The sequence below is a fragment of the Peromyscus californicus genome, unplaced genomic scaffold, assembly GCF_007827085.1.
Source record: "Peromyscus californicus insignis strain IS unplaced genomic scaffold, ASM782708v3 Scaffold_8__1_contigs__length_139910024, whole genome shotgun sequence".
NCBI lineage: Eukaryota > Metazoa > Chordata > Mammalia > Rodentia > Cricetidae > Peromyscus > Peromyscus californicus.
This window is the reverse complement of record NW_026294606.1, coordinates 124,609,718-124,753,896: the sequence shown is the minus strand read 5'-3', so window position 1 is coordinate 124,753,896 and position 144,179 is coordinate 124,609,718. Positions and strand designations below refer to the sequence as shown.

The 144,179-nt window shown below is 45.7% G+C and overlaps 1 long non-coding RNA gene across 2 annotated transcripts; it reads left to right on the top strand.

The window, feature by feature from the left end:
• The first annotated feature begins 33,982 nt into the window (after positions 1-33,982).
• LOC128104290 (uncharacterized) lies at positions 33,983-136,772 on the top strand. 2 transcript variants are annotated; one of them, XR_008215939.1, is made up of 5 exons: positions 33,983-34,168; positions 124,634-124,724; positions 125,812-125,933; positions 129,541-132,281; positions 133,117-136,772. It is a non-coding gene; the product is annotated as an uncharacterized LOC128104290 (long non-coding RNA). The 2 variants fall into 2 exon arrangements; XR_008215938.1 differs by having other exon boundaries at positions 129,541-136,772.
• Positions 136,773-144,179: the final 7,407 nt, after the last annotated feature.

The window sequence follows — 144,179 nt, the reverse complement described above, 5'->3', positions numbered from 1 at the left end:
AGCTGCAGAGTCCCCCAGTGGGGCAGTAAGGCATCTGTAGGGCAGAGTCTCAGCTGAACCCTTCCTGTGCTCAGACCTGCTCCCTTTGTTGTCCATAGCTGTTGATCTCAAGGCAGCCGGTGAATGCTCCTTGCAGACAGGCCTCTCTCAGAGCTGGTCCTGGGGCTCAGCTGCTGTGGTCTAAGTGTGTTCCCCAAAGCCTTGAGTTGAATATTTCTGGGGAAGGAGTGATGACTCAGCAGTTAACAGCAGCACTGGCTGCTCTTCCAGAGGACTCAGGTTCAATTCCCAGAAGCCACATGGTGGCTTAGAATTGTTTATACTCCATTTCCGGGAGATTCAGTGTTCTTGTCTAGCTTCTGTGGGCACCAAGGCATGCATGTAGTACACAGACATGCATGCAAGTGAGATGTTTATACCAGGCAAAACCCCCACATAAGTAAAACACAACAATAACTTTTAGAAATAAAGACAATTTGCTTAACAAAGAGAAAGTTTCATTGCCAAACGACAGTGTTGAAATGTAGGGCCTTTGAGAGGTCCAAGGGCTCTGAGTGATATCAGCATTTTATTTCAGGAGTAGGTTTGCTAGAAGAGAAAGTTTGGTGTCTCTCCTCTCTCTGCCTCCGTCGGATGCCATCTGCCAGACTGTGACAGCAAGGAGGCCTCCATCACACGAGGCCTCCATCACATGAGGCCTCCATCACACGAGGCCTCCATCTTGGACTCCCCAGACTGCACAGCTGTGAGGCAAACACATTTCTACTCACTCTGAAGTCCTTACATGGTGTGTGGAGTCAAGGTTACAACAGACCAGAGTGAGTGGGGTGGTCAGGTTTGTCATCTTGACACAGCCGGAACCACCCAGGAAGAGGAAACTTCCATTAAGGAACTGCCTCCCTCTCTCCCCCGGCCTGTGGGTGTGTTTGCGGGACATTTTCTTGCTTAATGATTGATGTGGGAGAGCCCAGCCCATTTTGGGCAGGTGGTCCCGGGTTCTATAAGGAAGCAGGCTGAGCAAGCCATGAGGAGCAAGCCAGTGAGCAGCACCCCTCCATGGCCTCTGCTTCTGTCTCTGCCTCCGCTTCTGCCGCTGCCTCCAGGTTCCTGCCTTGGCTTCCCTTGATGGACTGTGACTCTGGGATATGTAACCAAATCAACCCTGTCCTCTCCAAGTTGCTTTTGGTCATGGTGCTTATCACGGCACCAGAAAGCAAGCTAGGGCGGCCAGTGAGTGGCTGGTGGAAGGAAATGATTCCACAGCGGTGCCAAATAAGGCCTGGCTGCAGGTGACATGTGACCTATAACCTGAATGATGGGAAGGGCCCAGCTCACAGAATGTCCCCAGGGCAAATGAGTATGAAGACAGAGGGAGGGGATGATATGGACTAGAAAGAAGGCCTGTGGGGCTTGAGGTTGGGTAGAAGAGGGTGGTGAGCAGTTCTGGTAGAGCCTCACTATCCCTGATGAGTTCAGATTTAATTCTGAAGACAAGGAGAAGTTTCTGGAGGGATCCAGCACATGGGAAGATCTTCCTGGCTACTGAAGATCATTCATTTTCATCAGGAAGATAAGACAGGCTGGCACAGAAAATCAGAGACTAACCCCACAGCTCCCTGATTCTGTACCTATCAAGGGCTCTGCACCGAGCTGATAGGAAGATCTCGTAGTCACTGAACATTTATTAAGCAAATAGAATAGTTGACCATCTAGTGTATAGCAGGCACTGTACCAGACTCGGAGATACAGCAAATAACAAGATGAGCAACATAAGGAGTCATCACCGAGAACCCATTCACAACAGGGGAATTTCAAACTACTCAGTTGGGTGGCATAGACTTTAATGAATCAGGGCACTGGGCACTATAAAGAAGGATGGTGCTCTCTGGAGAAGACGAGACATGGAAAGGACAGGGAGCAGAAATGAGGTGAGTGGCATGGGGACACGTCAGCACTGTCCATCTACTGACCACTCACTGCCTGCCAGGAGCCATGCTGAGAATTTAGCATGTTTGAGTTCATGTTATCTTCAGAGACACTTTAGAAGCAACGGGCGTTTTTCTCTCATTTTCCAAATGGAGAAACTGAGGCGAATAGAAATGGCGTGTTCAAGGTCACATATCTGGAAAGAGGTGGGTCTAGGTTTCCTTCCATATCTGACTCAGAAATGGAATCCTGTGCCCTCAGACCCAGCGCTGCTATGGATGTCGAGTAGGAGGGCGCACAGACTACCACGGAGGATTGATCAGAAGGGCCCTTCACTATCCGACTCCCAGGATGAGTTCTGCAGCAAGATTTTGGTGTTGGCGGTGACATAGACAACAGCTCTGGATTCATCCCTTGCTTCCCGGCTTGTGACCCTTCCTTCCCTCTGCCTCTTCCCTTCCTCCTCCCCTTCCTCCTCCCTTTTATCCTTCCTTCTTTTCTTTCTTCCTTATGGAAATAAGGTCACATTATGCAGCCCAAGCTGGCCTGGGACTCACTCAGATCTCTGTTCCTTTGCTCCCAGCAGATGCTGGAGCCAAGAACAGACAGGTAGACATTCTTTGCAGACAGACTTCTCTCAGGACTGGTCCTGTGGTGCAGCTGCCATGGTCTGCTCTTGAACTGGAAATCTTCATGGCCCGGTCTCCTGTGCTGGATTACAGGTGTGTGTCACTGTGCCAACTTCGGCCCACACTTCTGTCTTCATCAGCTCTGTCTCCCATTTGCCAGAGCCTGTTAATTCACCACGATCAGAGTCCTCATTTTATTAAAATTCTTTTTTTATTTTAAGTTTGATTTTCACTCTTCCCGCTGTGGTGTGTGTGTGTGTGTGTGTGTGTGTGTGTGTGTGTGTGTGTGTGTGTGATGACAGCATGTGTGCAGAGGTCAGATCTTTTCTTCCACTGTGGGTTCTAGGGACAGAGCTCAGGTGGTCAGGTTTATGCAGCGAGCGCTTTTACCCAGAGCCATCTCACCAGACAAGATTCCTTGTCTTTTTGAGATGTGGTTTGAATATATTTCCTCACATCCTAGTTATGCAACGATTTCTGGCCAAGAGTGTGAGTGAAGTGGTGGGAGGCTGTCCTGCATAACCTTGGTTGTTCACTTGACACAGCCTAGAGAGACCTGAGCATCAAAGCTTCGCTTGAGAAGTTACTTAGATTGGCCGGTGGACATGTGTGGGATTGTCACGATTATTAACTGATGCAGGAGTGCCCAGTCCAAGCATCCCTAGGCAGGTGGTCCTGTGATGTATAAGAAAGCTAATTAAGCATGAGCTAGAGACAAGCCAGAGGAGCCAGCAAGCGGTGTTCCTCCTGGTTCCTGCCTGCAGGTTCCGGCTTTGAGGTCCTGTGCTGAGTTCTCCTACTGATGAGTTGTGACATGGAAGTGTGAGCCAAATAAACCCTCCCCTCAGAATGTTTTGTCACAGCGACAGAAGGAAACTAGGACAGTGGCATTTTCATCTAGTCTTTATAAATCTCAATCCCCTTTGACTGACTTGGAAGCTACCACTGAAGACGACAGAGCCAATCCTAACCTCTGCATAACTGTGTAGGGGAGAGAATGTTCCCTAACCCAGACCTATCTTGAGATAACTTTCTGAGTTAGGGATAAAATAAATCTTGTTAAACCATTATATGATTAGGCCTATTTGTTACTCTAGCCTAGCCCACAGTAACTTATACACTTGTTTTCCATAATTTAAGATCATTGTCAAAGAAAATGATAATTTGAGTCATTCCAGTAAAAATTATACAAGTTAGGGGATGGTTGTGCAGTAATTTACTCCAAATTGAGTATTCCATCCCAAGGAGGCTTGTTAGAACTCAGGAAGAAGCATGTATGGTGGCACACGCCTTTTATCTCAGCACTTGGGAGGTAGCGGCAGGTGGATCTCTGTGAGTTTGGGGCCAGCCTGGTTTACAAAGAGGGTTCCAGGACAGCCAAGGATGTTACACAGAGAAACCTCAAGAAAACCCCAAAAAACTGATGACAGATTGAGTGGGGCCAGAAGACCCACATGCAGGCCCAGGGCAGACTGTCCTGGGCTCTAGGGAAAAAGCATGTTCCTGCCCAGCGCCATGATGGACTGGATGGGGCCAAGAGACCCACACACAGGCTGGTCCCAGGTTTTGAGGAGAAAACACGGGCAGCCAGGGCACTATAATGGCGAACAAATGTACAATGTGTTATGGGAGAGAGAGAAACAGACAGAATGGATCATTTTCTGTGGACAGCGGCATATATGAAGAGGTGAAAGCAGTGAGAATCAGGCTGAGGTGGGTGGCTTGATTGCCACCTAGGGCCATGGTGATGTCTGGGCCTGGGCTGCTGCCTGGGCCTATGTCTGGTTTCATGGCACTGATGCAGTCTTGGTTGATGTCTGTGGCTCCTGATACCACCAAAGGCTGAGAGGTTAGGGCTGTACAGAGTCCTGCCCCTCACTGGCTGCAACACTAGGGAGAACTGGTCCTGCTCCTCACGGCTGAAGCACTCAGGAGAGTGGGTCCTACACCTCACCTGGGCAGCACAATAGATCTGACCCTGTTTGCAAGGGCATGGGTGAGCTGGCCCTGAGGACATGAGAATGGGAGATCATGTCATGCCCCTCTTGTCTGCCATGTGGTAGCGTGGGTGAGGGAAAGATGCTCTCCTCCCTTCGCCCCTTGACACTTACAGCAGGTGGGGGACCTGACCCAACCCCTCACCAGCTGCAGCACTCAGGAGAACGAGCCACGCACCTCACCTGGGCAGCACAGTAGAGCTACTGATATGAGAATGTGGGCATGGGAGATCTGGCCACACCCCTCATCTGCCCTGTGGTGGTGTGGGCAGGGGAGAGATGTCCCTCCCCCACCACTGTCTATAGCAAGTGAGAGAGCTGGCCCTGAGGTCAAAAGGGCAGGAGAGCTGTGCCTGCCCCTCACAGCTGTAGCGCTTGGGAGAGTGGCCCCTACACCTCACCTGGGCAACACAGTAGAGCTGGCCCTAACGATCCAGGTATGGGAGTACTGACTCTGAGGGCATAAAATCAGGAGAGCCGTCCCTACCCCTTGCTCATCACTGCAAGGGGTGAACTAGCTGGGGCAATGCTGGAGAGCTCGCCCTGGAGGTGACACCAGCAAAGAGCTGGTGGGCTGACCAACCCTGCAACTACCCAGGCCCAGAACCAGGCTTATGAGATGGCCCACCCCAACATCCACCCCCATCTATGATCTGCTGGAGCATGTGAAGGGTCTGGTCCTGCAAACTCAAAGCTGCAGGATCTCCATAACATAGGCCAACAACAGGATATCCAAGAGGAGTCCTATTGAAGGCCCAGCATCAACAGTGCAGCAGAAACCAGAGGCCTCAAACCAAACCAATGACTCTTTGTGATGAACACTTGCACATAAAGATATATGGATAAAAGGGTTTACTGCGTGACTCACTGTGTCACGCTACAGCTTCCATGACAAGATTTTTCCTTTTTTCTATTAAATTTTGTTTTATTATATTTTATTTTGTGGGGGAGGTTGGAAGTACAGAAGGTGGATACAAAGGGAAGGGAAATGAATGGAATCGAGATGCATGATGTGAAAGATACAAAGAATAAATAAGAAAGTTAAAAAAACATAACAAAACACCCCCCTTGGAAGAAAACAATATACAAGTCTCAATAAGTTACTGAAACTGACCAGATTCACAAGCCACTCCTTCCGAAAGGTTATAGAAGTATGGGCAGCTGAGAAGAGCTGACTCTCAGACCTGTTGAGCTTCCTGCATATTGTACAGAGAGCTCCCGGATTGGACTTTGTGATCATCACCCATGGTGGGGTGGGCTTTCCAGCCATGCAGCTGTCTTTGAGATGTCCTTGTTCCTCACATTATACTCTTGCAAGTAAGTTTGATAAATTCCTTGGTTCACCAAGTTGGACTTTGGTGGAATCCTCACTTTGGCCTGTCATTCGTGCCCTATCCGCGGTGGGTAGGTGTTTGCTCATGTCTCCTTAGGAAAGTCTCACACAATAGACAGATAGATAAAAGTCAAAGAGTGGGTGAGGAAACCTTCATTTGTTCTCATTTTAGTGCTAATACAGTAACTTGTAAAAAATAGCCTTTTTTTTTTTTTAAAAAAAAGGAGAAACAGAAACAGAGAAAGAAGAGGTGAAAAAAGAAAGCTGAACGTTGTGACACTCATAATTCCAGCACGTGAGAAATGGAGGCATCACTAGATTGGGGCCAGCCTGGGCTGCCTGAAATCCTATTTCAAAAGGGGGTAGGGAAAAGGAGGAATAGGAAGGAATGTATCCTTGCTTGAAGGGGCAAAATCCAAACACAATTGTTCCTATAGTTTGGAGAACACCCGGTTCTCCTAGCACAGATTTCTTACATTCAACCTCATGTTATAAGATGCTCATTTCCTGGTCAGGGACTGAGGAACTTGGCACACCCACCCTGTCACCTTCCTCATAAGGCCTTGGAGATGACCATGGTTCAGGAGCCTTAGATCCCTGTGTAAAACATGGGAATCATCCCCAGTCAAACTTTTAGGAAAATAGTATTTCCGCTTGGCAGGTAAAAAAGAGGAGAGATAAAGGTTACATCAACAGGCACAACCTCAGCTTCCGCGATTTTATATTTAGATTGTGGTGGCCTGGAGTTAATTAGGCCTGGTTGTCTGTCTTCCCACTGAACACCACTCACCTTCTTTGCCTTGACTAATTAGCTTGAAAAGGGGCTCTCAAGGAAGCAGGAAGGTTCTCGGGATTGGTGATGTGTGGTGGCAGTGGTCAGGAGGAATGACCCCTCGGAACACTTTTGCTCTTAGGCTATTTAGAAGGCAGCATGCTTTTCAGGACGAAGGACAGTACCAGACAGACTGGGAATGTCACAGAGGAGGCCCTGGAGGTGGCGTCAATCCACAAGCACTAGGAACTCTGGGTACTCGGGCTGTAGCCTGCTACCTTATTTAATTATGCAATGATCAGCAACCTTTACATTTTAATTAGTGAGTCACTGTAATGAAGCCATCCAGCTTCCACCCAGAGCAGGTCTGACGATTCTTTGCGCTGGAAGGGTCTTCAACACTAATTGGCTGTTTGGTGGCTCGGTCTTGACAGTGTGAGGTAGGCAGTGATCCCCTTGCATTTCTGCTAATGCGTTCTCTGGTCTCCTTACCTTCCTCCTCTTTGATTTGCCTAATTAGCGCTAATAATTTAAAAGCTGCATGGCCCTCTTTTGATCCTGCTGTCGAAGGCAGACAGAGCCATTCCATTAGCAGATATTAAATAGCACTAATCTGTGGTGACACGGTTGGAGCTGGCTTACACACACACACACACACACACACACACACACACACACACACACACACACACACGCACTCACACACGCACACACACTCACCTTATTCACTTTATTCCTAGAGAAAAGCCATTCCAGGCAGTGTCAGCGTAAACGTTGTGTCTTTATAACTGTTTGAGGTCCCCTTTATTGCGGTCTGGCATTGAAAGCCACATGATTTATTCCACATTTCAGGATTTTAATGATTAATTCATGAATGTATATGCAAGGATGCCAAGGTCTCTAAAATAACACCAGCCTTTCCCCCCTAAAGTTGTTTGTTTTCATTTCAAATCAAAGCAATCTGTCTTGAACGTTTCTCTCTCCCAGCTTTCACTCTCTGTGCACCCTGACAGGGGGAGGGGTGCCCGTTTCACCAGGGTCTTGATAACATTCTGACAAGTAATAGAATGCATTTACATTCATCAAAATAAATAGATAAGCCTTCTGTCTTCCCCTGCTTAGCTGACACTGGCAGGCCTCTCACCTCCCACAGGCATCGGTAGGCTCGAGGTCATGTGCAGTGAGTCCTGGCGTTCTGAAAATTTCAATTGAAATTCAAAAGGGGGCTAAGATGAGTGGCTTCTGGTGAGCCCCTTCCCAAGTTCTGGGAAAGTGGACACACGACTCTGTGTGACTTGGGCTCCTCAGCCATGAGCTACTTCCTTATTTAAAGACAGTGGGATGCCGTGGTTGAGAACGCTGCTTCTGTAATTGGATTGATGGAGTTCTAATCTTAGCTTCATTATTTTCCCACCAAGTGTGTGGCTTTAGGCACACTATTTATAATGGTACTAGATACAGCCTAGAGTTTCTAGAAAGATTCAAAGAGGTAATGCGTGCGACATGTGGGGTGTGGGGTACTTATTGCACTTGGCACATGATAAACTCTTACAAAGGTTTTAATGGTGGCGGCGGTGGTGATGGAGAAGCCCTACCATTTCTCGTGGGCCAGGGTTTATGCACAAGACTCTAGGGGGAGGGGTCACAGTGAACAAAAGCATTTGGGGTCTGTGGGGTCACTGTTGCTTTCCTTTGTGTCCGTCTTAGTTTAGTAGGTTTTTTTTTTTTAAATTTCATTAAGCTGAGTATGGTGGCACAAACCTGTATCTGAGCACCTGGGAGACTGAAGCAGCTTGGGCTACACAACACAGGGAGACCCTGTCTCGATTATTTTTTAAATCTATCTACTTGGAAAAGTAACAGCCGCATTCACTGAGTTTAAAGGCTGTGAAAGGAGAAAGAGCGGAAAGTCCACTGTCTCCTGCTTTGACCTCTGGTCCCTGGCTGCCTCCTGGAGTCCGTCCTTACCTTGTGCTTTCTTTCAGAGAATTAAAACTCAAGACACAGGCCAGTTTCCCTCTCTTACTTTTTTCTTTCAAAAACAAAACAAACAAAAAAAAACTAAAAAACAGTGCCACGTTTTCTACTTTGCTTTATACTAAACGAGGCTTGGGAACATCTCATGTCATTGGATTTTGGTACAGACTTTTGTGGTTTCTCATTTCTGAAAAACATTTATATCTGTGAGGGTATCAGATCCCCTGGAACTGGAGTTATATACAGTTGTGAGCTGTCATGTGGGTGCTGAGAATTGAACCTGCATCCTCTGGAAGAGCAGTCAGTGCTCTTAACCACCAAGCCATCTCTCCAGTCCCTGGTTTTTTGGATTTAATCAGAGGAATACAGCCTTGAAACAGATTGAAAAGTCTGTCGATCTCTTTTGTAAGAGATATAACAAGTAGGCTGGTAGCAAGTCCCTGGTATCCATTCTCTGTGACTTTTATGGCAGAACCAATTCCTTATGCCCAGGCATACTTTGTGGCTGAGAGGTTATATAGCCGAAATCTCACTCCTTAGAATTCAATGTAACTAAGATGTCGGTCAATCTGGGTTCTGGAACTTCTAGCCACCATGATTGGTTTAGGGAGGGCCATGTGACTAAGTTCTGGCCAAAGAGACTCCAAATCCAGACTTCTGTAACAGAAGCTTCCTCTTGGCATGGGATGTGGTAGGTGGGCCAAAGGGAGAAGGCTGATGATGGCCAGGGGGACGACTTGGTGGAGCAGAAGATGGACGTCTGTCCTCAGTGCTGGCTGTAGAACTGTGAAAGAGTCATTTGTTTCAGAGAAGAAATGGTAGGACTTGCTGACACTCTGCCGGGAAGGCAGGCTGTGTGATGAAGACTCTGTCCGTGACTCAGGGCCTAGTGTGGGAAGGAATGAAGCCACAGAATGAGCATGCACACTGGGAGGTGAAGTTTCCTGGGTGAGGACAATGGTAGGTGATTTGCATGTACTTCTGTTCTCCCCTGTGTCACAGGATTCTCTGTCCCCTAGATTCCCTTTATTTTGAATTCAGGGAGACAAAAGCCAGAAGATTGCAGAATGCAAAGGCAAGAAGAAATCAGTAAGCTCCCCTTCCAGCTCTCTCTGTTTCTAGTACCATGTCCGCAGTATTAAGCTCCAAGTCCACCTGCAGCCAGATGATCTCTCTTCCTATAGGCTCAGTTTCTGCCCCATCTGTTTGTAGAGGGTTCTGGACACCTTCAGCTTACAGGACCTGGTGGCACGACCTCCCCCTGCTGCTCCACTGTGGTTGATCTTTGGGTTGCCTCCGTTCTATCAAGGGAGTAACAATTGCTCACATTAATTTCTCTCTCTTTGAAGAACCTAGCATGGGTGAGTCATAGCTGGAGTGGGAGTCATGGAGATGAAATGGGGTGGTGTACGAATCATGAACAATTATGGAAACACAGGCCTGGGACTTCGTCATAATGTAAGATGCTGAAGGAGAATGGGAGAAGGCAGGTGAGCATGAATACAGGACCTAAAGGCAGCGCTAAGTAACTGAGGAAGCTGAGGAAGAGTAAAGACCACCAGTTAAGGGGGCCGAAAGGTCAGGTGGCTGAGAGGGCATAGCTTCCAGAGAGATAGGAGGACCCCTCAAATGCACTCTCATTGGAACTAGGAAAGAATTTAAGGAATCGAGAGAAGAGTCAGCAGGTTCATGTACAACCAGAGGTGAAACAGGATGGAGAACTCTCGTTCTAGATTAGGTGGATCTACATAGTGCTGTAGCACTACAAATCCAAAAGACATGTAGTGTGGTGGGATTGGAAATGGTCAGCTGACATTGGCACCAGGACTACTGTTTTTGTTACAATATTAACTTTATGAAACATTTTTCATGCTTATTTGGAATGATGTGTCTTGGATATTCATTGTCAAATCAACTTAGTTATGAGCCATTTCTTTGTCTTTTAAAAAATATGGAGAAGTCTTTATAGTCTAGTTCATTGTCTGTAACTAGAACCTAACTCTAGACATTGATAACTGCTGCAGTCTGCTCTGGCTTCTCTAGCCTTATGCTTTAGGGTAATGATCTATAGAGAACAGAAGTCCAGTGGCTGAAGAGATGGCTCTGTGGTTAAGAGTGCTTGCTTTTCTTTTTTTTTTTTTTGGTTTTTCGAGACAGGGTTTCTCTGTGTAGCTTTGCGCCTCTCCTGGAACTCACTTGGTAGCCCAGGCTGGCCTCGAACTCACAGAGATCCGCCTGCCTCTGCCTCCCGAGTGCTGGGATTAAAGGCGTGCGCCACCACCGCCCGGCCTATGCTTGCTTTTCTTAAGGGGTTCTGACTTCAGGTCCCAGGACCCACATTGGGCCTTTGGCATCTCTGGCCTCATGGGTACCTGCATTCATTTGCATATACCCACATACATATACGTGGTTGAAAAAAAGCCGAAGAAAAGAATACATGTTTACTATGCTTGGCTCTGAAGGTTAGGGAGCCCAAGATCAACATGCCATTGAATCCAGTATCTCACCAAGATCAAAACACCATGCATGAATCCAGTATCTCACCGAGGGTTGTTCTTTGTTTCCGAGATGATGCCTTTGTCCCCTGTGGGGCAAAAATAAAAAGGAAAATCACTCAAATAATTTAAACTGTCACAATCCCGACCACCCAAAGGCTCTGACTTGTTCTTGATAGTACTTGGGATCCAAGCCCTGTACAGCTTCATGCATGCTACAGAGATGTTCGAGCACTGGGTGCATGGCACCCCTCTGCTTCTTAGCACCACTGTACTGTGGATCACATTTCAACATGAGTTTTGGAGAAACAAGAACATCCAAGTCATAGTAGCAAAAAGAAAACTAGCACTTAGTCTAGTGTCATGTAACCATCAGATCTCTTCTTTGCACATGTTAATTCCTTGAGGGCTGGGCTGGTCATGTCCACATGCAGCACATTGCAAGGCCCACTAAAAGGCTCCCTAAGTGACTAGTGAATTTATGGACAAGAGCTGAGGAAGAGATGATCATTCTGACAGTCTGCAGATGCCACAGCCTGAGGACTCCATGGAAACCTCAGAAAGTAAATGACATCATTTTCTGAATAGTAAAGCTTGCTCATGGAGCCACAGCAGACTGAGGGGGCAACATGATAGCTGACATATAGGGATGCTGATGAGTCAACTAGAACAGAAAACTCAGTGTTCTTTGAGTTAACAGTAAGGTGTATATGGATCCACAAACTGCAAGACCAGAACTTGGAGCTCATGTTGCCTGTCACTGTGAAGGCCAGTGAGCAGAGACTGGAATTGCATCTTCAGGTTAAGCTTAATTCAGAAAGTCAGTCATTTGAGAAGGCAGCAGCTCAACCTCTAAAACGACTGATTCATATCTCATTTCTAACCAGCAGACTCTATATGGAGAACTAGGGAATAAGTCAGCCAATCACTTGGGAGCTCTATCTCACCCCTCTGGTTCAGGTGGTCAGTCATGTGTCTGAGACTTATGATGACTGTGGCTCTCTTGTCATCCCATGCATTCTTCCCTTATTCTCTGGATGTCTGGGTTCAGGCACTTGTTGGAAGACTGAGTCTAGTTAGTATCTAGACAATCCGGTACTTCTCCAGGAACATGAGCTGGGAGAAAGGGGCTGAATTCAGAACAATCAAAGCATAAACAGTGGATACAGCTAAGCTATTAATAACATGTATGTGCAGATTCTACTTGGCAATATGGAATATGAGTATGCTGTGGAGACCCACAGAGGTTTCCTAGTGAGAACCTACTCAGTCAGAGAATCTGGGCTTGCTTTATCCAGCAGAGCTGAATAATGGGATGCTTTGACCATGGGCATGGTTACCAGGTGTTTGGAAGGGTCTACATTCAGATTATGGTGTGCTTTGATCTTGCAAGGGGGGGTTCTTTTGCTCTGCCTCTTGGCATTGTTATAAAAAGTCCTTTTGAATAAACAAAGTGGCTGTTGGGTATTGACCCAGGCCCTCCTGAAGCTATCCTGTGTTTCTGTCTTTCTTCTTGATGGCTAGGTCTCTTTCTATTTGATATTTCCTCATTCCTCTCTTCTCCACCTAAGAACCCTTTGAAAGGTGGGAGTGGGCTCCCACAGATGGTGCTCTGAATGTGGGACTTAGGTAAGGAGGACAAAGAAAAGGAGCACTGCAGGTTAAGGGGGCATGCCTGGTAACTAATTAAAGGAGGTGGTGATCTTCTAATCTTCGTGAGTAAAATTGTAAATATAAAGCAGAGTATTTAAAGTTTGGCTGTAGCAAGTATCTCATTAAAGTTGTAAAGAAGTTTTGGTGAAGGTTTAACTTAGGGTAGAGTAGCCTTTCCCCAAGCACAGAGAGGACTCAGGATGCAGAAAGTGGCATCCAAGACTGAACAGACACTGTGAACCTTGCAGTCCGAGAATGAAAGCCACTTCAGAGACTATCAGCTTCAGAAGCCCCCACCAAAAGCAGCAGCAGCACCCAGAAATTGGCAGCTGAGACCTGTGGGATATCAACAAGTTCATAGGCAGCAGAATCTGAGAGCCAGCACAAGCAGTGGGATTTTGCATGCTTTCTGCTGTGGCTGAGCTGCAGTGAGGAGAATGTAGTTAGTCAGCCAGAGGACATGACTTGAGGCTACTTGCAACCTTGACAAGCCAAGCAGAGATGCCACACAGTGAGAGAGGTGAATGGCAGGCAGCAGCTTGGAGTGCAGCAGAAACTTCGGACCCCAGAGTCCAGAGTAGTTCTGTCACCCAGAGCCAGAGTTCCTGGCCACCAGAGCCCAGTAGAGACACCACAAGAGAGGCTAATGGTGAGCAGCAGTGAGCAGCAGAAGCCCTGTGGAGAGTTTGCTGCCCCAGGCAGAGAAGTGGTATCTGGCATAATCAGAAGCAGCCAGATGAGCAGCTGAGATGCACTGGTGCTCAGGAAGCTGCTCAGATGAGGCAGAGCTGCGCTCCAGGCTGAACAGTCAGATTGGGCCTTTATGGGAACTGCTGAGAATGACACAGCCTGAGCTCCCAGTAGCACAATACAGTAGAGCTGGGGGCCCTGAGATGGCATTTGGTCTTGCAAACAAGGCAGCAAAGCAAGTAAAGGAGCCAGGGTGCAGTAGCCATAACTGGCAGTGGCTGGGTTTCCTCTTGAACCCGAGGTGCTGCTTGAGAGGTCGTAGCAGCAGTCAGCATTCAGCTGTTCAGCACAAGGTGTGAGAGAAGGTGTGAGAGAGTCCTTAGGGCCTCAGGACACAGGGCTTTTGGGAGGACAATCCAATTATGAGAGGCATAGACAGACTGGGACTATGAAAACTGAATGGAGCCAGGAGCCAAAAGCTACACAGTTTCTGTTTGCTGGTGGTGGGCCAGTATGTGGCTCCTTTGAGAGACAGCTTTGTGGTTAATGCTGTCTGCAAGGAGTGCTTTCTCAGAGTAGACTCTGCACCAGCCTAGTCAGCAGCTTTTGCCCTGAGCAGTTTTTGCCTAAGGGAAAGCTAACTGAAAGTGTCTCTGTGACTGAGAGTGAGGCTTCAGAGATGCTTGTCTGAACTGCGTTACAGGCAAGAGAAGTGCAATAAGTTTTGGTTATGGGACTCCTCATATTTGGAGCTGTTTGCTTCAGAGTCATTATGACTTGGACTGTTATACAAGGACTTCAGGGCAGCTAACAAGCCAGGCCCTGTTTTTGAGTGCTCAGAGGAACTTTAAGACTGGTACCAGAACTATCTTTTTGAACTGTTCAGACTTAAGAAATGAGATGGATAGGAGTGATTCGATTACAATGGGACAATTTTGAATTCACTTATGAATATAGAATTTATTAATTGTGATGATTTAAGAATTTTTTGTGTATGCATATATGCTTTATTAACTGTGGTGACTCATGAATTGTTTTGTGTATAAATGAAACTTTTGTGTAAAAATGGAACTGTTTGGTGTAGGTACAGAAAAATTTGTTTTTTCTACCCAAGCTGAAGATGAAGCTTAACAAATTATAAAGAAAAATAGGAGTTAATACTCCTCAGTCTCTTTAATTAAAAAAATATATTTTCTTGTTCCTTGAGTAGACTAATGTTAACTCATGTTAATGTACCCTATGTTTTGTGTAGTTCTATTAAGAAATTGCTTTTGTATGTTTGCTAAAGTTTGCAAAGTATAAATACTTCTATTGAGAGTTTGCTTTTGGATGTAAGTTTTTAAGATTTGTAATTGTGTATAGTAATATTCATGCTAGAATTATGCTAACCTGTTAATGTTAATGGTAATGCTAAGGAGTTCTTAGATTTGATGCAGTTGCCTCAGGAATTTACTGATTTATTTGATATGGTTGCATCAGAAGTTTACTGATTTATTTGATGTGGTTGCATTAGGAGTTTACTGATTTAAAAAAGGACTTGGTACATCTAAGACTGCTATAGACATCTTAGACCAATTTAAAAAGGACATTCTATCTTTATCATCCTCTGCTCCTTTACTAGGAGGCAGCCATAGGGAGCAGGAGTATTACTGGGATTGTTCCAGCTATTTGTAAGCTCTTAGTGGGAACCTGATTCAGAGCTGCATAGAGTTAAGCTCTGTACCTTCGCCTGCCAGAGGCTGGTAGTCAGAGATGGGTAAGTCCTTCTTGCCAGCTGTCAACCTAAGACAGAGTGCACTTGGCTGAAAGTGTATCTTGAAGATAGGTAAGGCTGTCCAGCGGTAGAAGGTGACCTAAGACAGGCACAGTCTATCTGAGGGGCCTGAGGAGCCCTTTAAAATGTTAAGAAGGAGGAGCTGTGGTAACCCACAGAGGTTTCCTAATGAGAACCTACTCAGGGTCAGAGAATCTGGGCTTGCTTTATCCAGCAGGGCTGCATAATGGGATGATTTGGCCATGGGTTTAGTTAGTTTGGAAAGGTCTACACTTGGCTATACAGTATGCTTTGATCTTGCAAGGGGAGGTCTTTTGCTCTGCCCCTTGGCATTGTTATAAAAATCCTTTTGAATAACAAAGTGGCTGTTGGGTATTGACCCAGGCCCACTCAAAGCTATCTTGTGTTTCTGTCTTTCTTCTCATCAGCTAAGTCTCTCTATCTGATATTTTCTCATTCCTCTCTTCACCACCTGAGAACTCTTCAAAAGGTGGAAGCAGTCTCCCACAGTATGTCTTTATAATAGAAATGCACTTATCTGTTCCTTCTGTTCCCTGTTGGAATTAGAAGTTCAAGTGCAAGTTAAATTTCATAATGAGTCATAGTCCTGTGTATCTGTACACATTTCTTGTAGGCCTTTTGGTCTTTTCCTCCTTCTCATCCTCCCTTTCAGTTCTATATCCCCCACCTCCTGAGCATGTGCACGCACACACACACACACACACACACACACACACACACACACACACAGACAGACAGACACACACAGGGTTAATCCATGATCATCATGGCAGGGAGTGTAGCAGCAGGCACGCAGGTGTGGCACTGAACAGTAGCTAAGAGCTTACATCCTGATCCACAGGCAGCATGCAGAGACTGGGCCTCCAAGAGCTGTTGAAACTTCAAAGCCCACCCCCAGTGACACACCTCCTGCAATAAGGCCACACCTTTTTAATCCTTCCTAAGCATCCCATCAACTGGGAACCAAACATTCACACTATATTAGTCCATGGGGGCTATTCTCATTCAAACTATCACACATGAACATACACAGATAAAAAAAACACATGCACACATATACACATGCACATACATATAGTTTCACACACACTCAGATACACACACAGACACAGACTCACACACACACACACACACACACACACACACACACACACACACACACACTCTACAGAATGAGAAAAATCACCTGAGAACCCAGGCTGAAAAATCAGTTGTTTAAATGGCAGTCTCAAGTGAGCACATTCTTTTTTTCATATTTTTTTTTGGATTTTGAGACAGGGATCTTATGTAGTACAGGTTGGTCTCAAGCTCTATATGTGTACAGCCCAGACTGGTCTTGAACTCCTGATGCTCTTACCTGCACCTCCCGAGTGCTGGGATTTCAGGCACTCACCACCATACTTGACTTTTGTCTAACCCTTTGAGATGATAGAGGTACACACGTGCATTTCTCTGCTAGGCTTCTTTGTGCTGAGGTCTGTGGGAGAGCTGAGGTGTTCGAGTCTGCCTGAAGCAGAGCAAGATGCATGGGAGAGCACCTCATGCATAGGGTCCTGAGCCTGCCCCAGGGCCCACCTCTAAGCTGGGATCATCATATCAGCCTAAATGCCATCCTTAAATGCGGAAGGTCCTGGAGGACATTTTGCTTTCCCCCAGAATCCCGGAAAATGTGGACATGTCAACGTACTAGTTTGATCATCGAGCATTTGCTGTGGCCACTGTGATTCTTTTTAGCCAACCAGGGACACACTCTTGTTCTAGAAAAGCAGCTTTTGGAAAGTCATAGTCCACCTGAGATGGTGGCACACTCAGGTGGCAGAGGCAGGAGGATCAAATTCTAGACCAGCTTCGGCTACATAATGAGACTTAATTTCAAAAAGCCAAAGAAAGAATGAAAAGTGAAAATCCCAGTCCATCTTCGAATGTGTCTACATCTCCCTGCCCCGTGTAGAAGAAGCCAGCACATTCTGGAGATGGCCCTGGCACACCTCACCATGCTGTCCTTCCCTGCTCCTAGGCTGGCCACAGTGATCCCCCTGTTAGTTATCATAGCAGCCATCTCTCTCCTTCAAGCCTGTTCCTGCCCTAGGTCTTTGGCACATGCTGGTGTTACCTGGAGTGTTCCTCTCTGGCTCAGAGCTTCTTGAGCCTGACTTCCTGTTCAGAACTTGCTCAAAACTGTGCCATTAATGACACCTTCCTTGACAGGTGTCACACCTGTAATCTCAGGACTCAGGAGCCTGAGGCAGGAGGATCACACATTCTGGGCCTGTTTGACTTACAAAGAGGTATGGCATTGTTAAATGTGCCCATTTCTAACACCAGACTGATCTTACCCACTCACAACTGGAACAGCATTCTGTGCAAACAGAATGTCACTTGGATCACACACCCCTCTCCAACCAGGACTCAGCCATTTACACTTGTGATCTGCAGGGTTTCTGTGGCTTCTTCCTATTGTCTTGGTATTTTTTTTATTACTCTTTTGTTTCCCACTTTTCTTTTCTTTTTCTTTTTTGAGATAGGGTTTTACTCTGTAACCTTGGCTGGCCTGGAACCAGCTGACCTCAAACTCACAGAGATCTGTCTGCCTCGGCCTCCCAAGTGCTGGGATTAAAGGCATGAGCCACCATGCCCAGCTTGTTTGCCAATTTTCTTAATTACACTTCAACCCTTCTACAAAGGAGGGTTGTCCCCTGCAGACTGTGACATTGGTAGTGCCTATGTTTGCATCTGTCCTGACATAGGCTCTCTGTAAGTTTCTGCTGAATGAAGAGAAGACATGCCAGTCCTCTGGCAGTTACAGAGCTGTCTGCATGGACCACAGCATAGCCTCAAAATCCACGTTCTGGAATCAGAGAACCTGTGAAGTTGGAGGTAATTCTAAGTTGGGGGACAGAGTGATCCTGTCACATGGCAGATGTGTCCAAGTTATGGGGGACACAAGTGGGAAATGTCAGGAGGGTAGATGCTTACCAGAAATGGCTATAGTTCTAGAGTCCCTTTGCCACGTCTCTGGCCCCGAGCTGGGACAGCACTTACTGTTTGCAATGCTGGCCCTTTGTAGAGCCTTCCAGAAACATGCCTCTTGTTACATTAAATGCCTCCTTTAATGGTACCACTTAAAATGTTTGATTCTTTGTGATGCTTTTGTAAGGCAGGTGAGTAAAATCAATCCCACTTTGTGGACCAAGAAACTGAAACTCAGTGAGATTAAGTGTCTTGCCTGAGTTACACACTGAGAAAGGGACAGGAAAACTCACATGTGTGCTATTTCCACTGAATCCAAAGCGGGCTTCTCAGTGGCAGGGACCACGGTCAGCTCAGTGTCTCCCCAGAGCTCTCCAGGACCCAGGTGAAGCAGGACAAGTGGTCTTCCTGTCTTCTCAGACTCACCTTGGAGAACAGAGAGCTCTGGAGATCCAAGGCTGTGTCTTGTCAGTCACAAGAGCTCTGGCTGGCTCTGAGTTTTTCATCCTTAGCCTTCTAGACTGTGAAATGAAGGGTTTGGATAATGGCCTAGGAATCACCCTGGCTTTGATGTAGGAGCCTGTGATGTCAAAGCAAGAGAGATTGTATCATTGCGAATTGAAAAATAATGATCTTTTATGTCTCGCATGTAACTTTCTATCTCTCAGGCTACCTATTATATAGTGTCAACGTTGCCTCGTATATCAGACACAGTGGTAATAAGTATGTAATTTGTAGCTGTGATTTCCATTTTATGGCAATATCTGATTTACACGAGGTGTTTTTTAAAGTGTGTCACTTACAATACACACACCTGCCAAGAGCCTGGTTCCCATAATGACTTTGCAGTGAGGTCAGAGAAAGTGCCCAAGATGAAGTAAATAAACAGCAGGCATGTATCCAACATCAGGTATCCTTCTCATTGCAGAAGGCTGCTGCATCCTCCTTAAGACCTTCTGGATAGGTGGATCAGGATTATGAACTCCTGACATATAGACTCCGTAGCTCTGTCTGCAGACAGGAAAACTGTACCCCCAGGGGAGAGGGGCCTGCTGATCAACTCGTGGAAATAGCTTAGCTGAGAATTAACTCAAAGAATGGCCAGTTTATTGTGTTTGATCATTTTGATAAAAATTTTGAGTCAGAGTTGTACGTGGTGGCTCATAGTGGCTATCCCAGAATTTGGAAGGCTAAGGAAGGAAAACTTAGTTTGAGGCCAGCTTGGCTAGGGGACAAGATTCTGTCTCATTAAACAAACAGAGTCTTGGAGAGGTGTCTTAGCAGTTAACATCACTCGCTGCTCTTCCAGGGGACTTGGGTTCAATTTCCAGCACACACACAGGGGCTCACAACCATGTGTAACTCCAGTTCTAGGGGATCCTGTTCCCTCTTCTGAACTTCCCAGGCACCAGGCACACAAGGGATGCACAGGTGTAAATGCAGGTAAAATAACCATGCACATAAAATAAAATAAAAACCAAGCAAACAAAAAAGTTAAGATAAATACTCAAAGGCAGAGGCAGAGGCAGGGTTAAGTGTCGGAGCCACCTAGGGAAAAAAGTACTAATTCGATGTATTTGCCTCTTTATAGGACTTTTGGGAAACTGGCTATTTTGAAAGTTGTATTTTGATGAAGCCAGTTTTAGCAGATTGGTCTGTTCTGTAGGGCCAGTTCAGGTCTGAAAGCTGTGAACATTTGTGTTCTGCAGACCGTGGGATCTAATTGTCCCTCTGCAGTTGGACAAGACACCTTGGACTATTCCTCTAAACCCCAGGGAGGGAAAGAGTGAAGGAAGATGGGTCATGCTGCCTAACCTTTCCTCCACACCTTGAGTGAAGAGGCTCCCGAAGAATCTTGTTCCTTAATTCCAGGGGGAATTTGTGGCCTTTGAAACAGATCCAAGCTCCTGGAAGCTTGATCCTCTTGCAAGCCCCAGAAGCCATTTACAGCAGGCCCTCAAATGCCGCTAGGGTGATTTAGACTGCTCTCCAAGGTACTGCAATCATGACAGCAGTACCCAGAGGCCGGGAAGGGCCAGGAGCAAAGCTGCCTTTGGACTACTGTCTGCTGCCTCAGCTTCTTCTGGACAGACTCCAAAGCCCAGTTAAGCAACTCGATGCACATGCTGGCTGCCCCCCCAGGGCAGACAGCGGCTGTGAGCGGTGAACTTCTGCCCTAGGGATTTTGTCTGTTTGTTCAAAATCCTCCCAAAGGTCAGTCATCAGGCTCGGATTTCTTCCTGAACCTTGGCTGGCTCAGTTCAGTTTATCAGCGGAGCAGATTGGCCTGTGAAGTTTGTGTTGATCTGCAATGCTCAGCAGCTTCTCATTGTGATGGCTCGGGGTCAGTGCTATGGCAGTCTTGTTGGACATGCTTGAACAAAACAAACATTTGAGAGTGGATGCTAGTTTTGATTTTTCTGTGATGCTAGAGACTGAACCCTGGGCCCTGTACATGCTAGGCAAGTTCTCCACCACCAAGATGCCTCCCTGCTTTAGGCTTCAGCTTGAGAGGGCATGAAGTCAGCAAGGTGCCTGCTTTTCTCTTTTCCATTGTCGACTTCTTTGTCACAGTCAAGGTCTTTCTTTGCCAAGTTACAGGCATAGAGATGACAAAGATTTCTCACTCCTGCAATGTGGTGGCACTGCCTGCCATGCCCTTGAACATGCCAGGAATGTCTTCTTGTCTGTTAGCTTATCTGAACTTCTCTTCAATACCCAGCTCAAATATCACTTTCTAAGCAACATCTTCCCAGTTCCACCAGGCTCTAATTTCTTAGAATTTGTAACTGTTTGCATATTTCAGCCAACCTCTGCCACTGTAGCATCTTCAAGGAAAGACCTTTATTCCTATTTATTTATTTACTTGTTTAGAGGTAGTATTACACAGTGGTTAAGACACAAACAGAGTTCAGAGATAACGTGGGATTGAAGACTGGTCCCTTGTTATATCACATACAATGAATGCCTTCATCTCTTTAAAACTTACGTTTCTTGTCTATAAGGATGGACATAGTGATAGTATTCACTACCTAGGCTTGCTTAGGCAAACACACATTTAATTTATTGAGTGCTTACTCTATTTAGAGAATACTCTTATAACAGAATTGTTATGATTATTTATTCAACAGTTATTCATTACTATTCGTGCCTGATACTATCCTAGACAATGCCCACAGAATATAGCAAGATGTTTGGTACAGTTAGAATTTAGGTGTTATTTCAGATCTATCAGTCAGATAAACGGGATTATGCTGTGTAACAAATACCTCCTTAGTCATCAAATCTCAGTGGTTTAATTTAAGAAAATATATTTATAGTTCCTCTTATGTGCTTAGTGTGGGTAGTTGAGATTTCAGCTCATCAAGGGTCAGAGTGTCAGGCTAACTTTGGTGCCATCTCAATGTCTCTTCAGCAGAGAGAAGGGAAACCCCAGTTCAAAGTCAGCGGCAGCAGCTAGCCCCAGGCATCTGGGTTGGAGTTAAGTTTACAGACTTGGTCTTTTTTCCTTTCTCACTTCTGCACTCAATTATATTTGAGCAGATGAGTGACCCCGTCAGCCTAGGACAATGGCAGAAAGGAACGTATTTATGGAGAGCACTCTGTGCTCTAATTAAGTTTCTGCTGCCCCCCCGCTTTGGGCCCAGGCACTGATTGGCACTTTTGAAAAATGAAAATCAAAACTCAAAGTTGAGAAAGCTTGCGAAACGCTTCCGTGTTGTTCTTCATGGCTGCTACATAAATAAAAACAGCTCCTTTATTCCTCCCACCGCAAACACCTCTGCTTTTGTTGCCTGATGGCTTGGACAGGTTTCTGTTTAAAGACAGTTAAAAGTAGCTTCTAAATGCAGAAGCCAATGAGGCAGCCGACAGGAAGGCACACACGGTAGATTAAGTGGGGCAGATGTTAATCAGGCAGTGAAGGGTCGGGAGGAAACTGGCCAGGACAGCAGTAACTCAACCACAGCCCCCACTCCCTTGTCCCCCAAGTAAGGTGAGGTGTATTCATTGTGTATTTCTGTTCAACTCCAAAGCTCAGCACTTAAAGCAATAAACTTTTCTGTTGCCAGCCTCCAGATGTCAGGAAGCCAGCAGCCACAGATGGAGATGAAAGGAAGGTTCTCAATGTGTGCTACTGTGAAGGTTAAACCACATGATGACTGGCCTGTGTGTGCTACACCTGGCCTGTGGGTACCACACCTGGCCTGTGGGTACCACACCTGGCCTGTGGGTACCACACCTGACCTGTGGGTGCCACACCTGACCTGTGGGTACCACACCTGGCCTGTGGGTACCACACCTGGCCTGTGGGTACCACACCTGGCCTGCAGGTGCCACACCTGACCTGTGGGTGCCACACTTGGCCTGTGGGTGCCACACCTGACCTGTGGGTGCCACACCTGGCCTGTGGGTGCCACTCTTGGCCTGTGGGTGCCACTCCTGGCCTGTGGGTACCACACCTGGCCTGTGGGTGCCACTCCTGGCCTGTGGGTGCCACTCCTGGCCTGTGGCTGCCACACCTGACCTGTGGGTGCCACACCTGGCCTGCGGGTACCACACCTGGCCTGTGGGTGCCACGCCTGGCCTGCGGGTACCACTCCTGGCCTGTGGCTGCCACACCTGACCTGTGGGTGCCACTCTTGGCCTGTGGGTGCCACACCTGGCCTGCGGGTGCCACACCTGACCTGTGGGTGCCACACCTGGCCTGTGGGTGCCACACCTGGCCTGTGGGTGCCACTCTTGGCCTGTGGGTGCCACTCCTGGCCTGTGGCTGCCACACCTGACCTGTGGGTACCACACCTGGCCTGTGGGTACCACACCTGGCCTGTGGGTACCACACCTGGCCTGTGGGTACCACACCTGACCTGTGGGTGCCACACCTGGCCTGCGGGTACCACACCTGGCCTGTGGGTGCCACGCCTGGCCTGTGGGTGCCACGCCTGGCCTGTGGGTACCACGCCTGGCCTGCGGGTGCCACACCTGGCCTGTGGGTGCCACACCTGGCCTGTGGGTGCCACACCTGGCCTGTGGGTGCCACGCCTGGCCTGCGGGTACCACACCTGGCCTGTGGGTGCCACGCCTGGCCTGTGGGTGCCACGCCTGGCCTGTGGGTGCCACGCCTGGCCTGCGGGTGAGCAGCTGCTGCAGTTGTGAGTTCTAGGTGCTGACACTAACTAGAACAAATTTTTTCCCAATGAACTTGTTTCTTAGCTGAGAAATGAAGGATATGTTATCACGCAATGCTAGTCGTCCCTTAATTTTAGGTAAGTTCTGAGGAAATAGAGCGAAGATTTTACTTTGCTACTCTCTATTCAAAAGGAAGCTTTGAGGTCTAGTGGAGAGCATCTGAGTAAAAGACTGGGGAGACACACTGACCGGTTGGCTGTGTGGCTTTAGAAATTCTTGGCCTCTCTGTTCTTGCTCATTTTTTCAGGTGAAGACAACTCCTTGGCTTGGTACCTTATGGTTGTGTCTTATGGTCAAATGAAACAGGGATGTGCAATACAATTGAGGCAAATCCTTGGAGACAGGAACCTTAAGGAAGCATGGGTCCTAGAGGCTGGGGCTAGGGCCTTTCCCTCTGTGATAAATATCCTGGGGCCTCTGGGCACACAGGGCAGAGGTCTACTCTGATTAACTTCCAGAGAAAAATGGCTGTTTGCAGACGGCGAGGACCTTGTCATACACACCTACTAATGGATTTCTTGGAGGAAGAGGCACAGAGGTGTCCTGGGCAGTGACAAAGCAACCTGCTCTGCCTGTAACCTTAGGGCAGAGCTGCCGGCAGTTGTCGCCTGCCTAGCAAAGAGCAAGGACTCTAGAGCCAAGGACAAGCATGCAGGGCAGGGGAGGAAGGGCATGCAGGGCAGGGGAGGAAGGGCATGCAGGGCAGGGGAGGAAGGACATGCAGGGCAGGGGAGGAAGGGCATGCAGGGCAGGGGAGGAAGGGCATGCAGGGCAGGGGAGGAAGGGTATGTAGGGCGGGGAGGAAGGGTATGCAGGACAGTGGAGGAGGGGCATGCAGGGCAGGGGAGGAAGGACATGCAGGGCAGGGGAGGAAGGGCATGCAGGGCAGGGGAGGAAGGACATGCAGGGCAGGGGAGGAAGGGCATGCAGGGCAGGGGAGGAAGGGCATGCAGGGCAGGGGAGGAAGGGTATGTAGGGCGGGGAGGAAGGGTATGCAGGACAGTGGAGGAGGGGCATGCAGGGCAGGGGAGGAAGGACATGCAGGGCAGGGGAGGAAGGGCATGCAGGGCAGGGGAGGAAGGACATGCAGGGCAGGGGAGGAAGGGCATGCAGGGCAGGGGAGGAAGGGCATGCAGGGCAGGGGAGGAAGGGTATGTAGGGCGGGGAGGAAGGGTATGCAGGACAGTGGAGGAGGGGCATGCAGGGCAGGGGAGGAAGGACATGCAGGGCAGGGGAGGAAGGGCATGCAGGGCAGGGGAGGAAGGACATGCAGGGCAGGGGAGGAAGGGCATGCAGGGCAGGGGAGGAAGGGCATGCAGGACAGGGGAGGAAGGCCTTCCAGGGCCCCTTTCCTTTTCCTGTTTCTGCGTCAGTCTCTACTGCTAGCTGAGTGGCTCAGACCAGCTCCTATGCTGGCGGCTTCAGACTTGTGTCCTGTCTGGGACCCACAGATACTCTTCTGAGCCAGTGAGCGGGGCCGGTGCTTTCTGCTTGAGCGACTGGCCAGCCTTTGGCTGTTGCCAGCCCCTCCGTGTGGGTTGAATTTTGGCCGACTGTGGATGAGAAGCTGACCTACCCCTCGTTTCGTGTGAGTGTCCGTGCTGTCCTGATGGGAGCGCTCTGGCCCCCCTGTGATGGATGGCCACGTCTGTCGCCCACTTCCTACCTCAGACTCCAAAGGCAACAGACACAAGGTTGAGAATAATATCAACCCATCCCCTGGAGGCGGGGCTTTCAGTCCCTTTGGTGAACTTGTTTTGAGAGATTTGTTTATTTATTATTATTTTTAGTTAGCATCCAGAATCATGGGCTTCCTGGGAAAATTTCATCCGTATCCATCATTGTGCTTGTTCATATGGAACCCTCCCAGTTCCCCTTGCTCGCCCTGCCCCACACCCTCCCCTCCCGGCTGCCCTTGTCTCTCCACACAGTTTAAGGGTAGAGTTTGTTCATTTTTTAGTCACCTTCCTATCCCTGTGGTGTTTTGGGGTTTATTCCTCTCCACTGTGTGAAGCTGTGTCACTGTGACTGGTTTAATAAAAAGCTAGAGAGCCAATAGCTAGGCAGGAGGTAAAGGTGGGAATTCTGGACAGAGAGGAGTCAGAGAAGAAGAAAGGAGGAGCCATTGGCCAAGTGCAGAGGGAGCAGGATGGGCAGTATGGAGTAAAGGTAAACCGAGCCATGTAAAAGAATGTAGGTTAAAAAAATATGGGTTAATTTAAGTTACAAGAACTAGTTAGGAACAAGCCTAAGCTAGGGCTGGGCTTTAATAATTAATAAGAAGTCTCTGTGTCATTTTTTTTGTGAGCTGACAGTCCAAAGAAAAAAAATCTGCCTACAATGGTGTGTTTCTCCATCTGACCCAGAGCGTGGTTTGGGAGTCAGCCCCAGCATCTTCTCCCCCCAGCCGCTTTCATAAGCCTCACAATGTCTTACATCTCCCCTGGGACAGGTGTGGATTCACATGCACGAGTGGGGGCTGAGAGTGAGTGGCCTGCTCCTCCGTGAGACCACAGCTCAACATCACAAGAGGCCATGCGAAGACATTGTAAAAGAGAGTTTAAGAACAATTTGCTCTCGAGGAGGCTAGAGGACAGGGCACACTCCCCGCTCCAGGGCTTTGCCAGTACAGTTCTTGCCTGAGGCAGGAGACTGTGGGGTCTGACTCCATGGGCTCTCCAGGCCTCAGCCTCCTCATCAGTAAGTGAGGGAATAGGATGAGAAGATCTCTGTTTCTTTTCCCTCTGGCATTTTTCAGTTTTACATGTACTCATGACAGCCCCTGGGGCTGATCTACTCTGTCTGTTAACTAGATAAATTATATCCTCTGTGGAGACTTGAGAACCAGGGTTAGAAGGCTGCCTGGGGTACCTGCTTCAGCTGTCTTCCTTAAGGGGCCCTAGCAGCTCTCTCTCTCCCTTTGGCCCACATGACTTGGGTAAAAGCCACCCCTCCTAAGCTCTAGGTTGAGTATGTGATAATAGTATAATCCAACATATTTCTGTTGCATTTGTGGATTGGCTTGTGAGATGTTATATTACTTCTCTATTGCTGTGATAAAATACCATGACCAAAAGCAACTTGAAAAAAGCTTATTTGCCTTAGGGTTCCAGAAGGCTAGATGTCCACAATACCAGGGATAATACGGTGGTGGGAGCACACAGCTGAGAGGTCACATCTTAGCTGCACACAGGACGCCAGGAGCACAAGAAGGAAGTGGGGAAAGGCTATACATCCCCAAACCTACCCCCAGATATATACTTCCTCCAGCAAGGCTGCACCTCTATAGGCTCCATAACCTCTTCTAACAGCACCACTAACTGGGGACAAGTGTTCAAACACATGAGTCAATAGGGGACATTTCTTTCTTTTTTAAAAATATTTTAAAATTAAATTTATTTATTTTACATCCTGACTACAGTTTCCCCTTCCTCTTTCCTCCCATTCACTCCTCACATCCCTTCTGTCCCCTGACCCCCTAATCCACTCTTTCTCCATTTCTATTCAGAAAGGGGCAGGCTATCAACAAACCATGGCATATCAAGTCGTGGCAGGACTAAGCACCTCCCCTTGGATTAAGGCTGGGCAAGGCAACCCAGGATGAGGACAGATTCCCAAAGCCCACTAAAGAGTTAGGGACAGCTCCTGCTACCACTGTTAGGAGTCCCGCAAAAAGACGAAGCTACACAACTGTCACTTATAATAGGGGGCCTAGGTCATCCCATGCTGGCTCCCTGGTTGTCAGTCCAGACTCTGTGAGCCCCCAGGAGCCCAGGTTAGTTGATTCTGTGGGTTTTCTTGCTGTGTGTGGGCATTTCTTATTTAACCCACAACAGTTGGTACATGACATGAGCCAGCGAATGAGAAGCCATCTACTCAAGAACTCCCGCTGAAGATGCTTGGAATATCAGGTATGTACCACCATGCCCAGCTCTTTGGAGACTGTATAGAAGAACTCTATCAAATTGAATTCATCTGCTGTGACCCAGTGGCATCTAACTGGCACACAAATGCCTCCCTTGTCCTCCAGGCAACCAAGTTAAAGCTGAAGCTGGCTGCCTCCTACTGCCTACCATGGCTTCTTTGATTGTACATGGATGCCTTGTGCAGTGGTCCTGTCTCTTTTTAGACATTTATAGGTGGTCTCACAGGTCTCATCCCTGAGCAATTTGTCAGGGTGTTACTGACTTACTAAGAGGGAGATCATAATGTCCATAATGATGCCAGCGGCTGGTCCAGGGAAACAGCACTGAGTTTCTTGGAGTCCAGCTTTACTCACAGGTGAATGGAGACCACAGCAAATGGGATCTCTGGCCTTTTGCTCCTTCTTCATGGGTCTTCTGAAAATTCACTGAGATGGTAAATGGTAACTTTAAGACAGAGAGTTTAGTCTGAGAATGAGAATTAGTTTTATTTGAACAAGCTGAAATTTGTCCATCCATCCACATCCATCCATCCATCCATCCATCCATCCATCCATCCATCCATCCATCCACACATACATACATTTATCCATCTATATCCATCCACTCATCCACTACCCATCCATTCACTCACTATCCACCCATCCATCTCTCCATCACCTGCTAAGTGTTTAAACATACAATACAAGCCTAAGATAAAAGTTGAAATAGAGTTCTCACTTATAAAATAAGCACAGTAATAGCACCGACCACACAGAGTAAAGTCACAGTAGCAATTGCAATAAATACTTGTGCTGGTTGGCTTTTGCCAACTTAGCAAAACCCTGGACATGTTTGGGAAGGAGAACCTCAGCTGAGAAAATGGCTCTGTCGGATTGCCAGTAGGACATTTTCTTAGTGATGATATGAGAGGAACCAGCTCACTGGAGGCAGTGCCACGCCTGGGCAGGTAGACATGGAGGGCATAAGGAAGCAGGCTGGGCAAGGCATGAGAAGTAAGCCAGTGAGCAGTATTTCTTCATGCCCCCTGCTTCAGGTCTTGTCTCCAGGTACCCTCCCTGACTTCCCTTCATGATGGACTACAATGGTCCCGCCCCACACACAAGTTGCTTTTGGTCATGGTGTTTTATTATGGCAACAGAAAGCAAACCAAGCCACTGTTCCTGTGGTGGGACATTATCCCACTGTCTTGACACTCTGATGGAAGCCCCTACACAGAAACACTGTCTCTAAGAGCTTCCGCAACCCAAAGAGAACAGCAAGTGAGCCCCAGATTCATTTTCCAGATCAGCTTAGGAGGAGATGGCAGACATTCCAGAACCTTTTTACTCAATTCCTCCCTGGTGGGAAAGAATCTGTAGGGACTCCAAGTAAGAAGGCTAGTGAGGGTGACACGCCATTTTATCAAGGCAACACCTTCTTGGTGCCCATAAGGGGGAATCTGGAAACGCTGCTGAGAGAAGAGTCAGATAACTCCCACTGGGGAGGCCACTGATGGACTGAGGAGACTGTGGACTCCTCTGGGACCATGGCTGGAAGGGGAGTTTTTAGTCCTGGAAGTAGCTACAGAACTTTGGGGTCACACAGCAAAGGAGAAACTGGAGCCAGTTCTTGCCTAGAGTGTTTGGAAAGTGGGATTAGCCTGTGCTAGCTGTGAGAGGTGGCACAGAGGTTGTGAAATGGGTACCATTTGGTGTGGCAAGGCTGTGCTTCCTAAGAGCTCAATGGGTGCCATAGAGGCCAACTGGGCCTGGAGGTTTGCAGCTCTGTTCACTCATACAGACGTCCTGGCAGCTGAGGGGCATTGGCAACAAGAGTCTTGTACAGGGGAGCCAAGGCAGACAGTCTGGGGGAGGTATTGTCAAGGTTGTTGCAGAGTACAACCAGGTCAAGGAACAGCTAGTATGTCCCTGAATTACTTATAAAATCCCCAAGAAAGCAGATGTTCAGAGGTCGCTGGAGTGGAGAGGGGTTACCGTAACTCTGCCCAACTGTGGGGACTTGAAATGTCCTCCACAGACTTAAGGTTTGAACTCTTTTCCCCGGGTGGTAGCACTGTTTTGTCAGATTATGGACCCTTTAGCTGGAAGGACGTGACTGGTGGAAGTAGGTGTGACTTTAAAGGTGACCGTGGGACCCTAGCTCTGCGTGCTTCAGGGACAGACCATAGTGATGCCCCTAACCCTCACTCCTGCTGCTATGAATGCTACTGTGCCTCTCCTGTAACAGCCCTGGGTGTATAGTCAAAGGGATCAAAGTCAGCACACTGGAATGACCAATTCTCCTTCTTTTCTGCGTCATTTAGACAGCTAAGACATGTAACTGGCTTAGACGACACCAACAGAAAAACAAAGAAAGTGTGAATACACACACACCTACCCAAACATACATACACAATGGTGGTTTGTACGGCCCTACAAAGAATGAAATTCTGCCATTTGCAGGAAAATGGATGGAGCTGGAGATCATGTGGCGACCCAGGAAAAACAAGCAATCACATGTTTCCTTTCTTATGTGGAATGTAGATTAACCAGGGGACCAGGAACTCTGGACAAGATTGTGTCCTCTAGATATGCCAAGGAAGCCACACCCATGACATCTCAACCATGTGGCTGCCTAAACAAGACCTGAACAATGCAAAACCAGTTGACATGCCAACGCAGATGGGAGAGATCTCACAGGGTGAGAAATCTCCACTCCTGGATGAAGAAATAAAGTCAGTTAATAACTGGACACACACACACACACACACACACACACACACACACACACACACACACACACACACACACAGAGAGAGAGAGAGAGAGAGAGAGAGAATGAGTTAGTGCTCCTCAGGGATTCAGCCATCTAAATGGTTATCCAATACCAAGTGGTCAGCCCTTAAAGCATATACACATAAGCAACACTCAACAGATTCAGCAGCTTGTATTTATGTATTTATTAATATGCACATATGTAACAACAACAATTAAAATAGAGGTCATGAATTTGAGAGGGATTGTGGGGGGGGCAGGGATGGAGGAAGGAGAGCAAGGGAGGAAATGATACAATTCTATTTCAATTTAAAAAAGAAGAAAAAAGACATAGCCAGCAGTGGTGGGGAGAGGAGCATGAGAAGATATATGCTCAAGTGCATTTTATACATATATGAAAATGTCATAATGAAGCCCATTATTTTATGTAATTAATATATCTAATAAAACCTGTAAGACTTGCCAGTGTAAGCAGTTTCCATGAGAGACAATCTTGGGATCCTGGGAAGGCTGGTGAAGAAGTTATCCTTCTGGCAGTCACAGGTAAGCCAAGCAAAGGGTTTATGCAGCAGGGTGATGTCTGGGTCCACACTGCTCAGTTAGGCGTCAAAATCAAGGAAGCTATTCATCCTCCAATCCTCTGTCACTAACGGAGTTGGCCACATTTTCCCACTTGTATTGCATTTCATAGGTTAACTACACAGGAAACTGACCCTCAATAGATTCTGAGATGCCAGCCAAACTAATATCTGAAAACTTAACCATGCTTTGAAAAGCTAGATGAGGCTTGGCATGGTGGTATACACCTCCAATCCCAGCATTTTAGAGGCAGAGGCAGGAAGATCTCTGTGAGTTTGAGGCCAGCTTCATCTATGTAGCAGTTCCAGGCCAGCTAGGGATACATAGTGAAACCCTGTATTAAAATTAACCAGCCAGCCAACTAACCAATTAATCAACCAACCAACCAACCAATCAATCAACCAACAAACCAACCAGCCAGCCAGCCAGTCAGCCATCCACCCACCCAACCAACCAGCCAACCAAGCAGCTAACCAACCAGTGAACCAGCCAAATAAACTATAACACAAACCCCCAAATCAGAAAGTGAGATGGTTCACATGCTGACTCTTCCTTAGATGTCTGAGTTAGACTTCCAGTACCAACAACATGCAAGGGTTGACTCTTGCATTAAACAAGGAAGGCACAAGCAAGAAGAGCACAACACATCTTCACCTCACTAGGTGGCCATCACCACCTGGTCAGGCTGGGTATCTCTGTGCAAGAGTTAGCCAGGAACCTCTGTTAGCTTTCTCTCTGCTCCAACCAGCGTGGACCTGAGCAGGTTGCTGATATTCAGTGAAGTATGGTCCATTTACAAGCTGTGTAAGGGACTTTATTCACATTGGCCTTCAGCAGTCATGGTCCTGGGTGCCATGGGGCAGAGCTCTCTGTACTTTAGACATAAGAGAAACAAAATATGAAAATGAAAACAGCATCCGTGTGCTGTGGGATGGTCTGTATGTCAAATCTGTTGCTCTGATTGGTCAATAAATAAAACAGTGATTGGCTAGTGGCCAGGCAGGAAGTATAGGTGGGACTAAAAGAGAGGAGAATTGAGAGAACAGGAAGGTGGGAGGAGACACTGCCAGCCACCACCATGACAAGCAGCATGTGAAGATGCCGGTAAGCCATGAGCCACATGGCAAGGTATGGATTTATAGAAATAAATTAATTTAAGATATAAGAACAGTTAGCAAGAAGCTTGCCACGGCCCTACAGTTTGTAAGCAATATAAGTCTCTGGGTTTACTTGGTTGGGTCTGAGCAGCTGTGGGACTTGTGGGTGACAGAGATTTGTTCTGACTGTGGGCCAGGCAGGAAAACTCTAGCTCCATCCGTGACCTAGGCATTCTTGCCAGGCCGATGTGTAGCCAGAAAATCCAAGAAATAAGACGTAAAAAGAACTTTTGAAAGAAGCCACGTCTGAAGAAGAAGCACACATTTGGCATCAGTGTGCTTTGACTAATTCTGTGACTCACTAACTTGAAGTGGCTGCCTCCTGAAAGAGGTGACAGTCACATCTGTGGATTCGTCAAATGTCAGAATTTTAGATAATTGAAAAATACGGAGACTGTTTCTTTTTAAAGCTCTCCAGAAGGATTCTTAAAGGAAAGAATAAAGTAATAGATCGAGATAGTCCAAGTTTTAGTTACACAGAAATCAGGACCTAAGACACAGGCTTGTCATTGAAGCTTGTAGGAATGCGATCCTAGAGAGCTGGGTTTCAGGAAGGCAGTCAGGCCAAACTGGGTTATTGAACTGCCAGCTGCTACAGCTACTTTACTCATCTCGGAGTCCCGAGGCACTCTATGGAGTGTCTGCCCGAAAGACCAAGACAGAAGCATGAATCCACTAGCTTCCCTGCCTCGCCGTGGATCAAGATGATCTCAGGGGAATTAACTCTGTTGGTCACATGTGTTGAGGAAAGAGTACATTTGAGTGGTTGCTCCAAGCTGCAGCATCGGAGACACCCTGGGCAGGAAGTAAGAATAAGCCACGAAGACTGAGGTGAGACACATGATCTGACTGCTCCTGCAGAGGGGGCCAACACAGAAGACACACTTCTGCAGTGGTGGTTTGGAGATGGAGGTGAGGTGTGGAACAACGTCTGTGTTCACTGTACTGTGGGTGTGGGGTCAGGGGATGGCAGGTGTATGATGCATGGGCACACGTGCTGCTAGGCTCTTTCCCTCCACAGATGCCCACACTTCCTACAATATGAGAATATCGTCTTCTCCCCCGATCCCTGCCTTGTGTTGAACCCAACACCTTGCACATGCATCCCAAGCCCTGAAAATATCTTGTCTATATTAAAAGATTGTTTTCATAAAAATTAAACCACAATGACCTCGGAGAGTTATGTGTTGAAATTTAAATTTGCACCCAGATAAGAATGATAGATGTATTTATTCCCTCGCAAAGCAGGCTTTGGAAGAGGAAGAAGGATGTATGCAATTGTCAGAGTCTAATGTGATTGGGAATCACATTTTCAAGCCTTTAGATTTTTTCATTATTGGCTTTGCTTTGCATAGTACCTATCATCTTTGAGGCTGTCCTGGAGTGTCCCCACCCCCGCCAGGGGTAGCTTTTCCCCTAGTCATTCTCCATTGGCTTTTGCCACAAGGAATCTGATATGAGGCAAGAACTCAGCAAATATTCAAGTAAATATTTATGGAATGATATGAATAAATAGAGTTAAAAATAGAACATTTTCTTATTCTACTCTTGGAGTAGATACACAAACAAAGCAGAATGGATTTTGCATAGATTGAATGTCACCCTTCTGACCTCACCAATCAAGTTCAGCACTGGCATCTGTGCTTTTCCAGACCACCCCGAGCATTCAGCTGTGGTAGCTTTTATTCTTGGTTTTATTAATGCCACTCTTGCTAGAGTGTGGGCTTCTCAAGGGCAGGGGCCACTTCTTATTAATCTTTCTGGGGATCTGGGGAAAGCTCTATGCCCAGAAACATCGAATCAATTAGATTCTACTGTAGACTCTCCATGACATCCTCAATCACACCAGCATAGCGAAGAAAAATCAGCTGCAGAGTGAATAGCTAAGGGGACACTTTTGGCATCTGACACATTCTAAGCAGCTGTGGGTGAGTCATGGAATTCATCCCTGCCTCAGTTTCCCTAAGTCAAAAATGAGAGCTGAATTAAGGTTTAAGTGGGTCATCATTCTGCTTTCTGTGTCTTGACATTTTTAATGGGTGAGAGACACTTTTCCACAGTTGGGCCATGCATGGCTTTAGAATTCTTCATTTACTTCAGTCAGGCCCTACTAATGCACTGGGAGGATTTCTTAAAACATAAATCTGCAATGTCACGACTTTCTCCAAACCCTCAGAAGTACTCTGATTCCAGTAGCAAGGTGAGATCCCTGGAAGAACTTGGACTGTTTATGAATGTGAGCTGTGTCACACCACCAAGGTCAACTGAGGAGCGTAGGAAGGAGGAGAAATGTGCCCAGTGCCAGAGCAGAGCGAGTGGAAAAGCACAGGTGAGCTGATGCCTCGGTCCCCAGAGGAAGAGGGCACTGAGGGTCGAGCGCGGTAGTCGCCGGGTCATCAAAGGTTTAATCAGTGAGAGGCTGGGAAACACTGTCTTGGGTATGGATGAGGCAGAAAGTTGGGATTGAACACTGAGACAGGCTTTTGAAGAACATCTATACAAAAGCAAGGAAACAGAACTTGCCTACATTCTATCAACACCTCCGTCAACTGATGGATGGATGGATAATGGAAGTGTGGTAATGTGCATAATTGAATTTTATTCAGCCATAAAGAAAAACAAAATTAAGAACTTTACAGGAATGTGGGCACAGTGGTACATACCTTTAATCCCAGAAGTTGGGAGACAGAGCCAGTAGATCTCCATGAGTTCAAGGAGCTATACAGTAAGATCCTTTCTTAAAACAAAACAAAGCAAACAAACAAAAAAGAAATTCCAAAATACTCTGTTGGAAAATGAATGGAAGTTGAAAATATTATATTGTGAACTAACCTTGGCACAGCAAGACAAATGTTCATGTTCTCTTTCATATGCCGCATCTAACTTTTCGTTTTATGGATGTGCAGTACGTGGGAATGAGTGTCGGTGTTGGTCACAGCACTAGAAAGAGGATGCTGAGATGGAGAGGAGGTCTTAAGGAAGGGCTGGGAAGGGTTACAGGACACATGTGACATGAGAGGAGAAAGGGGGTGCTGGCCGGGGCAGAAGGAAACAAATAGGAAGGGGAGACGGGGCTGGGGAGGGAGGGAGAGCCCCCCCAAACCAATGTATAAAGGAGTGGGAAGGAAGCCTGTCACTTTGTATCCTAACTAAAAAATAAAACTAAAAAGTCAAACCAAACGAATGATAAGTTAGTGGGTGAATCATGATACAGCAGCTATAGATGTGGTTTATTCAGCTGAATTTCAGCTGCTTAATGTTGAATAAAATAAAGGCTTATTTTAGAAGGATGTGTGGTGTGAGTCTATTAACAGTAACTTCATTTTTATTTTTACTCTTTAAAATACATAGACTTTGTATTATAAAAGTTATTATTAATCAAAATTGTCCTTTGATAATTTCATGCATATATGTAATGCATTCTAATTACTCCCAGCCCCAGTCTCTCTTATCTCCCTCGGGCCCTGGCAACCCCCTTCCTCCCCAGAACCCTCTCTGCAGCAGTTAGGCTCACACCAGCCTTGCAACCACAGCTGCTGTAATTGTGAATTGCATTTATTACCTAAGATATCAAAATAAGAAATGTTAATAATCCTGGCAATTTATGCAAAAGTGAGATTAATTGTAGAATCTCAAGTAGTTTGTCAAATACTGTAAGTTACTAAGTGATGTCAAGACTACTTTCGGAATAGAGTTTTCAAACTGAACTCTGTTTTGTACCTATACCTTAAGACCTCTATGTGCAAAGGAATAATAGCCATGTGTTTTTCTTTACAAGTTTTATATTTTCATGTTTATTTTGGGACAATCTTACTATGTGTCTTTGGCTGTCCTGGACCCCTCTATGTAGACCAGGGTGGCCTTGAACTCACAGAGATTTGCCTGCCTCTGCCTCCTGAGTTCTGGTATTAAAGGCATGCAGCACTAAAGTGGGGATTTAACAAGGCAACTCCACGTAGTTTATCTGGTAGTTAAAAGGAGGTATATTTGGGGGTAACTTACAGCCAGTAAAGGAGTTGGTTACAGGATCAGGAGAGGTGAGGTGCAGTCCAGTGGGGTTCTCTGGAGAACTCTGACTTGGTCTGCAGTCCAGCATCCAGGGTCACAAAGAACCAAGAGGGCTGGCACTTATGGATCTCGAGTCTTAAGGGGTCCCATCTCAGTCGCACCCCAGGGGCAGTTTGTAGGTAGGCGTGGCAGTTACCAGCTGCCTCACTAGGAGCAATGCTTCAAGGTCAAAGCTGGAACAGCTACCCACTACACAACACCATACTCAGCTAATATTTTCGTACTGCCCTTTGCTTCAGCTTGAAAACATCCTTTTAGCATTTCTTTAAAGGCAGGTTTTGTGATTGATAATGAATTCCTGAAGATTTTATTTGCCAAATTCTCTATTCATTTCTGTATTAGTCAGGGTTCTCTAGCGGAACAGAATTTATAGAATGAATCTCTCTATATAGAAAAGGTTCACTAGAATAGCTTAAAGACTATGGTCCAACTAATTCAACAATGACTGTCTTGAATGAGAAGTCCAAGAACCCAGTGGTTGTTCAGTCCACAAGGCTGAATGTCTCAGCTGGTCTTCAGTATATACTGGAATCCCAAAGAAGAAGGCTCTGATGCCTGTGAAGGAATGGACTTGCTATCAAGAGTGAAAACAAGCCGGGTGGTGGTGGTGAACGCCTTTAATCCCAGCACTCGGGAGGCAGAGTCAGGTGGATCTCTGTGAGTTAAGAGGTCAGCCTGGTCTCCAAAGCGAGTTCCAGGAAAGGTGCAAAGCTACACAGAGAAACCCTGTCTCGGAAAACCAAAAAAAAAAAAAAAAAAAAAAGTGAAAACAAGTAGGCAAAGAGAGAGCAAGCTTCCTTCTTCCATGACCTTTATATAGTATGCCAGCCCAGAAGATGTGACCCAGACTAGAGGTGGGTCTTCTCACCTCAAAAGATCTGGATTAAAGGTTGATCATTCACTTCTCAAAGATTTGAATTAGAAATGAGTCTTTCCACTTCAAGTGATTTAATTAAAACAAAAGTCCTCACAGTTATGCCCCATCATTTGAGTTTTAGTTAATTCTAGATGTAGTCAAGTTGACAACCAAGAACAGCCATCACAGTTTCTGAAGCACAAAATTTTGTCAGATAGTATTATTCTCAACACATAGCTTTCTTTGCAGAACTTTGAATGTATCATTCCTCACTCTTGGCCTACAAGATGTCGGCTGAGAAATCTCTAGATAGCCTCGTGGGGGTCCCCTTGTACGTAACAAGTCACTTTCCCCTTGTTTCAAAAATTCTTTTTTTGAATATTTGACTATGCTGTATCTTGGTGAGAATCTCTTTATCTTTAATATTTGACATTCTCTGTCTTCATGGATCTGTACGTTCATTTCCCTCTCTGGAGCAGGGAAGTTTTCTGTCATTACTTATCTAAATAACCTTTGTGTTTTTCTGCTTTCTTTGGATGCCACATGTGATTTTTGGTTTGTTTGGTGGGTTTCCTGTAATGTCTGTAGGCTCTTTTCCACTTGTTTTCATTCTTTCTATGTCCTGAGTAATTTCAGAACGATCTGTCTTTGAAGTCATTGACCCCTGTCCTTGATAGAGCGTGTTCCTGCAGCTAAATATAGGATTTTTAAGTTCAGTTCTTTCATTCTTTAGTTCTGGATTTTAATTTGGTTCTTTTCAATGGTTTCTATCCCTTCATTGAGCTCTTCTTGTTCATGTGCTGTTTCTCTGATTTCCTTAGTTGTCTGTGGGTTCCAGAAGACAATTATTTTGTATTTCTTGTAGGAAGCTCATAAATTTCTGTCTGGCATCAGTTACTGGTGTCTTCTGTTTATTTCACTCATTTAGTGGTGAGGGTCCCCCCCCCCAACAAATTGTGGCTTATTCATTGAACCAAATGTTACTCAGCAATGAGAAAGGACCAATGACATGTGGAGAGGGTAGTAAGGGGGTAATTTGGAGGTGAGAATGCTCAAAATGCATTGTATGAAATTCTTTTTTTTTTGTTGTTTTAATTCTTTTAGCTTTTATTGATTCTCATATCACGCATTCTGATCCCACTTATCTCCTGTCCCCTTGCATCCATTCTCTGCCCTTGTAATCTCCCTCACCCCAAACAAACAAAATTTAAAAGAAAAACCAAACAACCAAAACAAACAAACAAATAAATAAAAAGGAGAAGAATCTTGTCCTGGAAGCTGTAGTCACACAGCTTACCCTTCAGTCCATTCATCTTTACTTGCAAGGTAGTTGCCAGGGGTCATTGATCTGGCTTGAGGCCTCTGGGTTCTGCTACTACACCACCAATAATGGGCTCTCACTGGGGCTCCTCTTGGACATACTGTTGTCTTGTGTCATGGAGATCCCATAGCTTTGGATCTGTAAGACTGGCCCCTTCACATGCTCCAGCAGTTCATAGATGAGGTGGGTGTTGGGGTGGGCTAACTCATAGTTCTGGTTCTGGACCTGGATGGTAGCTGGGTTGGTCAGCCCACCAGCTTTCCCTCATTATCCCTACCTGGGCGAGCTCTCCAGCACTGCCTGGGCTGCACCCAATGCAGCCTGCAGCAAGGAGCAGGGCCAGTTCTCCAGCTTTCAGGTCCTCAGATCTCCACCCTCACTCACACCACCAGGACCAGCTCTGCTGTTTTGCTCAGGTGAAGTGCAGGGCCCTCTCTCCTGATAGCTGCAGGGGGCATATGAGGCGGGGGGGGGGGCAAGGTCAGCTCTCCTGCTCTCACACACTCAGGGCTGGCTCACCTGCTCCCCCCACAACAGGGTCAGTTCTAGTGTGCTGCCCAGGCGGGGTGCAGGACCTGCTGTCCTGTGTGCTGCAGCTGGTGAGGTCAGGACTAGCTCTCCCGCTCTCATGACCCCAGAGCCAGCTCTCTCCCCTGCCACAGCTAAGTGGGAGTAAGGGGGGAAAGGACATCTTTCTCTCACCCATGCCACCACATGGAGGAGGATGTGGTCGGGGTCAGCTCTCCTGCTCTCATGTGCTCATGCTCACCTGCATCCCTGACCACAGGGTCAGCTCTAGTGTGCTGTCCAGGTGAGGTGCATGCCTATGGTGAGGGGTGGGGTCATCTTTCCTGAGTAGGGAACCAGCTCTCCTACTGCAGTATCCAGCAAGGGGCAAAGGTCACTTAAGGGTGGGGCTGGCTCGGCACAACACGGTTCCAATGATCCCCCTGTGCTAATGTGGGCCGTGGACATCATCACAGACCCCAGCTGCAGTGGGACCATGGGCCTGGACATGCTCTTGGCAGCAGCTTGGGCCCAGACATCACCATGGCCCAAGTGGCAGCACAGGCCACCCAGATCAGTATGGCCCCAGCAGTGGAATGGTCCTTGGACATTGACATGGTCTCAGGTGGCTGACCAGTCTTGATCATCCACATGGCCCTCGGTGGTAACAGGAGCCGTGGACATAAACTCAGACCCTGGCTGTTGTAGGGCCATGGACCCAGCCATGGCCCTTGGTGGCAGCCCTGGCCTCGATGACACTATGACCCCGGGTGACAACACAGACCACTCAGATCAGCATGGCCCTCACACCCTCATGGCCACAGGTTGCAGCCTAGACCATGGGCATCTGTGTGGTCTTTGGTGGCAACATGGGCCTTGAACATCAATACAGACCCAGGTTGTGATAGAACTATGGCCCTAGACATGCTCATAGGCAGCAGCCCAGGCTCAGATGTCACCAGGGTCCCAGGTGATAGTGCAGGACACTTGGATTGGCACGGCTCCTGTAGCAGCATAGCCCTCAGACACCAACATGGCCCCAGGTATTAGGAGCTACAGGCATTAACACAGACTCTGGCTGCAGTGGGGTCATGGACCCAGACATGGCCCTCAGCAGCAGCCCTGGCCTGCATGATACAATGGCCCCAGGTGACAGTGCTGGCCACTCAATTTGGCTTGGCCTTGGTGGCAGCACAGCCCTTGACAACCAACATGGTTGCAGGTTGCGGCCTAGATCAAAACCTGTGTGGTCTAGGTGGCATCCACACGGCCTTTGGTGGCAACATGGGCCAGGGATGTCAACACTGACCCTGGCTATGGTAGGACCATGGTCCTTAGCAGCAGCCTGGGCCTGGATGTCACCATGGCCCAAGGTGGCAGCACAGGCCACTCAGATCAGCACGGTCCTTGTGGCAGCATGGCCCTTAGATACCAACATGACTCCAGGTGGTAGCCCAGACTATAGGCCTCTGTACAGCCCTCAGTGGTAACAGGAGCCACAGACATCAACACAGTCCCCCTTGGCTGCTTCAGGGTCTTGGACCAAGACCTGGCCCTTGGCAATTGCCCAGGACTAGACATCGTCTTGGACTTGGGTGGCTAGCAGGCCATTCACATCAACCTGTTCTTCACCAACCTCACCTCTTCAGATCTGCCTCTCTCCCCAGCCCATGAGCTATTCTGGCCCTTTCTCTCTTCCATTTCACCACCCTGCACTTGCTCACCATAGTGATGCCTGACTGCCCAGTGCCAGGGCTCCTGATAGAGTCCCGCCTGCCCCAGCTGCAAGGCATGGCACAGAGTTGTTGCTTTTCTTCTCTTGTGTGCCCAGGCCTAGAAACCATGGGTAGCATGCTTGGTATGATGTTGCTCCTGGTTGACTGTGCCTCCTTACCCCCCCCCAAGACCAAGAGGTCTAGGGGGGGATCCATCTCTATCCTCTGCCAGCTCAGGCCTCACGGTGATGTTTTCTTGGTGTGTGTGATTCTTGTAGCTTTGTGTCTGCATATTTGAGGAAATATGAGTACTTTTCAGTTTTTATAGACTGGGTGTTTTTTTTTTTTTTTTTTTTTTTTAGACAGGGTTTCTCTGTGTAGCTTTGCGCCTTTCCTGGAACTTGCTTTGTAGCCCAGGCTGGCCTCAAACTCACAGAGATCCGCCTGCCTCTGCCTCCCGAGTGCTGGGATTAAAGGCGTGCGCCACCACCGCCCGGCAACTGGGTGTTTTAAGGAAAGTCCTTTAGCAGTAGAACCACCCAGAGGCTGTGGACTGGCTGCCAGATACATTCATAGATAGCCTTATGTCTGGAGTCATCTTCTGGGGTGTCCTGTAGCTGGTAAACTTGATTCCTGAGTCTATAAGGGGAAAACCAGGTGTTTGGGTCCATCAGAGCAAATCTGGAGCTTGTATCTATGGGGCTGGGCTTCGAGTCTGGAATTGTGGATGGGGGTAAGGTTGATGCTGTGATCCAGGGGATTAGTCTGGAGCCTAAGGCCATGGCTTCTAGCCTGAACCTGGGCTGGTCTGATGTTGAGGTTTGTGGCTAAGCTGAGTGCTTGCTTTGGTGGTGTCTTCGTATGGAGGGTTGTTTCCTCCTATGCTGCACTCCCTGTTCTCGAGTGGGCAGGGTGGGTAATGTGAAACACTCCTTCCACCCTCTTTTGATCACCGTTCCTTGTTTCTGTGCTACACCGGGTGCTCTAACATCTCATTGAGGTTCTGTAGCTGTTTTTCTGTTTGGATGGTCCTTCAGATTGCTGTTTCTGCAAGGACACAGGAGCTAGAATCTCTTATCATCCCAACGACTACACCTCATTTATAGTAAATTTAGATCAAATGCAATAATACTGTACATTGGCCATGATCATATAGATATGTAGTGAAAGTATAGAAACAAACATTTACAAATAGCCTCTAACACCAGGTCACATTTACTTCCAAGTAGCAAGGATAGCATCTTACTGCTTTTCAGCCCCATTGTAGATGTATAGTCCCGTTAAATTGTCTTTATTCATTTAACCAGCTACAAGTAGCTGATCATCATCACACTTACAGAAAGAAATCATCAAATAAAATGTATTTACCAAGAAAAGAAACCACAAAGCAAATAGATAAAAATTGGTGAAGACAAGATCAAAATTATAAAAAATAAAAAGCTAAATACTAAGAATTTGAGAGACTGTGGAAATTTTGATTAAATATAAACTGAGTAAGTGAAAAGTCTTCCAGAGCAGGTGAATAACTATAGGCCAAGGGCAAAAAAACAAAACACAAGAATGAGCAACATTTATGCCTTTGAAAATGTACAAGAGTAGACGTTACAGAAATAGACTGAAGGCCAAAGAGAAACCTGGAGAGACATAACCATTGGAGATTGAAATAAGTTGCAGGAGATCTACTCACTTAAACTTTTTTTTTTTGTAGTTCAGTTGTATGTAGAGGTTAATTTTGTACAGTTTTAAAGAATGCCTGGCTCCAATTTTTGTCCAATATAGCCAGATGAAAATCCATCCTTGTTACTTTGGTACTCCCCAGAACAGAGTCAAAACTTTACAGGCAGAAAATGAATAGAAATTTAACCACAAACTATACTTATTTAGAAATTATGAGCAAATTATTAGCAATAAAACTGAGATCAAGCAATAAGTACATAACAAAATAAATTATAGCCAAGTAGACCTTATTTCAGGAATTTAATGAAGATTTAAAATTAGGAAATCTTTAACTTAATCTAGCACATTGGCAGAGTAAATGGGAAAATTTTCATGAAGATCTCAATAGGTAGAGAAAAATCATTTAATAAAAACTCAATAGCTACTGCTACAGAATTAAAATGAATCTGTTGAATCCTGAATCCAAAGTGATGGTATTTATTAATGGAGTTTTGGGGAGATAATTAGAGTTGGAAGAATCATGAGAGTGGGGTGGTCATGCTAGGATTAGTGACTTTATGATCTTCCTCTGTCTCTCTGTCTCTGTTTCTGTCTTTCTCTCTGTTATGAATGAATATGAAGACGTCACTACCTGTAAGCCAAGAGGAGAGCTTTCACCAGGAATTAAATCACATGATTCCTTGATCTGAAGCTTCCAGCTTCCCAACTTTGAGAAAATTAATCTCTATTGTTTAAGATGCCTACTGTATGATCTTCTTTTTCTCCCCCTAGTTGTTGTTGTTATGGCAACCCAACATGACAAATACATTCATTTATAATAAAAATTGGAATTAAGCTGCATGTGGTGGCTTACACTGATAATCCTGGTGCTTGGAGTCTGAGGCAAGAGTATTACTATGAATTTGAAGTGAGTTCCAGGCAAGCCTGGGCAAAGGAATGAAATCCAGTCTCAGAAAAAAAAAAATGGTATTAAACCAGGAAGACAAAACCCCAAAAAATCCCCTAAGTGATATGTGTAGGTATTTATATTAACATTTTTGTTTGTGTGGGACACATGCATATGTGGGATCATATGGTGTTAGAATGTTTAATTTCACATGAAACTGTCAAGCTATATTCTAAAATGATTCTACCATCTTGCATCCCTACCAATACTGTATGAGAAATCTGGTTGCTTCTCACCCTTGCTAAGCCTTTTGTGCTGTCAGGTTTGTTTTAAAGGATTTAATTTTAAATCTGTTTAAGCTCAAAGTAAAAGTCAAGACTAGAGCACAGAGATCCTCCAAATACTACCCTACTACACATACACACATATGTGTTACCTCCTACATTATCTGTATTCCCTACCAGGGCGGTACATTTGCTACAACTGGTAGATCTACATCAGTTAATTATTACTGTTCAATATTAAAGCCAGTGTTGGAGATTTTTCTTGGTGTGTACATACTGCGGGTTTGAACACATTTCAAATGACAGTTCCCCTAGCTATCCCTTCCACTCCCTATCCCGAGGTCTGGCAACACTTAATGTTTCATTATTTACAGTCTTGTCTTTTCCAAGATGTCTATGTGATTGTTAATAGAAGTGACAAGATCCTTGCAATTGCACAGTTCATGGTCCTTCATCAGCTCCTGTATCAGTCAAACTTTCATCTCTGTGGCAGATCCCTGACATGAACAACTTAAGGGAAGGACTTATTTGGGCTCATGGCTTCAGAGGACTCAGTCCTTAGTGTTTGGCTCTGTTAGTCTGAGATGGCACATCATGGTGTCGGGTGCATATAACACAGGCTAGTTACCTCGTGGCAAACATGTCCTCAGCACTACTGTTGGAGTTATTTGGGGTACTTCAACCATTTTAATAGATGTGCAGTGGTATTTCATCACTTTTCCTCCTTCTATTTTTGTGAGAAATGGCCTTATTGAATTATAAGCTAGGAGGCCTCCCCTAGCCTCCATGCCAGGGTTAGGCAAATGATGCCATGCCTGGCTGGTTGTTTGATTTCCATTTTCACAGCGACCTCTGGTGTGAAGCATCTCAGAGGCTTATCTGCTGTCTCTTTTTGCTCTTTGCTGATCTGTCTTTTCAGTTCTCTGGTATGTTTTTTTACTGCTGACTTCTAGAAGTTCTTTACAAACAGATGGCTCTCAGTTTAGGACAGTGAGACTTAAAAAAAGTTTGACCATTCTTGACTTCACGATGATGAGAAAAGAATTTTCATTGAGTAGAAACTGTAATGTGTGGGCTTTGTTTCCCCTGAGCTCATGGCATATGGTACTACTGGGCAGCAATTACTGTAGCTCTGTCAGTGTCAATCATGAGTGTTATTAGTCAGTACGCTGCTGTACACTCTGCTGCTAAGCTGTGACTGTCAGCAGGTCAGGTTTGTTCGGTGATTTTGTTGTTTGTTTTTTAAAGTCTTACTATGTTTTACTGTCTTCAAACTTGTGGTCCTCTACAGCATCAGACTCATGAATGCTGGGATTACAAGCATTAGCCACACAGACAGCAGAAATGCACTTTTATGTATAATATTTTCAATTTATCAGACTATAACCCTATCACAAGTTAGGAGGTATTTATTTGGGATGATAGTCCTTTACCAAATAAGCCTTTTGCAAAGGTTTCCTCCCAGTCTGGATTGGTTTTCACTATACAGACACTGTCTTTTGCAGAACTGTTTATTTTAACAATACCCAAGTTTTCAGTTCTTAACTTTTTTATGTGTATGGGTGTTTTGCCTGCATGTATGTCTATGCACCACATGTGTGGCTGGTACTCTCAGAGGCCAGAAGGTGTCAGATCCCCTGAGACTGGAGTTACAGACAGTTGTGGGATGCCATGTGGGTGCTTGGAGCTGAACCTGGGTCCTCTGGAAGGGCTGAGGGCCCCATCAATTCATTCTTTTAGGAATTATGTTTTTGTCTTCTCTGTAAATGTCATTAGAGATGATAGTGGCAATCTAAACTTGTGCTGTCCTCTGGACTTCCATACTTCCATCTCTGGTCCATTTGGTTAACTTGCCTGATGGCAGAAGATTGGTATCTAGACTTATTTACTCATTCATTCTTGCATGTGGATATCTGCTCCAGTACTGTCTACTGGCAAAACTTGCTTTTCTTTGCTCTGCTGTCCATCAAAGCTCAGTTATCTGTATTCATGGAGCTTGGTCTCTGGCATCTCTAGTCTGGTCCACACTTGTCAGTTCCTTTCTCAATGCCATGCCATCTTGATTAGTGTGGTTTTGTAGCAAGTTTTGAAACTGGGTCCTGTCAGTCCCTCCCCTTATCCAACCCTCATTGCTCCTGTTCTTCAGTATTCTGTTGCCTATCCTGGATTCTTTGGGTCAGTGTATAAACTCTTACATCAGTTTCCCTGGGGTCCAACTGAGATCACACTGCTTTTACATATCAAGATGGGAAGAAGTGATATCCTGAAAATGTCGAGTCTTCTTAGCTATGAGCACTAGGTAGCCCTTTTTTTTTTTACTTAAGAATTTACTTAATTCTTCCCCGATTCCTTTTGGCAGAACCCTATGGTTTTCCTCATAGAGATAATATTATTCATTGCTAATCTATAGGAAAGAATTTGCTTTTGCATATTAACTTTGTCTCTCATACCTTGTTGTAATCATTTATTAGTTCTGGGGCTAAAAATGGATTCCTTTGGATTTTCAGCATATAGGAGCATACCATTTGCTAACACTGGCAATTTGTTTCTTCCATTTTCTGAAGAGGGGTTGAGGTCTCAGTGCTGGCAAGTGCTCTATCACCGAGCTCTATCCATGGCTTTCTTTTTACTTTTAATTTTGAGATTACCAAGTTTCCTAGGCTGCCTTGAACTCACTTCTAGTTCAGGCAGACCTTAAACTCTCAACCTCCCTTGTGGGCCCCCTCATACCTGGGATTACAGGCCTGTACTGCTTGGCTTGGCTGTTTCTCTGAATCTATCCCACTAGCTAAGCATTAACAATGTTGGCAAGAAGTGGGGAGACAAGAAGCAGAGGGGGCTCTCCTTACTCCCATTTTTAAACTTCAGAAGAAAGCTTTGAGGACCACAATAGAGTGTCCTGGTTTTCTTTCTGCATCTCTTGAAACAGTGTCATCATGATTTTTGAATCTTTCACAGCGCGCGCACACACACACACACACACACACACATGCACATGCACACATGCACACACGCACACATACATGTGCATGCACACACATACTGCATTTTGCTCACATTCCCCTCATCCTTTTATTCTCTCCCTCTACCACTAAACTCCCTCATCCTCCTGACACGTTGTCCTCGACCTCCGTGGCGTTTTGTCTGCTTGTGGCTGTTATTTCAAACTCCTGCTTTAATAAGGTTGCATGCTCTCCTTAACTAAGTCTAATTAAGGTTGCATGTGTGAGCATGGATGGAGGGTTGTATACTTTAGAAAGAACAACTTGCCAATGACTACACCATGGAGAATTACGGCTCTCTGTCTCCCAGCAACCGTTCACTGCCTCCAGCTCCTCACAGAGGCTGGACCTCACGAGTCCTTCTGCACTATGACAGATATATTTATATTATTTATTTCTTCTTGTGTGGGTTTTTGCATGTTGCATATTTTAAGTATTGAGTCTGTTTTATCTACCTTATCAATATTCCCTTTTAATTTTTTGACAAAGGGTCTGCCTATATAGACTAAGCTAGCCCAGAATTTGCTATAAAGCCTAGTCTAGCTGGCTTGTAATGTGATGTAATGCCCAGTCTAGCTGTGCTGAAATTATATCCTTTTCATACCTGTGGGATCTAGCAACATCTCTTTTTCATTTCTGGTATTTATAATTTTTACCTTAGTGTCTTTCTTAGTTAGGGTGGCTAGAGGCCTCCCAGCTTTCTTTACCTCACAGAGAACAGTTTTGGGTTTTATTGATTTGAAAAAGTTAAAATTATTTTATTTTATGTGTATGGCTGTTGTGCTTGCATGTATTCGTGTGCACCACGTGCAGGCCTGATGTCTGCAGGGGTCACAAGAGGGAATCGGATCCTCTGGAACTGGACTCACAGGTGATTATGAACCACCATGTGGGTTCTGGGAATCAAATTTGGGTCCTCTTTGAGAGTAGCCGGTGCCCTTAACCCCTGAGCCCTCTCTCCAGCCTTTGATTTTATCGATTTTTGCCTCTCAATTTCCAGTGTTTGATTTCATCAATCTTTGCTCTGGCTTTATTTTTATGTTTTTTCTACTTATTTGGGATTTAATTTGTGTTTTTGTTTGCTTGTTGAGTTTGGTATTTACAGTGCTGCTTCTTAGAAATTTCTCTCTCTAGGCAACATCCTCTGTTCTAGGTCCCCTCAGCACCACTGAATGGCATGACTTTTGACAGGTTGTATCTTCATCTAGTTGTAATATTTTAAATTTTATTTTGAGATGTTTTTGACCTATTATTGGGGAGTGTGTTGTTTAATTTTCAGGTATTTTAGGATTTTTCAGAAATCTTTTTGTTATTAATTTCTAGTTTAATTCCACTGTGGTCTGAGACTAGACATTGCGTGGTTTCTGTTACTTTAAAATTGTTAAAGTGAACTCCCTGGCCTAAGATGCCATCTGTCTTGGTAAGACTCCCATACAGACTTGAGGATGTCATGTATTCTTCTGAAGGATAACATGTATTCTGCTGGAGGATAACATGAATTCTGCTGGAGGATAACATGTATTTTGCTGGAGGATAACATGTATTCTACTGGAGGATATCATATATTCTGCTGAAGGATAACATGTATTCTGCTGGAGGATATCATGTATTCTGCTGAAAGATAACATGTATTCTGCTGGAGGATATCATGTATTCTGCTGAAGGATAGCATGTATTCTGCTGGAGGATACCGTGTATTCTGCTGCTGTCGGATGAAGCAGTGGGTGATGTTTGGTGCACACATTCCCTCACCCATCCACACACATTAAACTGCTCTTCTAGAGGATGTACAGTTCACCTTGATGTGATATTGATTTCATTTCCTCAGTATCTTTTCATTTACTTATGTGTTACTTATGTGTCCTCTTTTAGTACCTTTTATAAGCATGTAGTCATTGTTCATTAAGTGGGATTCAGTGTGGCATTTGCACACATGCATGTGGTCTATCCTGTTGAAGTCCCACCTCCGCTTCCCACCCTCCCCAAGAATAGTTACCAATATTCTACTTTCAGCTCCACCGCACAGGAGATCATGAGGTACTGTCCTTCTGTGTTTTTCATTTAACATTGTTTTCTTTCTTTCTTTCTTTCTTTCTTTCTTTCTTTCTTTCTTTCTTTCTTGGCAAATGGCAGGGTTTCATTTTCCTTTATGTCTGAATAACCCTCCATTGCATGTTTATATCACATTTTATTTTGCCAGTCATCTGTTGTTGGGCATCTCAAGTTTTCTATATCATATCATGTGAATAAACTCATAGTAAGTTTGGGCATCAGGCAGCTCCTCTGAATATATTGTTTTTTACTTTCTTGGCTATACACACAAAAGTGGGACAGCTGAATCATATGGTTGTTCTACTCTGGAACTCACTCTGTAGCCCAGGCTGGCCTTGAACTCACAGAGATCACCTAACCCTGCCTCCTGAGTGCTGGGACGAAAGCTGTGCACCAACATGTCCCGCTTAGAGCAGTTTTCTGAGGAACCTCTATACTGTTATCCATAATGGTTGAGCTGACGCACACCTGCAGACATAGGTTATTTTTTCTCCACATCCTCGCCAGCAGTTATTCAAATTACCCTCCTATTTTGCTTTTCAAAAGACTTAATAGTCTTTTTTATTTTTTATTGAATTGCAAGTTTTCTTTTTGTATTCTGAATAAAAGTCCTTCACCTGACACACCTGATATATTCTCTGTGTATGTGGCATGCAATTGCATTTTATTATCAGTGTCTTTTGAGGAACAGAGATTTATATTTTTGTTGTAGTTCAATTTGTCAAATTATTTATGAAATAATTAATGGTGTTATATACATGAAGTGTTTATATAGCACAACAATCTAAAGACTCTAGTATTTTTTTCTGGGAATTTAGGTGTTATGTTTTGATCTGTGATCCATTTTGAATTTTTCCAATACACTGCAAGTGTGGATTGAGGTTCATTCATTTCTCTTGGAGTCCGGCACCATTTGTTGTTAATACAAATCTTTCTCTGCTGAGTTATTTTAGCATCTTTGTCAATTAGCTATATAAGGATCTCTCTGGAACTCTGCTCCATTGACTGATGTATGTCTATCCTCCCACCAGCAACCTTGAACCAGCAGCTGCACCTTCACTGTTTTAATCTGTGGAACAGTTTATGTATATGAGTGTTCCGCCACCATGTATGCATGTGTATGGTCATGCCCGCTGCATGTATGTATGTGTATGCATGCCTGATGCCTTTGGAGGCCAGAAGGGGCATCAGATCCTCTGGAAGTGGAGTTACAGGTGATTTTGTGAGCCACATGTGGGTGCGGGAACACCTCTGTGCTCTTAACCACTGAGCCGTCTCCACAGCCCCACATTCAGCCGATCAGATAGCCGAGTCCTCCAGTCTTACTCGTCTTTTTCAAGATTATTTTGATTTCACCAGGTTCTTTACTTTCTATATAAATTTTAGACCCAGTCTTCCAATGTTTGTAGAAAGATCCACTGGGATTGTCATTGAATCTGTACACCACCTTCCAGGGAACTGACTTACTAACAATTTCAAGTCTCCCAATCTTTGAACACATTTCCATTTTTTAAATGTTATTTAATTATTCTCCAACAAGCTGATAAAGTTTAGGGAGAAAGAGGAATCACTATCCAGAAGCAATAATGATACAAAGAAGCAATGATGCTACGCATCTGCTTTGTCTGTTTCATACCCAGAGGTTGGGACAAAGCCTGGAACATCTTCGTGTGTGAAGCTGACACTCTTGTGAAGAATCACTCTGTGAAGTATCACTCTATGAATACTCTTTGAAAAATGGGTTGGTACACAGACAAAATTTGTCATTCTATTAACACACTAATGTGTACCCCACAGATTGTTAAATGAAACAACTGGGTAGCAAAAGAAATACTTTTTGATACTGGGAGCATATGTTATTCAATAACTGTTAATTATTTTCCAGAGAGAATAGAAGATTAACAATCATCTCACAGACAAATGCTGAAATTGAGTTAGAGAAATACTTGGTAGCCAGGCAGCAGTGGTGCGTACCTTTAATCCCATCACTTGGGAGGCAGAGGCAGGTGAATCTCACTGAGTTTGAGGCCAGCCTGGTCTAAAAAGTGAGTTCCAGGACAGTCAGGGCTATGCTACACAGAGAAACCTTATCTCAAAAAACCAAACCTAAAAAAAAAAGAAAGAAAGAAAAGAAAGAAAAATACTTTGCTCCAAATAATTGTAGCTGACTCCCTTGTATGGAGACTGGTCCACGATGCAGAGTGGAACCAGTATCTCTATGTCAACAGAGGGCAACTCTGTGTGTCTTCTGTGGAAAGACCCTTGTAGGGGGTCCAGATCCTCCTCACAGGCCATTCTCTGTGGCTTTCTTCCTCAGTGACCTTTTGAAACATCCCAGGAAGCTTGGCTAGCACAGTTGAGAAAGCAGAGGAGTCAGAGACAGAGCACAGGTTCTGAAATACAAAGACTTGCAGCTGAGTCCTGGCCCACCACTTGTCATGATAGTACCATGGAGAAGTTACTTAACAAATTACATTTATTTATTTATTCATTGTATGTACACACACACCCACACATGCACACACATGCCACAGTGCACATGTGGAAATCAGAGGACAGCTTGGAGAAATTAGTTCTCTCTTTCCACCATGTGGGACCTGGGGATCGAACTCAGGTCATTGAGCTTGGCAGCAAGCGCCTTTAACCACTGAGCCATCTTGCTGCTTATTTCCAAATCTCAACTTCCTTATCTGGAAAGCAGGGAAACTGATAGCTACTCTGAGGACTGTTCCAAGTCATAAATGAAACAAGATATGAAAAGTGCTCAGAAGACAGCAGTCACTCTGTAGTGGTACGACATTGATATGTATCATTCCAGAAGTCTGACTACAGTGTTCTCTGAAATCCATGCCTCAAGCTTTGAGAATGTTCTGTCGAATTAGTTTCCATTGTTATGCTTTCTTGGGTGGTTAAATGATCTGCTTCCTGTAAATAAACCTCGACTGAAACAATCGTCTGCTCATAACAGCGACAAGTAACTGCTCAACCTGGACAAAGAGCCGTGGTGGCTTCCCACCGGAAAAGTCCCAAGGAGCGGCAGCCTGGGTCTCTAGGTGCAGCACTCAGTGACTTGTCTTCAGTAAGGTCCATAAACAAGTTTTACTCCACTCTTAAATTTTAGTGTCTTTGTTTTCTTCCGTGCCGGGTGGCGCGTTTTACTTCATTCCCGGAAGCATCATCATTAAACACTGAAGATGGATGGGTGCTGGGCACTCACATCTGGAATGCCATGTCTGCCCACTTTGCTTATGGCTGTTAAGCCTTCTTAGGGGTCAGGGGCTACTGAAGGAGAGGGTTAAGGGGGGGGCGCAGGTCTGGGGAGAGTTAGTGAGCTCTTTGGAATGAATCCTTCCCACCAGAGGGCAAAGGTGGATTCTGGTACATTTAAGACTGTTTTCTGAATTACTGTTAGCAGTCCTCGGAGGAGGTTTATGAAGAGACATATGTCCTCAGTATTTGACTAAACACACAGACACTAAAATATGGTGTGCTCACAAGCTGTGCACCGGTACTGAATGTTAAACAACCAGCACTCTTGGGCATCTGCTCAAGGAGAAATCTCAGCCTTCAGTACCATAACCTTCCTCTTGTAACACGGGAGAACAGGAAGGAGAGTCTCAGTAGATAGGGGAAGGGCGGGCAGAGGTGAGGGAAGAACAGGAGGGATGAAGGGAGGGAGGGAGGGGAGGAAAAGTAGAGAGAGACCAGAGATAAAGGAGAGACAGAGAGAGGCAGCTAGGAGGGAAAGGAGATAGCACAGTAGAAGCTGTTTATAGTATCGGGTTGCTTTAAAGGAAAACCACAACAAAATGGCAAAAGGCTATAGCCTGGGTACATGCCCTCCAGGACTGGCCTAGACCTACCTTTGCCTGATTTGTGTTCCTCATCTTCCCTCGAGGGGGGTGCACCATTGACTTGGGCTCCTTCTGCAGTCTTCTGTTGCCCCAGACCTTACTGTCTCAGACACTGTGCTTGGTATGACTGTGAGGCTTGGAGCCTCAGCTTTTCTGTCTGGTCTATATGTGCTTGGCCAGGAGACCCAGGTTCTGCTTCATTTGTTTCTTCCTTGAGTGAGTGATGAGATGCACTAAACCCAGATGGACTGCTCTGAGCTCCACAGCTGTGAGCAGGCCACTGTGGACAGCTGAGGCGGAGTATTGAGGTAGATTTTTATCATTTATCTGTGAAGTTGCAAATTGTCTTTTTTTTTTTTTTTGGTTTTTCGAGACAGGGTTTCTCTGTGTAGCTTTGCGCCTTTACCTGGGACTCACTTGGTAGCCCAGGCTGGCCTCGAACTCACAGAGATCCGCCTGGCTCTGCCTCCCGAGTGCTGGGATTAAAGGCGTGCGCCACCACCGCCCGGCTGCAAATTGTCTTAATCACAAAACCCAACACGGCAAATTCAACAACCAAGGTAAACAGAACGGAAGGGTGACTGCAGCTAGTTCATGATGTCTAAGTGTTGAATTGTGTGATGTCCAAGAACAAATTTGGGCCCCGCTATGCCAGTGAAACGCTCTTGTGCATAGGCAGTGATTTCCTCCGTGTGAAATCTCACTCTCTCCATTTGCACAACCACAGAATACATGTGCCTGCTGCTCAAGAACCTCAATTGAGCATTCACCAGGAGTTGTTCTGCCACTGGTCCTGAGCCAGATGAACAAAAAGGTACTTGATCTGTTACTTTGACTCCGGCACCTGGGAAGTAGAGATAGGTGGATCTCCCATGAATTTGAGTTCAACCTGGTCTACCTAGTGAGCTCCATGCTAGCCAGGGCTACACAGTGAGAAAAGAAAGGTCTGTGAAATAACTTGTGTGCAAGGGAGCATGAAACTCATGCCCCTCTTCAACATTTCTATTAGTTAAATAACGTCTTAGCTTGTGGAACTGATATTTACTAATATTTCTGCTTTACTGGACAAATGCTTCACTCCTCTGCCCCTCATTTTCAGTCAAGCGGTCATGGTGGGGCCATTCTCCCCAGGCACCTCCGCACATGCAGCCCAGCTCAGAGGCTTTGACTGCAAAGCCAGGGAGGTGGGAGCCCCAAGTCTTTGTTATAGGCTGTTCGAGAAAGCCATGTAGAGAGTGTGCTAAGGAGACAGGCAGGTGGGTCATCATCAGAGACAGCCAATCCAGCTCATCGATTGGAACAGATACAAGGAGGCGCAGAGGCCAGCTGTGTTCCTTGCCTGTTGCTGTCACAACAAATGAAGACAGTAGTGGTTTAGAGCACCGTCTTCTCTGGCTTCTCCATCTTTGGCTCTTTCTGTCTTTTCACCTCTCTTCATGATGGTCCACGAGCCTTGGGGGAGGGGTGGAGATACAGGTGTCACATATGTGGTCGAGCACTCCACCGGCACATTGTGCACCAGACATACGTTTCCTACTGGGGACGGGGCAAGCATTCACACAAGGAAAAAACCACTGCCTATGGTGGTTCGAATAGGCATCAAAGCCTCTGAGCTGGGATGCACATTTGGCAGAGGAGTGAAGCATTTGTCCGGTAAAGCAGAAATATTAGTAACTATCAGTTCCACAAGCTAAGACGTTCTATAACTAATAGAAATGTTGAAGAGGGGCATGGCCACAAGAGCACTTCACTGGTCCAGTGGGGCACAAATTTATTCCTGGATATTGTATCGTTCAACACTTTGAAATCAGTGGACTAGTTAAGGTCGTCCCTTGGTTCTGTTCAGCCTGGTTGTTGAATTTGTCATAATGCGTTTTTTTTCTGTCATGTAATTATTATGATCTCTGTGTGTATGTGTGCATATGTGAGAGTGGGTGTGCATGTGCTAAGATGAGCGCATGCCAAGTGAGACCTTGTCTCCAAACAAACAAACAAACAAAACCCCTAAAACGCCTTTCGAATAATTCATGTGTGAGGGAGCATCATGGCACGTGCCAGAACAGTCAGAGGACAACTTCCAGGAGAAGGTTCTCAACTTCCACCTTTCACCCAATCAGAAATCAGCTGGTTACTCCCACAATATTTGTGGTACCTCTGCACTCATGAGCATATCTTGCTATTCTGGTTATTGCTGTAGTTCACAGGGCTTTTAGCTGGGTAAGATTGTCCATGATTTCCCCCCTAGTGGCTGACATAGCACTTGGACTGTGAAACCGGCCAGCAGGGAAGGAGCTCTCTGGTCAGTACCAATTTTATATCTTCGTGGCCTGTGACCAAAGTGTGTGGGGTCTTCAGTAATAAGGTCTCACCATCAAGAGCAAAGGCAACAGCCTGTATTGTTTTGGAGGAATCTCCTTGTCTTTTCTGGCTTCTACAGGATGTGTACATTTTCTGGCCCATGACTCCTTCCATCTTCTAGGTGTATCATTCCAATTTTTGCTTCCTTCATTCCATCTCTCTGAAATCCCTCTGTCAAGGTCATGTGAAGGTCGATTAGCAAGTTGACTTCATCACCTTCACCTCTCCTTGCTGTGTAACACACATTTTCAGATCCTGGGATAATGCTGTGGCTGTCATGGGGTCATTATCCTGTCTGTCACACCAGTAGATAATAATGAGATAGCCTGAGTTAATATCCCCCTGATTGCCCAAGTACAGAGCTACGGAGGTTGAAGTGGGTTTAACTAAAAGGATTCCAGGGCTGAAGGCACAGTTGATTCAAAGTCTGGAGAATGTGCTGTGTACACTCTACAGTGTTCAGATCCTTGTCATTTAGTCCCCACCCCCCGACTTCAGAGCTTCAAACTTACCACTCATTTTAATGGTTACGACCCTTCTGTGTCTTCTCTCTTGACTCCTCAAACCCTCACGAGCCCCCCATCTACTGGTTGCTTTGGCAGCCAGGACTGATGTTCTGGTGGCCCAGATGTCTTTGGGGTTGGTACTCACTCATCTCGCCCGTGGCTATTTAGGCCTCAGCCCCTCCAACAGTGCTTGCTCCTTGTGCTCTAAGGGGCGAGGTTGGACCAAGCCAAACTCCTGCGCATGCCTGCTTCCCCCCTGCTCTGTGCTGTCGGGACAGCATCAGCTCGGCCTGCTCTGTGCTCATCACAAGTTTGTCTTGATCCAGATGGATTTCAAAATCTTCTGTTCCCTCTTCACACACATTTCAATCACGAGAAGAGCTCTTTGTGACCGTGTTTGTATTCGTTCCCTGTTACCCACTCTTCCTCTCATATCTTGTGGGTGTCCTTTGGTCGTGTTGTTTTCCTCCTAAGTACCTGGATGTGCAGGGGGAGGGAAGCAGCTCAGCTCAGCTCTCCCGGTCCACCCGCAGACTAGCAAGCACTCAACACAGCGTTCAGAAGCAGGGGGAGACCTACTTGTTGGGTGCAGGGGGGGCCTGGCACACAATAGCCACCATTCTTCGTAGGCTTACACCAGACTTCACACTTAGTGCTGCATGGGTTGTTTATTAAAGCTGCCAGCAACCGGACACACTGTTTGTTTCATTATACAGCCCGGGAAACTGAGGTTTAAGGAGGTTTAATTTATTTAATGTCACCGAGTATAAAGTGGCACAAAACAGGGCCAAAAACTCAGCCAGCTTCTCATGCATGGGACGAATCCCCTTGTCTTAACCACGTTTCTACTGCTGTGAGCAATCCCCTTGTCTTAACCACGTTTCTATTGCTGTGATAAGACACTCTGACCAATGTAACTTACAGAAGAAAGATTGTCCTTGGGAATTACAGTTTCAGAGGGTTAGGATCCACGGCACTCATGGCATGGAGCATGGCAGCAAGGCATGGCACGAAAACAGTAGCTTAGAGCTCCCATCTTGAAACACAGCCATGAGACAGAGGGCTAACTGGGATGGCATAGCTTTTGAAAGCTGCCAAGGCCCGCCCCCTGTGACACATCTCCTATAATAAAGCCACAACTCTTAATCCTTTTCAAACACTTCTACCATCTGGGAACCAAGTATTCAAACATGTGAACCTACGGGGGCTATTTTTATACTAACTGCCATACCCTTCTACTTCCCCTAAAGGGGTGACAGAGATCCTGGCCACCATGTACACACATAATGTGTATGTTCTTAGTGGGGGTCCTCAGGCATTCAGATCTTCTTCCTGCCAGTGAGTTTGACACTTTCGGGGGTGGGGGTGGGTGGGTAGAGAATCTCACAAAGTATCCCAGGCTGACTTGGAACTCATAATCCTCCAGTCTCAGCCTCATTAATTCTGGAGCGGTAGGGGGTATTCACACATCTGGGTTCAGGTTGAGATGTTTGTAGTGTCATTGATTCTCCTCAGCTGGTGGTCTGGTTGAGCTGTATCCTTCCAGTGGTACTTATTTAGGGGAAAGATAAGAGGTAGGGCAGACCTCCAGCATCATCTTCACACACAGAGCAGGACAGAGTAGGAAGCAAACTGCAGCTGCAGCCCTTGCTTTCTGTTGAAAGTGGAGGAAGTGGGCAGTTCCTCAGCTGTCCAGCCTCCACCAAGGTAGAAGCAAGGTGAAAACTTGACTTCTGTCACCTTCACCTATTCTTGTCTATTTGTTTATAGACTTACTTATTTATTATATCTTATTTGTTCAAGGACTCACTCAGTAGAAACAAATAGTAACTATGCCCTTCCATTTGTCTTGTTCAGGGGCCAGCATTTATTAACAACTGTATTTGTTTCCTGAGGCCACCGTGGGAAACACAAACTGAATGACATAAACAGAAGACTGTCTCGTGTCCGGCATTTTGGAGGTTGAAGTCCTGAGCATTGGCAGTGCTGTTCCCCTTGAAGGCTCTAGAGGAGAGTCTAGTCCTGGCTCTCTTTCACGCCGTAGTCATTGGCATCCCTTAGCTTGTAGATGCACCCCTCCAATCTCCGTGTCCTTTGTCACGTAGCCTTCCCACTATGCCTCTGTGACTTTCCACAGCTCCCCTCTCCTCACCATCCGGGGTCACTCTTGTAACACGGGTTGCCCTTGAACTTTCTGTATAGTACAGATTAGCCTCAAAATCACCAGCCTTCTGAGTGCTGGAGTACCAGGCATGCAGCCACCTTACCTAGCTTTTTCATGGTTTTCTTATAATAATTCAAACATTGGATTTAGCTAGGGACCATCCAATCTAGCATGACCCCATCTGAACTAATTATACTCATGAAGGCCTGCTTTCAAGCAAGACTACATTCTGAGGTCCCAGGTAAATATTGAAGATGGCACACATAAGTAATAGTTTAGCTAGCTGGGACTCCACTTGGTTTGGGCTATATTAACATCTTCCTTCTAATAATCCATTTGGATTTGGCAACACAGTAACTTTACATGCACATGCAATGTAACAACCTCTCTTGGAACAATAGAGGTCTGTTAAAGCAAACCAGGACCCCATCTGTATCAAGATATATGCACAGCCCTCTCTGAATTATAGAATAAATATCTTTTCTTCTTAATGACTATCAAACTTAGACAGATTCTATCTCTAATACCCCCACACAGAAGGCTGGGAGGTCCACTCCAGCCTGAATTGATTTGGGGTGCATGTAAGGCAAAGTATGTCCTCTGAGTGAACTTTTAGAGAAAATCCCTCTTTATCACCTTATGCCTTCATATAATTGGCCATGCTCATGATTAAAATCAGATGCATTATGGGAAGGGACATATGCAGTGAGCAAAAGCCTACAAAATGAAGCTTGTCAATCAAAATGGAGACCCACCCATGGTATGCCTTAGCAACCAAACCCTTCTTTCCCTTGAACCTCATAAAGGAAGCCCTCCAAATAACCAGGGTCCTTGAGTCCCCTCTTTCATATGGCCCACTGCCACCCCCTAAATGTATCTAACCTGTTCTATCTTTTTGCTTTGAATAAAGCTTTCCTTACAAATCAGTGAGGGAGCCCTTATTTAAATACTTTGACTAAGAAGTCAATAGGCTAGAAACACCTGTCCCAGACCCTGACCCCCAGCAAAGGCATCAGCTTGGGTGGGGTAGTTTAAGATGTCACCTGGTAAACAGGCTGAAACAGCCTTCTCTGAAGCCTGTCATGATAGGTAAGCTTGAGTGTACATTTGACTGCATTAAAAAATGGTTAGGGGGCACTGGAGAGATGGCTCAGTGGTTAAGAGCACTGACTACTCTTTCAGAGGTCCTGAGTTCAATTCCCAACAACCACATGGTGGCTCACAACCATCTGTACTGAGATCCGGTGCCCTCTTCTGGCCTGCAGGCAGAACACTGTATACATAATGAATCAATAAATCTTAAAAAAAGAAAGAAAGAAAGAAAGAAAGAAAGAAAGAAAGAAAGGAAAGAAAGAAAGAAAGAAAGAAAGAAAGAAAGAAAGAAAGAAAGAAAGAAATGGTTAGGGGCTTAGTGGAGCACACTTCTAGGGGTGTCTTTGAAGGTATTTCCAGAGTCAGTCAGATTAAGAACATCTGAACTGGTCCCTTGAGGTCAGTATTGGGAGTTGGTGACAGTTGGAGGCTGAGCCTAGTTAGAGGAAGTAGGTAACTGTGTCTGTCCTTGACAGTGTGTCTCACTCTGGCTCCATGCTGGATTCCCTCTGTCTCTGCTTCCTGCTCAGCTATGAAGTGATGGGTTCTTCCCAGCACATGCCCCACCACTGTGAAGTTAGGACACATGGGGTCAAGCAACCATGGCCTAAATCCTGTGAAATTAAGAGTCACAGTAGCTCCTTGTCCCCGAGACTGTCACTCTCAGGCAATTTTGGCCACAATGATGAAAAGCTCCTTTGCCACTCTCTCCTTCTCCAGCTCTTGAGATGTCTACACTCTTCAGATGTCTCTGTCATTGTAAGAATCATTCAGATTGGGGTCTTAACTAGGGTCTTCAGGTGCTAACTGCTGAGTGAGCTACCTCATTTGAATCCTAGCCCTGTTTACTATGTGACCCTGAACAAATCTCTCTGCCTCAGTTTCCTCGTCAGTAAAACGAGGATGACAGCATCCTGTGCAAGCATTAAAGAAAACCACTCATGTAAAGTGATGAGAACAGTGCCTTGCTCTCAGAAAGCCCTGACAAACACCAGCCTTCACAGGGCTTTCTGCTCCCTCAAGACCCCCAGCCAGCTCATGCACAGTTGACAATTCTCTTTGTCTCTGCAGTCTCCAAAGGCTGGGAATGGCATGGCTGACATCAGGGCACGTGTAATCTGAAATGAGGGGGCTAACTACTACTTGTGCAAGATGGAGTAAATAATGGGGGAAATTGTCTGTGTCGCCATAATGCCCCAAACACCTACAGCCACCAACAAAGATTTGTGATGTGGGATGTGGAGGAGGAGATCTTTGGGAAAGACTCCTCAGTAAACAAGGGGGTGCTTCCTTTTCACTGGCCAGCTAGGAGGAGCAGCAAGGCACCCTGTGGTAGCAGGGAGGCTGGTATTCCAGAGATGCGAAAGTCAGCTCTGATGTTGGGTTTGTGCCTGATTAGCAAAGGTGACAAGCTGCAGCCCTCCGTCCAAGAGCTGAGAGCAGGCCATGCTGTGTGAGCTGTATTTTCAGAAGGTTGTAGTCGGTAGGTGGAATTTTGAGAAACCAAATATGACTTAAGCAGGTAGCCTGATAACATTCTAAAAATCAGTGTCCTGGGTACATAGAGGCCCTAGTAGAAGGATGGCGTTTCTGGTGACTGCTGTGACACAGACCACCACCATACTCTTGGTTATGCTTCCCAAGTGTGCTGGCTGGTTTTTTTTTTTTTTTTTTTGTTTGTTTTTTTGTCTATTTGACACAAGCCAGGAATATCTGAGAAGAGGGAACTTCAGTTGAGAAAATGCCTCCATCAGATTGGCTTGTAGGCAAGTCTGTGGGGCATTTTCTTGACTGATGATTGACGTGGGAGGGCCCAGCCCACTGTGGATGGTGCCACCCCTGGGTTGTATAAAAAAGCAGCCTGAGCAAGTCACAGGTACGAGCCAGAGCCAGTAGCAGCATCCTCCACGGCTTCTGCTTGAGTTCCTACCTCCAGGGACCTGCCTGAGTTTCTGCCTTGACTTCCCTCAATGATGGGCTGTGACTAGGACATGTACGCCAAATAAACACTTCCTTTCCAAGTTGCTTTTAGTCATGGTCTTTATCTGAAAAGGGCCCACAGGGCTGTGTTACTTCTGGGAGTTTCTAAGGAGAATTCTCGTCTCTGTTGTTTTCAGGTCCTAGAGGCTCCCTGAAGCTTTGGCATGGGGCCCTGCCCTCCTTTGGCGCCAACTCTGCAGCATTTCCCATCTTTCTTCAGTCTTCACGTCTTCTCCTTGACTCTTCTGATGACCTTGGGCCCCACAGACAATCTAGACTCTTGTCCTCATTGTCTCAGGATCCTTCATCCCACCCACTGAGTCCCTCTTGCACTACAGGAGAGCACACTGATGGCGTGGGGTGTTGGGAGGGGCACATTTTTATCGTTGACTGTGGGGGACACTGGAGACCAGGCTGAGGCTGGAGTTTGGGGTTGAGGAGAGGCACTGTCTAGACTAAAGGAGGGGAATATATCCTATTCTTCCCAAAAGTGGATTGTGGGGCGGAGAGGAAGCACTTGGTCGTTGTTGTCTGGAGTATACCAGTTATGTGACCACACACAAGCTACTCATTTTCCCTACTTTGTTTTTAATTTAAAATTTTTTTTTTTTACTTTTATCGGCATTTATTTTATGCGGAATTTATTCCCGTGCCATAAGTTTTTGGTTCTTCAGTTTCTTCTGGGATATCTTCTTCTTCTGTGCAACCTCCTCTTCTGGCTTTGGAACAATTTGTTCCTTTTCAGTGAGGATCATCTCGATGTGGCAGGGGGAGCTCATGTATGGGTTAATCCGGCCATGAGCTCTGTTGGCGCATCTTAGGTGCTTTGTCCACCTGGCTGTGTTCAATGACTAGAGAATCCACATCCAAACCCTTAAGTTCAGCATTACTCTCTGCATTCTTAAGCATGTGCAGCAAAAATTCAGCACTCTTTTTAGGCCACCGGCCCTGTGTCCAGCCCCACTGTTTGGCCTGGGCGCACCTACCGACTCCACCATTATACCCCGGAAAGGCACACATTGCTTCTTTAAAGTGACATCTTTCAGATATTTGGTGGCTTTTCGGATATGCATACCCTTGACGGCCTGGGCAGTTTCATGGGTGTTCTTAAAGTGAACCTGAAGATTTGAACCTCTTGATTTGCATGATTTCGTGGGGTTTTCTCACCTTAGGCCGCTTACAGGAAGAGCCATTTTCTCTACTTTTGACATAACTCTGGAAGAGCTAGAAATTTTATCTAGCAAGTACCAAAAATGTGCTGGGTGACAGCTTTTATTACATGCCTGAAAAATACAAGCGATCTAAAGTAGCCGCTTGATTATCCTGAGACAGAACAAGATGAATCAGAGTTCACAAGAGACTTGGGAATCATAGAGGGAGAGAAAAGGAAACTGGCCTTTGGTTCCTTACTCTCAGCTCCAGCTTGATGGATAAACAGGCTACGTCAGGAGACTAGGGCTCCTGGCCTCATCACTGGGCCAGAAGGCCCTACAGACAAGAATGGACTCCTTCATTCCTCTTCTCTTGAGTTGGAGCCTGGCCCAATTGACCTAAGGAGTATCTCTTGGGAGATGATGAAAGCCATGTACCTTTGGGAGATGGAAGTCAAGTCTATTTCCAGCTCCCTCCTCTGGCAAAGTCAAGGCTGCCCCCCTTTTGTACCTGGAAGCAACTAAGCGAAGTAATGCAGACGGATATCACCCCCAGCACACAGTGACTGAAGGACGAGGTTTCTCTGTGTACCGAAATCAGTATGTGGGCTTCAGAACACAGAGGCACGCGACCCCAGGTGCTGACTTCAGCTACTACTGCTCTGACTTTGCCAGAAATAGGCATGGGTGGCTGTGTGACCCATCCTGGCTTGATGGCTTGATGGTCAGAGTAATGAAGCCTTGAGTTAATCTGTGTGATGAACCCAGAATCCCAAATCTTCACACTTCTCCACTTCCTCTCTGTTATCTCCACTGGGGAGTGTGCCGTCAGGAGCTCTGCAAGCTGGAGCATTAGTAGTGAGGGCTGTGGTCAGAAGTCAGACCCACCTGGGTTTGACTTTTCATTAGCCAACTAATACTTCTGTGACCTTGGGCAAGTTAATGTCTGCTAGAACCTCAGTTCTCTCTACTGTTAAATAGAGGTGATGAGGGAGCTCAGTCGTCTCTACTGTTGAATAGAGGTGATGAGGGAGCTCAGTCCTCTCTACTGTTAAATAGAGGTGATGAGGGAGCTCAGTCCTCTCTACTGTTAAATAGAGGTGGTGAGGGAGCTCAGTCCTCTCTACTGTTAAATAGAGGTGATGAGGGAGCTCAGTTCTCTACTGTTGAATAGAGGTGATGAGGGAGCTCAGTTCTCTACTGTTGAATAGAGGTGATGAGGGAAGCTGTAGCAGCAGTTGATATAATGACACCATCAGTAGGTCCCAGATATGTAACTGCTACTGCATTCATCAGAACATGTCTTAAACTAGAGGGAGCAAGTTAGGGGACAGCTGTGAAAGGTGTAGTAAGTGTGCACATCAGGAATGCAGAAGGAGATGGAGAAATGAGCAGAGAAACACTTCAGAACAACATTAATGGAATTCCCCCAAATTAATGTCTGACTCCGGGATGCTTGGAGACCATCAAGCCACAAATGCCATGTAGCATTTGAAGAAACAAAGATTAAAACAATCTTTAATTTGAGTATTAAAAGATGAAATCCCATCGTTCACTCTCATACACATCACAGTGAAATCAGTGTGTATATAGGAAAAGTGCTCTGGTTGCTGAAGGAAGTATAGACAGCAATCTGCCTGTGTTGTCCAGTTCCCTGTCCAGAGCAGCCCAAGATTGAGGTCCCTCATCTGTGCACATGCTGAGGTGGCAGAGGAAGGTGCAGATCTCAGCAGCCTTCACCCCCGAAGATCCTCGAAGCCCTAGTGACCACTGCAGGGGACTTTCCAGTCTTCACTGATCAGGTTGTCTGGAGTCAGAACCATTGCATGATCGGGCCCTTGCAGCTACTGGGCACACCTTCCTATTCTGGAGTAGAAGTCACTGCTTCTACTCCACTGCATCAACTCCAGCCAGTTTATGCACATCTGTGCTCCAGAAGAGCACTCAGGTGCTTCTCCTAGTGTCTGCTGATGACATTGTTTGTGAGCCACGGGGCTGCTCTAGTCACTGCTGTGTGTAAACCTGTGAGACTGGTGGCCATGGGACTGTGCATCCACCACAGCTGTGCCTGCCATATCTACCACATCTGGCTCCTGACCAGGAGTCTTTTGCTCTGTGTGTGTCTGTATCAGTAGGCACAGCCTCTGTATGTACCTCTGAGACGTCCCCATGCTCTCCAGCATAAGCATCCCTGCACACACTCATCTGGGTTTGGACTGGAAGGCTTGCATTCCTCACTCTGAGTCCTGGGAGAGGGCTTTTTCTACCCAGGCCAGCCTGTGACATTTGGAAGCAGAGACTAAAGAAAACAAGGCAGAGCTACAAGAAATGTGGGAAACCGGAGAAGCGCAGCATCAGGGACCACAGGCTGTGCAGGAACTGAGCAGAGAGAAACAAGGGTCTACAATCCACCCGGGAGTGACTGCATAGCAATTGTTCCAGAGAAGCTCAATGACCTAAGAGAGAACACAGACAGGCAAGCAGGTGACATGAAAAGATGTGACAATAAAACGGAAAGATCAACAGAAAAGAAAAAATATATAACCAAACAAGAGGAAATTCTGGGACTGAATAACGTAATTACTGAAATTAAAAAGCAAACAGACAAGCAAAAAGCCCAGAGAATGTCAACAGCAGAGCTGATCTGGCAGGAGAACCCGAATCCAAAGACAGATTGGTCAAGTGATGTAGACAAGGAATAAACAAAATAGCAATGAAAACCGTGAAGAAGCTACATATGCCTTACCGGGATTTAGGGAGGAGAGAGCAAAGGGCAGACACAGGGACTGAGAAGTCCTCAGTGTTGGTGGGAACTCAGCACCCAGACTCCCAAAGCTCAAATGTCTCCCATAGGACCGGTAGGACCAACAAAGGAAGAGCCCATTGCCGTTAAATTGACAGACGTCAGGAACACAGGCACATTTGAGAGCAGCAAGAGAAAGCGACACGGAACAGATGGCCTGCATGAGGCTATCAGTGGCTTGCTCCCACCCAGACAGGTAGATGGTAGATTCGAACTGCTGGAAGGAGCTGGATGGGATGGTACACACCTGTAATCCTGCACTTAGGAGACTGAGGCAGGAGGTTTGTGTGTTGGAGGCCACTGTGGGCCACCTAGAGAGACCTTGTCTCAAAAACAGTCCCTACCCAAACCCTCCATACCAAGTCCTGACAACTAGGAATTCTATGTTGGACAAAATTCTATTTTCTAAAAGAAATAATGATGACTCCTGTCCCAGACAGTGGCTGAGAATGGCCACCACCAGATCTGCCATCTAAGAAACGCTTCTGAGAAGTTCTACAGACTGAAATAAAAACCTGAGTGAAGATGTAAATCTCATGGGCAAAGGTCAGTATGTGGTTACTACAGAGGAACACCACCTCACATTTCATTCATCAAGATGGCTATTTACAAAAAGTCCAATTTCAGTAAGTGTTGGTGTGATTGTAGACAAAAGCTAACTTTCAACATTATCATTGGAAATATAAATTGGTGTAGCCATTCTAGGAAAAAATATCGACTTTCCACAGGAAGTTATAAATAGCATTGCCAGATGAAGACCAGGGATAAGGCTCAGTGGGTAAAGTGCTTGCCATGAAAATGTGAGGACCTGAGTTCGAATCTCTGTAACCCATATAACACCAGAAATGGAAGTGGATGTCCGATGTCCTGGCACTTCTATGATGAAATGGAGAGTGGAGACAGGAGAATCCCTGTAAGCTGCTGTGTTAGCTAGCCTGGCACAGGCAGCGGACAACATTAAGAGACTTCATCTCAAGAAGGTAGAAAGAAACCCAAATGTGTCCTTTGATTTCCACATGTATGCATGTTGTGGCTCATGCATGCCCACACTCACACACACAAATGTGCACACACATATATACATAAACCATAGGCACACCATACATACACACAAAGACTATAGAAAAATGGCCATATGATCTAGCAAACCCCTACACTGGATATGTTCCCAAAGGAAATGAAATCAGCATTCCAAAGAGGGATAGCATGCTCATGCTCAGCTCAGCATTGGTGACAGCGCTCAGGATGGGAAACATCTAAATCCCCACTAACAGATAGGAAGTGTGGTGTGTATGCAGTTGAATATTAAGAAGCCTAACATCCGGTTTTAGCCAGCTTTCCGGCACTGTGCAAACTCTCGGAGTGGCTTAGAAAGAGGAAATGTTTATTTTGGCTCACAGCTCCAGATGTTTCAGCCCACTATCTCTTGCCTCTGAGCCTGTCATGAGGCAGAACATGACAGAGAATGCAAAGACAGATATGATCATGGAGAACATCATGCCAAGTAGATAAAGCTAGAAACAGTAGAACAAATGTCACATGAGCTCACTTATTTATGTACAGTATCTAAACCAGTCAACATAAGAGAAGCAGAGAGTAGAATGGCAGCCGCCAGCGCTGGGAGTGGAGGGCAGTGGGAGCTGCTGAGTAGAGCATGCAGTCTCCATTTGGTAGGATGAGGAAACGCTGATGTTTTCCTGTATGGCATGGTGTCTATATGCTGTTACATGGATCTTGAATGACTTCAAAGGTCCATGGTGCCACCGGAATGTGGTAGCATCTTTAAGAGGTGGCACCTAGTGCCCACTGGGACCCCAGACCTGTCTCTTTCTTTCCTTCATCAATGCAATGAAGTGAGCATATTTCTGGTCCATAGTCTACCATGCTTTGCTCTATCACATGCCTGAAAGCAAGATGCAGTGGGTTCATGAGCTAAAATGTCTTATCTTTATAACAATGTTTCCATGACTTGTCACAGTGGTGAAAAACTGACCCAAACTAAGAAGCTAGGGACACTGAAGTGTATATTGTGTACTTGAAACCCACTGAGAGTAGATATGTGTTCTCACCACACAAACACAAAAAGTAATTGTGAGGTGACATATGTGGAAAGGATAATTGATGTAGTTATCATTTCATAGGATGCATGCATATCTAAATATTGTGTCATGTACTTTATACAATTTTGTGTTAAAAACAGCTCCAAAGAAGACATAAGAAAAATTACCTTTTCTGTAGAAGAACAAAGATAAGAATCATATCATACTTCTCAGAAACCATGGAAGCCAAAAAAAAAAAAAAAAAAAAAAAAAAAAAAAAAAGAATTCTGCACTTGGTACAATTATCTTTCAGAAGCAGAGGGGAAATGAAGAGTATTTTTATTTTCAGAAAAAAAAATGTTTCAGGAAATTTGTGGCCTGTAGATATGCCTTACAAAAAATGCCAAAAGAAATTCTTTAGGGAAAAGGGGGAATGATGTGATGCAGGCTGTGAACTCAGCTTGTACAAGGAAAGGTGAGGGAGCAAAGGTTAGGTCAGAAGTGGAGAGGAAAGTCAACTAAGGCAATCTCATTTCCTTTTAAAAGTTTGTATTACGTTACTCTCTCTCTCTCTCTCTCTCTCTCTCTCTCTCTCTCTCTCTGTGTGTGTGTGTGTGTGTGTGTGTGTGTGTGTGTGTGTGCATGCGTGACACATGTGGAGGCTGGACGACTTTCCTACCATGTGGGTTCCAGGGATCCCAACTCAGGTCATCAGACTGGATGTCAAGAGCCCGAATCCACCGAGTCATTTTGTCAACCCCCACTTGGTTTTCTTACTCTTGACTGATCTAGTAATTTGTTTAAACTAATGATAGTAGCTCAGAGTTATTTGTGCACATGTGCTTATGCAGGCCTTCATGTTTATGTATGCATATCCTGAGAGTCGAGGGAAGTTGGTACAGCAATGCCTTCAGAGACAAGAGGAAGGAATTAGGATTCTTTTATCACTCTAAGGTTCTCATCCTACCCATGAGGTGGTGTAGGGCTATTTCAAAGCAGAGTTGGGTTAGCCACAGTGTATCCTGAAAACTGTAGGGTAACTATGGAATAAGGCAAAAATAAAACAGAACATGCACATACATGTAAATATGTATTTGCTAAGAAAGGAAAAAATTACATAAATGCAGAAGACCACAAAGTTCAGAAGACTAACAGAAGACAGAAACAAGAGAGAAGTAGGGCCACGGCAGAAAACAGGACGCACATGCTGGATAGAGCCAGCTCTGCCCAAACCACTTTCAAAATCCATGTAAATGTGGTCACTGGAAGACAGATTCTGGAGCAAACCAGGATTCCACTCAGCTATGGGTTGAACACAAGAAAACGTAAACATGCCTTACATCTGTACATATATTTGAGCATAGATCAAAAGCACTTAGATGGACAAAGCATTATTAACACTAATGGAAAAAAAAAGGGGACTGGGATGTAGTTCAGTTGGTAGAGTGCTTGCCTAGCATGCACCTGAACCCTTGAGATCAGTCTCCTGTATTGCATAGAACCACATGCGAGGGTGCACACTTGTAACCCCGGCATTCAGAGGTGGACACAGGACAACCAGAGAATCAAAATCATTCCTAGCTACAGAGTTGGAAGTAGCTGGGCTTCATGAGACCCTATTTTAAAAATATACATAAATAGTTCAATTTAATTAGAAACTTTGAGAACAAAGAAAGTTACAAGGATGAAGAGGGTTATAATATAACGTTAAAGGGACAATTCTCCAAGAAAATATAATTCTGCATGTATATGCATATAACAGCAGAGCATCAAATTATATGAGGCAAAAGCTGGTTGAGTTTCAAAGAGAGATGGATGGACACACTCAGGCAATTGACAACTTTAGCATCTCCATCAGAAATGCACCAATCTAGCAGGCAGAAGTCAATAAGGACACACTGAAGTCAACAGCAGCATCAGGCTAGTGGACACAATGAACATCCATAGAGCAATTAAGTCACAAATAGCAGACCAGCCATTCTTGTCCAGTTCACATAGAACATTCACACTCTCAGCCATATTAACACATCTAAGAGATAGAAGTCATATGATGCCTGTTCTTAAGCCATAAATAAACTACCTAGAAGTCAGTTACAGAATGATAGCTGAGAATTACTATATACATGGAGATTTAACAACATGTATTTGAGTAACATGTGAGTTAGAAAGCATATATCAAGAAAAATTTCAAAATATTTTTAGCTAAATGAAAGGAAACATGAAACTTACTGGTTGCTGCAAAAGTAGTGTTTAGAGGGAAATTTATAACACCAAATGGGTGCATCGGGGAAGAAGACAGAGCCAGAATCAACCATCTCAGCTTTTGCCTTAGAAACCTTGAAAAGGAACAGCAAATTAAGTCCAAAGTAAGTAAAAGAAAAAAAAATTATAGATCAATCTAATTGAAAACAAAAAATACAGAAAAATAAGTAAAATCAAAAGCTAGTTCTTTGAATATATAAATTAAATCAACAAGCCTCTAGCTAGGGTAACTAAAAGAGGGAATAAATTACCAAGATCATTTATAAGAGAGAAGCCATTTCTGTAGATACTATGAATATAAAAATGAAAGAATAGCATAAATATTTCTGTCTACAAATTTAATAACCTAGATCAATTTCTAGACATATAAATTTGCATTTAGCAAAACACATGTGGTACAAAATCAGCAACTGAATGAATCTTATCATTTATAGAAATGGAATCATTAATCAACAGCCTTCTAAGCAGCACTAGGCTCAGATGGTCACTGGAAAGTCTACCAAACATAATAGGAAAAAAAGGAATATATTCTCTATAAAATTTTTCAGAAGGCAGAAACAGAAGGAATATTCTCTAGCTCATCCTATGAGACCAGCATTATCCTAACGCCAAGGCTAGACAAAGATACAATGAGAAAGAAACAGATGACCAGTATTTCTCATGAAGTCACACAAAAATCTGCAGCAAAATATCAACAAATTGAACACAATGATGTTTACAAAGATTTCTACATCAAAACCAAGAGAAATTTATTCTAGGCATGCAAGATCGATCTAACATTTTAATATTAGCCAATGTAATTCACACCACATGCAAGCTAAGGAGAAACACCATATTATCGTATAATAGATGAAGAAAAGTTATTTGACTAAATCCAGCACTCATTCATGATTTTCAAAACCACAGAAAAGGAAAAGAGCTGAGAATGTCGTCTACTTCATAAGGAAGAGCGACAAGGCCTCCAGCTAGCCACATAATGGTGACAAATGCTAACTTTCCTGCTCACAACAGAATGAACCAAGAATTTCCAGTCTCACCCACTCCTCTTCGAAATTATCCTGATAGACCTAATTTAACAGGACAATAAAATAAAAGGTATACTTATTGAGAAGAAATTAAACTATAATTGTTCACATATTACTAGATTATCAAAAGTCTGAAAGAATAGACAAAAATCTTTCAAGAAAGCATCATATAGCAAGGTTATGGGGTATAAACTTCACGTGTTAAATCAATTGCTATATACTACATATTACTAATGAACAAATGTGCCTTGACATTTAAAAAACATATTAACACACAGGAATGAAATCCTCATCTATAATTCTAGCAAAATGTAAATCTAGGGCTGGAAAGATGGCTCAGCCGTTAAAAGCACTGGCTGTTCTTCCAGAGGTCCTGAGTTCAATTCCCAGCAACCACATGGTGGCTCACAACATCTATAATGAGATCTGGCACCCTCTTCTAGCCTGCAGGCATACATGCAGGCAGAACATTGTATACATAATAAATAAATAAATCCTTAAAAAAATGTAAATCTAGCAGGCAGATCTCTGTAGGTTTGAGGCCAGACTGGTCTACATAGCAAATTCTAGGAAAGTTAGGGCTACCATGAGACCCTGTCTCAAAATATTGTTTGAAGTGGCAAAGATTCAGAAAAGCCAATTCAATATCAAAGGTTAAAAAAGTCAGAGGACTGATGCTATGTGATTTCAAAATGAATTATTAAACAACACTGGTCACAAGACAGTGAGGTATTGGGGAATGAAGAGACAGGTAAATAGGACAGACTAGAGAGTTTTTAATAGCTACACACACATAGCCACTTCATTTTTGACAAAGAGCAAATGATTTTTGTCTGTGGAGAAAAGATTCTCTTTTCAGCAAATGGTACCGAACAACTGGATATTCATGTGCAAAATACACATCTGGGCACATATCTTACATCTGTCATCTAAGTTAAATTCGGTGGGTCATGATCATAAATGTGAAACCACAAAATTCATAGGAGATTATTCATGATGTTGAGTTTGGCAATAGCTTTTTATAAAATGCTGGTTCTGATATAGCCCAGACTGGTCTCAGAGTCACTACGTAGCCAAAAATGGCCTCAAACCCCTGATCCTCTTGCCCCAGCCTCTCAAGTATTGAGATTAGAAGCTACCATGCCCAGTCATGGATGGCAAAGACTTTTGAAAGGCAATACCAAAGGCATGGTTTATGAAGCAAAGAACTGATAAGCAGGTTCTGCTCCATGGAAAGAAGAGAAGGAAAAGACAATCTATAGTCTGGAATAAAGTATTTTCATAAGATGTATCTAATGAAGGACTATTATCCAAAGTATAGAAATAATTCTCAAAAATTCATCAACTAGGATAGAAACAACCCCGTTAAAATCAGTTAAGAAGATATGAAGAAGATGATGAATATATAAAAAGATACTCCATGTGATGTCCTTGGAGATATGTAAATTAATGAAACACTACTATATAACTATTAGGATGACCAGGTCTAGAACAGAGACCGTATCAAAAGCTGATGGGAGCACAAACCTCAGGAATGCTAGCATGTACACTGAGCAGCAGCTTGGTAGCTTCTCACAGAAGGAAGCGTGTGTTTACCATATGTGAAAGGCAGTGCTAACAGAGTGGCAGAATCTAGAATTATTTAGGATGCAAGCCTGTGGGCATACCTGTGAGGGATTATTTAGATTAAAGTTAGCCTCTGAGGAAGTCAGTGAAGGGATTATCTTAATGTGAAAAGGCTTATCTTTTAAAAAATGTGTTTGGTTATTTTGTGTGTGTGTGTGTATGTGTGCCTTGGTGTATCTATGTGTATTGTATGCATACAGTGCCTGAATAGGAATCTGATCTTCTGGAATTGGAGTCAAAGGTGGTTGTGAACCACTGTGTGTGTACTGGGAACTGAACTTGGGTCTTCAGAGAGCAGCAGCAAGCGATCTGAATGACTGAACCATCTCTCCATTCCCAGAAGACCCATCTTTTGGGAAGGAGCATTCCCTGGCTCAGGATATGGTAGAGAAAGTGGCTTAGCACTGGTATCCACCACCCTGTTCTTCCCGACTATAGAGGAACCGTGACCAGCTGCTTCAAACTCCTCCTGCCTCAGCTTCCTCACTGTGATGGGCCATGAGCCAAAAAAAGCCTTCTTTGCATAAGTTGACCCTGTGAAGGTGTTTTTTTCACAGCAACTGAGACATATAATATAATCCAGCAATACCTCTTGGTATTCCCCCAAAAGAGTGAAGTTCAAGGTTAATACAAAAACTAGTTTTATTTGTAATCGCCAATACTTAGATGGAATCAATGCCTTCTTCAGTAGGTGGATGGGTAAATTAACTGTGGTACACCCAGACAAGGAATATTCTTAACACAAGAGAGAAGTGAGCTACTGAGCAATGCAAGGATGTGAAGGAATCATCACACATCCCAAAGTAAGAAGCAGCCTGAGAGTGTGGTACCATTGCTCTAATTATATGACTGACATCTGGAAAAGGTAAAAAAATGCCGACGACGATGAAAATATTGGTGGTTTCTGTGAGTCAGAGGGGAGGAAGGAATGAAAAGGAGGATCATGGGGGATTTGGAGGGCAGTGAATCTACTCTGCGTGACACGGTAGTGGTGGATGCATATAGTACATTTATTTGGGCACATAGAATGCATGCCAAGAGTGAACCTGACATCCATAGTCTGCAGGCTTTGAGTGACAAGTGATGTGTCAATAGAGCTTTGCTGTGTGAGTCTATTCAGGCAATTACTTGCTGAGCCGACAATAGGAATGTATTGTTCCGGAGCCTGGGAAGTCCAAGACCAATGCCCCATAAGATTCATTGTCTGCAAGTGCACATTCTTCACAGCTGGCATCTTCTGTGTGAAGTCACGTGGCAGATGAGGCAAACATGGATCTCTCATGAATCTTTTATAAGAGTACTATGAAAGCCAGGGAGTGGAGCCCTCATGACCTTGGTCTTTCAAGGTCTCTACTTAATGCTATTTAATAGCATATATAATAGTAACTATTATATTATAGATTAATTTCCAGCATAAAAATTTAGGAGAGGGCCATAAACATTAAGGCCATGGAAACCATAGAAACGTAGTGCTATGGTAAGTGTTGACTTTGGGAGAGGCTTTGCTTATGTGTAAGTAGAGGGTGTGTGAGAAATCTCGGTGTGGTTTGCTTAATATTGTGAACCAGAAACTGCTCTAAAAAGTAACTCCTCTTTCACAGGGAGAAGGAAAAGGAGGAAAGGCCAGTGCATTGTATCTGAAAATGTCTATGTCCTTAAGCTAGGAAATGGACTCATATTGAATCTGTAACTGAAATAAACAATTTGAGAAAGCAAAAAACAATCAAAAGAAAACAAAAAACAACTCACGTCGCTTTCCAGGAGAACATGGATGAGAAAGGAAGAGAGGAGAAGGAGTCTCCAGGTTCTAGTCTCCTCTTTCTTCAGGATTAGGGTGCCTCTCCAAAGTGCTAAATGGAAAAGCTGTTTGGACCTCGCCTGTGACTCCCTTCAGGTGACAGCATGCATATAAAAGGGTGACAGCCACCTACAATTCTGTCCCAGTCACACAATCACAATTTCTCCAGGCTTCAATTGCCCCATCTGAGAAATGAGATTGGATGATAGATGATCCTCAACATACTGTAATGTGACTTAAAACTTTTTCAAACTTATGGTGTTATAAAAGTGATGCACATTCCAAAGACATTATCTCAGATTTTTTAGTTTGGCTTTTTCTAGGCCAAGGTAGGCAATGAGATCATTAAAGGAAATACCTAATGCTCTATAGTGCACTGTGCTGTCCGTCAGTGGACTTTGGATGCTGTTTTTCTTTTTGCACAGCATGTCTATGAAACACCGATCTCTGAGTATGCATGCGACCTTAGTTGTTATAAAGCCTGCTTTCTGTTAGAGGTTTTGCCCAGTTTGCCAGGTTAGTGAAAGCATTCTGAGCATGTTGAAGCCACGCTAGGCTAGGATGTTTGGTAGGCAGCGATTGTAAACGTATTTCAGATTGACTGTGTTTTCAATTTACCATGACGGTATCCAGGTAACCCCATTGCAACTACAATCTGCTTGCTGTCTCTTCTGCTTTAACCCATTCTAGATTTGGATCCAAAGGCTTATCAACAGCTCGGACCTCTTTGTGTAGCGTCTGCTCTTATCAAGGTTCTGGCCCCTGCTGTGATCACCTCAGCTATCTGATGCACAGCAGGGTCGTCATTCCATCCACTGAGGATGTTCGCAGGGGCAGGCAGACAAATCCACAGGCTTCCCTCAAAAGGGTTGTAGCGCCAGTAGTATGAGTTTCCTGCAGTAATCACTCTAGCCTAGGTACTTAATAGAACAGAATACTTTGTTTTTCTCCTGGGTCTGGTGAAAAGCCGAGCCTGGTGTCAGGATAGCCAGGCCCAAGCCCTGGCTCCTCACTATTATTATGAGAAGGTGTTTCCTCCGCTATGAAATAAGCATAACACCACCCATGTGGGATTTGCTACGCGGGTGTCCATTAACAAAACCGGCTTAGCATCGTTATTGGTTCCCATTCGTTCACAGAGGACAGAGGACGGTACTAGAGCAGAGTCCTAATGACTTCCTGCTACAACAGGCACAAGGTTCCCACGCTTCGAGGAGCTGGCAGAATTTACTGCCCTGGAATTTCTGGGACCGAACAAACTCAGAAGGCACAGTGTCCAGCCAGGGGCACAGAGACCGGATTCTTTGGCCTGGGAAGGGAAAGGGTGGATGCAGGGAGCGGGGAGGGGACTCAATGGGCTAGGCAGGGAGAGGCCGAAGCCAGGCGAGGTGCGTGGCCTCCCGGGGCCCGACAAGCGGCTGTGGGGCCGGTGGCCATGAGGCTGGGACATGCTCCGCCGCGAGCCTGGCCGATTTAGACACTCAGTCCTAATTGCGCCGAGCTGAGCCCCGGCACCCGCGCCGAGAGGATGTGCCTGGTTGTCGCCGGGCCCAATTGCTCCCACTTACCGGGCCTCGCGGGCCCTGTGGGGAGTACGCAGCGGCGCAGGTCATCGATCTGACGCCGAGATCGAAGCGACCGACCGCGGAGGCCCCAGCCCCACGGGACTCGGTCGATGCGTCTCCAGGCTCTGGGCGCCAGGGACACCTGTCTCTCAAGTCGCTACGCCTTCGGGACCCCTGGTGACCTGAATGATGGGATGATCGGGTGCCCCTGGGGATGGGGACCCTCAACTCGGTTTCCTCTAGTCCCTCACTTCTCTTCCCTCTCTCCCTCTTCTGGTCTTCGGCTCCCTCCTCTCCATCTTGGACTCTCCAGGTCCCTCTTCTCTCCAACAAGACTCCAGCTCTGCGCACTGCAGTCCCTTTTCTTCCCAGGGGCTTGATTCTGACACCTGTCGCTGCCAGGGTGGGGGCTGGCCGGAAGATGGGAAACCTCCCCCTCCCCTTCTTAGAGAACCCGAGTAAGGGTAGGGCTTTAAACTGTCAGACACCCCCAGGCTCTCAGTTCATGTTTCCATTCGAGTGCATGTTGAATAGGCTTGTCACAGAGAACCATCTCCACAGGCAGACACAGAAATTCAAAGGGAAAGGGCGAGGCGACCTTATTATCCTTTGGCAAATCCCTTCCCACCCCAATTCTTCCTGTCCTCCAAAAACTTGCACAAAACACAAGAAGATACCAGAACAGCCAGGTACTGGCAGACTCTATCTGAAGAGCGCCCCCCTCCCAGGGCCCAGGACCCAGGGCCTCTGTCTACTCTTCAGGGGAAAGAGGTCTGTTACCAAGTGTTTCTCCTGGCAATTAATGCAGGAGGTTCAGCTCTCCACCTCCTAATGCGTCCCCATTATGAGCCTTAACACACACTGTTGAAGCTGCTGCCTCTTCCTCTTGGAGATGGAGCAGCCTTGGGCTCTCCCTGTGTTAGATCAATCTGTTTCATTATCTGCAAACCTTGTGGCTTCACTAGCTGGGAAGGCTGCCTCTGTCAACCCTCAGGGTCGCCACTGTGCTCAGCAAGACGTTATGGACTTCTTCCTCATCTTGCCCTAGCTTATTTCTGACCTTGCTTTAAAGAAAAAAAGAGTCAAAGGAAAACAAGAGTCACAGCATTAGTGGCTAAAATAACACTTGGCCAGAAAGAAGACGGAGGAGATCCCCGCCCCCATCTCTTAATACCAGCCAAAGCTGTTACCATCTCTATGTGTGCTAAGAGGAGTGAGAAGGCCATTCGGCTTTTGTTTCTTTCACAAGAGACTCAAAGCTGTGTAAGGTGGTGCTTACCTGTATCCTCCATACCCTGAGGGCTGAGGCAGGATCACAAGCTCTGGGCCAATCTAGATTAAATAGTGAAACCCTGTTTTTTTTTTTTGTTGTTTTTTTTTTGTTTTTTTTTTTTTTTTAGCAAAAGAAAGAAGAAAGGAGAGACACAAAATTACGCTTTGGTGGGGGGATTCTGCCCCCCCCACATGTGTGGTCTTTTGAGACAGGGCTAGCCTGGAACTCATGATCCTTCTGCTTTCACCTCCAAAGTGTTTGGATTACAGTGCTACCACTCTGGCTCAGAAATTGTACTTGAATTTTTAAAAAAATTATTTTATTGTGTATATTGGTACTTTGCAGGAGTTTACCTCTGTGTGCCGTGTGTGTGCAGTACCCGTGGAAGTCAGAAGAGGGCACTAGATCCCCCCCACTGGATTTACAGATGGTTGTGAGCTACCATGTGGGTGCTGAGAACTGAACCTCAGTCTTCTGGAAGAGCTTAAGGGCTTTTAATCACTAAGCCACTGCTCCAGCCTCCCCACCCCCCAAACTGTACTGTTTCTACAGCCTAGTGTTATCATAGACACACTGCTATAAACTCAGAACAACTTAGTATGACGACGGTAAGGCCTCACTTTTGCACCACAGTTTACATTCAATAGACAGAGAGCTGTCGTGAACCAGGGGTGGTGGCTCTTGCTTGTGATCCCAACATTCAAGAGGCCCAGTCAAGAGGACAGCTGCAACTTGAATGCCAGCCTGGTCTATACAATTCCAGGCTAACCTGGGCTACTGTGTGAGAACCTGTTTAAGAAAGAAAGAAAACAACAACAACAAAGAAAATTGTCACAAAACCCAGATGTCCCTATAACAGCTCTGATGACAGTGCTCTGCGGCTTGGCTGCATTTAGGGATTTGTCCACACCACTGAGAAAATACCATCCTCTCTCAAGTGTGAATGTGCACACCACTCACGAAACTCTGATGGAACTGTGTGAATTCATGTTTCTGATCCACTCTGCATTTTATTTGGTGATTAGCAGCATTACACTAGGTTGGCGTCTCCGTAGGAAATCATTTCTTCATTGAGAGTTTGCATCAAGGATACCTCAGTATTTGTTGAAAAATAAATGATTTATAGAGCCAACTGAGGAGTCTAATGACAGGGAAATGGATAAAGAAAGTCTAACACACACATGTGCACATGCGCGCGCACACACACACACACACACACACACACACACACACTCTCACATACATACACAAGCTCCTTAGCTATGAAGAGGAATGAAGCTATATTGTTTGTAGGAAAATGGATACAATTGGAGATAATCCTATTAAGGAAACTAGCCTTCAAGAGACACATGTTTTCACTCATTTGTCAATCCTAGATTTTTTTTTTTTGTTTTTCAAGACAGGGTTTCTCTGTGTAGCTTTGCGCCTTTCCTGGGACTCGCTTGGTAGCCCAGGCTGGCCTCGAACTCACAGAGATCCACCTGGCTCTGCCTCCCAAGTGCTGGGATTAAAGGCGTGCGCCACCACCGCCCGGCCTAATCCTAGATTTTATAGCTACATAAAATCATGCATGTATATTTGACATGACAATAATAGCTGAATTGTCTAGGAGAACTAAGGAAATGGGTGGAATGGAAAAGGGGGTGGGTGAAGGTAGAGGAGTATGGGGGATATTCAATATAAAACATATGAGATGAAAATGTTCTTACATAATAGTATGCACAATAAATAAACATAATGAAGAAAATTTTTAAAAATAAACTTTTAAAATGGAAAAGGAATATGTCACAGCTATAGTGGCTTGTGCCTAAAGTCCCAGCACATACAGGGCTGAGGCAGCACATACAGTGCTGAGCCAGCCTAGGGACCCTCTGGTGACAGAGTGAGACTCTATTCCAAAAACCAAATGGGGAACAAGGCAACAGCAAAACCCCTCATGCTTTTTGTGACTATTTTTTGGTGTTGTTCATGTATTTTAATATAACAGAACTTTCACAGCACCCACTTTACCTGATGCTGCTGAACTCTCAGGACCCTGGGAGTTACTCCTTTGTCTCAGGAGTCCAGCATCCATCCTTCCAGAATTGCCATTAGAGAACTTCCTTTCTTTCCTCCATACTATCTTTTTTTGGGGGGTGTGGTGTGGTGACCGAGACAGAGTTGTACTCTGTAGCCAAGGCTGGCCTTAAACTTCTGGAAATACTCCTGCCCCAGCCTTGTGATTGGGATTACAGTCAGAACCATGCCCAGCTTTCATTTCTTTCTGACATGGAGTCTTGAGAGTTAGTTGAGGCTAGCCTCAGATTTGTGGCAATTCTCCTGCCTTAGCCCCCAAGAGCCAGGGTTACAGACGTGAACCATCGCACCTACTTTGGAGAACCATTTCTTCCCAACTGTCAGCCTGTGAGGCTGTGGTATGGATGGGTCTGGCCATTGCTGGACAATCTGAACATTGGATTCCCCTTAGCATGTGACTAAATTTTCTCTGAAACTGTGTCGATTCAACTGCATCAGTGATAACTCTGGAGTACCCAAAATGTGTTGGTGTCATGTTATGGAAAGAAATCAGTGCACTTCCCCTTGGAGTGCTTTGACCAGGGGTGAGAGCCCAGATTCACACTCTCTCCATCCTCCCTGTTCTGTAGCTTATAAGTTCTGGCTTATCCACAATCCTTTTGTTGTATGAGTTTGACTGTCCCTGTGCCTGGCTGAATATTGCTTGTCTCCTCTGTCCCTGTGTCTGTACCTAACAAGGGGCTAGCAAATAGGGAAAGAATGATTGGATACTTTATAGAAGTGTTTCACGGGATTTTAACAAAGGATTGAACTTTCCTGATCCCAACAGCAAATAGTACAGCACACAGACTTATCAACCTGTATCCATGTCACTTCCAACATTTATGGTGGATATTTGTTTCGTAAAGTTTCTTTTCGACTCATTTGTTGCTCTTAGCATTTATCACCATAATGCATGTGCATGTACACACACACACACACACACACACACACACACACACACACACACATACACACACACACACACACACACACACACACACACGCGCATGCGCACACACGCGCATGCGCACACACACACAAGTGTGTTATTGTTACTCATGGGTCAGGGGAATGAGAGAGTATATAATTTAAGATTACAGCTATGTATTAGCTTAGGCTGTAAAAGCTGATTATATGAGAAATCCAAGGCAATTAACATTGGCTCTTACATTGTTCTCTTAAAGGCAGGTTAAACAAACAGGCTGGGTACACAGTAGGAGAGCAGTCTTAAGTCTTAGATGACTTTAAGGAGTATTAGTTACTCTGGCTGTGAGGTCCAGCAAAAGTCCCAGTCTTTTAGAGTGTAAGGTATTTTCACAATAATATACTGCCACAGCATGTACTCATGCCTACCTTGGAGAACCATTGTTTTCCAACCCTCAGCCTATGGGGCTGTGTTATGGGTGGTACCCTTGTTGGCCAATCAGAACACTGGATTCCCTTAACCATGGCTCAGTTTTCACACAGAGACTGCATCTGGTGCTTGGCTTTATGCTACCGTAAAGACAAGAGATCATCTGTCCAGATGGATAAGGGCCTGAGCTCGGGGTAGCATCCTGCCACCTGGGAGTGAGCACTCTGCTGAGAATGAATCCAGCAACAAAAGGAACAGAGAGGAAGCAGTGACAGTCAGCCATCTTTCTCCGAGCACTGTGTGGGTCTCGGTCTGAGTGGCTCGTCCTCCTAGTCCTCCTAGGACTTGGCTGCCAAGGCTTTTACAAGCCAGAGTCCAGTGGCCTCATTTTATAGATGAAGAACTCAGGGCCCAGAGAGATCGGGAACCATAGAAAGAAGCAAAGCCGGTCTGAGCCTGAGCCTCCTTGTTTATTTATTTATTTGTTTGTTTGTTTATTATTTATTTATTTATTTATCTATTTATCTATCTATCTATTTATTTATTTATTTATCTATTTATCTATTTATTTATTTATTTATTTATTTATTTATTTATTTATTTATTTATTTATTTATTTATTTATTTATTTATTTATTTATTTATTGCCAGAAGCCCAGACTAGCAACCATGATGGAGAAAAGGGAATATAAGAAAACCTGACTCCTACACCACCTGACATTCGGACTCAAGTTATGTTAAATTCATCCAATATATATACATTTTTTCAGAAGCTCATGTGCTTATACAGACGTGTGACAGGCATATGTTGAAAACCAAACATGGGCTGTGACCAGGCATTGTGTGTGCAGTGGTAAGAGAAAATAGACTCCAATGTGAGAGGCCCCAGGTTTCAGAAAATGGCTGTGTGGGTTGCTCCCTGCCCAACTCAGGGAGGATGCACAGACATTGATGTAAATGGCACACACTAGCGTTATGCTGTACATGGCTCCAAGGGCTCAGGCCAAGTTTCTCTTGACCCTGAAACCTGGCTCTGTGCTTAGCAATGCAGAAGAGACTGCCTGAGCCCTGGGGAAGTCTGTCGTCTCATCTGCGAGCCTCTGCGGTCCACTTGTGGGGTATATCTTCACAAGCTTGAGTTCCCTGCCTTTAAAGACACCAGAGGTAGAGCCAAGGGCACAGGAAGTAAGCTTTGCTGTGTTCTGCCTAATGCCAGGCTTTCTTAATAATTTCCAGTGAGTAGGAAGAGGGGGTGGTGTGAGGAGGAGCCGGAAGGGGCTGTGGAAGAGCTGTGAGCAGCCAGTCAGCAGAAACATCACAGTCAGTGCCCCAGCTTGAGGGGCTCATTAAGCCGCCCAGCTCTCTGACAGCTTTTGGTTATAGGTAAGGGCAGGCAAGGACCCTCTGCTTCCCTGGGTGGCCAGCCCTATGCCTCTGAGCCTGCAGGCCTACCTGTTTCAGGCCCTTGCACCCTCCCTGTGTGCACCCTGGGGGGGTCTCTCCCCCCCACCAAGTTTTTTTCTAAATACCAAGCGATTTCCTGCATGCGCAAATTGCATTTTCCCCTGGAAAGTTTAATCGGAATGCTCAGTATTCAGTTGCCAAGGGCTGTGAACTAATTTTTCTTGTCATTGCCACTTGGTGGAAATGTCATCATTAGTGAAGTAGATATGCTAAAGAAGGGAGAAGAGAAGTATGACGGGGCATCTTAGCTCTCCCAAGGGCTCCAAAAGCCACAGGGACTACAGACCCCAGGATGGCGAAGGGAGTGGTCTGTTAGGGGTGAGCATCACTGAAGGTGTGCAGCTGGGGAGTTGACCACGGACTCGTGCTTCTGGGTGGAGCAGGGCTTACTCCGTCGGTCACTGTGCCCTGGGGACAGGCAGCTAAAGCCCCGGGTGACCCCTGTAGTGAGAACAGTTCCTGAACAATGGCTCTGCGTTTTGCTAAATCACAGTTCACTCTGTGACCTGGCTTATGTAAGGGTCCTTGCAGCAGCAGCGACTCTTTGCAACCAGACTGCAGCGACTTTGGGGACAGGCAGCCTTGTTGCCTTGTTGCTCGTTACTGGTCAGTGAGAACTCATCCGGTTGCTGGGGTGGACTCCGGGTTTACGTCCACCTGCAAACATGCTTCCTGTCTTGCGGCGGCTAGCTCTGCTATTTTCTGTCCTCTTTAATTGTTCGTGTGCCCTGCCTTTCATTTTGTGTGATTTTCCTTTGTTTAAAATGATGACAATTTAATAAGACCAAAGCATTGGGAACATAACTGTTGGCACCTTCCTCCACTGACCTCCGTCCTTGACACGTGGGAATGTGGGGTGTGTTGTTAACACTCCTAGTACGCCTCGCATTTGCTTTGGGAAAAAAATGGGTCATAACCAAACACAGCCAGATTCTGAACACCTGTAGGAATGTGCTAGACACTTCCGTAATTATTCTTCCCAGGCCTTGCAGATGCTAGCCAGGGCTCTAGCACTGAGCTACAGGCCCAGTCCACAGACAGCCTTGTGAGGTGGACTCTATGGTCTTCATGTTTCATGTAAGGGTCAGAAATGGTCTGTGAGCTGTCTCATGGTCTGTAGTCTAGTAAATGGCTGTGTTGGGATTTGAACCTAAGACCAACTGACTAATTATATTCTTTATATTATTTATATGAGGCTTTCTGCTAGCAATTATGAGATCTGGCTTCTTTCCAGAGCTTGGAGCATATGCTGGGATGGGTGACTGTCACTCTTGGGGTCTCAGTTCCCCCATCCATGTCCTGACTCTCTTACTGCCTTTTGTGCAGACCAAATTGGATGAGGACATGGGCTGAGGGTCTGCATTAGTGTTCCCGGGATGTCAGGAGTATGGTGTTGTCTCTCCCTAGCTCATTTTGCAACACAAAAGGTTGATGGCGTCAACAAGGATAGTAACCTCTTCTTTTCTCTTGTGCCAACTTTACAAAAGGTATTTTTTTCATTACTATATTAAACCCTCTAAACAACCCTGTTATAGACCAGGGATGAGAATTTCTCCTCATTTTAGGTGATGGTAGCCCAGCAAGACCAAGTGACTTCTACAAGGTGACAGCCACTTTAGGAATCAAAGCCAAGGCTTAAATACATCTGAATGTGTTTGTCTATCCCCAAGTTCACTCAGGCCTGCCTCTAAGAATCAGTTTTGCACTGGAGTATTTTAGAAGTGCTTGGGGGTGGGGGAGAGAGAGAGAGAGAGAGGGCCTTGGACAAAGAAAAGAAACAGGCAGGCAATGACCTTTCAAGGTCATTCCCTGCCCAAGGTCTCTCTGATTTTGCAGAATCCAGATGCCATCCTCAATCCTCTCTCCACCTCTCTCACTAGGGACCAAAGGCTCGAAATTAAAAAGTCATCATTTGCCAGAACAAGGCAGCTTTGGGCCCTAGGGCTCAGGCGATGAGGACCACACTTGACGCTGCCTGTTCACAGCCTGCCTGGGTTGGGGGGATGGAAAAGTCCTTGCCATCTGGCTGCCGAGCCACACTGGTCGGAGAAGATGCAGCACTTGGCTGGGGTCCTTGGCAGTGGGCAGGAGCTGCAGCTTGTGCCTGGATTTGTCTTGTATCTTGACTTCACTTCCCACCACTTTCTTTTATTTATTTTAAAGATTTTTAAATTGTGCATGCATGAGTCTGTGTTTACGTTCATATTTACTTATTTATTTATTTACTGTGCATACATATGGTGTGTGTGGAGGGGACACGTGTACATTGTGCTGAAGTCAGAAGACACCTTTGTGGGGTTGGTTACTTCTTTCCGCCTTTATTTGGGTACACAGAAAGCACTTTAACCCAGGAGCCATCCTGCTAGCTTTTGTCACATCTTTCTAATCTTACTGAACTCACATTCCAGTTCAGTCCTGAGCCAGGGCCAGGTCTGAAGAGAGTGGGTGAATCTAGAGGGGAGCAGGGTGTGGGGTGGGGAGCAGGGTGTGGGGTGGAGCAGGGTGTGGGGTGGAGCAGGGTGTGGGGTGGAGCAGGGTGTGGGTCAGGGAGCAGGGTATGGGGCGGGGAGCAGGGTATGGGGTGGAGCAGGGTGTGGGGTGGTGAGTAGGGTGTGGGGTGGGGAGCAGGGTGTGGGGTGGAGCAGGGTGTGGGGTAGGGAGTAGGGTGTGGGGTGGAGCAGGGTGTGGGGTGGAGAGCAGGGTGTAGGGTGGGGGGCAGGGTGTAGGGGGAGCTGGGTGTGGGGTGGGGAGCAGGGTGTGGGGTAGGGGGCAGGGTGTAGGGGGGAGCTGGGTGTGGGGTGAGGAGCAGGGTGTGGGGTGGAGCAGGGTGTGGGGTGGAGCAGGGTGTGGGGTGGGAGGCAGGGTGTGGGGTGGGGAGCAGGGTGTGGGGTGGAGCAGGGTGTGGGGTGGAGCAGGGTGTGGGGTGGAGCAGGGTGTGGGGTGGGGAGCAGGGTGTAGAGCGGGGAGCAGAAGGGCATAGGTGAAGGGAAAATGAAATGTGTTTTCAATCACATGAGGAAAATCGCTTTTGGTTTTTTTCCAACATCATGGTTACCCGCATGTCTGCCCTGGGCCATGCACATTGTGCAGTTGAGGGGTGCAGAGGGAAGTCAGAAGCTGCCTTTCCCTTCGTGTGAAGCCACTTCTGCTGTGTGTTTCATGGTACAGCCTTGACTGAGCTGTTCTCTGGCTTGCTGAAACCTGGGTTCAAGATCTCAGACACAAAACAGGAGCCGTGGCCAGAAGAGGCACCAGCTCAGTTGTTCATAAAGTCCAAGCAGAGAAGGTCAGTGATGAAGTAAGCCCAGTCGAGTTGTGAGGAGTGTGGCAAAGGAGACCCACCCCAAAGAAGACACCATTCCTTAGCTCTTACCTGCCTTCACGGAGGGAAGAGACCTCAGATGAACATCTCTCCTGATTTTTCAGGAGAAGCTAAAAACCTGTATTTTAAAAGTAGTTGATAGCTAATTCAAATAAGTATTTCAAAAACACGGTTAGGGGAACACACACACGATAGTTGGACTGAACCTGCCTGGCCATCTCTGTAGTAGGAAAGATTTAGTATGAAGGAGAGGATGAGAAATATAGGTTGGTCAGCAAAATGAAGGTCCAAGAATACCAGAGCTGTAGAGAGGAGGAAACAGCCCATTGGCTCTGAAGAGGAAGATCTGGGTGTTGCTTGCAGGACATTTTGCAACAGGAGTTAGGAGCAAGTAATGTTTGGAATGCAGGTAACTTAGTTACTTTTATATTGCTGTGACAAAACACTACAACCAAGGCAACTTATGGAAGAGTTTATTGGGAGTTCACACTTTCAGAGGGCGAGTCCAAGACATCATGGTAGGGAGTGGGGCAGTGGGCAGGCAAGCAAATGTGACATTGGAGAAGTAGTTGGGAACTTACATATTGACCCATGAGCACAAGACAACAACAACAACAACTGGGAATGACATGGGCTTCTGAAACCTCTAAGTCTACTCCCAGTGACACACTTTCTTTAAGAAGACCACACCACATAATCCTTCCCAAACAGTTCTACCAACTGAGAACCTATGAGCTTGTGAGGGCATTCTCATTCACACCATCACAGGAAGTAAGGAGATTCGGGTCTATCTTGGCTAGATGTTACCAATTCCATTACTTTTAATGTATGCATGGTACTAGTGCTGAGAGCCATGTTGAATACACAGGGCCAGCTGAAGATGTTTCAGAAGCGAACAATTTTAGCAACTAGGCTAAATTCTTGTGTTTTTTTGGCAAAGAATGTGGCTGCTTTCTGCCTTTGTCCAAAAAGTCTGCCAGAGGCTAAATTGAAAGTTTTGGACTAATTTTGTTGGCAGAGGGGATTTCAAGACAATCTAATATTGATTTTGTCATGTGGTTATTAGTAATCACCCTTATGCAATTCTGCAAGGTAAAAGAGCAAGCAGGGCAAGAAGAAATATAAAATGTACAGTTTGAGAAGAAAAGGGGCACCAGAAAATTGAATGTTGGAGACAAGGCTTGTGCTGAAAGAGATAAGGAGAAACAGAAAAATGCCCTCAGGGCAAGATAGCATCAGGCTAAACTTGCAACTTGTGAAAAGAAAAGGCCCGAGACATTTTATGTTCCTAAAAAGCAATATCAAACCAAAGCTGTAGCATGAATCTTAAGTACTTATTAATAAAAACAAACCCAAGGCCAGTTATTGGGGTGAATGCTGGAAGATCAGAGAAGCAGAACAAGCCACAGCTTCCTCACCCCGCCAATTCCTCAGCTGATCCTGTTTCCTCAGACTGGAAGCCTCTGTGTCCTTGTTCAAATGGGTCTCAGCTGAACTGTTGCTCAAAGCCTAAAAGCTTAACCTACCCCAGTTCCTGGTTTTCATACCTTATATACCTTTCTGCTTCCTGCCATCACTTCCTGGGATTAAAGGCTGTTTCCAGTGTGGCCTTGAACTCACAGAGATCCAAGTGGATCTCTGCCTCTGGAATGCTAGGATCAAAGGCGTGTGTGCCACCATTTTCTGGCCTCTATATCTAGTGGCTGTTCTGTTCTCTGACCCCAGATAAGTTTATTAGGGTGCACAATAATTTGCTGAACACAATATCACCACACAAAGCTGTGGCAAATGTGATTTAAGAAGAGAGTGGGGGAGGCGTCCTAAGTGGGCAGCATCAGCCACATGGTTGTGAATTGGCAACATTGGCTATATGGTTCTGATTTTAGAATCATGAAGGATAAACAAGAAAAGGGTTTGTAGAATCTTCCTCTGCAGTTAAGGTAAGATTCTGAGGCCAGATGTGTAGCAGGAGAGTCCTTGCACAGAGATCCTGAAAGGCCATTCCATGAAGCTGTGAAAGTGAAGCCTGGATAGAACTCTGGGTTTGGAGACATCAGAGTCATGGGATAACTGCCAAGGAGAGCTGCTAACAGGGTATGGAACCAGCCCAAGAGAGAATTGTGTTGTAATCCGCAAAGCCAGAAGGGTGAAGCTATCTTAGCTCTCTGAAATCAGACATGGAGCTCCAGGATGTAGAGTTTGCTCTGCTGGGTTTTGATCTTGCTTTTGTCTCATATTTCCCACAATGTCCTTTTCCTCTCTTTTTTAATGATTGTGTATATTCTGTGCCATTGTATTCTGGAAGTATATAATTTACATGTTGATTTTATAGGGGGTTACAGTTAAGATATTATCTTGAATCTCAGAAGAGACTTTGGACTTTGAAACTCTGTTGAGACTGTAAAAGACTATGGAGACTTTTAAAGTTTAACTAAATGCATTTTGCTTTATGATATGGTCGTGAGTCTATGGGGGCTAGGGAATGGAATATGCATGGTTTGCTGTTGGTGGAGCTGTTTGGGAGGGATTAGGATGTGTGGCCTTCTTGGAGGAGGTGTGCCACTACAGGTAGACTTTTAGGTTTCAAAAACCCACACCATACCCGGTTATCTCTCTGCCTTGTGCTGTAGATCAAAATAGAACCTCTTAGCTACTACTCCAGAACCATGCCTGCCTGGTTTCTGCTCTTCTCTCTGTAATGATGGTCATGACTCCAACCCTCTGAAACTGTTAGCTCCAAAGAAACTCTTTCTTCTATAAGTTGCCTTGACCATGTGTTTTATCACAGCAGTAGAAAGGTAACTAAGACAATATGCCAGTAAAAGACATTCTTCTGGGGGAATTTCTATTTGGCTGCAACCTCAGGTTTTTTGTTTTAAAATTTAAAATTACATTGATCTATTTAGTGTGTGTATATGCGGGTGTGGCTGCCATGGTGCAGAAGGTGACTTTGTGGAAGCTGTTTCTCTCTTTGTATCATGTGGGTCCTGGAGACTAGACTTGGGTCAGCAAGCTTGGAAACAAGCACTTTTACCTGTGAGTCATCTCTCCAGCCCTGCTTGGTTTTTGCTTTAATACAAATTCTGAGAACTGGATTACACAGACTCCTGGCTTATCTTTAGGTTGAAGTAACATGTTTGATGTATCAGGAGTTATTTCTACAAATTCACTGTCATAACAGTTGGTGAGGCAGGTGGGCCCTGGCAACTGCTCCTTTGATTTAGTTGATGAGAATGATTTTGCCAACCTTTCTACCCTAGAGCTCCTGGGGAACATGAGATGGGGGCCTGAAGTTCTGCTCACTTGTCTGTCTCAGCTCTCCTGTGCCTCTCATGCGACTTTCTGCAGTGGATGCTATTCTAGATATGATGTATGTAGACTGTATGACATAGATCTTGAATATGAACCAGTTATTTTTATCTAGCACCCAAATAAAAAGTGATCTTCTCTAAAATTGGAGGAAAACATGGTCATTGAATGGTGTATGGGACACATCATGACTTTACACCCTTCTGAGGCACTTTGTGTTTGTGTGAAAGGTACAAGTGTGTGTGTTTATGTACATGTGGAGGTCAGAGGTTGATGGGTGAGGTCTTCCTCAATCGATTTTCTACCTTATGTTTTTGAGGCAGGATCTTTCACTTAACCCAGAGGTTACTGATTGGCTAGCCTGGGCTGATCAGCATCCCCAGGAATTCTCCCTAGTGCTGGGATTACAGACATATCTCACTGTGCCTGGAGTTTTATGCAGGTGCTGAAAGCTGAGCTATGTCCTTGAGCATAGCAAGCATTTTAACAACTTAGCATAGCACCTTCTGAGGCACTTTTCAAGGGGGATTTTTACCCTGGGTGAGTTTTGCTTTGTGTGTTAATATTTCAGTTAACCATGCGCATGTTGTGCAGTTGGATGCTAGGAAAGGCTAAGAAAAATGCTGTGATTTTCTTGAGGAAGTAGTGACATTCTCCTTATGGCTGAGGAAGACTCAAGAGGATCTGAACTCGCAGAGACAGTGTAGACAGCATGAGGTCCTTATGCTCACAGATAAGCACTAGGAAAGCCAGGGATGTTAAACACACAGGGTTATCTTCTTAACAGAAGAGATATATAATCTGTTTTCCTCCCAGAAGGCTGGGAATGGATGTAGTTAACAGCCTGGTGGTCTGTGCTGTCTGTAGGGCCAGCTCATACCTGAATCTCCCAGACTGTAGTATTTATCCCAGGCTCTTCCTCTCTAGACCTTTATCTCGAGCATTGTTTCTCAGTCAAAAGAACCCATCCTTATGGGAGATGTCACGTGTACTTTGTGGGTTGGTGACCTATGTGAGACCACACCAGATCCTCCTCTAGGCCCTTAAGCCATAGAGCCCATCATTATAGAAGAGGTCACATGTACTTTGTGAAAGAAGTTTTGTTGTGCACATGGGATTGAGTTTATTGTTACCGGGAAACTATTTCCAAAACTGTACTGTATTTTAAAGCTATTTAAATATGTCTAAAATAAAGTGTCCAGTGTCAGGCTCTGGAAGCTTGAACCAGCACTGACTTCTGAGTTGTGCTGAACCAGATTTCCTTCTTTGCTCCACAGAGATCGACACTCTGCTGGCTGTGGTGTGTAACACTCTGCTGGCTATGGCATATGCAGAGACCCTCACAAGACGTAAGTAGAAGTTTGTGAGGAGTTGAGGAAGTAATACTGTATGGGGAAATCAGCAGAAGTTTGACCTAAGCTGTTTCCATACCTCCAGATCGTACACAGTGAACCACAACATAGCAGTGGATAAATTTGCTGGAACCTGATGAGAATGTTCTTTAACAAGTGGTCTGTTAGCTGGGTCTTGAGGTAGATTGATTCGCAATTTTCTGAGAAATCACCATACTGATTTCCACAGTGGTTATACAAGTTTGCACTCCCACCAGCGGTGGAGGAGTGTTCTCCTTACTCCACATCCTCTCCAGCATAAGCTGTGATCGGTGTTTTTGATCTTAGCCATTCTGACAGGTGTAGGATGGTATCTCAGAGTCATTTTGATTTGCATTTCCCTGATGACTAAGGATGTTGAGTAGGCTTTGTTGACTCCTCATGGGAGGCCTTACCCTCTCCAAGGAGGGGATATGGGGTGGGGTGAGGGGGAAGTGAGGGGAGAATAGGAGGAGCGGAGGGAGAGGCAACTGTGGTTAGTATGTAAAATGAAAAAAATTAAATAAAAAATTAAAACAATCAAACAACAACAAAACAAATGGTCTACCACAGCAGCAGAGTTCCAGGCAGTCACAGATGCCAATCAGTTGCAGATGCCAACCCACTCCACCACACCACATCGTGCTTAGCTGAGGCAAAGCCAGCTGGGCTCCTGTGCCTTTTTCTTTTTCTGTCTGTGAGTACTGATGCTGGGTGGGGCTCTCCTGATGCTGAGTGCTGCCTGATTCATGAGCCCTTTGCTCAGATTTACCCTGCTAAATGTAGTTTGTCTGACATTTCATTATTATTAGTAGTATTACTAAATATTTTAACACAGGGGAGAGTCATCCCAGGCAGAGGGAACATTGCACAGAATAGCATGAAATTAAAAAACAAAAATCTGAATTTATCTGGGAAATGCCATGTCATTTGCTGTGGGTGGTGGTGACAAGTACCGTTATTATCTGCTGTCATATGCTGTGCCCAGAAGTCTGAGTTTTAGCTCACAAATCTTGGTTTGGAGCAAAATGGGAGCAATATGATGTTCCAAACTAACTTCAGAGATCAGCTCAAGAAACTGGGAATGTGGACAAGATGATTTTAATTAAAGTTTCCTTATTGGCACACAAACTGTACACACTGCTGGGCTTCAGTGTGATACAGTCACAGGTGAGTGGAGCACACGCCTTCTCTCAACACTCCCAAGTCTCTGTTAATCCTTATTCTGCTCTCAGATCATTAGGCTTTACCCTCCATTTATATAAGAGAACGTGTAGCACCTGATGAGATGATCTGGAAGGTTCTATCCTCCTCCAGGCTCCCAGATGCTTTCCCTTTTAGGGAGCCCGGGAATGAATGAAGTGCTGTCCCATTGGGAGAGCTACAGAAACAGATTTCTTATCTGTCTGCCTGTGGAAATTCCCAGGTGTCTTGCTTACGTATCCGGCATGCATTTACTTCATTTATTTACTCACTTGAAAAATAACATCCAGTACTTTCTCTGTGATGTACAACGTCAGATTTTTGTGGGTGAAAAGACAAATAAGAGGCAGGCAGAAGACAGCTGCCGGAGGTCTGCCCATGGCACAGTGGTGCACCACCACTATGAGTGAATGTGTGGTGAAGAAATGGGAGAGAAAGAGAAGGGGAGAGGTTCATGTGCTGTGGAGAGAGGCGGAGCTGGAGATGGGGCAGCCGTGAGGAACAGGCTGATGTGAATGGCTTGTGCTGCCACTGAGGGCCAGGCCTGAGTCCTGCTGCAGCTGGGGTCTGTGTTGATGTCTCTGGCCAGTGCTACTGAGGGCCATGTGGATGCCTGTGGTCTGGACCTAAAGCAATGTTGATGGCTGAGGGCCATGCTGAGCAGTCTCTTCCTGTCGCCGACCCTGGGAGAGCTGGCCTCACCCCTTGATGGCCACTTCAACCAGAGATCTGGCCTACAGGTGGGAGAGCTGGCCCAGGTGGCCAGAGATGGTCCACAGAGATGGCCCTGCCCTTCATTGACCACCACATGTTGGGCTGCTGAGTGGCTGCATGTGCCTGGGCACAGGAGAGCTGGCCCTGGTGGTGGTTGTGGGGGGCAATGGCATAATTGGTCTCAATGGGGTGGGTGTAGAAGAGCTGGCTCCATCCCTCCCCTGAGGGGACAAAGATCCCCATGGAAGCCCAGTCTAACCAACTCAGTTACCACCCAGGCCCACATCCAGGGTTTTGAATTGGCCCACCCCAACATCTGCCCCATCTATGACCTGCTGGAGTGCATGAAGGGACTGGTCCTGTGGAACCATAGTTGCAGGATCTCCATAACTAGGGGCAACAGCAGGATATCTGGGAGGAGTTTTCGTGAGGGCCCAGTATTGATGGTGTAACAGGAGCCAGAGGCCTTGAACCTGACCAACAACTCATTGCAAAGAACAGTTGCAAGGACAGCTGTTTGGGCAAAAGGGTATACTGTGAGACATACCTCAGTTCCCAATACCACTATGACAAACAGATACGTAATGGAGAGGCAGAAAGATGGAGGAGCCAAGTCAGTTTATTATTATTATTATTATTATTATTATTATTATTATTATTATTATTATTGCTATTTTCTTTTTTGTGTGGGGAGGCTACAAGGGTGGAGGGCAGACATGAACTGGGGAATGAGTGGAATTGGGGTGCATAATGTGAAATTCCCAAAGAATCAATAAAAACAATTATGTCTAGAAACAAAGGACAAACAAGAGCTGGGTGTGGTGGTTCACCTGTGTGATCCCAGAACCTAGGAGGCAGGGACCCATTGAGGTTTGCTTGGTCCGTAGAGCAAGACCCAGTTTCAAAGTCAACTAAACAAAACCTTCAAGCAAGCAAACAAAAAGATGGGTAAGATGGACACAACACCTGTTTTCACGGGGTTGCCCAGGTAACAACCTAGGTAGGACGAATGCATTGGAAGTTGACTTTTGGGCTCTAGCCATGGAATGACCTGACTGCCTTTCGGAGCAAGGGACTAAAGCTGATTTTCTTCTGGTGCAGGTTTTCGGCTGAGACTAAAAAAATAAGCAGGGGTCAGGAGTAGAGGGTGGAGCATGTCAAATATCCAGGAGAGTATGGGCCAGCCATTGAGAAAGGTCCATACAGCTGGAAACTGAAAAGGGCAGCCTAGCTGGAGAAAGAGAGAGGAGGGAGGAGGAGAGAGGAGCAGCAGAAGGAAGTTAGACTGCCATCATCATTCAGGTCACTGGGGAGGTAGGGCTTGTCATTATGATAGGTAGGAAGTCTTTGAAAAATGAGAAAATGGCACCATTCAGTGAGGAGACTGGACTGGAGGGCTTAGGAAACCCTTCCTCGGGTTCAGAGCAGAGCAGGTAGAGGTAGTTAGGTTTAGTTGTGGAGAAAGATGTGGCCAAAATGGAGAAATATTTGCTTGATTGACCATAGCAGAGGAGGGAGAGGGCATGGTCAAGATGAGCTTTTGATTCCTATCCACCAAGGGACCAACAACTCAGAGGCTCTCTTATTTGTATAACTATTAGTTTCCTGGATTACCAGTGCCCAGTAAATCTTAAGAAAAAACAAACAACAATCCAGTTTTACTAGAATATCATTCCCATATCATTCATTTCTACCACTTAATTAGCTCGTTTAAAGTGTGCTGTACTTCCCTTCTCCCACATGCAGGTATTGAACTCAGGGTCTTGCATATGCTAAGTACACATTCTGCCATGAGCCACACCCCAGCCCTGTACTGGTTCTGTATAGATTATATATACAAGCCCTTTATCAGATATATGAGTTGGGATATTTTCTTGACTATGTATCTTTAAAGGGATATAAGCTTTTAATTTTGATGGAGTTCAAGTTCCCTATTTATGCTTTTGCTATCACATCTAAGAAATGATTGGCTAATCCAAGGTCACTAAGATTTGCACCAACTCTCTTCCAAGCACTTTTGCAATGTGAGGTTTGGGGTGGTTTCCATGTGGTATGATGTAGGGGTTTACCGCATTCTTTTGCATATGATTTTCCGGTGATCCCAGCACTGTCTGTTGAAGTCTATTCTTGTGTCATTGAAGAGCTTTGCCACACTTACACAGGCTTATTTCTGGAGCCTCTATTCCATCATGTGTGTATCTGTGTGTGCACATATACATGTGTGTATTCCATTAGGTGATATAAAGTGTATCTTCATTACACTTAAACAATACAGGTCAAAGAGGCCATTTTGTTTACTATGGGTTAGTAGTAAAGTTAAAGTCAGAAAGCATGAGTACTCCAGCTCTGTTTCTTTTTTATTTTTAAAGATTGATCTGGTTATTAGGAACCTCTTGCAATTCCTCACGAATGTGAGGATCAGTTTTCCCAATTCTCTAAAAATGCCCTTTGGAATTATGACCTGATTTCTCTGAGTCTTCATCACACAGGGAATAATAATGACACCTTTCTTACCACAATCGTTTTCTGAGCCACGAGTTTAGGGTGTTTTTCCATTTATTTAGGTTTTTACTTACTCTCAGCATTTTGTAGTTCATGGAATGTGAATTTTAAACTTTTTTATTAAATTTATTCCAAGGAATTTTGTTCTTTTAATGCTATTATAAGTGAAGTTCTTTCCCTAACTTCGTTTTCAGATCGGTTGTTCTAAGTACACAGAAATGCAATCAGCTTTTGTGTACTGGTCACACAGTCAGCAACCTTGGTGAACTCTCTATTGGTTCTAACAGGCTTTAGTGGGCTCCTTAAAGTTTTCCACATGCAAGATTGTGTGCAGACCGAGGTAGTTACGCTTCTTCCTTTATCATTTAGATACCTTTATTCCATTTTGTTGCCTGCATTCCCCAGCTGTAACCTTTAGTATGGTACTAAATAGAAATGGCAAGAGAATTCACGTTTGTTTTACTCAGAACCAACATTTTATTAAGGAAACTGAATTGTTGATGGCAAATTTCTTGAAGACTTCTTAAATAGAAAAATAAATGAAATTCTATAATTAGCAATATAAATAATGACCAAACCTGACTTTCTCACTCTATTTTGGAAGATGCTTCTGTCCTGAAGTCTATTCATCATGGTATGTGAATATTCAGTGTCTTAGTCACTGTTCTATGGCTGTGAAAAGATTCCAGGATCAAAGCGACTCTTATTTAAAAAAAAAAAATTCACTGGGGCCTTGCTTACAGTTTCAGAGTTCTAGTCCTGTAGCTAGAAGATTTCCTGTGTCCCGATCAGCCTGAGGTTGGGACAAATCTCTCCTACTCACATCCCCCAAGTAAACACACAGAAGCTTATTACAAATTGACCCCAAGGCTTCACCTCGAAAACCATAGGTTGTCAGATTCTCCAGGTCTTCGTGACTGTTTATTACAAATTGACCCAGAAGCTTATATTAATTAAAACTGTTTGACCATTAGCTCAGACTTTCCATTGACTAGCTCTTACATTTAAACTCAGCCCATTTCCGTTAATCTATATGTTGCCACGTTTTCCGTGGCTTTACCTGTGTGCCATTACATGGCGCTCCCTGGACGGTGGGCTTGCTTCTCCCCCACCTTCTTCCTGTCTCTCCCTTTGAATTCCCGCCTGACTCTAAGCTGCCTTGCCGTAGGCCAAACAGCTTTATTTATCAACCAATCAGAGAAACACATATTTGCAGTGTACAGAAAGACATTTCCCTATCATAGTCCATTATCATTATGGTGAGAGCATGGAGGGGCAGGCATGGCACTAGAGAAGCAGCCGAGAGTTACATCCAGATCCGCAGGCAGAGAGGGAGACACTGGCCCTGGTGTAGGCTTTTGAAAGCTCACAGCCCATCCCTGGTGACACACTTTCTCCATCAAGACCACATCTCCTAATCCTTCTAATCCTATAAAAGAGTTTCACTCCCTGGTGACAAGCATTCAACTATAGGAGCCTATGGGGCCATTATTATTCAAACCACCATATTCAGGTATGTCAGAGGACATTTTTTCTGAAAAAGGGGACTGATGCATGGCCAGGAATCCTCTTCAAGGAATGATTCATGCAGCTTAGCTCTGGGACAGACATCATTAGCTCACCCCTACTGTTGTCCTCATCAAGGACTGTCTCACCTCAGAGAGCTACATTGCCTGTGGTCATACCTCTTCCTGGGTGGACCACATCCAGTGACTGCCTTGTGTTGTGGAATAACATTTTAACTATGTGAAGTTATGTTACATTTGTTTATGCCACGGAATATTATTTTAACTGAGTAAAGATGTGTTACATTTGTTTATGCTGCATTTGTTAGTGATGTAAGGATGTGCTACATTTGTTTACGTTGTATGTGTTAGTGATATAAAGATGTTACATTTGTTTATGCTGAACTTGTTTAATTATGAAAAGAAGTGTTGCTGTTCCATTTTGCCTGCCTAAGGCACCTGATTGGTCTAATAAAGAGCTGAACAGCCAATAGCTAGGCAGGAGAGGGAAAGGCAGGGCTGGCAGGGAGAGAGAATAAGTAGGAGAAATCTAGGCAGGAAGAATGGGAGAAGAAGGATGAGAGAATTGAGGGAGAAAGAGAGAGAGATGCCTGGGGCCAGAAGCCAGGCAGCTGCCAGTCAGCCATGGAGGTGGCAGGAAAGTAAGATATACAGAAAGAAAGGTAAAAAGCCTTGAGGCAAAACATAGATGAAGAGAAACAGGTTAAGTTATAAGAGCTAGTTGGACAAGCATAAGATAAGGCTGAGCATTCAAAACTCATAATAAATCTCTGTGTCATGATTTGGGAGCTGGTTGGTGGCCCCAAAGTAAAAGGCCTGGTACATACAGTCTTGCCCATAGCAGACCCAGAGCCCCCGTGGGCTTGGCCAGTGCTGCTGTTGGCAGTTGCTGTCAGCATCCAGATACTTCCTCTGCTTTGCCTGCTTCCTCCTTTCCTTCCCCTTGTGTTGATTCCCGAAGGCTTTTCAAACCATTGCAGAGGCCAGATTCCACACCAGAGTCCACCTCCTGAGGACTATCATCTGCATCACATATGCCCGCTTATCCCTATGCCAATAGAACCCCAAACTCAGCGCACTCAGAAGGAATACAGCACCAGAACTGCATCTTGTGAGCCACCTAAACACTTTTCCCCCACATGTGTCTCTGGGTCATCTCTCCTTTGCAAGCAGTGCCAGCTCTTGCAGTGACTCCCAGTTAGCACTTGGCATCTGGGGGGTATATTAACACCAGCTTTCCCAGGATGCTGACTCAGGAGTGATTATCCCAGGAAGGTAGATTGTAGTACATGTAGGGTTCTGATGCTAAATTTATCCTGACCAGCATTTTAAAATTGATTCTAAGTGTGAAAGGATGAGAAACAGCTAACTGAAAAAAGAGTAGGGCCCAACTCCCCAGAAGCTGTAAATGTGATCTTAAAAGGTAAAGAGTTTTGCAAATGAAATTAAGGGTTTTACTCTAGAGAGATGATCTTGCAGTTTCTAGGTGGATCCTAAGTTTGAACATGAGCATTTTTATAAGAGAGACAGAGGGAGGCCTAATACCCAAAAGAAACGGTAACTTGCTACAAACACAGAGATTGGAGCCCTGTGGCCATAAGCCGAGGTAGGCCAGCAGCTGGAAGAGGCAGGGAAGATTTCCAAGGGAATATGGACCTTTTAGCATCTTGATTTGAGCCCAGTGAAACTCATTGTGGACTTCTATTCTCCTGAACTATAGGAAAACAAATGTCTGCTGGCTCAGGTCACCAAGTCTGGAGTAATTTGCTGTAGCAGCCTTGATTGGCTCATATCCTGACTTCTACTCACTGTGAGGACGTCTGCCACATCTTCAAAGATCTTACCTCAGAAGGAAAAGGTCAACCAGTGCCTGATCCAGGGTCCTTCTAGGCAACTCCGTTGAAGATACAGATGTGTGACTGATTTATAGACGGGAAGAAGCTCGACCCGCTGGGGTAGCAACAGGTATGCAGGCTCAGCAGGATGCCTGCTCATTTCATCTCTAATGTATGTAACGTAAGTGTCTGTCTTTATGTCTAGGAGTAGAGTTCATGCAAGTCACCAGACTGAACTGTAGGGGCTTGAATCCCTCCTTAGCATGCATAATAAATCTGTCTCACTGTTGCATGCTTATTGGCAGCTGGGACCCTGCCTGCTTCCTGGGAAACTGAGTGATCGCACAGAGACTTAGCACACAATCTTAACCTTGTTAGACAAAGCTAGCAGTGATCTTGGCATCTTGAGTGCTCTACTTGGTGGCCACAGGCAAGCACTGGACTTTCCCTCTAATGGTGGTGTGAGTAAAAATGGCACCTGTGGACTCATATATTTGAAGACTTACTCATCAGGGAGTGGCACTACTTAAGAAGGATTAGGAGGTGTGGCCTTGTTAGAGGCAGTATGTCACTGGGTGGACTTTGAGGTCTCAAAAGTCCAAGCCAGGTCCAGTGTCTCTCTCTTTCTGCTGCCTGTGGATCTAGATATAGAACTCTCAGCTACTTCCTGGCACCATGTCTGCCTACATGATGACAATAGACCAAACCTCTGAGACTATAGGCAAGCCCTAATTAGATGCTTTCTTTTATAAGAGTTGCCATGGTTCCAGCACCTCTTTAGAGCAATAGAATACTGACTAAGACATCCCTTGTTTGTCTACCTTCATCTGTAAGGCTTTAATGACCTGTACATTGGAATTAGTCACTTTTCTTGTTGCAAGGGTTACCTTGGTTCATGGTCTGAGGGTGTATAACCATCATGGCAAGGAAGCCTTGGTAGCAGGTGGTTCCATGACAGCAGGCAGAGCTCCATGGCAGTAGGGTGAGCAGGTTATTTGGACTTCTCACATCCTTACATTTCAGCAGATCAGGAAGCAGAGAGCAGAAAGAAGGAGTAGGCTTCTCTCTCATTCAAAGGTGGTTTGAATGAGAATGGCCCCCATTGACTCATATTTTGAATACTTGGCCCCCAGTTGGTGGAACTGTTTGGGAAGGATTAGGAGGTGTGGCCTTGTTGAAGGAGGGGTGTCCATCTCCAGTTAGCTTTCTCTACCTTTTGTCTGTGGATCAGATATAAGCTCTCTGCTGCTGCCCAAGCACCATGGCTCTCTGCCTGCTGCCAGCCTCCATGTCATGATAGCCATGAACTTTAACCCCTCAGAACTGTAAAGCCCCAAATAAATGCTTTCTTTTATAAGTTACCTTTGTCATGGGATCTTATCACAGATTATAAAAATAACTTAAGCAGAGCTACTAACTCCTGTCCCCTAGCAATCCATTTCGTCCAGGTAGGCCCATTTCCAAAAGGTTCTATGACCTCCCAAAGCAATGTCTTTAGCTAGGGACTAAGCAATCATACACACAAGCCTGTGGGAGATACTTCACATCCAAACCCTATCAGCACTTTTCCTTCAGCTTAACAACTAAATTTGTTTCCACTGGTCTTGATATCCTCCATTGCTTGGATACAATAGATTTTTTTTTTATAGGTCAATGCAGTCAACTCAATACTCTTTGCCCAAGACAGTGAAGGTTTGTTTAATAAACTCATGGATGCTACAGAACTGTAAGGCTGAGCTTCCCAAACCTAGGATAAGATGACAGACTCAGGGTTTATAAATTTTTTTTATGGTTGAAAAAGAAAGTTCCAAAATGACACATTGAACAAGACAAAAATATAAACTTACACATTTAGTTTCAAAACAATCAATTGTCTCATGAATTGAAATGAAGAGCCTTTTATTTTCTAAATGAAAGCCATGTGGGAAAGGGTCTATAAGATTTAGTTAAGCACAGGCTTAGTATGAGGCATCTGAGTTCCGTGTCCCTGAGAAGTTTGTGGAGTTATGGCATGCATTAGTAGGAGTTCAGTGATCAGACTGAGGGGCACTGTGAGTTCTTGAGTGGGCAGCTTGCACATGGAATTTTTCTCTCTTCTGGTACCAGATCCAAGTGGGGAGAGCCCTAAGGAAGATAATAAAAAAGTGGAAACTTGAAGAAGGGTGGGGGTGGTGGGCTGAAGTAGCTGTCCTGGAGAGGAACAGACCAAAGACAGGCAGAGCACTGGGTTCAGTTCCCCACAGAGCCATCATATGAACAAGATGTAGCCCATTACTTAGGCCAGAAGAACTTAGCTCCCCAAAATAGGCAAAGTCAGAGCTTTCATGTAAAAGACGTCTTTGACATGTCTAGGGTATTCTTTATGCAGAGGGAGGATGAGCAATCTACCAGGAATGCTCTGGAAAGATTTTCTGCAATTGGAAAGAAATTGGGGCAGATAAGCACTGCCTGGCCCTGCTGGTCCTGGGTTCTTTGGACTCCATCAGGCTTCACAGGAAGCGAAAGGGAGGCAGTGGATTTCTGCTGCAAAGATGGGCGCTGCTGTGGCTTGTCCAGGAGTTACAGGGCTGGGGAAGACGCTCAGGCGAGGCCAGGAGGGCTGTGAAAACCTGGCTTTTAGTTTACGCTTGGTGTGGAAGTCTTGAACAAGACCGAAGAAGGCCCCAGGGATCTTCTGGGGACAGGTTTGCCACCCCACTGCTCAGTTTTCTAAAAGTCAGATTTCTACCAGTGTTTGCCCACCTGCGCACATCTGAATGAGACAGAAGAACAGACTAGCTTCATTTCATCCCTCGAAGAGATGATTTGAGGGAGTTTGCCCGGGTTGATCAGGCTTTACTTTAGAGTGGCCTTGCCATCCTCTATGCCCTTCTGCCCTCAGGAGGCGGTTGGTGGGGAAAAGGTGTTTCAGAAAAATGTTCAAGTTGAGTTGCCTCCCCAGCAAGCACCAAAAATTCAGCACACTGTGAAGGCTGTGGCAGGTTGTAGAGACGGCTGTTTCGTGGGATAGGGCAGCATAGGGTGAAGAGGGAGATGAGGATTCAACTAGTACTAAAGATTTATTACATGTTTCCAGATACCATCTTAGTAACTCAAATACCCAAGGATTTAATATTTTTCAAAGCAATTGGGAAACTGAGGAGGAAGGATCAACAAACCCAAACCAGAAAAGGATTGCTCAGAGGAGGTCTATCAGGCCTCTCTGGACTATCTGATGGTGGCCGTGTTTCTGACTCAGCAACCCTTACTCTGTCTTAGTGTCTCTCTAGTTTCTTCTGTGTAGATGGCATTGTTCCCAGGGAAAGCATTTGTGACATCCTTCTGCCAGAGTCAGTGGGCTGGGAGTCAGCCTTCATGTTAAGTACAGAGGCATCAACCCAGGCCTAGACAGCCCCGTCTCTTCCAACACAGAGAGGCGAAGTGACATCAGAGAAGGCCTCATTCCCATTCTCCTCTCTGCCTCTGTTACTTTTCTCTAAGCAAATATCTCACATTTGACTTCCAGCCCAGGCAGAACCCATCTACCTCTTCCCCAGGACGACTGCAGGGTTGTCACCAGGCTGCAAATGAGCAGCTTCGATTGCTCAGGAAAAGATATTACAATTTTATCTCCTTGTACTGTTCAATAAAACATTAGTATCTCAGCATTTTTATTTAACAATAGGCAACCTTAGGCCAGTAATTATGCAACAATTATAATCATAAAAACTGTCCCCTGCTGCTCACCTAGAAACACGAATATATTAAACCAAGACTAACCATCTAAAAGGCAAGCAGCAAAGCCCCCTCATTTTTAATGTCCCTGCAGTGCACCATGGGAAGCTAATAATTCACCCTCTAATTAGTATCCCTTCTGCTGCTGTTGGCGCAAGGACAGACAAAGAGGGAGCGGCTTCGTTACAAACTCGCCTTGGTAATCTTTAAACGTCGGCATGCTCTGCGGGTTGGCTGAGTGGAGCTGGGCAAATGGGGTGTGCAATTAGAGCCGGGCAGCACCTCACCTTGTCCTGACTGGGCATTCTTGCCCTAACAAGCTCTGGGCAAGCACCCCACCAGCTTGTCCCTTTCTTTTTCAAGCCATGCCATGCTCTTGATCCTCCTTTAAATCTGGCTGTGACTGCATTGGCAGTGGTGGTTGAGGGGAAAACCAAGGAGTCCTTGGCCCGTAAGTGCTCCCATGCAGAGACCCCACACTGGGGCTGTAGTTAGTGAGAGCTGCCCCAGCTGGCTGGAGAGGGGCCATTGGGCAGTAACAGACACACACTGGGCATGAGGAGAGCACAGGCACCTTCTCCAGCTCTTCTAGGGTGAACAGTCTGATTTACCTGCACCGATCCTCTGACCTAAGCCCCAAGGATCATGCTTGTGTCTTCAGGAGGGCTTGTAGAATTATGTAGGAGTCCTTAAGGAACACAAACTCTATGCTGTGCCACTGTTAGGAAGTAGTCATCAGGATCTTACTCATGAGTGTCAAAGGAATAAGCATCAGGGGCAATAGAGAGCAGTGGTGACTGTGGCTACTGGTATACATACCCTGTATCCATAGAGCTGTTCCCAAACTCTAGCTAATTAGTGACACAGGCCATGAATATACTGTGTTCAGGGCCTCTGTAGCAGAAAAGAGAAATCTACCTTTTGTGATTGTGAAATCTGAAGTAGATATTTTTAAATGTCCTAGGATTACACAATTAGGTAAACTGTAGAAACCTTTTTTTTTTTTTTTTCAATGCATTGACTATTTCTGATCTAGGCCTGGCTGGAGGACCTGCAGGGTGGGATTCTGGGTTACTGGCCAGTGTTTGTGGACACACAGCCAGATGACATAGATTTCTCTGTGTTGAGTTTTGGATTCAATTTGACCAATAATTGGCCTTCCCTGTGCCCTGCTTGTGCGGCCAGCCAGTCAACCCCCTCTCTGGACAGCTGGAAGCAGGCTGGGGCGGTGTCAGAGAATGGCTGAGTGCAATTAGGCAGCCAGGATTAAACCCGAGCCTAAAACGACGGGGCATTTTTCTCTCCGTCACCAACTCATTAAGGGCCCGCTTGACAGCCGAAGCATTCCCAAGGCTGGCCACAGCACATTTCTTTCTCCAGAGCTGCAGAGAGCACCTAAAATCGGGTAATGAGATGTGCCTGAGCTGCGCTGAGAGGGCCGCAGAGGGCTGAGTCATGAACTCCTGGGACTGACTCTCCCAGAGAACCAGTCTGGCCAGAGGAGAAGTGGGTAGAGTCAGCCTGGGAAGATAGGACCCCTTGCTTGAAAAGGACCCAGCTACTGTTCAGGGTCCTCCTGGCCTTTGCCACAACACCGCTCTGAAGACCAGGAGGAAGGTTGGGAAGGAAGATCCAGTTTAAGGGAAATGCGGTCCTTCCTGGAGCCTCAAGGGACCAGAGATTTAAAATATTTTGGTACAGCCCTCTGTGCTGCAAGGGGCCCACTGATTTCTTTCCCAGGGACTCCCTAGCAGAGGGAGGATTGCCTTTTATTTGACTCTTAGTTCTTCTCAAAGCAAAGCTGAGAAGAGTATTGGCACCTCACCCCCGCCCCCCAGCAGTGGGGAGAAGCCTGAACTTGGCAGTTGATCCAGCCACAAGGCAGCTACTACAGTTACTGGGTGTTGAGTGCCACTGGATCTCTGTGGCTGCTTTGGATAGGAAAAGCTAAGAGCTCCATTCTTAGCTTTTTATTATTATTTTTATTATTGTTTTACTATTTTTTCTGTTTGAATATTGTATTTAGACAATCTATGATAGGTTTTAATTCAAGAGAACAATTGCTCTTGATAATCAAGGAAGTAACTACCACACACTTGAGTTCTTTCAAATAGTTGCTGTCCAGAGAACTTAGGGTCACTTACATCCATTTACTCTTCCAGGGCCTTGGTTACATTTTTCTCAGCACATAGTGTTGATCATACCCATTTGCAGATGAGGAAACAGGCCTAAGGTGAGGTGGCTTTTGAGTCACACCATGACGGTTAATTTGGCATTCAACTTCAAATCTTTCTCATGGTCCTGGCCTCCCTTTGCCGTGCTTCTTCTTCTTCTTCTTCTTCTTCTTCTTCTTCTTCTTCTTCTTCTTCTTCTTCTTCTTCTTCCTCTTCCTCCTTCTCCTCCTCCAGGACCCCAGTCTTCCTCTCTATCTTCTTAAGTCACAACAGTTTCTTTAGCTAAAAGACAAAAACGAACAAGCCAACCAACCAACCATGAATTGTATGGATGCCAGAACATGAGAAAAACACTGAGATGCTTGTAGACAAAGATGAAAGTGGGGGGAATAATGACTGACAGAAAGGTCTCCTGAAGTTTGTGCTGCCCTGATACCTGCCCAGCAAGGGTAGTGGTGCTAACATGATTGACATCTGTCTTCCTGTTCTATTGCTGTATAGAGACACCATGACCACAATAACTCTTATAAAGGAAAGCATTTAATTGGGGCTGGCTTACAGTTTCAGGTTTAGTCCATTGTCATCATGGTGGGACATGGCAGCATGAAGGCAGACACGGTGCTGGAAAAGGAGCTGAGAGTTCTACATCTGGAACCAGAAGAGGAGAGAGACTCTAGGCCTGGCTTGGCCTTTTAGAACTTCAATACACACTTCCTCCAAAAAGCTGCACCTGCCCCAACAAGGCCAAACCTTACTTCCTTCTCAAGTAGTGCCACTCCCTGATGACTAAGCATTCACATCCATGAGCTTTGTCCGGGGCCTTCTTATTCAAAACACCACAGCTTTAGAAACACAGGTGTGCCGTGGACACAGCAATGCAAGGACATCCAGTCTACCTGATTGCAGGGACCAGAGAGATGGGAAAGTGGATCCCTCCCCAGAGCAATTGCCAGGTGGGAGACTAAACAGTTCTTGGCACTTTCTCAGTATCATGCTGGCTGACAGCTGGAGAGATTGCTTGCCTTTCTGTTTTCCACCTCTCCTGACTTTCCAAGATGGCCCTGCCAGGACCAACACAAACTCAATGGGTCCTCAGCTCCAAGAGTGAATGAGTCCTTGGGCCTTTGACTTCAGATCTCAAGCCAGGTGAACCCGAGGGTGCTGACCAGAACCCTGTGAGAACTCAGCAGGCAGGGGTTCTGTACACAAACCAAGGATGGGAAGTCAGCATGGGTTGGCCCTACTAGGGTGACACATACGGCTCCCAGCAGTCTGGGGCCAGTATGGCCTTTCCCCGGGTACAATACAGCCAGCTTATCTCTCACTAAGGCAAAGAGGCATCAAGATGTCCACAGTCACCCTGGGAAGGGCTATCACAGAACAGCCACGTGGGACCCTCAGACAGCCTGAGTCCATTTTGGATTGCCCACACCTCACACTATCTGTGTAGCATCAACTGTTCAGCCCTACAGCTGTCCCCTGGTGGGTGGGGTGGGGGCTTCCCTAAACTGTCTCCACAGCACTGTGCAAGAAGTCCAGAGTCAAGAGGTGAAAGAGTGTGGGGGAGACAGTTCTGGAGCAGGGGACCAGAGCTCCAGGGCTGGCTCGTCTGAACTTTGTCAGGGTGACTGCCAGGCAAGGTCCACCTCTGCTCTGTCCTGCGGCTTGGGAGAGAAGTCTTAGGCACTGAGATTTGCATCATGGGAGAACTGATAGTGGTCCCCTGCCCAGTAATCACACTGAACACCCAAGAGGGGCTTCTCTGAAGGAAGAAAGGAAGCAGAATTAAGTCTCCTTAGCTCCCCTTTGTGAAGTTTTTTCTTTGAAACAATACATAAAAGTTTTCTGGGCAGGAATTTCCTACTGGTAGCTGTTATCATAACTAACCTTCCCTTCAGGTTAATCAAGCTACAGGGCACACTAGACTAAGAAGCCGCTTCCCAGCCACATATACTCCCACCAGGCAGGAGGGACCTGATGCTCCCAGGCAGGACCTGAGATCCACAGCAAGAGAACAGAGATAACCATGGACACCCAGCCCCAAACTGGGGGCCTGGGCTAGGGAGACGGGGGTCAAAAGCACAAAGGAAGGAAAGTGAGCGGGTGACAGCAGTGACCCCCATTCCCCCCAATTTCAGGTGATAATTTGGAGGTGCTCAGTCCCTCCACTGCAGTGGGGGTATTAACTGGGTCAGGGATGTGGGACCTGGGCAGGGCTGCTCTGCTTTTCCAGTGTGTGTGTAGGGGGTGTGAGGGTCTATTCAGTCCCAGCACAGCAGTGGGGGTCCTTTCTCTGGAACGTGTTTCTGAGTCCAATGTCCCAGAGTTAATAAAAACAGACTGGAGTCCTGGGTCAGAAGGATGGGGGTGAGAATGGAGTTAGAGGGCTCTGTTCAAGTCCTGCCTGTGTGTGGTTCCTTCTCATGTTTCACACACATGTTGCCATCTTAGACCGGATTTAAGAAGTGCGTGACTGAGGGAAATGAAATTCTGCACATGGAGATACTTCCTGAGGGCTGGAGTCACTGTGCACAAGTCTGTCATCATTCTCCTGGACATGCTCAAACCCAAGCTCAGTCTTTCCCTCCAGAATTACCGGAAGTCCAGGGTCATGATGGAATTGTTAGTCGAGAGTCCTTATTTCAGACTCTGACAATACCACTTCCTCTTCCTGCAGCTGTTTTGTTGATGATTAAATTATTGTAAATAGGTTCTACTCACAGCATAATAAAACGCCATTAGCATGACTAATCACACACCTGATTATATAACCCACTCCTCCTCCCCCAACCTATTTTCTGCATCCTACACCCAATAAATCCAGGGCTGACAGGGAGCTCTTGTTAAAGCTGATGAATGGGATCAGGAACTTTGCTAGGGTGCCTTATTCCTCCCACAGTAGAAAAGACCTTTGGAGATGGCCACATGAATGAAAAGAGTGCTTAGGTACCATATCTGCCCAGTTTGTTTGTCTCTGGTTCTGGCATTATTGTTAATTGTTGTTATTCATCTAATGGTGATTAGTACTGTTTGATAAAGCCACTCTGTTTCAGGCACTGATAAACCCCTTTATGTTCTTTATTTTGCCTGTGGGTGTTTTCTTCTCGCTCCTTCAAGAAACCGTAGGATGTGTGAATTACTGTTATTTCCCTCATTTTATGAATGAGCACACTGAGAAGTGGAGAGCTAAATAACTTTCCCACAGGTGGAGTGTTCTCATTTGCTTTCAATTGCTGTGATAAAACACCCTGAGCAAAAGCAACCTGGGGAGGAAAGGGTTCATTTCTGTTTACAGGTTACAGTCCATCACAAAAGGAAGCCTAGGCAGGAACTCAAGGCAGGAACCTGGAGGCAGGAACAGGAGCAGAGACCATGGAGGAGTGCTGCTCACTGGTTTGCTCCCCATGGCTTGCTCAGCTACCTGTCTTATACACCCAGCTAAAACATGGAGTGAGAGTTGGGACTGAAGTCAGTTTGATTCAAACGTGGTTTTCTCATTATCTGTCACATGCCTCCTCTGCATGGAGAAACACTTCCCAAGAGCAGTCAGTCCTGCTGGTATGGGGCAGGGCTGGAAAGTGAAGGGGCTGGAAGAGTGGCGAAGATGGACCAACCAAAGCTTTGGGGAGTTAGCAAATGTCTCCTGAATTGCCTGGCCCGCTGGTTATTGGTCATGTGAAATGGCTGGGGACCTGGTGATGCTGGCAGTGGCTGTGTGGCTCCTTGGACTTGTGCTGTGACAATAGACGGGGTCTCAGTGAGCAGAATTGTAGTCTTGCCTCAGCCTTTCCTCTTGTCTTTGGCCCATAGGCTATCACCTTCGTGTGCTGGGCCTGTTTTCTCAACACAGGGCTGTTCTGAAGACCAAATGAAATCAAGGTTGTGAAGGCACTATGTAAGCTGTGAAGTGATTTCCATTTGCAAAGAACTGTGCCCAGCCTTCCTTCCTATGAAAGAAGACCCCAGCACTTTATATATAGAGACTTGAGTCCTTTGCAAGTCGAGATGGACCTTCCAGTTAGGCAAATAGGTAGGCAAACATGGTCCATATTATCTATAGTCAAGGCATCTGTAGGATTCTGTTATAGCAGCTGAGATAGACTAAGACAGAAGATACATTCATTATATCCCTTATCTGAGGTGCTTGAGACAGATGTATTCTTGGTTTTAGCTTTTGTAAAGTTTTAGAATATTGCACATATTTAATGTGGTGTCTTTGGGATGAGACTCAAAATCAGCCTGGAAATTCACCTATGTTTCATAGAAGCTGTACACAGTATCTGAAAGCAATTGTATATGTTTCTAAAGCTTCTGTGTCTTGGCTGTGACCTGTGTGAAGTCAGATGCAGAGTTTTCCATATATACCATCATGCTTGTTGTTGTTTGCTTGCTTTTTGGTTTATTTTTAGGTTTTAGATTTGGTAGTGTTTTGGATCTCAGCCTGCATGTTCTTCTCCACAGAAAACCACTCCCCACATACCCTACAGCAATGGCCATTGTCCTTACTCTTACAGCAGTAACAGACTGTATGAGTACACGCAGGAGCATGTGGTGCCTCCAGAGGCCAGGGCTCAGAACTGACTTCGTGAGTCAGTACCGTGGTTCCAGTACTGTGACAAGTCACCTGAAATAAATCAGTTTGAAGGAGGAAAAGCTTATTTGGCTCATGGTTTTAGTCCATGACTGCTTGGCCATTCTGCTCTGTACCCATGGACAGCACAGGGCACTGTGGAGGTAGAGTGGGGGGTAGAAGCTGCTTGCTTTGTGCCATCCCATAAGCAAAGAGGGAAAGAGAGGGAGGGGCCAAAGTCCAATATCCCTTTCAAGGACGTGACTCAATGGCCTAACTTCCTCCTGCTAGGACCCACATGCTAAAGGTCCCACCACCTCCCAGTAGTACTCCAGGCAGGGAACCAAGCATTCAGCACATGTTTTGGAGGACATTTGCTATCCCTCAAACCACTCCATGAACACAGTGTCACTTCTGCTATATTATATTGTCCAAAGTTGTCACAAATAAGACTCAGACTGGGATGAGGGAAGAAGTGCCCTAGGACATGTATTTGAAGGTGACATTAACTCTTGGGCAGTGTCCTTGCACTTGACTGACTGCCAGTGTGAGCATCTTCCTACATTTTGGACCTCAAGTCCGTTGATTGCCCCAGTCTCAGAGAGGGGTGAAGAAGCAAGCCTCATCCTTTAGTGGGAAGATCTGGAGTCACATTGCTAAAGTCACTATTCCGAGGGGGAGGAGCAAGGCTCTCGGTGTAGTGAGTCAACAGAAGGGCATTGCAAAACCAAAGCAGGCCTGATCGAGTCAGCGCTTCCTGGAGGGAGGTGGCCTGAAGCTCACGTTACTGAATATAGTTCTCTTTAGTCACTGGGCAGCCAGTTTTCTCAAGGAAGCCTTTGTCCTATCCCTATTTCCTTATTCCTAAACACTTTGCCCAGTTCTGAATCAGTTTGGTTCACCTACAACACTACCAGTTTCTATGTCCCCCTGAGTGTGATCTGCTACACTTGAAGTTGGGGGTCATTGTGGTCCTGGGAAAAAGTCCTAGATTTTAGGTCTTCAGAGATAATCGACATAACTACAGAGGGGTGTGTGTGTGTGTGTGTGTGCGTGTGTGTGTGTGTGTATGTATGTATGTGTGCATGTGGGTTCATGCATGCATACATGGAGGACGTAGGAAGTCCTGCTCATGGGCTCTCAGCCTTATTCCTTTGAGATAATGTCTCTCAGTGAACCTGGATCAAGGCTAGCAGTCAAGGAACCCTAGCAAGCCCTCTGTCTCTACCATCCTCAAAACTGGGGTTACAGGCACACGCACAGCCTCACCCAGCTTCTTACATGGTTGCTGGTATCTAGACTCAGGTCCTCATGCCTGTACAGCATGTGCTATTACCCACCGAATCATCTCTCTAGCTCCCTGTATTCTATTTGAATCTACAGGTAATGACACTTTTGTCAAAGTCACAGGTTATTTTTGAGGCATGCATGGTTTGATGTGTTTGTTAAATCCAATCTAAAAGCTTGCTCCAATGGGATTCTAGGAATTAAAGAATTTATGAGTTTTTGAGGCATTTTCCAAGGATGCAGGTAGTTGAATTCATGTTTATGTCTAGCCCTGAAAAATGTGGATCCTTTGGGACCAGAGGAATTGTCACTAGAACCAGCAACTGGAAGAGCTTGGCATGGTGCATGCCCATAACGGCTGCACTCAGGAGGTGGAGGAAGGATTAGCTAGTCTGCCAACAGCCTGGGCTACACAGTAAGGCCCTGTCTCCAAACACAAGCAAGCAAGCAAGCAAGCAGGCAAACACTGACACCCACCGAACCAGAGGTGGCACTTCATTTGTGCTGTGGCAGACAGAAGTTGTTTCCCACCTAGGATGAAAACCCAGCCCCTCCCCTCCCCACACACACAGGTTGTCATTGTCACTGAGCCTAAGGCCACCCTTAAGTCAGGGGATCAGGATGGGTAACGTGGTTGAGACTGACCAGACCACTGCCTCAAATAATGACATCAGCTAATGGGTGATGCCCAAGCTCCGCCTCCAACTTTGACCCATTTGTCAAGGAGGCCTGGAAATAGCTTTCACGTTTTCCCCCTTCCTTTGCCACTTCACTCCCAGGCTTACCCTCTAAAGGTCAATAGAAGATCATCTAAACTACAGCTCTGACAGTGTCACATTCAGTGGCTCCCAGGTAATTCCACACACCTGGTGGTGACACTCCTCTAACTCCACACACTTGGTGGGGACCCTAACTCCACAATCTGGTGGTGACACTCCTCTCTGGCCACGTTTCCTCTTGCCTCCTGTATGAGTGTGTCCCGCCGTGCTGAGCTTGGCTCTCCTCTGCACCCAGCTGCTCAGCAGCAGCTGTGCTCTGTGCTTCCCCTCAGATGCTCTTCCATGCTGCTAAAGTCTGAAGCCTATCCTTCCTTAAGGCACAGACCAGCTTCCACCTCATCCGTGAAGTCTTCCTTGATCTCATTGCAGGACCCCTGCTCTGAGACCTGTGCTATCTTTGGGGGTATTAGGAATATGGTTAAAGGAGAAACTTATGGAAACTAGGGTCAAAGGCCAGGTTCGTCACTTCCTGGCTGTGTGGCCCTGGGTAATGTACTTCACTCCTGTGTGTCTAAGCCCCAGAAAGAAGTGCAAAAACAGAATTGCTTCCCAGGTTATGATAAAGACTGAAATCTTTATTACACACTAACTTCAATGAAGATGATGCATCATGTCAACTCTTGTCTGTGTTTTAACGTATCAGAAACTATGCAGGCATAGTAGTGCACACCGGTCATTACAGCACTGAGGTGGCTGGTGAAGGAGAAGAGCAGAAGAGTAAGTTGGAGGCTAACCTGGGATACACAATGAGTTTAAGGCTAACCTGTGCTACATAACCAGACTTTGTATCAATCAATCAATCAATCAATCAATCATCTCAAAAGTAGTTATTAAGCCTTGACTATGAGCCCTGGAGATAACAGTAGTGAATGAAGAACACAGTGCCTTCCAATAAAGCTTTCAGCTTGGCAGATAAGATATGCCAGTTGAGCCTTATGTGATATTAGATTGTTAATTTTATTTTCTTTTTCAGACCATGGAGGCATTCTTTTTTTTTTTTAATTTCTAAGGGTTTGGCATCTTCTTTCATGCATAGTAAGTGGTATGCCAATGAATGAAAACATGGTAATAACAAAATCACTCACCAGTCCAGGCTGTAGCTTTCCTGCCAAGAGTTGCTGGGCACAGGCTCTCCCTCCCATGGGAAAGGCCCAGAATGAAACACAGAAGTGGGAATCCTGGGCCAGCAATAAGCCTGGTGTTTACAGCTGGTGAGAAGCCTGCGACAGGGGCAAGCTTGTTCTGATGATGTCTTGGGGTAGACTCCCCAGTTCTTGTGCTGTGAAATACAATCGTATCTCTAAAATTGAAAATGCATAAGGGGGCCACCAAGAGGACTCGGTAGCTTAGTAACTGAAGCACCTGCATTTGGGTGCAGGCTCCATTGTTGACCTCTTTGACATTAACAAATTTCTCCTGCTTTCTGAGTTCTAGTTTTCTCATGTGAAAAATAAGGAGGTCGGACCAGCTGAGTCTCCTTCTTTCTCTGTTCCTTTTATCTTTCATTCCTTTCTCTTTTCTTGGAAATGTTATCATTTAAACTATTTTTCCAAGTAAATTCATATTTGGGAATGTTCTATATATTTGGGGAAAATGAGACCAGAAACTAGGGCTTCTGCATCCAACTCTTAGCCCTCACTACTTCCTCCTGTGGCCTGATAGCACTCCAAGAAGAACCCTAAGGACCCCAGGATTGCAGCAAACACAACAGGAAGACCCATAATCCTTCAGCTCAGCCTTGAGCTGAAGCATCTATGACTCAGGGCACCAGAACCCACAGCCTTTAATTAAAACCACTTCAACTTACCCCCATTAACTATGATTGATGCACCAACTGGAGAATAAGTGCATTAATACTATAATTATCTGTTAAGGATGTTTTATTGATTCTTCAATGATATTCTAGTCAGTTTGTATTATTTAGTTTCTGGCTTAAATCAGGAAGAAATGGCTATTGGTGAAGAAATTAATCATCTAAATCAAATTGCCATTGATGCTTTCAGAAATAAAACTCTGGGACTGCGTTAGTCAAGCCGCTTACTGGCTAATGTTGGTTGCTGTGATGATTGATGGTGTGGGCTGTGAAGGGCTCAGTGCATAGCTCAAGGCTGTGGGTGAAACATCAAGGCATCCTGGGCTTCTATCGAAGTGAAATCTTTTCTCCAGCTCAATCTACTCTCCAATCTTCTGGGTCCTCGAATTGTGGGTCATTAGATGACAGATCCCGGGCTGGTCAGGTCCTGGAGCTTCATGCTTTTGGGTCCTTGGAGCACTTATTCTTTAGGTATGGTCCCAAGACTCCTGAGGCCTTTGGTTCCTTCATCTCTTGAGAGGAAAATGGGAAAGGCTGAGAGAGGAGAGCATATATTTGGAACCTCTTTCAAGCAGAAATCTTTCAGTTACAATGGACGGAAACTCTGATGCCAACAGTCCTATGTGAAAGCCCTGTAGGGTAGGGTCTGTTTTTCCAGATGGCTTTGCAGGAGCTAGAGCTGCCACAAAGGCAGGCTTCTCTATGCCTCAGCTAATGTTCTTCAACATCTGGGCCTTACCTTTAAGCTACAGGGTAGCAGGAAAGGTAAGCAGATGCATGTATCCTGTCCCCACCTCACACCCTATGGAGAAAGTGACCACACCTTGCTTGTCCCATTATGTTAAGTGTGGACAGTTCTGGTTGGCTCCTGGCTTCCTACCATGGGGCTTCTTGCTCAGAGAGCATGAATATTTTCTTCCTTTTTCTTTCTTTCTTTCTTTCTCTCGTTTTTCTTCCTTCCTTTCTTCATCCATTCTTTTATTTGTTTTGTTTTTACATTCCAATCAAAGCTTTCCCTCCCTCCCCTCTTCCCAGTTCCTTCCTCCTCATCCACTCCTCCTCCACTGTTACTCTTCAGATACAGGCAGACTTCCCATGGTTATCAAGCAGCCACAGCATATCAAGTTGCAGTGAGACTAGGCCCCTCTTCTTCTATTAAGGCTGGATGAGGCAATCCAGTAGGGGGAATGGGTCTCAAAAGCAGGCAACACAGTCAGAGACAGCCCCTGCTCCCAATGTTAGGAGTCTCACACCAAGACCAAGTTACACAATTGTCACAGTGTGCCTAGGTTATTCCCATGAAGGCTCCCTGGTTGTTGGTTCAGTCTCTGTGAGCTCCCATGAGCTCAGATTAGTTGATTCTGTGGGTTTTCTTGTGATGTCCTTGACCACAATCCTTCTTCCCCCTCTTCCGCAGGATTCCCCGAGATCCACCTAAGATTTGATGTTTGGCTGTGGGTTGCATCTGTTTCCATTAGTTGCTGGGTGAAGTCTTTCTCATGACAGCTGGGTTAGGCATCAATCTGGGAGTATAGCAAAATATCCTTAGAAATCATTTCACTGAGGGATTTTTTTTTTTTTGCCATCAAATTTTTTCTATCCTATATCTCTGGGCTATCCTGCCTATGAGTCCTGGCTCTCAGAGGTGAGATCCCTCCCAAGGTATGGCTCTTCAGCTGTTCCAGTCATTAGTTGGCCACTCCCATCATTTCTGTGCCATGCACGTCTTGTAGGCAGGACAAATTGTAGGTCAAAGGGTTTGTGGCTGGGTTGGTGTCCCAGCTCCTCCCCTAGAAGTCTTACATGGTTTATAGGAGATGGCCTATTCAGGCCCGTATCCCCAGTTGCTAAGAGTCTTAGCTGGGGTCACCCTTATGGATTCCTGGGAGTTCCCATTGCTCTAGGTTTCTAACTCATCCCAGAGATGCCCTCAGACTCCAGTTATCTCTTCCAGTACTCTCTCCCTCCACCCTCCCCAACCTGATCCCTCCTGTTTCTATCCCCATTCTCCCATCCAGACCCCCTTCCATTGGCAATGTCCATTTTATTTCCCCTTCACAATGAGATTTGTGCATCCTCCCCACTCCCCACCACCTGAGCCCTCCTTGTTACTTAGTTTCTTTAAGTCTGTGGGTTGTAGCATGGTTCTCCTTTACTTTACAGCTAATATTCATTTACGAATGAGTATGTACTATGTTTGTCTTTCTGGGTCTGGGTTACCTCACTCAGCATGATTTTCCAAGTTGCATCCATTTTCCAGCAAATTTCCTGGTGTCCTTATTTTTAAGAGTTGAGTAATACTCCATTGTGTAAATGTACCACATTTTCTTTATCCATTCCTTGGTTGGGGGGCGTTTAGGTTGTTTCCAGTTTCTAACTATTACAAATAAAGCTACTATGAACATAGTTGAGCAAGTGTCCTTGTAGCATGGTAGATCATCCTTTGGGTGTATGCCCAGGAGTGGTATAGCTGGGTCTTGATCAAGTTGCAGTTTTCTGAGAAACTGCCACATATTTTCAATGTGTGCTAAAAGCACTCCGAGGACAGACAGAAAGAGCAGAAGACAAAAGTGACCATCCATATGAAGCTTCTAGTCATACATGTTCTAGTCAGGATCACCTGTGTCCTATTGGCCAAGGCTAGTCACATGACTAAGACAAGCAGTAAGGGCTGGTGTGCATACGGCTCCCATGGAGGTGGGGTGCATGGCACTCGAGAATCCTCATAAGATCTACCATGACTCCCACTCTAGATAAACTAAAAACAGAGAAGGAGCTTTCCAAACCAAAGGGTGGTATGCCAGAAGAATGGACAAGACAGACAGGCTCCCGGATAGTGACATCCCCATCTAGTGTTGGAAAGGCCTCTACTGGCCCCTGCACAGGGGAACTCAGCCTGTAGCGACAGCATGTTCTACCTTTTGGCCACTCTGACACTATTCCAGAAAAAAAAAAGGGAATGAAAATATTCTTTTCTCAATCTACCACTACAGAAGCTACTGTAGAGGAAGGGGAAAGATGAAGACAAGAGACTTCTCTGTAAAGAGAAGAGAGAAATGAGGTGTGGAAGAAGCAAACCTAAGCATCGCTCTAGCCCTCCTCACTCTAACCCATGCACAGTAATTTAAATGCCGGCCACTGTGTGCTTCCTTCAAGTAGGTGACACACTTGTGACTCCAGCAGAGAAATATCACCGATCGGGACAGAGGGCAGGCGCCTCAGCCGACAGGCACACGACTTGCTCTCATTCATGCCTTCGGAAGAACTGTTTACTCCCACTATGCTTTCAGTTTGCCAGCCAACAATTAGAGCTGGCTAACGGGCCAACAAGCTGGCGTGGTGCACCCAATTATCTTCTGAAAATGGATTTCCATGACTGGGGCTTTGAATCGCAGCTTAAATCAAAAGCTCATGAACCCAGTTGTGGTCAAGGGAATGAGTCTAGCTGATGAGATAATGAGAGCTCTGACTCCAGCTCAGAGAAAGGGACACGGGAAAGGGTAGTGCTCTCTCTCTCTCTCTCTCTCTCTCTCTCTCTCTCTCTCTCTCACTCTCTCTTGCTCTGTCTCTGTCTCTGTCTCTCTCTTTTCTTCTCTCCTACTTTTCTTCTTTTTAAAAATTGCCTTTGAAGACAACAATGCCTCACATCTCATCTCGAGGCGATGATGTGGCAGATGGCAACTTGTTCAATGGCCCCAAATGAACAGGAGCCCTTTAGCATTCAGGACTTCCCTCTGTCCAGCCTTTGCCTGCTCTGGTTGATGTGGGCACCCAAGCTTGCACTCCTATTCCCTCAGACCAAACTCTCCAAGCAGGGCATTTGCAATCCGGGTCACAGGAGGAGGAGCATGTGTCCCAGGGACTGATTTGTTTATGCAGATATGGCTGGAGCCCAGAGCCCAGAGTGCAGAGCAGCAGGCATCTCCCTGCTCACTCATGGCACTTCATTCCGATTACTTCCCTCTTAAGAAGAGCCAATTTGCCAATTATCCCTGAAATGTTTGATTAGGTGGCTTTCACCTAAGATGCTCTGCCACTGACTATGGTCTTCTGGGGTTCGGTCTCTTTGGAAGATGGGGATGGGGCTTAGATGAGAAGCCCCCAACACAAGCATGCTGTTTTTCCTGTAGGGTCCACACACCTTGGCATCTGGAGAATGTGAGTTTAAGCAAGCGACAGCAGCAGTCATAAAGCTCCCATTTCTTCCTCCTCGCTGCTAATTACAGTCCCCTCAGGACTTCTAAAAGATTGTTCACATCAAGGCTCCCACTTCCAGGGAGGCCAACTTCGTGAGTCTGAGTTGGGGCCCAGACGTTCACACTAAATTTTAAAGCTCCCAGATGAGTCTCACACACAGAGGCAGGGAGAGCTGATTTGAGGCCCCGGTATGCCAGAAATGGTGCACAGATTGGCAAATGTGAGCCTGGGGATGAGAAAAGCAGTGTCTTCCGGTGGCCGGGAACCAGGTCCAGCAAGCTTAGGAACTCATTGAGGGTGGCTTGGTGAGCAGTCGGCAATAGAAAAGTGTTCAGGTTAGGCACTCTGTGGGGAAGGGATACCTAAGGGTGTTTGAACCAGAAGTGTAAAGGGAGGGCGGTGGCAAACTGAGGGCAGATGAGAGGAACCTTCCATCTCCCCAGAGACAAGTGTGGGGCCTCGGTGAGGGCACACACTTGCCACTGTGAGAATTCACATTTGTCAATGTTCAAAATTACTTTATTCATCCAATTTCTAAATTGTTTCTATATGTATTGTACACACACACACACACACACACACACACACACACACACACACACACACGGGATGCGTGGTTCATAGTCTCCTTGACTATGACCTCCACGGTGTCAGGGAGTTCTCACGGTTAGCACTCATGGGCCTGGCAGAGCCTAATTACTTGATCTGTGCATGTCACTGAACCTGTCTCTAGAATCCCACAGACCCCTTGGATCATCTCCCTGAGCTTCTGGAAGGTGGAATTTTTGGTTATGGTTGACAAGGGATTCATCTGACAATAGAGTCAAAGAATGAGCCATAGGAGCCGGGCTGACAGTGCCTTTTTGAGAGCTGGCCCAGAGCACCTGATAAGAATACAGGGAGAGATCAGAGCATGGTGAATCGTATTTGGGAGAAAATCTCTTTTGAAAAGCTAAGGATAGGTCATGTTTTTTTCATGCTTGTCAACTTGGCTGAATAATTTGCTTAAAATAAATGGCCAAGAATGGTAAGTTGCTATGTAAGGGGAATCAGGTAAGCTCTGGGCTCTGTGAGTATGTCTGCTCTGGAGGGCCTGGCTTGGGTGGTGCAAATTTTGTGGGTGGGGGAGGTAGTTTATGCATTCAGACAGGTTCAATGTCTCCTTGGCTCCAGCACAAGGTTTCTAGGGTGCACATTAGCCAGTTTCCAAAGCAAACAGACCCCATCCATCAGCAAGGCTGAAAAGGAGCCCTCTATCTACAATGTGTCAGGTTCTCAAACGTGAGCCAAATGAGTTAATATCTTCTCATTGTCGTTTTTATTAAGCCTTTGTTAAGCTAATCTTGGCTAATGATGTGTCTCTGTCAGAGGTCTTATAATAAGGTAAGCGTTATTTCCATAACCTCTCCAGAGAGAACACAGTAGCTTTGCAAGTGCAGGAATGGCAATGTCCAAAACGTAAGTGGCCTGGCCAATCCTTGCAGCACAGAGCCCAGGGAACCACTCAACACTTGTGGCACCAGCTTTGAGGACAACATTGTTTAGGTGGTAACGGTTGGATGTTCTTTAGTCTGTGGGGGGAGAATTGGTGAGTTCGGGATGAAGTGGGCAGAGTGCCAACCTCACAACCAAGTGCCAGAGCCATGGCACAAGAGCAAATGTAGGAAACAACACGGCTTGGCTTTGTTCTCTCTGCCTCTCCCGTTCACAAATAGTGTGCCTGGGCTCAGGGAAGCCATATTTGGGTACTGCTGGTCCAAACCTTGTTGAGCTGGTTCATCCTGCCACGGAAGAGCCAAGAGTCCAAAACTTTCTCTAGTTCCTCTGCTTGTCAAAATTCTCTCTTTTTTTGTCACCTAACCATTTTTTTTCTGTAAAAAGCTGATCAATTAATTTATACTAATACTGTAATGCTTTATGCAGTAAGTAGCTACTGAGTTAGTTGTTGGCCCCTGCCTGCTGGCAGCCACAGTATATATCCCGGCTTCTGGATAGTCCGTTCCAGGGTGAGTGGGGGAGAGGTGTCAGAATATCTGAACATGAAGGGGAGTCACTTCTCTATGGTAAGTTATGAAGGGTTCCTGGGCTCTGTTTTGCCAGCATACTCTTCACTACGTTTTCAGCTTGCACAGTCTTGGTGAGGATCATGCGACCAGGGTGGCAGAGATAACAGAGAGCAGAAGCTGTCTGTCAGTCATTCTTAGCTGAATCCTCCCAGAAGCCATGAGAATGTGGAAGTGGATTCTTCTTGGGTGAGCTTTTGTATGGGGCTTCATTCAGCTCTGGCTGATTTACTGTTGTGGACATTATTAGCAGTTTAAAATTTAGATTTATTTATGTTAGTGTATGAGTGGTTTACCTGCATGTATGTTTGATTACCATGTGTGTGTCTAGTACGCAAGGATGTCAGAAGAAGGAATCAGATCCCCTGGAACTGGAGCTATGGATGGTTGTGAGTCACCATGTAGGTGCTGGGAAGGAGCAACAGTTGCTCCTAACTACTGAGCCATATCTCCAGTCTCAATTATTTCAGAAGACAATGGGTTTCAATGTGCTTTTATACACACACACACACACACACACACACACACACACACACACACACACACACATCATACATACATACATACATATGATTATATTTACTTCCCTACTTCACCATGCTGGCTTTCTTCTTCTTCCTGAATAGAGTACCTTTTACTGTTTTGTCATTTCTTTTCTAAATATAGAGTCCACATACGAGGGAAAACAAGCATGACTTTGTCTTTCTGAGTCTGGCTTATTTTATTTAACATCATGATCTTCAATTTCATCCATTTTTCTATAAATGCTGTGATTTCATTTTACTTCATGGCTGAATAATGTTCCACCGTGGGTACATGTCACACATTTCTTTATTCATTCATGTGTTGAAGGGCATCCAGGATGGCTCTACATCTGATGTGTGTGTATCTCTGTCGTGTGCTGACCCAGCAGGGTCCTTGGGAGATCTATGTTCAGGAGTAGAAAAGCTGAGCCATATGGTAGATCTACTTTCTACTTAATGCTGCTGTTTGTTTTGAGACAAGGTCTCATTGTGTATCCTTGGCTGACCTGGAATTCACTATGTAGACTAGGCTGGATTTGAACTCACAGAGACCCACGTGATGCCTGCCTTTGCCTCCCATTAAAAGTGTGCACCGCCATGCCTGAATAGTCTTAGTTTTTGGAGGAACATTCATATCAATTTCCACAGTGACTAATCTAATTTACATTCCTGGCAACAGTGCATAAAGGATCCTTACCCCAACCCCGGATCCTCACCAACATTTCTTGATGCTCTGGCTGTCACACAGACTGCAGCTTTCAGAGGGATGTGTCAACAGATGGATGCCTAACCTGCTCAGTTCTATCCATGGGAACCACGGGACATCTCGTGATTGCGCCCCTACATCTGCAGCCATCTTTTGTGTGGAAGTTCAGAGCTTGGCCACTGAGGTTCAGGGGCCTAGCCCCCATCAAAGGCTGCAGCACGTGTTACAGAGAAGAACCTCTCCGACTGTGAGCACGATAGCGGGCAGTTGGGCCGTGCTGTATGTGGGATATTTCTAGGGATAGGCTGTGGAGTGAAGTTCCAGAATCCCTTTCTGAGGCTCCCCAAGAGGGTTACTTCACTCAGGTGTGTGGGTCTCTGACCTTTGGTGCCATCTCTCTGAAGAAGGTTGGCCGGCCACTACTTAGACCCAACCACCTTCTTCTATGGTGGCAGGACAAACGCACCATCCTGGTGTCTCTTGAGGACAGCTATTTGAATGGCTCCATGTCTATTTGTTTGCCAATTACCTACCTGTGATTCTACCTTCCTTATGAGTCCATATTCCTTCAGGACGGGAAGACAAGCTTTGGCCAGACCATAGACCAGCACAGCTAAGAGCGTCATTTCAGAGGTAGGTTCTCTGATCTGCCAGGCCTTCTCCTTCCAATTGTGTGATGAGATCTCTCTGGGTCTCAGTTTCCTCGCTGCAAAGTAGGGTAAGAGCATAGCAGTCTCTCTGCAGTTTTACAGTGACTAACTGAGTAGTTACTAACTACTAGGTCACGGGAGTCAGTCAGGGCCAGCAATTACTTCACTCTTTCCTCCTGAAATGCTTGACTTTCCTCAAAACTCTCGCAGTAGAATTCAGGTCCCATCCCGGCACCCGTATCTTGGTGTCAGACTAAGACTTTTTCACAGATGTCAAGAACTCTCATCCCAAGGTCACTGTCTCTTTCCAGAGTCCCCTGCTATCCTTCACGGGGCCTCCTCTGGCTCTGGTTGTCACTTTGTCACTTGAGACGATCACTTCTTTCCCAACCTCAGTTTCTTCATCTATAAGATGGGACTAAAAGCAGCTCAATATTCTTGAAGGGGCTGTGGTCAGAACTAAAGGAATGGGAACTGGAGAGGGGTGAGGGACTGAGACTCCCACAAACAAAGTCAGGAGAACCCTGGAGAATGAGGACAGAGGAGGCCAAGGAGTGGAAAGGATATTCCAAGCCCTTGTCTTCTCTTCATGGCCCCAGAAAGAGTGTTGATGCTCTTGCCTCCTCATGGGACAGTGCATGCTTGATGCAGAGTGTGGGGTTTCATCCATTCCTAGGCCCAGAACACAGGAAGCGATTGGTAGGTTTGTGCTGAATGAATGTGTGAGGGAGGGAACTGGGTTTCTAAGTACTTGTGATTCACACATGACAATATTCCTGAAGCACAAGAAGCTAGAGGGCTGAAAATTGAAGGCCAGCAGACTATATATGCATATATACATGCACACACATGTATATAACATATTATATAATTTTTATATTACAGGTCTTCTGCATATATATATATATATGCATATGTATGTATATGCTGAAGACCTGTAATGTGAAAGAATGTACAGACACAGTATTATGAGACAAAGAACCTTAAAAAATCCCACTTAGCTCATTTTGTGTTGACCATCTACTGCTGGGCATGGGACCTGGCCTTAAGTGTGGTTTGTATACTCAATGAGATCCCCTTGGAGAAAACTAATTTTTTTCTTTGCAGGTGGTTATCAATTGGAGATAGCTTCTGGGTTAGGGATGGGGGCTTGTGTCCAATTCTCTCAGTTGGGACCCCATGTGGCTTAGACCAATGCAGGCCCTGTGCATGCTGCTACAGTCTTGATAGCAGGCCTTTTAACCTGGATTTAGATCAGAATCCCACCATGCTGAGGTCATACTGGGTTTTGGTCTCAGTCATGGCCAGAAGTCTGAGCCCAGAGGGTAATGGGAGAGCTGGGTGGATCTGTTAATTCTGTTTTATGCTGGAGTGGAACAGGCAGTTTTCTGATCACTAGAACCTTCTCCTGTACATTCAGGAGACATTTTGATGGTGGCATGTGCTTAGGTCCATTACTCAGGAGTGATGCAAGGGAACCTATCTGTTCAGGTGACAGCCCAAGGTCAGAGAAAACTCTGCTAGGCTCAGACTGAGGTCCCAGAAAGCTGTAACCCTGCCCTGGCAGTTGTCACACTGAATATGAATAGTAAGCACCACATGACCTCCCAGAGCCAGGCCAAGTGTCCTGGAAGGATAGAGGTCTTGGTTGATGCATCTGGATTGTCCATGGCAGGGCAGGAAAGGTCAGGGCTGAATGAGTCATTGAGTACAGCAGCGAGTGAGCATATTCACTGCAGTATGCCAGGGAGCAAGCTCCACCCTCCAATGTCTAGAAACCATCAAACCTAGAGGCTAGGCCAGTCACTTTGCCTTCTCTGGTCCTTGATTCCATCCCCTGTCAGCTTAGACTGGGTCTGAAATTAGGGCCTCAGGAGCCATACCAGGTTGTAATGTGTTTTGTTTGGCCAGCATTAAAATGTAAAATTAAAAAATCTGAATTCATTTAGGTTGGGCACAGTGCTATCCAGTGGTCCACAGGAGCATCCCCTGCTAGCACGTGTGTCCTGTCCACTCTCTGTGTGTGAGAGACCTGTTAGCTCAAGGACGCTTGGTTTGCTATCCCTAGCATAGGAAGTCTCTGGAACTCACTTGCTCTGATGTGCTAACATCTTATTAAAGGAAGAGGGCTAAGTAAATGGAACGAAACAAGATAAAGGAAGCAGAGGGGAAAAAAGGGAAAGGAGAAAGTGGGGAATGACAGTAGGCAGGGGGAAAAATCAGCAAGAAAGATGTTCCATCTCAAAGAGTCACTCCAGCCGCCCTTTGAATCAAAAACAAATCCACGGCCACTTAGGAGAAAATGGAATCAATAGGCAGATACTGGGAGAGACTGCCATTCCCGAGTGTCCAGGCACAGCCAGAATGCCTGGCCATGACTGAGTCCAGGGATGCACCCACCTCCGCTCTTGTAAGCAAAAAGACTTGACCTCAAGGGCAGCAGCCCCCTCAGATATTGCCCTAGGAAACAGCAGCTCACCTGGCCACAGCTGTCCTCAAGTCTCCACACCCCGAGCCCACGGAGAGCAGGAGGCTGGCCGCTGTGGCGGCGTTGGCCATGGTGCTGAATTATTAATGCGCATTTCAGTTATCCTTCGCTTCAGCAGAAATATGACAAAGCAATCCCAGATAATGAAATCAGCCACATTTCTGCTGTTCACAGCAGGTTTTCAGGGGGCAAATTTTGCCCCCACAGTCATGGTGCTGATTGAGTTACATGTTTGTGGGTGGGAGCATGACTGTCCGTGTTATCGATTGGTATGTAGTACATAGATTAGAAGGACCTGAGGCCCTTTATTACAGTGGGTCAGTGACTGTTCATAGCCAGATGGTAAGGGGGGGGGACTCTGCAGAACCAGCAGCTGTCATTTCTGAGAGGGACTCTGGGGAGCGGCAGGAGGCCACACAGCCTTAGTCCAACCTGACAAATCTTTACCATCCCTGCATCTATCTGTCACGGAAGCGTCACACTTTCAATGACATCTGGGCTTGTGGAGGTGCTTTGATATAAGGAATGAGATTTGAGATCCCACAGCTCTCCCACTCTCCCTTCCTCTCTGCCACCCTCACCCCTCTTGGCTATGTAGTATTAATTTTTCCCCCAAAATTCAAGTAACTAGAAACTAAAGTTATATTCAATCATCCAGCAACTCCAGGGCCTCCATCCACAGATAGTAGACCTGTTACAGGCCAAGGAACACTCAGGCATGTGGACATGCTTTGTTTTCTCATACTGAACAAAATAACCTCCACGTGATTAAGATATCCACTTTAGCTGCCTATGCATTAAAATTAGAAATGTGACAGAATTCAGGGCCAGGGGTTTCTGACATATTATACCTGCAGAGCCCAAGCCCACAGATAAGGCAATTGTTAGGGTAGATTCCTAGTTGTTACTGCAATTTTCCCCAATGTTTTATACAGTGATGTTGAACACAGCCTCATAAAAAAGAAAGAAAGAAAAAAAAAGAAATAAATTCACCACTATATACAATTTCCTGATTTCTAGGTGCCAAGATGCAGCCCAAAGAACTTGACATATTTTGTCATAACTGTAATTGGGATTCACACAACAGCGTTTCTTAAGGCATTCATCTTCAAAGTGTTATTTCCTTTTGAAATGCTTCACCTGGGTCACGGGTCTTTCATTACTCCAATCTTAAACCTGCACAGGAAATAAGAACACTCCTATTCAAAGAATAGAAAATAGAAATCATTTCCGGTCTGTAGGACAGGAACAGTGACTAGGTTAATGTCACTCTGAGATGTGGGGTAGAATCAAGTTGACAGTAGTCGTGGGGTGGAGCAGACACTTTTGCTCAGACAAGCTTCTGTGGGCTAGCCTGTGGTGCTTGGCACCAATAGTGATCTAAGTGGTACTTGGGTAAAACTGTTAGCTAGTATTAGCTATTAGCTAATCATTAGCTATTGGGTAAAACTATCAGCTAGTATTTTAGTACTTGGTCACTGTGTGTTGTGCCATTCACATGGCGTTTGGGAATACTTTCAACTCATTTTCATCTCTTATCCAAGGGCACCTTTTTTTTGAGACAGGGTCTCATGTGGCTCATGCTGGCCTTGAAATTGCTGTGTAGCTGAGGATAAACTTGAATTCCTGCTCCTCCTACCTCAGCCTCCAATGTGCTGGGATTACTGTCGTGTACCACTATGCTTAGCTTAACCCAGGGTTTCTTGAACATTTCCACTCATGATCTACTTTCACCTGAGAAATTTTCATGTGACTCTGGGTATGTATCTAAAACAGGCATACAAATCAAATACTTGCTGACAATAAATCAAAGGAGATGTATTGTCAAATAATTAATGAAAGCTCATTTGTTTAGTGATGCATATGCTTCTTTATTTTCATGTAAAGAATTAAATCTTGGCTAAACAGTTTATACTGCAAGGCACAGAGCATCTTCAACATTTTTCAAGTTGATGGCTATTTTGATTTTATGAGTGTCAGTGCTGAGAATGTCACTTCACATAAATACATAGCACAAAATGACAGCAGTTTGTTTGGGGCCATTTCAGAAATGGTTGGAAATTTTGTCCTAATCTGGTCAAATTTCATTTAACATTTTAAAAAATAAAATTCAAGTCAGAAACCCAAACAGCATTCCCCCCGCGCCTCTCTCTCTCTCTCTCTCTCTCTCTCTCTCTCTCTCTCTCTCTCTCTCTCTCTCTCTCTCTCCCTCCCCCTCGGTGTGTGTGTGTCCGTGTGTGTGTGTGTGTGTGTGTGTGTGTGTGTGTGTGTGTGTGTGTGTGTGCACGCACACACAAGCACAAATGTTTTACTAGGAATTGAGCTCAGGGCTTTACTCATACTGGCAAGAACTCTACCACTGAAATATCTCCCTATTTTCACATTTTTATTTTAAGACAGAGTCTCACTAAGTTTCCCAGGCTGACCTTGAACTTATGCTGTAGTTTAGGCAGGCCTCAACTTCCTGAATGGTGAGATTTTAAGTCTATACCACCATGCCAGACTCAAACAGTAAGTTTTCAAATCAAACATTCTGTCATAATGCAATCCAAAGAGACACCAATTTGATACCTACATGCTAAGGAGTGATGGTAGGAAAATATTAAAAGTATTTGTTTTCTGTAATTAAACCATTATGTTTGAGAGCATAAAACTTTTTATGTGCAGCAGAAGTATTGCAATTCATAGCATAGAGCGGCCTGGAATTTGAGCCCAGGTGTTCAAGAAGTGTTTGTTGACGTTGCATGGAGTGATAGCATGCACACAGTATGAAGTGAGCATGTTGTGTGTTCAGAACCAAGGCTGCAGTGAAGTCTTGAGATGCAACATGAGTGAACTTACTGTTGCCAAATATTAAAAATTGTTACATTTGATTACTGTGTGAGTGTAAATATGTATGCGTGTATGTGTGTGGGCATCTGCACCACAGTGCATGTGTGAAAATCAAATGATAGATCTTTTTTTTTTTTTGAGATAAGGTCTCACTCTATGGCCCTTGCTGGACTAGAATTTGATATGTAGACCAGGTTGGCCTTGAACTTGAAGAAGTCCATTTGCCTCTGCCTCCCAAGTGCTGAGATTAAAGGTATGCACCACCACCACGCACTGCTCCTTCCAGACTGAGACTCAGGGATGGACCTCAGTCTTGGTGGCTAGCACCCTTCTCTGACAAGTCATCTAGCCATCCCTGTTTTTCATGATCCCTCCATTCAGTTGCATGTCTCTATCTGGGGTCATGATCTGCAGTTTTGGAAGCTGGTGACCATTTTGAGTATTTGTCACAGGGTTCTCTCCTTCTGTCTTCACAGGGCTCTAGGGCTATGGATGCCCTGTGCCACTAGCTTGGTCTCCAACACGTCTTCAAGAGGGGCTGAGCTGAGCAGTTGATCTTGAGGCCAGGTATGTAGGTTGCCATGACTTGCCCTACATCATGGCATATGCAGGTAAAATGATAATAAATACAGAAGCATCTCCTTAGGAAACTCAGAACCTGGGCTGGATGCAGTGGCACTCACTTGTAGCTCTCATGACGGGTGATGCTGAGGTAGTAAGATTGCTTGAATCCAGGACTTTGGACCCAGTTTGAGCAACATAGTCTTTTAGGGGAAAACAGATTAAAAACTCAGGACTGGACCATTGGCTCACTGACATTTGGTATCCTAAAAAGGGCTCTGGCAATGTCATCAGCACAGAGAAGACAAAATAGTAAGAGTCTCAAATAATTGGCACTAGACCACATCTCTCCCGGAGGGAGCTCACCCACTGGGGGACTTGTCCAGCCTTGACCTCAGGCAGATGGGCTCTGGCCCTTCTTAGCCCCATGGGAACCTGCTCTCTTTGCTAATCCTGCTCCCCAGCCTCCTGTGCCAGTCTCTGTGGACAAGGCTGGCAGGTCACATCCCTTGGCCAGCATGGTCCCTCTGGCTGCCTCTGGGTGGTGAGCCTCAGCTGGCCCCTCAGAAGCGCCTCGTCCCTTCCCGCTCCCTGCTGCTGCTCTTTATCTGTGACTCAGAGCATCTCTGGCTTTTATCTTCTCCCTATGAACATTATTGTCCAGTTCATCCTAAAATAGCCAGGCCCGGCCATCCCATAATACCTAGTCCCGGTCACTCAAAACAGAGCTGGCAGGGGCTCCGGGCTCTTCTGCCTGTCCCTTTCTCTCCCACAGTAAACACACCTCTGGCTCCAGTCAGTACTTCCTCCAGATTCATGAGTCGGCAGCGGCGGTGGCGGCGGCTTGTGCAGCAGCCCCAAATCCTGGCAGATAAATCTCTGTGGAGCTGTCAGCACAGACAGAGGGGAAGGGCTGGGCCGAGTCCTCAGAGAGACAACTGCAGACACCAGATTTATCACCCCACCTGTCCCTGGAGTGCCACCCTGACCTTCAGAATAGAGCAGAGGTCAGCGTGTGGGGCTTATAAATTAATTTAGTTATTGTTTTTATTGTTCTTATTTTTTGTTTGTTTTTGTTTTTTTCCTGTGAGAGACCTACATGCTAAAGGTGCTGCCTCCAGAGATCCTCTGTCCTTTGTCCTTGGTGACGATGAAAACTCTGTCCCCTTTGTCCTTGGTGACGATGAAGAGCCTGGTGTTGGAGCCACTTGGGAGGTGAGGGACACTATGGCTCCCTAAGGAAGGACTGAGTGTGCCACTGGCCTTGTGCAGAATTCTTGGCCATTGGAGGGGAATATGGATTGTAGCCTGTCCTGCAGGGTCACTCTGGGTTAATTTTAGCTCTTCCATGCCCATGGACGGACCACACATTTTTCCTCCTTAGCCATGTCCAAGGCTCTCATCTCGAGCAGCCTCAGCACCTTCCCAAGTGAGATTGAGACGTGTGCTTATGACAGCATATCTCCATGAAGACGGATCACTCTCCCTCCAAGGTCAAAGCTCCTGCTGGCCAGGCTCTTCGGCAAATGATTTCATCAAGCAGAGCAGTGCAGAGCAGACAGCCGCTCTCCGGCCTCTGGCCACTCCGCTCATCACAACCTTTCTGTGGATTCCTGTGCCCTGGGGAACTTTTCTCCTTCCGCTGTCTGTCTGTGCCTCCCCTGACATCCTCAGGCCCCGTCACAGAAGGATGAGTTGGCAAAATATCAGGAATGATGACAGGAGCCCAGAAGGCAAAACAAATCTTCCGATAAAAAAAAATTGGGAAATTTCTCAGTCCTTTTATGAGTCATGGTGCCTCATGAGTTCTTTTTTGTTTTGTTTTGTTTTGAACGGAACTGCAAAGACATTGCCTGCTGTGCCCGTCCATTCTCTGTCTGGCACAGACGATAATGAGGAGGGCCAGGCCTTTGTTTTCTTCTAGCCGAGGCCCATGGCTGCCACTCCTCATGAGTATGTTTGTAGCGTATTTGTTTCTAAGTTCCTGCTATTGACCTGGGTGTGGGACTATGAAAAAGTGAGATAAATAAGCAGGAAAAAAACAAACCGTGAAAGCCTTACAGAGGCCGTGCTAGTGGGAACCTTTAGCATGGCCTCGGGTGATTTCGCCACCTTGGTAGTCATGTCCTTCGGGAACATTCTCTCCCTTCAGCGTGGGATGGATGTACTTCTCGAGAACAAAATTTTGTGGCAAAAATGGTGGACAACACCACCAAGACAAGAAGAGTGACTGTGACTTGTCACCATTCTCACCTCGCTGATGGGAGCCCGCTGCTGTGAGTGTGAAGCCCTAGGAGAGCCCCCCCTCCCCCGTGAGGCAGCGAATGTCGGCGGCCAAGGCAGGGGAATCCCTGGGCCTGTGGCCAGCTACACCAGGGAGCTCAGAGAGATGACCACAGCCCCAGTCAATGCTTGGCTCCCTCCCGAGAGACACGAGCAAAGCCCAGTGGAGACAGGAGCCTCAGTCAAGCTGTGGTAGGATCCTTCGTCACCACAGAAACTGGATGCTATTTATTTATAAGTTATTTAATTCAGGGTGAAATTTTCATATTGGAATGAATTACCAATTGGAATTTTCTGATGAAGTCTTAAGACAAGTGACTTGAACAGAGTCTATTGCTCCTCCTGTTGGAAGACCAGACACCAGCAAAACTAGAGGAACAGTATCCTGACAAGGAGGGTAGCCTGGGTGCCAGGATGCTCAGTTAGAAGCCTTCGGCCGGGGAGGGAACCCACATGCTCTGCTTGCATTATTTACTTCCTATGTCTTATTCTTCAACTGAGCCTTGGAAAGTAGGCATTAGAACCCTGTCCCACTGTCAGGAGCACCAAGGCAGCTTTCAGTCACTAGTCAGGGTCACACAGCTGGGAAAGGGCAAGGTACAGATTCGAGCTGAGATTTTTCTCCATATAGATGTTGTGGACTGGTCTGCTTCCTGATATCACATGACTTTGTTGAGCCACTTAGCAGATGGCTGGTGCTTTCCTGCTCTGTTCTCAGGACTCACAGCACCTGAACGGCAGGAACTTGCATTCTGGCACTGAGAGCAGTGATCACTAACAGTTTCACTTGGCTTTTACTCATTTGAAGGCAACTTGGATTGGAGGAGTCTGTTATTACTGGTCCCATATGAAAGGGAAGCCCAGACATGAGAAATGGCTAGCTCCAGGGTGTTTCTGTAAGGGATACAGTGGAGGTGCTGAATTCTGGGGCTTGACGCGGATTCTCACCCTTCCTCAGCCAGTCTTGCTCTAGGATCCTGAACCTTTGTGAAAGCTGAGAATCCTTCCTGGAGTTAGTAGTCCATTTTCATAAGTCAGCTTTTGGGCAACCCTAGCTTTTATAAATCACTGTTGCTCAAGTTGGGGTGCATGCGTATATGAAAGTTCTCACCTAACAGCTGAGTGGGGAATATTTATGATGCATGAAAGTCTTTAACTTCACAGTTTCCACTATTAGCTTCATTTGAATAACTAGACTTTCTGGTTCATTACTCTTAAGAACTTGAGAGACAGGCGAAATTTGCAGGCCGTGTATGTCTCTCAAAGTGAGTGACTGATCTTCCAGCGTTTACTCAGTCTACTGCCATTTAGTCTTTGTTTAAACATGACTTCTTCAGAAAAGACTCGCCTGACTTTTGGTCCCGAATTAGGCATCCCCCATACACTCTCATGTAGCACTCTGTGACTGTCCATTTTGGTCCTGAACTAGCAGCCCCCACCCCCATACACTCTCCCGAAGCACTCTGTGGCTGTTTTAGCTCTGATGAGGATAGGTGAAAACAACTCCCTCAGTGGCTAAAGTGCCTGTCGTGCAAGTGTGAAAACTGAACTTCAGATTCCCAGAACCCACATGAATGCCTGGTGGACGTGGCAGCCCAACTGTTATTCCAGCCTTTAGAGGGTGATTCATGTCACTGGCTGGCTAGACTACTTATGCCAGCAAGCTTCAGGTTCAGTTGAGACCCTGCCTCAGATAATAAGGTAGAGAAGAAACGAAGAAGACTGTGTGCACATGCATGCAGGTGTACCTTTATACAGGTATAGTCACACACATGTGAATACACATGTTTGAAGGCACACCACATGTGATATACATGACCCCCCCCCCAAAAAAAAACCCCAGGGGCTTTTTATGGTGTGGTTTCTCTGATGGAGTCATACCTCAGATCTCCTGTGAGTTAATCTTTTTCCTGAGATGTCAGAGAGAGAACACAAGACTGCTTGCCCTCTGGAAGACCTCTAATGGTCCTTGATGGTTGGATAAAGGAACTTCAGAGAAAGTCCTTCCCTGAATTTTGCTTTGGAGAAAAGGAGGGTGGAGAGTTGGGAGTGGGCCCCAGGTAAGGTCAGAAAGATCTTGAGGCTGAGTTTTTAGTTGAAAGCAGCACTCAGCATGTCAAATGCCACCTTCAGCATTCATTTTGTGAGCCCCTGAAACAGTATTTTGGGATACGGTAGGGACTCCATTTTTAATTCTGTTGCATTAAAATGATGCTGTTTAATGGAGTTGGGTTGTAGGTCAGTAATAAAGCTTTTGCTTACTATACATTAAGTGCTGGGATTCAGTCTCTAGTATTTATTTGTAAAGAAATGATGCACTGACCCATCAGAAACTGTTATGGTTTGGATGCAAATGTTCCCCATGGGTTTGTACGTTGAAAGCCTGGTGCCTAATGCAATGTTCACAAATGAAGCTTTTAGGAAGTGATTGGATCATGGGGAGTCTGATCCATTAATGATGGATTCATAATTTAATATCATCCCCCTCTTTTCCTCTACCCCATTTTCCTTCCCCATTGCCCCCTCTCTCTTGTCATAGGCTTCTACCACCATCATGCTCCGTCTCCTCACAGACCCACAGTGGCGGATACTGGACAATCATTGCCTGACCACTCCAACACTATGAACCAAATGAAGTCTTCCACTTTCATGCATTTCTCTCAGGTGTTTGTCACAGCGATAGAAAGCTGACCAACATGAGCAGTCCCAGAGGATGGGAGGGACACCTTCAGATACCATCACACCGGGACAGTCTGGATGTAACAGCGACAACTGTGTAACTGTAGCTAACACTTATTAAGCATGAATATGTTTCCACATGATCGTTTTTAATATAGAATGCTTTGCAAATTTGTCTGTCTTCTGGGCACTGGTACTGTCTTAGTCAGGGTTACTATTGCTGTAATGAAACACCATGACCAAAGCAAGTTGCAGAGGAAAGGGTTTATTTGGCTTACACTTCCACATTGTAGTCTATCATTGAAGGAAGTCAGGATAGAAACTCTAACAGGGCAGGAACTTGAAGGCAGGAACTGATGCAGAGGCCATGGAGGGATGCTGCTTACTGGTTTGCTCCTCATGGCTTGCTCAACCTGCTTTCTTATAGAACCCAGGACCACCAGACCAGGGGTGACTCCACCCACAAAGGGCTTGGCCATTCCCCATCAATCACTAATTAAGAAAATGCCCTACAAGCGTGTCTGCAGCCTGATCTTACAGAGGTACTTTCTTAATTGAAGTTCCCTCCTATCAGATGACTTTAGCTTGTGTCAAGTTGATAGAACACTAGCTGGCACAGGGACCATGCTAATCTTTGTGTTGCTCCATTTTTAGCATGTGTGCTGTGGAAGGGAGACACCATAAGTTTTAAGTATATTGCATGGTAATTTCCAGACCTGACATAGAGACACTTGTTTTGCACACAGATTTTTTCACATGCAAATGACAGGGTGACTGAGCTGTCCCGGTTTACTGAAGATTGTCTAGTATTAAAACTGAAAGTGCAGCATTCTAGGGACAGTCCTTAAAGCTGAGTCAAATGGGGTGGTTAGTCATCAAGTGAGGGCTTGGGACTCAAGAAATGGGAAGCCTGAGAAAGGTGAAACAGGAAAACAGTGAGGAATCCAGGGACAATGCATTTTATGCTTGTATTTGGCAGGGGTGGATATACATGTCTGTCTGTCTGTCTGTCTGTCTATCTATGTGTCTGGGTTTGTGTGTGTGTTGTGTCTCTATGTGTACATGTGTCTATGTGTCTGAGTTTGTGTGTATGTCTCTGTGTGTGTGTCTGTGTGTGTGTGTGTCTTTGTGTCTCTATGTGTTTGGGCCTGTATGTGTGTGTCTGTGTGTGTGTATGTGTGTGTGTGTGTGTGTGTGTGTGTGTGCATGTGTGTCTGTGTCTATGTCTGGGTTTGTGTGTGTGTGTTTGCTGTGTCTGGGGGGGTGTTTGTATGCATGTGTGTCTATGTGTTTTTGTGTGTGTCTGTGTCTATGTCTGGGTTTGTGTGTGTGTGCTGTGTCTGTGGGGGGGTGTTTGTATGTATGTGTGTCTGTGCATTTGTGTGTGTGTCTGTGTGTATGTGGAGAGGAAGAAGGTGGTAAGCTAATTAATTAAAACAAGAAACAAGATTAGACTGTGTAGACCAGCAGGGGCTACCATAGGAGACGATGTCATTTGCTTCCGTTTGTCCTTGAGCTCTGCACGGTGTGGCAGCTATTTCAGGATATGCTGGCTGGATCCTTCCATCAGCACCTTCATTGGACTTACCCAGGTCCTCAACATGTCCCTTGTCAGGATTCCTGGCGGTCTGCTGGACACCATGAGTCCCAGGCTTTGGGGACACTAAACTCTAGAGCATGGGAAAAAGCACACAGTGGGGCTGAGTGCTAATCTCCCCAGGACCTTGTCTTAGACCTAAAGACTTCTCCAGGCAGGAAGGCTCAACCCTCAGCACCCTGCCCCGAGGAGATGTCACTGTGGGTTGCCCATGGGGCTCTGAGCTTGTCTTTCTGGGACTCACAGTTTCTTGAGTTAGTTTTGATCACTTGCAGCATTGGACGATGAAGGCTTTGTGGTTCTGATAGATGTTTCTAGACACAGGTACTCTTGGCTGCAGAAATACTCCATGACTCCAGGCAGCAAATAAAAAGAAGCTGAAAACCAAATTCTCAATGACCAATTCAGGGTCTTGAGGATGATGGGAAGTGGTGGAGTGGATTCCTGGATATAACAAAACATGTCATCATTCTCCCCCAGGAGCTCTCGGCTTTTAGAAGAATGTTTTGCCTAGAGAAGGAAGTGGAACCAAGAAAGACAGTCCTTCCTTCTTGGTTTCCCGAATTAAAGCCCCCCCCCCCTTATATATACACACATGTGTGAGCATGCTCATGCACCTGCACAGAATCTTTCTATATAGCCCAGGTAGACATTAAGCTCCTCTTGCCTCTGGCTCCCAAGTGCTGGAATTACTAGCATGTACTCCTACCCTCAGATCTTTTGTTTCAAAACTGACAAATTGTACGTGTGTGTATTTAGAGAGTGCCAAATGCTGCTATGATACAATATAGGATGGTTTAATCAGGGCTATTAACATATTTATCTCAAATTTCTATTTCTTTTACCAGAATGTTTGAAGTTTAAATTGAAATATTCAGCTTTTTGCTAAACATACTGTCATCTGGAAAAAAGAGAAACCAAAGACGAACCCCCGCCCTGCTCCTGTCTGAGGAGGTGCCTCCTCCTCCCCTCCCCCAGTTTCTGGCCCCTTCCTCTCTGCATCTGTGAGTACAGTTGTGGACTCCACAGGTATAATAGGAATAGACAGTACATCTTTCTGTGTTGGGCTTATTTCATTCAGACAGGGTTCTCCAGTCCCGTCTATATTGTTGCAAATTGACAGACTATCTTCCTCATTTTCAAAATGTTAATTGTACAAAGCCATAGGTTTTATAATAGTTCCATCCATGTGTGTCATGTACTTTCATCATATTCACCCCCTCCCACCCCCACCACACCTGCTTGCTCTGTTACAACCCTGATAGTACTTTCATGACCTCTTACAAACCACACATGAGGGAAAACACACGCCCCTTGTCCTTCAGTGTCTGACTTATTTCCCTTAACACAATGATCTCTAGTTCTATCAAATTTCCTGGAAACATTGTTTTTTCTTTATGACAGAAAAGCACTCCATTGTGTGTATATGCACCCTATTTTCTTCATTCCTTTATCTGTTGATGGGCCTTTAGGTTGATTTTGTAACTTGCTATTGTGAGTAGAGCGGCAATGAACAGGGAGGGGTGTGCAAGCATCATTTGAAAACTGCTTCTTTTTCAAAGACTGAAGAGTACCCCATTGTGCACACAACACATTTCCTTTATAATTGATCCCTTGATGGGCACTTAGGTTGATTTTATAGCTCCGCTAACTGTGTCTAATGCTGCAGCCAACATGGGAATCCAGCCTTCAACACAATGATTTCAAATCTGCATCCCTTCATCATTTCTGTTTATTCACTTGCTGACTCATTATTTTTACATATTCACGGGCACACACTGTCTTTCAGCTATGTTCGTATCTCCGCTCACTCTTGTATGTTTTCACCATGTGTTCTAGGCTCTGAGTGGCCTCTGCATCAGGGAGTGCTTCCTCCATCAGGATGACAGAACCCCAGTCTGGCACACAGACAGCATTTGGACTTGTGTACTGCGTCATCTATTCGGGAACACAGCCCACTGCAACTCCACGAAAGTCCTAGACATTCCATCGAAAGTCTATGGTCCTTTTGGCCATCCCATTGGGGCGTGGGGAGCAGGCCCTGTAAGATGGTCTGTTCCCAAATTGGGTGATCTCCTGGCTGAGGATATGGGGGAAATCGACTCAACAATTCTTATTTGCAAAGGTAATGACAGAGGCAGATGGGGGTCTGATTTTACAGGCTGCACTATTTAGAGAGCCCCAGGATTGGGAGGCTCCAGAAAGAATTTTATTTCTCCCAGATTTCTCAAAGCAACCCTATGGGAAATCAACCAGAGGGAAGCTTTTAGGGACCACACACACACACACACACACACACACACACACACACACACACACAAACACACACGCACAATTCCAAGGACATCTTGCCCAGGCTGGTGCCCAGTCTGCTATACTCTGCTGAGCCCTCAGCCCTGCTGACAACTGGTCTTGGATGAGGCACTGTGAGCCAACACTTTAGTGGGAGAAAAGGCAACAGCTCTGCCCATTGTTGGTGCACCAGAAAGTAACAGAAAACACAAAACCAGCCAGCACTGTCTGCCATTTGCAAAGGACACATTGTCACCTCACTCAAGCTAAGCGGGGAGGTGGAACTCCATTACTTTCACTCACAAATGGGAAGAGTCAACCCATGGATTCGTTACATTTCTATTGGCTGTGAGGAAACACTATGACCAAGGCAGCTAATAGAAGGAAGTGTTTAATCGGGCTTATGGCTCCAGAGGTTTAGAGTCCATGATGATGGAGCAAAGGCTGCAAGAACAGCTGAGTGCCCACATGTCAAACTGCAAACAGAAAGTAGAGGAAGCACTCTGGGAATAGCATGAGTCTTTTGAAACCTTAAAGCCCACAGCCAGTGACGTGTGCCTCCTTCAGACTAAGTCACACCTCCTAATTTTTCCCAAACAGTCCCACCAATGGCAGACCAAGTATTCAAACATATGAGACTATGGAGGGCATTCTCACTTAATCCATCAACCCCATTAAAGAGAGTAGAGCCAGGGTTTGAACCCAGGTCTCTTTGATTCCAAATGTGTGTGGGTGTTCATGGACACAGAGCCAAGCCTGTCACAACTGCAGGCCCAGTGATGGCTGTCTTGGAGGCACTTTGGTAATAGGGAGAGGGTACTGTGGCCATGATTAGCCAGAGATGTCTTCTTGTAGGAAGCTTGGGCTTATGGAGTCTGAACTAGACCTGAATTTACCCTTCCTCTTTCCTCCAGCAGCCTTAGAAGCAGAAATGTTTCCACCTCAGCCCTCCCTGCTGCCTGGGGAAGAGGAAACTGATCTTTTATTCCTCAGAAACACTGAAGCCAAGGCATGAGACCCAAATGGCCTAGGGAATGTAATTGGTGCAGCTTTGTCTAAGAAGAGAAAGAACTGGCCTCGGTCTTCTCTGTGGGTAAACATAATTAGCCTGGATAACAGACCAAACCCTCCTTCAGCTCCGACCCTCCACAGCTAAGGGACCTGCTGGCTTTTGGCAACTCTCAGAACCCAGGACCTTTGCTGGGGCCACAGCAATTTGATTTATCTAGGAAACAAGGCAACATTATAAGGAAAGGTTTACAATTTCAATATGCAGAGATTAATTTACATGCAGAGCTAATTAGGCAAGCGAAACACCCATGAATTGATTATTATATGAAAAAGAACACATCTATTTGGAGAAATGTGCTCTATAAGGTTGTACAGTATTTGCAAACTTAATTGCCAAGTGGAAATTCCCCTTCTAGTGGTTAAGAAATTTAAGCAATTAGCCTTTGCTGGCAGGGCCTTTCAGTCCTCACACAGCACAGGGAAGTTCTGGGCTCTGCCTTTGCAAGGGACATCTGGAAAAGAACCCAGCACTTTGGGCCCCACTTCAGCCCCAGCCTGGCTCACAGGTCTGTGAACCAAGGCTCCACGTCTGCATGGCCAGTTCTTACATTTTTTTTTCCTATTACAAGAACTTGGCAATTATGACTTTCCTATAAGACACGGTTATATTCTCTAACCATAGGCTTTGTGGCGTTCATGGAATTGTATCAGCTCACTCAAAGTCACAGTGCTAAGGGTGGAGTCGGGCCTTGAGCCCCAGTCTCCTGTCTTTTCTCCAGAGCTAAAGCATCTATTTACTGATTTCCTTTTCTGCTCTTTCCTGTGTCACTGAACAAGCTGACAATGTGTATAGCTAGAACAGACAAGCATCCATGACCTGGGGTGTACTGGGTACACACACACACACACACACACACACACACACACACACACACACACACACAGAGAGAGAGAGAGAGAGAGAGAGAGAGAGAGAGAGAGAGAAGACCAGCCAACCAAAAGAGTGTCTTGTAAGATTCTTGATGCCAACTTCCACGACTCTCTCATCCATTAACCCGCCTACTATCTCTCTAACCTGCTCTGAACTTTAGTATGGGTTTTCTTTCTCCTTGTGGACTACTTTCCACTCCGTGTGGAAGAAATGGGCACAGCTCACATGGTGCAGGCCTTCCAGAGAGAATCTGTTCTTTCTCACTACAAGCCTCAGTTCCGAGGGTGGGGATGGATTCTGATCGCTTTATTCTGGGTGGGGTAATTTGTGTCCAATCGTCTGTAAGTTGAGCAATGTGTGCGGCTGCAAACATGGCTGCTGTGGCCTGAGGGAAGGAGAGAGAATCAGTTCCCAGAAGTGGGGATGGGATCAGTCAGCCCAGGAGCTCAGCACAGAGACCAACAGACTGTCTGGACATCTTGCACTCTGGGAGAGGAGGCGGCACTGAGGCAGGCTGAGGGCTCGGCCCGGCACGGAAGGCCTGACTGCTGAACCGAATAAAGCCTCAGGATAGTTAAGTAGTCACCGCACTGGGCCTCAGCTTCTCCAGAGGGAAGGCGGGAATTCTGCAGTAATGTCACGTGGGGTGCGCAGGAAGGAGCTTGTTGGAGGGTCTGGCAGAGTTCCTCCTCCATGGTGACCAGTTTTCTACAGCTCCATCAGGCAGTCCTGGGACCTGAGAATCCAATGGGATCCTTTCTGGAGGGAAGCCTGCGAACCTTCTGCAGAGTGCCCTTCACCGACAGCAGGCCTTTGGCACTCACCCGCCCAGGCCTCAGACACCATGGAGAGCTGTAGCTCCCAACCACAGTCTAGTTCAGCTCAGGCTTCAGAACGAACTGCCTCTGCCAGAGTTCTGAGGACAGCTGGAAGCCTGGCAGAGGCCATTCCCAGAATTCTGTGGGTGGGTTTATAGCCCTGTGGACTCAGGCTGGCAGATTGGCCTGTCTCTCCTCACATGGCAGGTGTAAATTTTTCTTGGGAAATGGAGCCTGGCCGTTTGCTGCGATCATCGCCCGGGATCATTGTGCAGAGGAGGGCGGCTGTTCTTACCTTAGCTGCCAGTTAGTCACCTCACAGCGGACCCCAGCCTTTTCTTCTTCTCTGGGTCTTGAAGAAGCAAAACCTTGAAAGATATTTCTGACTTAAAAAAAAAAATTTTAGTCTCTCCTTCTCTCCCCCCCACCCCACCGTCTCCCCCACTGTGTGTGTGTGTGTGTGTGTGTGTGTGTGTGTGTGTGTGTGTGTGTGTGTGTGTGTAGGCACATGCTTGCCACAGCACATGTGTAGAGTTCAGAGGGCAACCTTCAAAGTCTGGCTTTCTACTTCATTTGAGTTAGGGTTTCTTAGCTGCTGCACACACCAGGCTAACGGGCTTTTGTCTTCTGGAAATTGTTCTGTCCCTGCCTCCACACTGGGACACACTGGGACTACAGTATGATGATTGAGTGTCCAGATTTTTCATGAGTTCTGGGGATCCAAACTGAGGGTATCAGGTTTCTAAGGCAAGTGCCTTGTTCTCTGGGCTATCTCACTAGCCCCAGCTTCTTCCTTAACCCAAAGCCCAGTTATTCTCTAGAGCAAAGTTCTCAACCTTCCTCATGCTGCAACCCTTTAATATGGTTGTTCATGTCGTCGTGACCCCCAACCATAAAATTATTTTGATTGCTACTTCATAACTGTCATTTTGCTATGGCTATGAATCAAGGTAAATATCTGCCGTGCAGGATATCTGATATGCAACCCCTGTGAAAGGGTCACTTGACCCCCAAAGGGGTTGTGACCCACAGGTTAAGAACCACTGCTCTAGAGCAATTCTCTTTGGTCTCTGTCTCTGTCTCTGTCTCTCTCCCTCTCTCCCTGATGATTTGTCCCCATTGCCATTGCCCTGCCCAGGACACAGGTGTCCCTCTTCCACATTGCTACATCATACTTGTAACTGTTTCCTCTGCCTTTCATTTTCTCCCCAATTCAATTGTTTTACTCCCTTGACCAAACCTGTTGTGGGAACTATTGTGAGAGGCTGATTTAGAAGTCTTTCTGAGCACTTCAGGGTACGGAGAGCCTCTGTTGTGCAAACTGTTGTGAGAGGCTGATTTAGAAGTCTTTCTGAGCACTTCGGGGTACGGAGAGCCTCTGATGGTGAGGATCAAAAGTGATTCAGCAGTTCTAGAAAATAGCTGGACAGTTTCCTGAAAAGTTAAATGTGCATTTAACACACGACCCAACATTCTTACTCCTGTGTGCTTAGAGAGACTAAACACTCATGCTCAGACACAGATTTACATACAACTCAATGAATCATTGTCCCCGGCTTGCAGCAAACCAAACGACTCCCATCAGGGAAATGCGTGAGCATCCATATAATTGGATACACTCCAGCAATAAAAAAATGAGTAACTATTGGCACAGGCTGCCACATGGTTAATTTTAATGTATCATGCTGACTGAAAGAACAGTCTCTACAAGGTTACATGGTGCAAGATTGCATTTATGTGACATTTACAGAAAGTAAAAACATAAAGCAGTGCTGGCAGATAGAGATCCTTAGGAGTGGAGGGAGCATGTGACCGTAGGTTAGGAGACTGGTCAGTACCCTGACTGTGGTGGTCCTTACCCAGATCTCTATATGTGCAAAAGCTCATAGAAATGCCCGATGAAAGCAGCGTTTTACTACTGGACAATCAGGAACATACTCTTCTTTGGGATGGCGTTGGGTGCCTGGTCTAGCTGCTTCCTCCCTCATCCCCGTCTTTGGTTTCTCTCCTCTTTTGAGCTCTAGAGACACCAAGTACTTACAGCACTTTGAGCATACTTTCCACTTTACTGTTCCGTTCCAGGTGACTGGTGCCAAGCTCACATTGCTGCCCAAACTCGAGTAAGTCGTTGGGAATGCTATCTTCTGTAACATCTTTGATTCTTAAAAAGCCAAATATAATACATCTCAATGCCTCTAGGATCTGGTCTCTGAACTCAAGGCTAGCATGTATCCCAAGGAGTCAGGGAGCAGGAGAAAGTTAGAGGTTTTCCCAGCTGAGTCCCACCGAGCTGCAGAGTCCTTGGTGGATGAGGCTCGAGGATCAGTGGCCTGTGAAAAATGAGGCCACATCTTCTCCTGCACACCATAATTACACCTTCCCCAGGGCTGGGGGTGTAGGATGGCAGGTATTTGAGATGGCGTGGAGGGTCATGACTACTCACCCTTGCTAATGCAGCAGGCCAGGGTTTTAATTCCATGGGGTCAGGATTCTGGTGGATGATTTCCCTGGTGAGCACTGCAAGGTGGATGGATAACTGCTTGGTAGGAGGAACAGGCTGAACCTGGGGGGCTGAGGAGAGAGAGACTGATACATGACAGGTCTCAACAAAACCCAGCAGTGCCCTCTGGGTGGGGCTACAAAAGCCACAGGGATGCCCGGGTCTAAGTGAGGCCTGGAGCGTTGGCCAGTGGCTTACATGTGAAACCGACCCCATGCTTCTTTTGCTCCTTAGAAAGATTGATGAGGGCTGGCGAGGTGGACAATAAGTCAGTCAAGGAGCTGAAAGCCTGAAGACCCGAGTTCAATCCCCTGGACTCCCCATGACTAAAGGAGAGAGAACCATCTCCCACAAGTTATAGTCTGATATCTACATGCGTGCTTACACACACACACACACACACACAGAGAGAGAGAGAGAGAGAGAGAGGGAGGGAGAGAGAGAGAGAGAGAGAGAGAGAGAGAGAGAGAGAGAGAGAGAAGAGCATTTCTGGATAATCTGCTGGCATGATGGGTACTATTTCTGAGGGGAAAAAAACTTGTATGAGCCGCCACATTGGCTTCTGGGATTGGAAACAGAGGAAGAATTTAGGCTTTGTTGAATGAAGCCTCTGGACGTCTGACTTTGGGTATGGCTGAGGGAGAAGGGTGTTGATTGGGGAGCCAGTTTGTGAGATATCTTTATTAGTAAGGAAGGGACAAGGTGTTCGCTGTGACAGCGGCTGCCGCCTGATGGGCACCCTGTAAACAGTGATGCCAAACAATGTCACGGATCTGCTCATGGGTCTGTGCGTCATGGAGTCTGTCAACTTGATAATCTAGAATCACCTGGGAGGGGGGCCTCTGAGCATGCCAGTGGGGAGTTGTCTTGATTGCAGGAAGGTGGGAACCATTCCTTGGACTGAGATCTTGAACTGTAGAAAGAGAGGAAATGAGCTGAACCCAAGCATTCGTCTTTCCTTGCTTACTGACTGAGGATGACATGTGACCAGCTGTCCCAATCTCCCTATGTTCTATGACTTCCCTGGCACAATGAACTGTAACCTCAACCTATACTTTAAAAAGATTTATTTATTTATTCATTCATTTTGGTTTTTCGAGACAGGGTTTCTCTGTGTAGTTTTGGTGCCTGTCCTGGATCTTGCTCTGTAGACCAGGCTGACCCCAAACTCACAGAGATCCGCCTGGCTCTGCCTCCCGAGTGCTGGGATTCAAGGCGTGCACCACCACCGCTCAGCTTAATTTATTTTTGAACTAATTATGTATATGTGAGGTGGGTATGTGGGTATGTGCACTTGAGTGTGGGTGCCCATAGACATCAAGGCATAGGATCCCCTGGAACTAGAATTATCGGAGGTTATGAGCCACCTGATGTGGGTGCTGAGAATTGTACTTGGGTCCTCAGGAAGAACAGCTCTTAACTTGGAGCCATCTCTCTGAGCCTTTGATTTATAACCTGTACCTTGATTTATATTTAACAAATATTTATTGAGCATCAGCTAGGTGGCAGGCACTGATGGCACAGATTTCGCAGTGAACTAAACATCACCAACACTCATGCTGTCCTAGGTTTAAAGCATAGTTGTTTATGGAAGTCAGTCAATGTACATGCACAGAACACATACACTATAGTAGGTTTGGGGAGATGGCCCAGTCAGCAAAGTGACTGGCATGAGAGCATGGTGACCTGGCTTTGATACCCAGAACCCATGTAAAAAACACGGACCGGTGCTGTGCACATGGAATCCCAGTACCGGGGAGGCAGGGACTAGCAGATCTCTTGGACTTGCTGGCCAGTGAGAGATCCTGTCTCAATCAACAATATGGGTAGTGTTCCTGAGGAGTGACAACCCAGGGTGCCCTCTGGTCTCTGCCTGAATGTACAGAGAGAGGGTGGGGGAGAAAGGAGGAGCAGAAGGAGAAGAAAACAATAAAGGGAATGTTGTCATAGAGACTATCGGGGATAGAGCAGGGAAGGGGACAGTGTCTTCAGGGCCATTGGCTGTGGGACTGTCATTAGAACATATCCAACACAGCAGGAAATTTGAAGGTGCGGAAGAGCCCAGTGTTCCGGCAAATGCTAGGTTGTACTGTAGAAGAGCTAACCCAAAGTGGCTGAGGGATTCCTCCAACAGGACCAAAGGGGGATGCTGTAGGAATTTACTCTGTTTGCTCCTCAATAAAACATGAAAGTGGACAGGAAGCAGACAGGACACAAGAAAGCAAGACTACTGATCAGTCTTCTGCAAAGCAGGAAAAACCCCCAGTCCAACCACAAACATAGACCTCCGGTGTCAGCTGTGTTCATCATCACTAAATGGATGTTTACATTCAGGGGGTTCTGGCTTTCCATTAAACAGGACTATTGGAGATTTAATGCCATCTGGTGTATGACAGGCCCAGGACAAAATGAGAACAAGAAGACCCTAGTTGTTCAATCCAGGTTTCATCTAGGGAACCCTCTGATCCAATATTTTGTTGTTTTTAGACAACGTCTTACTATGTATTCCTGATCTGCTTGGAACTTGATATGTGGTCCAGGCTGTCCTCAAACTCAGATCCACCTGCCTCTGCCTCTTGAAGCTAGGATCAGTGGTCACCATGTCCAGCTTCCTATGATGCAACTTTTAAAAATGATCTCAATGGCAAAACATTCAGGTAAGAAATAGCAGAGAATTCTGTCTGTGGTGGTGTGAATGAACACGGCCCTCACAGGCTAATAGAGAGTGGCATTATTTGAAAGGATTAGGACATGTGACCTTATTAGTTTGGTGTGGCCTTGTTGGAGGAAGTGTGTCACTGGGGCTGGGCTTTAAGGTTTCAGAAACTCAAGCCAGGCCTAGTGACTCTCTCTCTTCCTACTGTTTGCCAATCCAGATGTAGAACTCCCAGCTGCCTCTCCAGCGCCATGTCTGCCTGTGTGCAGTCATGCTTCTCAGCATGACAGTAGTGGACTGAACCTATGAATTGTAAGGCAGCCCCAGTTACATGTTTTTCTTTTGAAGAGTTACTGTGGTCATGGTGTCTCTTCACCGGGATAAAAACCCTAACTAAGACACTGTCACAGCTGGATTGGCACAAACACATAAAGCATAATTGCTAGTCCTCAGTCACCTTTATTGTTTGTACAATTATAAAATAATTATCAAAGGTTTTCATTCTCAACTGATGCACAGGTAGCAGAACTTACTAGTAGGCCTGAAAAGTGTGGAGAAGTTTTAAATGAACACAATGTCAATGCTGTTTTGAAATAACATATAAAGATTGCATACACTTATGCACAGTGTTTTGAAATATTCAGAGTAGAGTGGCTCGATGAAGATCATTAACATATACATTTCCTCGGGTACTTACTGCTTGGGCAAGAACACTTAAAGCCTCTTTATTACCAAGTTTCAAACTACAATACATAAGTACAGCCATCCTGCAGTACACTAGCTCCCCGGAGCTTATTCACATTAGCTGAAACTCTACAGCTTTTGACCAAAAGCTCTCCAGCCCCCATTTTCCCATCTCTGGCACCCACTGCTCTACTGGACTTCACAAGCTAAAAAAAATAATGTTGTATGGCTTCCACATGTGAGATTAAACGGTAGATGTCTTTCTGTGCCTGATTTTGCTGTGTTGTCAAAAATAACACGATTTCCTTCTTTACTAGAACTAAATAGTACTCCATCGATTCTGTTCGTACCAACTTGAGCCATATGTTTTCCTGAAGTTGCATTATACTTTGATATTGCATTGGAAAGCCAGACATAAGCCCCTGTTTCTTACGTTATGTTTCCTATGTTATTTTTTGGTGGCTGTGTCCATGTGGTGACTTTCTTATGCAGTTCATTAATTTACTTCCTTCTTGGGTAACCACAGAGACAGGATATATATTGGAACTGTATAGACTTCTCTGGGATATGGGTTTTGTTTCTTTTTTTTTTTTTAAATAAACACAGAAAACCTTCAGGATTTTGGAGTTCATTCATCAGTTCATCTAGCAGGTTCTTTTTATTAACCAGCAGATGTGTGGGTTTTGCTTGAGGATCCCCCGCAGAATCCCAACTCTCCTAGAAGTAGTATTAGGGTTTCAACTGTATCGAGTTTGAGAAGAATGTCGAAATCCCAAAATGTCAACAACAAAAGTAGTTATCAAGTCTCTTTGAATGCTTGAGAAAGTGAAGCTTTCCTTTGCCATTTCTGCTCATTCTATCAAGCCCAGGAGCTCAGCCCTGATACCTACAATCACTGCACATTCTCTTCCCAAGATCAGGCTCTAGTTCTGTGAGGCAGCTTTCCCTCAGAGGCATTGTGTGAGAAACCTGACTTAGCAATGATGCTTTTCCAGAATTTGTGACTACCCCTAGGACAAATCAGCTTGGAGTTTGAAGGTGATCCTGGTCTTTGAAAAGTGAGAAATGTGTAAGTAGTTAACCACCAAGGCTATGTTCAGCCACCCAAATTCTGCCTTGCTCACTGAGGTCTCCTGTAACCGGCTACACAAATACCCACAGGCATAGGGTTCACAGCGACTCCCTTGGCAGCTGTCTGGGCACTACCCTACAAAACACTTCAATGATATCTGTTCTAAAGTTTATTCAAAACCACTTTTAAAGGTTTTTAAAATTATTTTTAATAATTATGTGTATAGATCTAGGGGGGCATATGCACCTGCATGCTGGTACTAGAGGAGGCCAGAAGCATCAGATGCCCTGGAGTTGGAGTAACAGGTGGCTGTGAGATGTCTGAGATGGATGCTGGAAATTGAATGAGGGTCCCCTGCAAGAACAGTATGCACTCTGAACCACTGAACCATCTCTCTGGCCCCTCCAAATCATTTTTTATGAGCTGTAACCTAGACATCACCACCTGTCTGCCTTCTCTGTCTAAAGGAGGAAAACCCATCCCACTACTTCTCTTGTGAAGAGTCTTAGGATACCATACTTTCTGAATAATGCGCAATCAACAGTGAACCATGACTGCCAGGGGCCAGAATTCGCCACTTCTTTTTTTGAGGAAAGCCCTTTGTCATCTGGAGGTCAGGTTGAAACTGAACTTGGTTCTGTGAACATGTATACGGACTCTACAGTTGTAGAGAGAACTAACTAGCCTTGACCTGGACCCTCGATAGCACTCTTATATTAGCAGATGCAGGGAGTGCTCTGTACCTAAGCTAGGAGAGCTAGAACCCAGAAAAGAATAGAAATGTCTCTGATTGGCCCTTGTCCTTCCTTCTCTCCACAGGCCTTGAGCCTGAGTGGGGAGGGATTGAGAGGAGCTTTGAATCGAGCTGGAGAGAGGAGAGAACAATTTAGAGAGATGAGAGTGTACTACTGGACCACTGTGACACCAGTAGCTGGAAG